This window comes from Salvia splendens, chromosome 7, assembly GCF_004379255.2.
Source record: "Salvia splendens isolate huo1 chromosome 7, SspV2, whole genome shotgun sequence".
Taxonomy (NCBI): domain Eukaryota; kingdom Viridiplantae; phylum Streptophyta; class Magnoliopsida; order Lamiales; family Lamiaceae; genus Salvia; species Salvia splendens.
In genome coordinates, this window is record NC_056038.1 from 9740746 (window position 1) to 9883170 (window position 142425).

The 142425-nt window shown below is 37.9% G+C and overlaps 12 protein-coding genes, 1 non-coding gene and 1 pseudogene across 27 annotated transcripts in view; 13 read left to right on the top strand and 1 right to left on the bottom strand.

Annotated features, from left to right (window-relative positions):
- Window positions 1–2496: 2496 nt before the first annotated feature.
- On the top strand, window positions 2497–4014 carry LOC121811396 (protein NETWORKED 4A-like). Its single transcript, XM_042212248.1, has one exon. The coding sequence runs from the start codon at window positions 2575–2577 to the stop codon at window positions 3709–3711; it is 1137 nt and encodes a 378-aa protein (XP_042068182.1). The 5' UTR covers window positions 2497–2574; the 3' UTR covers window positions 3712–4014.
- On the bottom strand, window positions 3992–12184 carry LOC121811395 (ATP-dependent RNA helicase DBP2-like). 3 transcript variants are annotated; one of them, XM_042212247.1, is made up of 16 exons: window positions 11814–11947; window positions 11095–11231; window positions 10910–11002; window positions 10649–10813; window positions 10446–10541; window positions 9798–9872; window positions 9516–9677; window positions 8558–8638; window positions 8280–8378; window positions 7110–7205; window positions 5801–5932; window positions 5204–5278; window positions 4817–4906; window positions 4653–4727; window positions 4350–4546; window positions 3992–4263 (listed from the first exon to the last, which is right to left on the bottom strand). In XM_042212247.1, the coding sequence occupies exons 2-15, from the start codon at window positions 11125–11127 to the stop codon at window positions 4370–4372; spliced, it is 1449 nt and encodes a 482-aa protein (XP_042068181.1). In that variant the 5' UTR covers window positions 11128–11231; window positions 11814–11947; the 3' UTR covers window positions 3992–4263; window positions 4350–4369. The 3 variants fall into 3 exon arrangements, with proteins under 3 accessions (XP_042068181.1, XP_042068179.1, XP_042068180.1); XM_042212245.1 differs by lacking the exon at window positions 11095–11231 and having other exon boundaries at window positions 11814–12184; XM_042212246.1 differs by lacking the exon at window positions 11095–11231 and having other exon boundaries at window positions 4334–4546; window positions 11814–12184.
- Window positions 12185–14750: 2566 nt separating this feature from the next.
- On the top strand, window positions 14751–14824 carry TRNAI-AAU. Its single transcript has one exon. It is a non-coding gene; the product is annotated as a tRNA-Ile (tRNA).
- Window positions 14825–15691: 867 nt separating this feature from the next.
- LOC121740963 lies at window positions 15692–23341 on the top strand. Of its 9 annotated transcripts, XM_042133631.1 has the most exons (21): window positions 15692–15824; window positions 15899–16005; window positions 16332–16407; window positions 16813–16835; window positions 16946–17121; window positions 17693–17806; window positions 17927–17966; window positions 18277–18362; window positions 18578–18673; window positions 19016–19070; window positions 19936–20035; window positions 20837–21059; window positions 21485–21644; window positions 21723–21760; window positions 21894–21978; window positions 22057–22094; window positions 22509–22581; window positions 22662–22742; window positions 22837–22862; window positions 22947–23002; window positions 23095–23341. In XM_042133631.1, exons 3-20 carry the CDS (start codon window positions 16366–16368, stop codon window positions 22976–22978), a joined length of 1488 nt encoding a protein of 495 aa, XP_041989565.1. In that variant the 5' UTR covers window positions 15692–15824; window positions 15899–16005; window positions 16332–16365; the 3' UTR covers window positions 22979–23002; window positions 23095–23341. The 9 variants fall into 9 exon arrangements, 7 of the variants coding, with proteins under 7 accessions (XP_041989565.1, XP_041989563.1, XP_041989564.1 ...); XM_042133629.1 differs by lacking the exon at window positions 15899–16005 and having other exon boundaries at window positions 15698–15824; XM_042133630.1 differs by lacking the exon at window positions 15899–16005 and having other exon boundaries at window positions 15704–15824; window positions 16293–16407.
- A 5936-nt stretch (window positions 23342–29277) lies between these two features.
- Window positions 29278–38456, top strand: LOC121810911 (annotated as a pseudogene).
- Window positions 38457–41409: 2953 nt separating this feature from the next.
- On the top strand, window positions 41410–54020 carry LOC121811589 (nardilysin-like). The gene is made up of 19 exons (XM_042212453.1): window positions 41410–41888; window positions 42008–42083; window positions 42758–42804; window positions 44143–44255; window positions 44574–44647; window positions 44759–44854; window positions 44950–45069; window positions 45626–45859; window positions 46797–46945; window positions 47691–47847; window positions 48483–48635; window positions 49629–50008; window positions 50115–50264; window positions 50704–50886; window positions 51439–51642; window positions 51742–51848; window positions 52214–52367; window positions 52604–52725; window positions 53501–54020. Exons 1-19 carry the CDS (start codon window positions 41424–41426, stop codon window positions 53739–53741), a joined length of 3225 nt encoding a protein of 1074 aa, XP_042068387.1. The 5' UTR covers window positions 41410–41423; the 3' UTR covers window positions 53742–54020.
- Window positions 54021–57569: 3549 nt separating this feature from the next.
- LOC121811590 (expansin-A4-like) lies at window positions 57570–58999 on the top strand. Its single transcript, XM_042212454.1, has 3 exons — window positions 57570–57749; window positions 57842–58157; window positions 58559–58999. Exons 1-3 carry the CDS (start codon window positions 57617–57619, stop codon window positions 58860–58862), a joined length of 753 nt encoding a protein of 250 aa, XP_042068388.1. The 5' UTR covers window positions 57570–57616; the 3' UTR covers window positions 58863–58999.
- A 2068-nt stretch (window positions 59000–61067) lies between these two features.
- Window positions 61068–65587, top strand: LOC121811506 (UDP-xylose transporter 3-like). 2 transcript variants are annotated; one of them, XM_042212382.1, is made up of 9 exons: window positions 61068–61337; window positions 61550–61619; window positions 61694–61851; window positions 62920–63104; window positions 63680–63747; window positions 64201–64333; window positions 64537–64698; window positions 64794–65066; window positions 65154–65587. In XM_042212382.1, exons 3-9 carry the CDS (start codon window positions 61731–61733, stop codon window positions 65271–65273), a joined length of 1062 nt encoding a protein of 353 aa, XP_042068316.1. In that variant the 5' UTR covers window positions 61068–61337; window positions 61550–61619; window positions 61694–61730; the 3' UTR covers window positions 65274–65587. The 2 variants fall into 2 exon arrangements, with proteins under 2 accessions (XP_042068316.1, XP_042068317.1); XM_042212383.1 differs by having other exon boundaries at window positions 61089–61337; window positions 61691–61851.
- Window positions 65588–66771: 1184 nt separating this feature from the next.
- Window positions 66772–68642, top strand: LOC121742734 (40S ribosomal protein S26-1-like). The gene is made up of 5 exons (XM_042135977.1): window positions 66772–66895; window positions 66977–67069; window positions 67610–67694; window positions 67819–67952; window positions 68408–68642. The coding sequence occupies exons 1-5, from the start codon at window positions 66893–66895 to the stop codon at window positions 68471–68473; spliced, it is 381 nt and encodes a 126-aa protein (XP_041991911.1). The 5' UTR covers window positions 66772–66892; the 3' UTR covers window positions 68474–68642.
- Window positions 68643–90498: 21856 nt separating this feature from the next.
- On the top strand, window positions 90499–98386 carry LOC121811227. Its single transcript, XM_042212041.1, has 9 exons — window positions 90499–91119; window positions 91752–91937; window positions 92430–92522; window positions 92736–92918; window positions 93003–93105; window positions 93253–93438; window positions 96635–97524; window positions 97616–97980; window positions 98060–98386. Exons 1-9 carry the CDS (start codon window positions 90907–90909, stop codon window positions 98115–98117), a joined length of 2277 nt encoding a protein of 758 aa, XP_042067975.1. The 5' UTR covers window positions 90499–90906; the 3' UTR covers window positions 98118–98386.
- Window positions 98387–99980: 1594 nt separating this feature from the next.
- Window positions 99981–100736, top strand: LOC121741032 (transcription repressor OFP17-like). The gene has a single exon (XM_042133714.1). It carries the CDS (start codon window positions 100109–100111, stop codon window positions 100613–100615), a length of 507 nt encoding a protein of 168 aa, XP_041989648.1. The 5' UTR covers window positions 99981–100108; the 3' UTR covers window positions 100616–100736.
- Window positions 100737–121985: 21249 nt separating this feature from the next.
- LOC121740840 (EPIDERMAL PATTERNING FACTOR-like protein 6) lies at window positions 121986–126762 on the top strand. 2 transcript variants are annotated; one of them, XM_042133469.1, is made up of 3 exons: window positions 121986–122359; window positions 122437–122486; window positions 126318–126762. In XM_042133469.1, the coding sequence occupies exons 1-3, from the start codon at window positions 122224–122226 to the stop codon at window positions 126570–126572; spliced, it is 441 nt and encodes a 146-aa protein (XP_041989403.1). In that variant the 5' UTR covers window positions 121986–122223; the 3' UTR covers window positions 126573–126762. The 2 variants fall into 2 exon arrangements, with proteins under 2 accessions (XP_041989403.1, XP_041989404.1); XM_042133470.1 differs by having other exon boundaries at window positions 122000–122359; window positions 126330–126762.
- Window positions 126763–127810: 1048 nt separating this feature from the next.
- On the top strand, window positions 127811–129385 carry LOC121811331 (CBL-interacting serine/threonine-protein kinase 11-like). Its single transcript, XM_042212168.1, has one exon. It carries the CDS (start codon window positions 127919–127921, stop codon window positions 129140–129142), a length of 1224 nt encoding a protein of 407 aa, XP_042068102.1. The 5' UTR covers window positions 127811–127918; the 3' UTR covers window positions 129143–129385.
- Window positions 129386–139237: 9852 nt separating this feature from the next.
- Window positions 139238–142425, top strand: part of LOC121742255 — a 5247-nt gene continuing 2059 nt past the window's right edge. The window contains exons 1-6 of one of the 3 annotated variants that reach the window (XM_042135346.1): window positions 139239–139507; window positions 139781–140702; window positions 141267–141382; window positions 141489–141608; window positions 141975–142062; window positions 142347–142425. The exon at window positions 142347–142425 is cut by the window's right edge and continues 13 nt beyond it. In XM_042135346.1, coding sequence (XP_041991280.1) covers window positions 139796–140702; window positions 141267–141382; window positions 141489–141608; window positions 141975–142062; window positions 142347–142425 — 1310 coding nt within the window. In that variant the 5' untranslated portion in view covers window positions 139239–139507; window positions 139781–139795. Of the gene's footprint in view, window positions 139508–139780; window positions 140703–141266; window positions 141383–141488; window positions 141609–141974; window positions 142063–142346 lie in introns of all 3 variants that reach the window. The other 2 variants (XM_042135344.1, XM_042135347.1) reach the window with 2 other exon arrangements.

The window sequence follows — 142425 nt, forward strand, 5'->3', positions numbered from 1 at the left end:
GTGAGGCGACGAGAAGATGCCGGAGATGAAGGGAAGCGGCGACGCTGCTGCTGTGCTGGATGGGTTACTGCGGCGGCGATGGTGCAGGAGGGTCGACGGCGGTGGAAGCGGAATAATGAGAAGGAGAGCCGACGGCGGTGGCGGCTAGACTCGCACGCCGGCAAGCCCGATACCTGAGAGTTACGAGATAGAGGGGTTGGTGACCGGCGACGGCGGTTGGGTGGCGTGGAGGAGTCCACAAGCCGGTGGCCAAGAGGTGGAACCGCGAGAAGGAGAGAAAGGCGGCGACCATGGCAAGTAAGGCAGCAGCGCCGCGGGGGAGGAATGCGCGACGGACCGGCGGGTAAGGTGGCGCGACAGGCGGGACGAGCGGTGAGGCTGTGTGGAAGGAGAGCCGGCGAGGAAGAAGGAGCGGTGCTCTTTGAAACACTTTTAAATAGATGGACTAGAATCTGCATTTTGTGGACTAATTTTGTGATTGCGGTATAGCAGGTTTGGTTCTGCTTGGAATCCGGCGACAGCCGGCGGGTGAGGCGACGAGAGAGATGCCGGAGATGAAGGCAAGCGGCGACGCTGTTGCTGTGCTGGATGGGTTACGGCGGCGGCGGAAACGGAATAAAGAGAAGGAGAGCCGACGGCGGTAGCGGCTGGACTCGCACGCCGGCAAGCCCGATACCTGAGAGTTACGAGAGAGATGGGTTGGTGACTGGCGACGGCGGTTGGGTGGCGTGGAGGAGTCCACAAGCCGGTGGCCAAGAGGTGGAACCGCGAGAAGGAGAGAAAGGCGGTGACCATGGCAAGTAAGGCAGCAGCGCTGTGAGGGAGGAATGAGCGACGGACCGGCGGGTAAGGTGGCGCGACAGGCGGGACGAGCGGCGAGGCTGTGTGGAAGGAGAGCCGGCGAGGAAGAAGGAGCGGTGCTCTGGCCGGGGAGATGATTTTCGCCGCCGGTTAAGGAGGAGGAAGAAGGAGGGAGGGAGAGAGAAAATTGAGAGAGATGGAGGTGTCGCATGTTGCATTAGGGTTTTAGAATATTATTAATTTATTGTATATTGTTTGAAATTTTTGTTTAATATTTAGTAGGCTTTTAGTACTTCTTATAAAACTATGTAATCAATTTAGTAGGCTTTTAGGGATGCCACTTTTAGGATGCGGGTTTATTAATTTATGTATTCCATAATTTTTGGGCTTTATTTTGGGTATTAATGTACTACTTGGGTATTATATTGAGATTTAAATATATATTTAATATTTAAAAGTTTCAATTTGGGTGTTTTGCTTGATTATGTCGTAAATTAGTAGGTTCTTATTTTGACTTTTGATTTTTGGATTATGTTTACTACGGAGTATGTATTTTAAAAATTAAATTCTTTGTAATGAAATAAATAAATTTAACATTAATTTATTACATATTTTTTATAACCCTTTAGTATATTAAAACTATCCTATGCAATATAAAATAGTAAAATTTATTATTTATTTTTAATATTTATGGATATATATCTACAGTTAAATTTAGTATACATAATTCTAATTGAGTTGATTTTATTTTATCTATTATAAATAATTACTATGTAGATCAAACTCTACAACCATTCAGTAAGAAGCAATACCTTCTCTAATTTGTTTTCATTTTTTTTTATTTCTATTAAGCTCTACAAGTTTATTGGTAGTAAGGCTATTCCATGTAAAAAAGTTGCATTGACCCACCGGATATTTAATTAAGGAAAGAAATAGGGAAAAACAATGAGAGAAATAGAATTAGAGTACTACGTGTTTAAAATTCTACCAGCATACTGCTTTTCATATGATAGTGGTTACGTTTAACCATAGCAACCCCCGCTACGTTATAGTATAACACAACAGAGGATTCTCCCCATCTTATACGTGTTTTTATTGAATGTGTCTTTGTTATATATCTCTCATAAAACAAACGTCTATTAAATTTAGATGTTTGTGTAGTGTTTTTTGTCATTTGTCACTTTGTGTGTATTTGTGCATTTTGTATATGCATTTTGTTTTTGTGCGTACTAATGTAATAGTTGGGTTAAAGATATAGCCATACATGGTTTATGGTTTTATATATTCATTTATTTTGTATTTATAATTTGAAACATTTATGTCCGGTGCATAGCACGGGTGTTAATACTAGTAGTCCTAGTGACCATCATTTGGGTGAAACTTCGTTTGCTTTGACGAAAGCCTAATTATATAGGCATTTCTGTCAACTTTGTAGTAACGCCATGCATCAAACGATTGGGCATGTTAATCATAATTCATAGTAATAGCTTAAACTAGATTATTAATTCATTATTATTCAAAGTTGGCTTATAATTATGTTAATTACGAAAATAGAAACGTGGGAGTGGGACCCCTAAAATAGTGGCTTCTTAAATAGCATAAATCAAGTTGAGCCTCTCTTCTTAAAAAGGAAAACAGAGTTTGGTAATAACACTAATATGAATCTGACATATTCTCCGGAAAGTGTTATGTGAAAGGAGCTCCATTGCAAAAAATATTTGATTTCCATAACACTAATCTCGATCTACACAACCTGGTGATGAAATAATCATAATGTCGTCGAGAACGCCGTGCAGATCGCTGGTCCCGGACATGGATCACCACGTCAAGCGCATGCTCAAGCTCATCGATGAGGACGCCGACACCTTCACCAAAAAGGTCGAACTCTACTACCAGAGACGCCCCGAGCTCATCGCCCTCCTCGAGGATCTCTACCGGATGTACCGCTCCCTTGCCGAGCGCTACGACCATGTCACCGGCGACCTCAGGAAGACCATGCCTTCCGATCTCCAGTCTCAGTGCTCTGGGATCTCGGATCTCGGATCCGACCCGCCCTCCACCATGCCTTCTCCTGGGGCGAGCCGCGCCCCTGGATTCGACTTCTTTTTAGGCCATCACGGAAAGGAAGGGGATGATCAGTCCTCCATTTTGGAGTTTGGATCGGAATCTGACGATTCCCCTGTGAATTACTACTCGAGCATGCATAGCAACGATGACGAGGTGGCGAAAGAGAGGAGCGCCGGCGGCAATGGCGAAGTTTTGGAGTCGGAGTGCAAGATTCTGACGCTTTGGGAGGAGCATCGCCTCACGCGCGAGAAGCTGCTGGAGTCGGAGCAGGAGGTGGCGCGGCTGCGGCAGGAGATCACGAGCAAGGGATTTCCGGCGCAGAATTTGCAGCATCATCTTAAAGTCATGCAGAAGGAGCTTTCCGACCTGAGAGAGAAGCTCGACGAAGAGAAGGATGAGACTGCGAAGCTGCATGAGACCATCGCGAAGTACAAGGCCGACGTTGCAGAGCTTGAGGCCGGGAAGGCGGAGATGGAGGAAAAGTATGGTTTGGAAATCGAGCGGTTGAAGGCGGAGATAGAGGAGCTGCAGGAGAAGGAGGAGACGGAGATGAACGAGAAAGATGATTGGATCGACCAGATGAGCAGCCATCTGCACCAGATGCAGGTGGAGCAAGTCGATCTGATGGTCGGAGCTGAAGGTGCGCGTAAGGTGGCGGAGGAGCTCCGGTTGAAGATTAAGGAGCTGGAGAGAGAGGTGGAGAAGAAGCAGCAGATCATAGCGGCGGGTGCAGAGGAGAAGCGCGAAGCCATAAGGCAGCTCTGCTTCTCTCTTGAGCATTATCGCAACGGCTACCATCGCCTCCGTGACGTCGTCATGGGGCAGAACGCGACTACATCTTAAGCTTACTTGTGTGATTTTTTCTCTGGTCTGTTGCAGTCGTCCTCTTGTTCATAAGTAGGTCTCTGGTCTAGGTGAGTCTTTTTGGCGTAGTTTGTGTCGAAATTCGTGTATCGTCCTCTTTTTCATGGTGTGTTTTTGCAATTCCAGACTATTGGAAAAAATAAAACCCAACTGTGTAGTTTTCAGATTGTGTAGCCTATGTAAGAAATGGCATACCTGCCATGCCTGTAGTGTAGGAAATCAACACAGATATCAGTGTGTGATTGATTGGCATATGGTATATACATAAGCCTGGTTTTATCATCTTCCTCACTTAAAACTGGATGCCCATTTATTGATATGCAGTTCTAGAAGAAAAAACGAGAAAATTCCTGGCTTTATTTACAAAATCGAAGATGGTGGCAGGTTAGTCAATCCAAAACAGGCGAGTTACATAAACACTGGTGAGGTACACCTCAGTGTACGAGACTATCTTCATTTCAGCACATTTTTGTAAGCAACGTTCCACATCACAGCACGAAGATGTCTTGAAGCAAAGAGAAGTTTTCCTTTCTGTCAATCGATGAAACAAGATTATGACTAGAAAACAGAAACAAGGACGAGGAAAGCATTAAAATTTGACCTAAAGCTCTAGTGACCTTTAGGACCGGTCATCTTCTCAGTCATCCCAGGCGTCGTCCGCAGAGCCCTCTTTCCTGCCTACTGCAGGGACCATCATATGCCTGTATTTGTCCTCCACATTTATTGCCGTTGAACCCACCATTGACAGTTTTGATAGTGTAAGCTTTGAATCTTTTGAAGCAGCTATAGCTTCTCTCTCCTTTCTTCTTGCAGTCTGATAAATTCATATACATACTATTATAAGGTTTTCATTCTCATTCTAATTATTTTGGGAGCTGCCTCTTTAAAGGAGATTTTACAAGTAAAATGGAAGTACTTACCTTTCCAGTGGCGAAAGTTAAGGAATTACCAGACTCGACATCTTGGATTGCTTTCTTTATTTGAGCTACAAGAAACTGTAACCAATGCTCACGTAAGAAACACTAAAAAGAAATAATTATAATTCAGCAATTGAGATGCAAAAGACAGAAGACAATCGCCTTACCATGTCACGATCAGTATAAAACGATGTAGCTTGGCCCGTTGATCCTGCACGACCAGTTCTTCCAATCCGGTGTACATAATCTTCCATGGTCTAAGTTTCATATCCCCAAAAATAAATTAGTCAAAATTTGGATCCCAGATTTTTAAGTTTGATCAATCAACCTAGACAGAAACAAGCTGGTTTATAGGTCCAAATTTCAACGTAGACAATTGTAGTTAGACACTTAGATGTCATTTGACAAGCTATGTATACTATAATGAGTATGAATTACTCTATAATGTTAATATACTGCTAAACTGGTAATCAACATATAATGCTTATGATAGCAATCCCCATATAAATTGGCAGGAGATGAGAAAGAGACTTCCATGCAGCATCTAGATTTACCTTTGGAAGATTCAAATTGATGACATGAGCAACCCCAGTAACGTCCAATCCCCGCGATGCAACATCTGTAGCAACCTGCAAATGATAACAAAAAGGTAACCGAAGGTTTTCAAAAGTCCAAGACAATGGAAAGATGATGCCAAATCAAAGTAATGTTATGGTGTTTCCACCACCGAACGCCATGCATAGCGCCATGGTGCCGCCATATCCGCTATTTGACAACATTGATTATCACATCTGAAGTAAAGAAACAACTATTGCTCCAGAACATTTGATCTATATACCAATTAGGATCAAGCCTCAGACACTGCTAGATGCAAAATATGCTAATTCTTTGATGGGTGAAAGCTGCATCTATATTTCATAATATATGACAATACTTCATTGAGATGATCCAGTTCACCTTTTTAAACAAGTTAAGATTAATAAGTGAAAAAAAATTACAACAGAGACAATGGTTTTGATCAAGTTGTTTCCATGTAACCAACCAAAGGTTTGTGAAGCAATTCAGGGAACATAACAAGATGCAAAACTAACCAAGACAAGACCAAATTAATTAAAATAGTCAACAAATAGAGGGCAGTTCCTACAAATTACCAGAATCCTAGTAGGACCATGTCTAAAATCATGGAGAGCAGCCTCCCTCTCACTTTGACTACGACCACCATGAAGAGAAGCTGCTTGCAGACCTTGTTGAATCAATGCGTCAGCGACTTCATCACATCTGCTCTGAAAGAACATATCCATATGCAACATTTTGAGCATACAGCGGAGAGAAAAAATCAGGAGGGGGGCAGGAGTTAATTGAAATGAAAGTTTATCTACAATGCTATGCTAAGATGACTGCATTATACAAATGAATAGCAGTAAGGAGAAATATCCAATTATTGCACTGTTCAGACAACTAGCCAGCAAGAACTGAAATTTTAAATCATTATAAGTCATTAAAATGTTTGGGGACAATCTAACCTCACAGTTGTATGAGACTCAATGCTTACTAATTACAGTATTTTGTGACAGTTACAGAGAGGATACCACTAAATAATAATATTCTCTAGTTTAGTTTAACAAGCATCAGAGCCATCACAAAAAAAGGATCATGGCATTCTAACAGGTTGACCTTTTGCAGAAATTGAAGAAGTGCAGCAGTTGCTCAGTCAGATATTTTTAACTTCAATGTCAACTTCTAGAAGAGCATGCGCCAGAGTTCAATTTTGAATGTAAAAAGGGAGTTTGCCAAGATATCTGTGTGACAAGCCGTGATGTTGTTCAATGCTTTCAGATGTAATCACGTAATAGTTAATCACGCTGATTAACAAGTAGAACTAGTGGCTAGTTAAGGTCAAGATGACTTACTAAAAACTTTCTTATTGCCCATATGAAATTTGTTTTAAAATGTGTTTTTTGTAACTAAACGTTCAGATGTACACACAGACCAGACAAAAAATTGATGCGAATTCCTCTGTTACAAGCTGAAAAAAAGATAAATGCACAATTTATAGCATTTCTCTTTTTCATATACAACTAGAAGCAAATTCATAGTCATGGTCCCAATATATGTTAATCATTTGCAAGTAGAGAATTAATATCTTTGGAAATGAAGTTTTGGTTAAGTTCTTCAATCCATCAATGTCTAAGTTGTCAGCATAGAAGTCCAGAAGTACCAAATATTAGAAGCATAAAAGGATGAATAGATCATTAATATAACCAATGGCCGGTGGCCGCACTTCAAAGGAAATGTAAGTAATATAGCAATGAGCATAGATGTGACTTGGGATCACATCAGAATTTAAACTAGAGTTACAATAACTCTAAATGGAGATTATGAGATTATAAAAGTCACCGCACAAGGAATGGTGGGTCAGGAAGAGTAATGTCAATTGCATGCGGGCATTGATTGTCGTACCTTCCGTTCCACAAAAACGATGGTCAAGGGGAATGAGTGGCTACACTTTTGAGATTGGGCAGCTGCCTCAACAAGCATATCTAGCAGCCTGTCAATCTTCATACCATAAACAGATATTAATGAGTTGAATCACACAAATATTTGCCAATAAATACAAAGTTTCATTTACCCACTATTAAACCTGATATTTCACATCTACAAAAAAAAGGAACTAACACAGAAGTCCAGCCATATGCCATACTTATTAAAATACTTGATTTCATTGTAAGTATGATACATATATATAGTACTCCCCCGGTCCCATAAATAACGTGCCCAAAGAAATTTAGTGTTGTTTGTTTTGTTAAAAGAGAAAGGGTCCTACTTTAGTGCTGTTTGTATTGTGAATGGGGAAAGAATCTCACTTTAAGGGTATTGTTATACAAAGTGATTGTATATAAATTGTGATAGTAAGGGTAATATTGAAACAATTTGTGGTGGGTTAATGTGCAAAAAAGGGAAGTAGAGAAAAAGGCATGTTTTTATGGAACGGGTGAAAAAGGATACTAGGCATGTTTTTATGGGACAGGGGGAGTATATTTTATCATCATAAAAAACATGAGCCCGACCCAGACTTTTGTGGATACCTCTCCCTGCCAAAACAAAATGCTTAAGGTTCTATATCTTATCAAGAGAGCACATTTCAGAGCATAAGGTAGGTCATGTTTTTATTTGGAGACCTAAAAGAGCAGTGGGTGCAGGTGCTCGTATATCTTACATGGGAACAACATTACCAGTGAATCATCACTGGAACAATATATTGAAAAAAATTAATTTGAGGGAACCTATCCATGTCCAATATATGGCCATTCTTAAGGTGATCAATGGTAGTTTTCTGTCAAGATTTAACGGTTTATGCAGTTGACTTTTATTGTTATTTTGATTTGGATAAGTAAATGTTGTTCCACCGGTTTAGACATATTTGTGCTTGATTTTCACATTTTCACTCCACTGATTGCTCACCAAATGAACAAATTCATAAAAACTAGGCTGAAGCAAATAATAAGATATCATTTAGAAAGTAAGGATAGAAGGTTCTGCTAAGATATTTGACTGCGTACAACACTAAAAACGTAAAATTCTGCTTAGCAGCATAATAAGTTCATCAATTGAGTGCAAACAGAGATATACCTTCTCATTTTCTGGTACCTTCTCCAAAACTTGGGATACATTTGCTGTTGGGCTGCTGACTTTTCCAACTTTTATCCGTACTGGATCTGTGAAGTATTCCTAAAATTTGCACACAAGAAAAAGGCCGTGAGTTTACATGTTTTGACCAAAACTTTACAACATTTTTCTTAAATTTATTTTTTCCCCCTGATTCAGTGCTGCAGGATTTATGAAGTTAGAGAATATACACAAGCAAAGTCTCAAATATTATACTTATCATCGTCCAAGTGAAATCTAACCTGTGCTAACTCTTCAATCTCAACTGGCATTGTAGCACTGAAGAGCAAAGTTTGATGCTTCTTGGGAATATTTTGCATCACCTTAAACAACATAATCAAAAAGCAGGAAATGTTTAAGTTTAGAACACAATATGCACTTTTTTACAGGACTATAGAATTGCAACAAAGAATAAACATGTTTCTATTGCATGATTAAAAAAAAGTGTGGTAGCCAGAGTAAAAAGTACCAAAGGGAGCAGAGGGAAATTAACAACTATCAACAGATTGAACAACATGGTTCAGTTCAACGAAACCTATGTACAAGGTGATAAATTCAAATAACTAAAAACCAATGGAAATATTTTCAATTAATATCCTCTTCTTCACTTTCTAAATCTTGTAATAAACTGCTAATGGAGTATTTGATAAACCCAATTATAGCTTCCACATAGAGAGAGAGAGAGATAATGCTACTGGTTGACACAGTGGACACCAAAATTATAGTGCCTTTATTAGGTGAGGGTCCAGCAAAAGAAAATTGGAGCAAAATGTTTGATCCAAGCTTTTGGAAACTAAATGATCAAGTCTTTTCTTTTTTCCAACTGCTCCTGGTAATTGGTAGAGCTCATGAATCATGATGATTATGTGCAAGAGTATGAGCAAAAAACTATGTTTCAGCTGCCAGCTTTAAAGATGTTTGATACTGATTACAGGCTTTATTGAAGCTTCAATATACACCATGAAACCAATTATACATCAGTTAAAATCCAGTAATAACAACTGATGATGACATTACAAATTTACATTTACAATACCAAAATATGGAAGTCCAAAACAATCATTTAATATCAATTTGAAATTGTAAGAGCTATTAGCTATGAACATAATAACATGGACTATGAAAGAGCCAAGCAAACTAAAAAACTCAAGAAACACGGGGAGGTGTGAGGGCGCTAGTAATTATATTTAGACATCATACCTCTCTTATCTGAGGCTCAAATCCCATGTCAAGCATCCTATCAGCTTCGTCCAGAATGACAAATGATATCCTCAATAAAGAAGTATTTCCCTGTTGAAGATGGTCAATAAATCTTCCAGGAGTAGCAACTACTATACTAACCCCAGCCCGCAGCTCAGACCTCTGTGGTTGCATTCATTAGCAGAAGGAAATCAAAATTACCAACAAACCAGATTAGATTCGTCAATAACAAAACAAAGAATAAGTTATCCAACATAACTAACACATTTCAAAATTAAATACCTGCTCAGAAATGTTTGTTCCACCCACAACAATTGCAGTTTTGAATGAGTCCAAAGATCGGCTGAAGGCTTTCACCTTGTAAGACAATATGCAGTGATCAACATAGTATCTAGTGCAAAGCGACATAAAACTTGCACTGAACAATTCATAAATGATGTCCAACTTCACAAAACTTAAGATCAGCTCTGTGCTAGAGCAAGAAAAGTTCCCATCTAGATCTACGCAAAAATAAATACGGTTAATATTGAAAAATAGATAAGAAACAAATTGCAAGGAGAAACAGGAAAAAAACATTTGACACGCATCACATTAAAGGCAAAGGATTTTGCTTCATTTTTAACAACTTTATTTTTCAATCCACCTAACTTCGAGAACAAAGGGGAAACCAAAATTCGTAAGTAAATTCCAGTGTCATTGTACATCAATTTAATAAAATAAGCCTTACTTTTCACATTTTAGTCATCTCCCATAATCTGCAATAAGGATAATATCATGAACCGTGACAAAGAGGAAATTTCAAGCAAAATAAATCATAAATAGCATTACAAATACAAGATTACTTTACAGATGACAGATCTTGTAAGAAACCAGAAAAATTTAATGCATATATCTTATACTACTACTTAAAAACAAAATATTAATCCTCACTTCTTTCTCTATTTGTTGAGCCAGCTCTCTGGTTGGGGCTAATACTAATGCCAAAGGTCCATCTCCACGCCGAATAGGAGGCTGGGCCAGGCAATGCTGAAAGAATAGTAATTAATCTAGATTAGGACATGGTATTGCAAGAAAAAAATTATAAGCTGCAAACAGAATTTAATTAAGAGATGAACATTGTGAAATATTTAAACCTGTATCATAGGTATGGTGAATGCAGCTGTTTTACCACTACCAGTTTCTGCACAACCCAAAAGATCCCTTCCACTTAGAGCAACTGGCATAGCCTGAGCTTGAATTGAAGTTGGGGTGGTATATCCATGAAATGCTATGTCTTTCATGGTGCTAGCATGCAAATTCTGCAGAGAGTGGAAGTGAGTACCTTCCGCAATTTGTACAAATGTGGAAGTGTGGGACAGCAAAGTAAATCATTCACTAAACCCACAAATCATTACCATGTCAGTAAAGGACTCAATAGGAGCTGGTGCAGGTTGTGAATCTGGTGGAACTGTAGCATCAACGTTAAGCCTCATGCAAACCTCCTCGACCTGAACATACAAATACATGGCACCAACTAAAAGATCCTTGACATAAATCTCACAGAATAATTAGCTAACCCTCATGTGACACTATTGCTTACAAAAGAGAAAAACCATTGTTTAATGAGCTCCATATTGTTCCATTTGGACCAAGGTTTAGCATATGAAAGCAACAAGGAAATCCAAAGCCACTGAGCCTAAGCAATACTGTCCTCCCCTTCCATGCAATATAATTTACCTTTTTCCAATTTAAAAATAAAATAAATAAGTTGGAAGCAAGAGAACTCTATATAAGAATAAAAATGCTAAATCGATGAATGCAATGACAGAGCTCACAATGAACATCAAGTGTGACAGCACTTCCTTGAATACTGAGTGAGCAGAAGCAAACTCGTGATTGATAATTTTGTTTTCTGATTTGATGTAAGGCATGCAGGAAATATATTTTTGGAGCAAAGCTGCCACCATCATGTACGTTTTATTTTCAATTAAGATCCTACATTTTTTACAGGCACCTGGTTAAGTACTTTGAGAGTATCAATTTTCATACTTATGAGCTGTATTGTCGACTAATCAGATGATTTAAGGTGTATGTGCATATAATGTCAACAATACTTATGAAGCATTCGCTGTGAGTCCTAGTTTACCAGTATGAGTCATCAAATGATCAAAACATAATAAGATTGAAAAAGGGGGAAACATCGAGTGTGATTCATACATAAACCAGTCAAACTTCTTAGCTCAAATTAACGTAGTACAACAATAAGACAAAATGATTTTATAAAATTAACAAACAGAAAAGTAGAGTCGGTTATCAAACCTGTTCCGCATTCAGCTGCATAACACGGTCGGACGGCTGCCAATGCGGAGCGACCGGCTCTGGAACCGATGAGGCGTAATTTCCGGAGCTCCGAGAACCGGCATTCCACAAATTAATTGAGTTGCCATTGTTATTGTTGCTTTTAGCGGAAGCAAATTGAGAGTAAGAGCCGTTGAGCTGCTTGGAGTGAAAATGATCGGAGTTGCCGTTTACTAGGGTTTTGGCGGCTGAGACGGGGTTGGCGGAAGAGTTTCTCAGGTGAGGAGGAACATACGACATCGCTGCAGGATAGGATGGATGAGTACGTGCACTGAGAGCAATGAGAGAGAGAGCTCAGCTCAAAATGGGTGGGGTTTTTGGAGTTGGGCTTTAGATTTTTGGGGCTGCTCAATGAGAGAGAGAGCTCAGCTCAAAATGGGTGGGGTTTTTGGAGTTGGGCTTTAGATTTTTGGGGCTGCTTTTCATTGGGCTATGAGCATCCCATCCGTGTTCTTGTCAAAGAGCACGCATGTGGGTCTGGACTCACTTTTATTACTTTTTTACTCTCTGCTTTTCCTCAAGAGCACAACACCCACATACATGCTCTTCCTCAAGGATATGCTCAAGAGTCTCACCATTCCATTATTTAATTTAAATACTTCAATTAATAAAAACATTTTCACAATATTAAAATACATTAAAAATACCCGTAATACTATTACAACTTACAAAAAAATTAAAAATTATATAATTAAAATTACATAATTAAATTCATAAAATTAAAAAAATTCACTACTCGTGGCCGAATTTCGCTCAAATAGATGATGAATGTGTATTTATAGATGATTTTGAGATTAAAATTTTTGTTTAAAATTTCAAAAAAACGGTAATGAAACGGCTATATTTTTTGGAATCTGATTTTTTTTTGGTATTATTTTCTATTTAAAAAAAATGAAAATGCCAACAGTCAATAGAAACGCGCCACGTCGCCCTGCTCAGCGGCACGAACGTGCTCGATGTATCGAGCAGAGCCGTGCTGTTGGCAAAAGCACAGCGGCGGACATGGGTGTGCCGTGCCAGCGGCACGGACGCCGTCCTTGCAGAAGAGCACCGCTGCGGATGCTCTTATACTTTATTTCACTATTAAAATGATTTGTATTTAAAGTTTAATTTTGTTTAATTGAAACTACATTTAACTGGTATAGTAGTATTAAAAAAAGGTGTATGATTGTATGAGTGTTTTGGCCTAGCAGTCGAGTGGTTAATGCTCGAGATCAATGGTCGGTCTTGGATTCAAGATCATCGTGGCGCGGTCTTTAAATATTTGTTGATTTAACAATAAAAAAATAGAGTATAATCATATTCATATGAAATGTATCTTAGATATGAAATGGATTAATGGAATCTGAGAAGATATCAAATTGGAATGGAGATCATCTTTTGGCTAAGGCATTTTTAAGTACCACGTCCATTTAAATGATGCAGACTTCTAAGTTATCTCTGGATTTGCATATTTAGACTGAACATAAGATAGATGATTTACGTGGAGAACAAAAGGGATAATCATCGGTTGAACTGAGCTGTATATCAAGGTGGCGTTCGGTTGGAAAGATAAAATTATAATGAGATTCAATATAGGATAAGATAAGATGAACTTTATCTTGGACTAAATTAGTATTACTAAATTTTATATTAATGTTTGGTTGAAGAGACTATGTCCAAGACACAATATTAATTAAAAATTATATTAATCAAACTAATATAAAAATTATCATTAATTAAGCTTATTTATTATAAAATTTACAACACAGTTTAAATCTATTCATTATCTGATACAGTAAATAAATATTAATTAAATATATAATCCAACAAAATATTAATAAAAAAACTTATTTAATTATTATGAAGTAGGGGTACAGGGTACTACATAAATAGTCGACAATACAACCCAGTAAATCTCATTCATGAAGAAGTGATAATATCCATTAAATTAATCATTATAACCTCATTGACCAAAAAAACAATTGTTAAAATAAAAAAAATCATTTAACAAAAAAAATTGCCAAAAAAGCAACCGCCAGAAGAGAGAGAAAGGGGGTGTATTACTGTAGAGACAAATTGGTTGAAGCCATAATTTTCACGAAGAAGAAGCGGCTGATCGAGTTCCTCTCCGCCACCATCGACGAGGAAGAGGGGAAGCCGATCGCGAAATCGTTCTGGCAATTCCGCCGCAGCAGCAGCATCAACTCCGATCCCGTCACCGCCAGTGATAGAAGAGAGAGAAAGGGATGGTAGAGACAAAATTAGACGGAGGGTGAAGGGTGAGATGGATAGTACGGGATTAAAGCCATAATTTTCACTCTTGATATGGGCTTTGTCGGGCCGTGACTCTGAGTTGCTGGCCGATGTTTGATGGATATTGAGCAACCGAACGGCAGATTCTATGCAATCCTTGCATTAGTTCGGTTAACCGAACGGCACCCAAGAGTATAAAAGTTTACTAATTAAATTGAGCATAATTATGACCATTATCGAGATGAAGTCCACCTCAAACTACTAACTTGATACTCTTTAAAGACACGAGATTTCACTAATATTTCGACCACGTGGACATGGTAGTTAAATTTATTAAGTAGTGAACAAAATATTGCGTCTAAATATGTTTAGTTGTCGGAATGTATTTTAATAATAAGATTGAGCATTTCTCACCAAGTATTTAAATTTAAAGCTGAAATTGTCAATAAAATCATCATAAAGCTAAACCTAAGAACATGAGTCATGACTAGCGTGTAAGATTGTTAAAATATATCATTTGATTTGTCATCCATGTATAACTATTGGAAATTTCACGCTTGAGTTATAAGTTTTGCAAAAAATATTGATTACCATCTTCATTTAACCATCAGCCGAATTAAATTCTTAATATAGTTAAATATATTAAATAAATAGTACATAATTGGCCTATTAGCTCAGTTGGTTAGAGCGTCGTGCTAATAACGCGAAGGTCGCAGGTTCGAAACCTGCATGGGCCATTTTTTATTTATACCAAATATTTTGGCTTCTAAAACCATCTTAATCTTTTTGACATAGTCACGAACAAATATCACCATTTATATACTACCTTTTATTTTGGCATAATTAATTCGACAAAAATACACTTATTTTTCACGCTAAATGGAGTTACTAAACATATCTCAAATATAGTGCAATAAGTTGACCCAAATTGAATTATCTCAAATAAGGCTAGATGGACTTACTAAACATATCACATACATCACATAAAAACAAACTCATACACATTAATCAAGAGTGTTTAAAGATAAAACAATATATACCAAATTAATTAAAAGTAAATCAAGCAAATCAAATTAATATTAGCAATAAACAAGTCTATTATCAAAGTCTTTCACTAATATTTCGACCACGAGATAATTAAATTTACCAATGTTGTAAATATTTTACTTTGTGCATAAATTGTAGCGTACAGAGCACAGTGTCGCTCTGTATTTATTTGAACGAATAGATTGAAATACTTGCATTTTTTATTCTTGGTTCGGTCTATATTTCCATGACTGTCATTTCCCTCCTAAAATGTGCAAAGATTTATCAATGAAGACATATACTTCACTATTAATTACAGTACTCCATAAAAATTGAAATAGGCATAAAGATGATTTCATTTCCGTGTCATTTCACTATACCGACCACATATGAATATTTGTATTTCTTAAAATTCATTTGATCAGTTGCACACATAATTATTGCGAAGAAAATAAAGTTTAATGAATTGTATCTCATTTAAAATAAACAAAAAAGTATAAAAAAGGCCACGTTGGCATGAAATGGAACATTCGTTTACTAGATATAGTTGAGCATTAATCTTGTAATTTCATTTCCCGCTGTTTCGAGCCTCGTTCACTTTCGCAGTCATCCCAAGCAATCGTTCTCTATTTCCGATAACTCGACTGCTGATTCCATCATACGTCTTCATCTCCATCGCCGTTGCCGTTTTGCCGCCGATTACTATTAAAGGTAATCGATTCGCGACGTTTCGCTACTCAAAGTGAGAAGAAAAACTGATTTTCTGTTTTTTGATTTTTTCTAAGGGTTGGTGCAGGACTTGCTGCTTAAAAACGTATATTAAAATTGTCTCTGACACTACATACAGTCTGATACAGTTGCAATACGCGCTCTCATCGTTTTTATATGTTAGGTGTAGTTTTGCGCAGGAAATTGCAGTTTGAGATGATTGATTTAATTTTTTATATTCGCATATGTAATTGTCTGCAGTGGTATAAGACTATCCTAATCCATTTTAGGGATTTTCTTATGTTACATTTCTGCAATTTTATGTGTTCTGGCTTTTCCTTGCAAATAACTTACACACACATATACATATATTGAATACATTTCCAGTAAACAAGACGAATCAGGTCAATTGGATATTCAGATTTTCCATTCACTGTTTTTACATAACTAATTTTGTGTCATTATCTCTAGCTGGTACTTCCAGTCACTCTTTCTCTTGACCTTTAATAGTGGCAAGACTGACTGCTACACCTGGCATTAAAATATGTTACAATGGATGGGTGGATCAAGGCGGAAAGTGACAACAGTAAGTTTTTAAGTGCAAGTTGCAATTGAATCTTCATTTTATGTTAATAATATTTGAAATCATGAATAGGAAACACCAATGAGTTTATGGGCAGAGACCATTTGTTTTTAGCTACATTTTCTTGTCTGGTTTCTGATTGAGATTATGCTTCATTCACTTCATAATTTTCTGGCTACTATATAAGCTTGTTGCTTAGTTTTGAATTCTACTTTTTGAGGCAAACCGCGGTTACCTTTTTCTATAAATTCAGTGTATTTGCATGTGTTATGGTTCTTTAAGGAGATTGGATAATGTTGCTTAAATTGTTCCACAAAAATAGTTTATCTTTGGTTTAACATATGTAACATTTGTTTTTTATGTGGTGTGCATTACGTTAATTAAATTTGATGGGGTGGAAAATTGCAGTCAAGAAAGTCAACTCCTAAAAGGTAGTACACTTATCTTGATTTTTACTTTCTTTCTACCTTCTTCCCTATGATCTTGTTGTCAATATTTGTCAAATTTCCCACACGAGATAGATATCTAACTAACTTTGTAGACAGAAGCAATATTTTGAGCAAAGGAGACGGCAGCAGCAGAGTGCTGGTTTAGAGAGCTGCATTGATGGAAAACGCGCATGCACTCTGCATTATGACTATAGTAGATCGCTTGACATTCTTAGTCTTCAAAATTTAGCAACTGTAGCTCAGGAACACAATACGAGTACAACAACTGGTAATTTTTCTGTAACTTTTGAGGTATAGCGAACCAGAATTTTCTTGGATTAAAATAGTAAACGCTCATGCACTATGTGTTGTTGCAAATTTTCGATTCTGATAAAAATATCAACATTTCATAGATCCATGCTTTTGTTATAAGTCTGGCGAGTCTTCTGATATGTTTAATATATTCTTAAAAATAGAGTTGTAATCAAAGAAAGTAGAAAAGAGCATAAGCTTATCGAACCTCCCAGGGATATTGGGCCAAAAGTTAGACTTAGGAAAGTTTTATCTTTCGAGTTTCAATACCAGTTTACATTTTACATTTTCAATTTCTTTCAGTTCATTCATATCAGCTAAATTTGGAGGCTATCTTAGTCAATGTAGAGTGCACAGGCAATAGATTAAGAGCTAATTGTTTTGTTTCTTATAGTTTATAACATACACAAATTATGTAGACTTGCTCTTCTTTTCTTTTTTTTTTGTGGCAACATAGTCGTACAAGGTACTGCTGAGCTTGAAAATTTAGTATCCAATATAATTTTGTCCACTCCATATGACAATCAATTTCCACTCCTTCCTAAAAGCAAGTGATAACTTGGAGAATACTGGTTTCTCTCTGAACGATCAAGATGCACTCCCTTCTCAAGTTATTTTCACCAGGGATGGTGGTTCTGTGGATCAAGCTGAGAATAATGAATGTATGTTTTTGTTCTTTACTAATTCATCCTTTTGATCTGACGAACTATACATTTGCTGCTTAAAATGGTGGATAGGATATGTTTAATAAGAGTCAGTATATTATACTCTCTTTGTTTCAGGGGCTCCATCAAATGGCACACAGGCTGAATATCCAAAGAAGTAAGATCATTTCAGTGTGAAATTTGCCCTTTAAAGTCTGTAATGCTCATTTTATTGTGAGATTTTTCCTTTAAAGTCTCTAATGTGATACCATCCATTATAAATCTCTTAATACGCTAAAGATAGAAAACAATAACTTTAAGCTGGGTTAATTTTAACACATGGAAATGAGGACTCAAAATTGATTAACAATTTCACATATTAGCTGTATCTCTGCACTGCATTTGTTGTCTTTTCACAAGCTGCTATTGTCATTTAAAATCAAGTATTCTAATTTGGGAGGAAAGTTTTAATAGTCATAACTTTACAGGGACTCGGTTCATTTACCGAATGGTAATGAAAATTTAGCTGGAAACTTCAGTGACCTGGATTCTTTCAAGTTGTCCATGTCACACCGTGAGCACCAATCTGGGATTTCTTTCCTTCTATGTTTATATATCTCGTGTGTCATTCCAACATTAAGGATATCCTAGGCTCCTACCTTTCCCAGTGAATCATTCTTAAGAATTGCATTTCTCCCTTTCCTTATAAATCACTGGATTGGAGCAGTGTTTATGATTGTATGTTGAGTTATAAGTTAAGAATTCTTATTTGGTTTTCGATTTCGGCAGAGATACGTGTCATCGATTTACTTGGTGATGACTCAACCAGTAATGCTGAGGAAAATTCATTACGGCAGGAAGGCCATGTCGCATTCTCAGTCGAAGGTTTTTATCGCTGAGTGTTGATTTCTAACTATTCTTATAAATTTCCAAAAGACCATGTGATGATGTTGCCTGAATTATAGATGTACAATAAATCTTATCCGATTGCAGGGAATATGTTTGAGGATAGTTTCGTTATGTAATTAATCCAGTAATAAAAGGTTTAGGGTTGCAACTTAGTTCTGTTGTTAAGCATTTCTGAAGTGTGTAAGAATTATGGGACGTGTACATTTGTTAGGGCCTTCATTACCTTTCATATTTAAAGTAAATTAGCTTTAGAAAATTTAATTGAAGCCTTGAATATGAGCACACCTTTCACATTGAAAGGCTGCTTTTGCATTTCAGGTCTTGGACAAGTGGACACAGAAACTCCAGTTCACTCCCCAAAGATACCTGGAAGGTTAGTTGAATTGGCATATTTACAGGTTTGGTGATGATGCACAATGCATGTTTTATAAATTTGACATGCAAAGACATCAGCCACTTTGAGTGCATTTTCTTGAGATCTATAGTTAAGGATTTACTTTAAGCAAAGAAATAAATAAATCAAGTTGTCAATAGGAACACAGACCTTAAATCAAATTGAGTTTCTTTGTTGTAATAAGGTTGTATTTCTATATCTATTTATTTGTACTGTAAGTCTCATACATGACTGCATCATGTAAATGTTTCTTCTGGTTTGTGCTTTTCAAGAGTCAGATATTTCAGTTCCCTCAACATCTAAACCCAAATTTTGTATCTGACTCCTTTGCTTGCAATTGTAATAATATTTGGAGTCTGGAATAACAGGAGAAGTGGTGTTTTACAATATTGAAAAACTTACAGTTTCATGCTTTAAACATTTTGTCTCCACCAAACATAAATTTACTGATGATTCTCCTTCCAGAATTATTTTTTCCGTGTGCCTAACGATTTTTGCATTGCAACTGCCAACTATTAAGTACCCAGAGTAGTCAATTATGAATATTGCCTCAACAATTTTCTTAAGAGGGATCACCACGCCTTCCTTTTCAGATATGCAGATTCCAAATTGACAACTAATATGGTATTCAATTGATGTAGGATTATGATGTTGAAGTATTATCTTATATAATTCATACTTGCAAGATACGTTGGTTCATATTATGAATACTAAAGACTACAATATTGTCCATCTAGTACTCTGTATTTGTGCCCATTTCTTGGTACCCTCAAGGCCTCAAACCTAGTACATCGTATGCATAATGATAATCTGATCATCTCCATCTGTTTTTTAATGATGACAGATCCTTTCTGGACTGTTACTCTCCACCAAAAAAGGCAGTGAGATTACCTATCACATCCAAACACTTGGATTATGGATTTCATGACCTAGGGTCTAGATTGGTAAGAACATTTTTACTGCATCTCATTTGTGAAGGATATTTTTTATGCTGATGGTTATTAGCAAAGAATAATGCAAACAGTTCGCATGAACTGCAACCAATAGAAAAATCATTGCTCTTGAAACATTCTATGTCAAATGTAGAATCTAAATCAAATTAGTTCATACTACAAAGAATAAAAACTCATAGAAAAGTCACACGTAATAGTATGAAAGAAAATAAGACCAAAGAATAAACAAATAACACTCCATCTCTCATGAATCTGCCGCTTTCCTTCGTTCTCTAGGCCTTGTGGTACTCTAAACCTAAAACTAATCTTCAGATCATGTCCTCACCATCCTGTTTCCGTTGTGGCTGTTTGATATGTATTCATAAAACAAAAATAGAGTTGAGCCAACTATGGCTAAAACTTTCTGTCTTGTTTATGCACAGGTGCCTGACATGGCCATGCCAGCACCTTTGTTGATGACAATGTTGAGTAGTTTGGGTCTTGTGATTTATGCATAGTCATTAGACATATCATATGGAGCAAACAAAAATATGAGTGGAAATATGGACACGTAAGAATTGTTTATAAATGATTCTGATTACCACTTATAAATCACCAAAATCACTACTGTTATGTTATTACATTTGTTTCTACTCCCATCTTTTTCTGTAGGAAGCATAGGAAAATCTTGAAATATGTACTGTCAGTGTCAAGACAGTCACACTTTTACATGCTATGCATCCTGTGCTAACTTTCTCCTATGGACCTATTGGAGTTATACTTGAAATTATACACCAACTGGGATATGTGCAGGATGTTTTGATGCACGATATTGATTTTTCGCCATGTAGCAGTACAATAGATCAGTCTTTCGGCACCAGGGACATGATAAATACAGCTGGCGATCCAAAGCAGAACTTCTTAAATTTCAGAGCACCCTCTTCAAACAATTGGAACTGCTCCAATATACATGGAATTTTAGAAAATGGCGAACTCGTCTATAACAAACGAGACAGCAGCAGAAGAATCTGGGAAGGTTGAGGTCTCTCTGAGCAATATTATAGAATCTTCTTAATTATTAGGCTACTGTGTGATTTATCAGAAATTTAAAACTAAATGGACATCAGCATGCCAAATTATCATATAGGCCTTTGAATGTACTGCCTATATTCTGTTATAACTTATAACCCATTACACCATCGTATGATTTTTACTAAAAACTGATGCAATCGTGAATGAAAATACTAGAGGGTTACACCTGGGTTGGGCATTCAGCGGCTACACTCTGGAAAGTCATAAGTATTGTATATGACACTTTGTTTCTTAGACTAATGATTACTCCTACTATATTTTATCAGTCTGTATTTTATCATAGTAATTCTTGACTTGGAGAACTTTATATGGTTTAGCGTTAAAAAGATTGAGATATCTGACTGACACTTTTATTTTTCCATCGGCTAGGCCCTAGCTTCTTGGATGATGGATTTGATGATCTGGAAGAGCAAGAGTCATTCTGCACAAACTTTGATGGAAGAGATGTTGGTTTTGATGATTATTATCATCCCAAAAGCCCCTGGAAGCAGAACTTGGATTTTAAAGGCTGGGATGTAAATAAGAAAAGGTCTGCTTCTAGAATTAGTTGCTATCATATTGCACTACTAAATTAAGACTGCAGTTAACAAATAGGACTCATATACAGGTCCAGCATAAGAAGTCCTCAAACATACAGTGTGAAAGGTGCTACTCCTTTTGCAGAACATTTACCTTTTATATCGTTCTCCGCCTTCTAAATTAATGAGCAACAGCTTTAATGACTGGCCTGCATTCTTTTCTCCTTCGAGTTTAAAGAAACAATAAACTTCTATGCCAGCTTCTGTTAGTAACAACATAACATGTCCTCAAAGCCTCTGGAAGCAGGACATAGATTTTGAAGCCTGGGACATAAATAAGAACAGGTCTGCTGCTAGAATTAGTTGCTATCAAATTGCACTATTTGATTAATACTACAATTAACAAATAGGATTCATATACAGGTCCAGCATAAAAAGGCCTGAAACATACAATACGAAAGGTGCTACTCCTTTTGCATAACATTTAGTACCTTTTATATCGTTCTCCACCTTCTAAATTCACGAGCAACAGCTTTTATGACTGGACTGCATTTTTTTTCATCATGTTTAAAAAAACAATGGAACTTGTGCCAGCTTCAGTTAGTAACGCCATAAGATATCCTAAAGGAGGGCTAATTTGCTGCAGTTCAGTATGTTCATTGAGTTCACCGCTTTAGCCTTAAGTTTCAGTTCACCGTTTTGGCCTTAAGATTACAGTTCAATTACTTCTTTTAGTCTAGGTTAAGTTTGTGGGTCTGTTATCTCTAATGATTCACATCATGTATAATTCTGCAAATACTTGCCTTTGTAATAATTTCACATTACTCTTGCCTTGAGGAAGAATATGAAAATATAGTCTGTTCTAAAATGATCAGAGTCACCTGGTCCCTATCCGGAGCATCTTACTATGAAGGATCTTCATGGTATCAGAATCTCAGATAAGAGGTGGTAAGTAAATTTGCAGAGCGCTTCTCCATAAATATCTTGTATCTTGTATTTACTCATTGCTTGGCCCTGTAAATTGACAGGCATTCTGATATTGAAATCGGTAATGATGTTAAAGATAACAACTCTGTGACAGAAGACTCGAGATCGAGGAGTTTGGCAAGGTTCAAGATTTGCCCTTTGGCTTGTAGTACTACCATCTTTCATTTTAATCTGAACTGATTTGAATTCTCTTGACTTATTCTGAAATCATGACAGCGAAGAATCTTGCTCTTGCACTGCAGGTTGCCCTTGTTTTATTTTATCATATTGAAGCTATAGCAAATAGTTAAACATCGTTGTTAATGTGATAGATTTTCTTGCTGCAGGAAGAGGTGCTTCGATCAATAAATCATTATAACTGGAGCTTGACAAAAAAACCAAAGTACTAGATTTTGCTTTCCATCTCTTGCTCATCCCTTTTAGATCGGTTGTGTGGTGGTGTTTGTCTGCATTGATGTCTGGCATTCTTTTCAGGTTCAACTGTTCAAGCACATTAATTCGACTTCCATACTAAACTGGATGTCAGCCATCTCCAAACCCGGTATGCCACAGAAAGGGAAGCATCCATCCTTATACAATATCTTTGTATATCTTTACCAATACCAATTATCTTGCAAGACTTCCTAAAATGCACCTTTCTGAAATACTCCACTAGTTATTTAGTTGGTGCTGAAGCCATTATCTCAACATAAGAAAATCATATGGATAAGATTTAGCAAAATGCAATAGTTTCACGTTATCAAAAGCAGTAAAAAAATGGCGTATGGATAAAGACAGTTCCATGGAAAGTAGTAGCAAATTAGTATTTGCTTCTAATCTTATTCATAATAATGGAGAGTTGAGAGTTGAGACTATGTCCAGAGTCACATTTTGTGGCCGAATACCACAAGGACCACCAAAATACACACAACAAAGTTCATAGTCTCGACTCTCAACTCTCCATTATTATGAATAAGATTAGAGCATCCGCATCGGCGTCTCGATGCGGGCTCGGTCTCGTCCCGGCGAGACGAGACCGCATCGAGATGCCGATGCTAGTGCTCTGTCGCGTCTCGTAACTCGGGGGGAGGGGTGGTTGGCGGGTTGTCTCGCCACGCGCGTCGGCCACGTGGCGAGCAGCGATTGGGGCGTGACGCTCACTCTCCGGCTTTGCGAGTGGACGTCGATTTTAGGCTATTTTTAATTATTTTTTAAAATCTGAAAAAAAAATTTGACCGCTTACCTTTTTTTTGCAGATTTTTTTTGTTTTTTTCTTTTTTTCCCACTTTCATCTATAAATAACTCAATTCCCCCACCATTTTTCCACACACAAACACTACACTCTCACAAACACTATCAAATCATCCCTCTTTCCTCTTCAATTATGTGTTTTTTTTTAAATTTTTTTAGGATTTTAAATTGTAATTTTCTTTTATTTAATGAAGTGTGTTTTTATTAATTAAATTTGTTGGAAATAAAAATAAAAATAAAATTGAATGAATAGTGAAGGGATGAGATAGTTAAGAGATGGAGAGATGCATGTGTTGTTTCTTAGTTAATAGATGGGGTAAAAAAACGCAGTGAGACCCATGAATAGTGAATGGATGAGACAGTTAAGAGACGGTATTAAGATAGGGATGCGGATAGCCTTAGTTTTCACAACTTACATTTATTAGTATAGTAATAGGGGGAGTGATCAATTGCTAACTCCCTCCCTAGTTGCTAACTACAACTAATTTAAGACCATGGGATGTTAGAAATCTAGTGGTCTAAAATTTGTTACGTGTAATTTTCGTTTTTATTAATTAAATCGAAAAAGATAAAAAAAATACCAAATTAGGGTTTTTGGATGAAAATGTCTATATAGCGTGTTGAAAATATCAACACAATGCTTTGATAATGTCAACACATTGTATTATATTGACATATATATGCTATGTTGACATTTGTTGCTGCACGAAAAAATTGAATTTTTTTGAAAAAATTGAAAATTTTGACATCGGAACATATGCAAGTGAGATCTCGTTAGAATTCTTATGAAATTATCGTTAATTTGATGTATGTTGTGCGAAAATTATATGCGTTTTAAAGTTATGAGATATTTTTCAAAAGTTAGTTACAACTAATTTGTTGTAAATTGACCTTAATACCCTTATTGAAGTTTTTTGTTGATCGTATTGATATTTCGGGGCTGATGATCTAGACCCTTGATTTGAATATCTTAGGACTATTATTTAATTGTAGTTAGCAATTAAGTATTGAGTTAGCAATATAACACTCTCCTAGTAATATGAGTAACTAATAAGGATAACTATGTTTTAATTAGAATACATTAATATTAATTAAGGTGTGTATTGGCATGTTAATTAATAGACAAAATTCAGTGGTCCATCCATACCACTGTGGCATTATAGGGTGGTGTGTCTAGCCAATTTATTTTTGACAAATGGTAAAATAAAGGAGTCCACCTCCAACTAGACAAACATTTATTAGGAAACATTCATTATACCACTATTATGGAAAATTACACAATCTTAAATATGAAAATTACTACTATACATTATATTGCATATTTATATATGCACATAATCTTTTAAAATATCTTATATGTACCGACAATAAAAAAAAATATGAAAAATTGCATAATCTAAATATGTATTTTCGCCTCTTATATGTATTGCATATTTATACAAGCTAATATAAATATAACTATCAATAAAAAAAGATATAATCATATCACACTTGTCAGAATTGTTTTATGGGTATGATTTCTTTTTCACATAAATTAATTTTTTTATATATAGACGATTACACAATCTTAATTTTACATAAATTAAAAAAATATGACCATAATTTAATTTTTTTTTATATATAGACGATTATATATTTACTCACCAGCTTAATTTGCAAATAAAAATTAAATAATAGTATATATAGTCTCGCTTGATGGCTATAAATGACAAAGAGGACAAAGAAGACTTTCTTATTACTTCATGGGTAAGCTCGCTTGATTACATTTTAAACTAAAATTGTAGGTAGACCAATGCTTTTTTTAGTTTTCCAGTTACATACATGCAAATACTAGTAATTCTTTTTGTATTCTATCTGCATAACTCTATTTGAAACAGCTGACTTTAAACAAAATTAAATTAAACAGTGGAATCTTGATAGTATATAATAATTAATTGCACATCTGCCAAACCTAAATAGTTGAGTCAAACGTGTATACGTACGAAACATTCTTGTTAAGGCCATTTTATTGGATATGCTAGCTGTATTTTTTCATAGTCTGTGAATGCAATATTTAATTTAAAAATTAATCAAATATGGATGTTTCTTTATCACGATGTGTAACAAGTACTTGATAAATTCTTCACTGGAATATTTCTTTTGGTTGGTAGTAATGGAATGCTTCCATACATGTTTAATTTTCGAGTTTTGAATTTTATTATAGTATATTTATTGTATTTTAATTTTCATAATAGTATAATTTTTTTGAATTTAAAGTATATTGAATGCATAGATATATTAATAATAAAATTTATATAAATATTTAATTTATATAAAATGTTTAATAACGTGTTGTGGTTAATATGTAATTTAAATAAGTATGTGGGCATAATTAAAAAATATAAAAAGTATATGAATATAGAATATTCTTTTAGGTTTGAATTTGGAGTAAATGATTGGAGTAAAATTACATTTTGGTGTGACGCATACTCAAAAATGAGTTTGAGTTTGAGTTTAGTGTAAATGGTTGGAGATGACCTAAGTAGTACTGTATTAATTAAATAAGCAAATAGGGGTAAGACGATACTTAGAGTTATTAATTACGTACTGTATAATTTTTGTTTCGGGGTTTTTTTAAAAATTAAGTATGCCTTTTTTGAGCTAATGTGGAATGGAATTAAATGCTTTGAAGCGAGATAATTTCGATTTTACAATTGAGGTCTATATATAAATCAAATATACTGCTTATATAGGAGTATACTATAAACTATACTAGTGATGCAATAAATTACCAAACACGAGTTTCTTCTGTACCAGCACATAAAAAATATTGTGCCTATTAATTATTGTAAGTGGTAGGTGGCATGTAGTAGTTCTATTTGCAATGCTGGAGACAGATAATAATTAATCGAGAACTTTTAAGCATTACACCTAAATACTAAGTCCATCTATCAACGAACCTATATTATGTAAAGTAAACTATGTCCGCTAATTTAATTAGAAAACTGTCGTGATATGTTTGGTTGGTATAAGGTTTGAATTTTTTTTACTTAATTTATTGTTTGATGCTAAGAAATGTTTATCGAAAGTAAATATTTGGAAATTTAAATACTACTACTATGTGATAGACATCTTCCTTACCTTCTCCTACAAACTACAGTACTAGTAGTAACACTCTTCTCGCTTCTCTCACCCAAATTTATGTTTTAGTTTTCTAATTTTTTCTTCTAGTAGTTTTTTTTAATCTTTTAAATTGTATACCACTATTTTTTAAAAAAATTACTATCATTTTCTTGGAATTAATAAGTTGATTGTTTTGCTTCAGAAAAAAAAAGTTACAATATAAATAGGCAGATTTTTTAATGTTTTGTTATTTGAGCGAATCAAAATATATCACCACTTATTCAGTTATAATCAATCGAGTAAGAGATGTTATGACATACTACACACTCTTAGTGATAATTCTAACCATTATAGCCGTGCATTGATTTGCAATTAACCCGTCAAGTAAAATTTTACTTTAGTTCTATTCACCATATGGAAGAGCACGAGATAATGCATCAATCGTATTTGATAAATATGTCATAGACATTATGATAAATATAAAATCATAATTTTTATCTTTTGAGGCAAACATGTACATGTCCCATTTTGTTTGGAAAGTTGTTGGATATTTTAGTGTAATTGGATTAATTTGATTGATCAACGTGATCATAATGAGACATCAAATAAGTTGGAAGTGCGGAGTGTACACTTATTTGAATTCCTTATGATCAGCGCCCCTGAGTAGCGGGGTCCAAGGGGCAGAGGAAATTTTTTATTTCCATTAAAGTTGTTGTACATAAAATTCATCCGGAAACGTAATTTTCGAAAGTTGAAGGACTATTTTGCAATTTCCTATTCCCGCCAAAAACTGTTAAAAACAGTTGTGAAACGAAGAGACGCAACTCTTCGTTTTCTGCCTCTTCTTATGATCAATTTATGGGTTCAAAGTTGGACAGAATCTACATACGAATATCTTCGAAACCTGAATTGTATCCGATCAAATATTGATAGAACCGCCAAATTGATTTGATCTGAAAGTGTTTCACGCCTTTCAGGACATCCGATTTGTTCACGTTTTTGTTTAAACTCCCTAACAAAAGTAAAGATCAATTTTGGTCATAAACATATGACAAAAAAATGAATTTTGTCCAAAACATCCACTTTTTGAAAAACAAGTCCATAATAACAAATGAAATCTTTGTCGTAGTGATCCTTTTTTTAAGAACTAAAGGTCATGCCACTGCGCAATTAGCATTGACCGTTAGTTTTTTGGCGGAACCGTGAAAAAGATGACTACTTCGGCGACATTTTCGTTTGTTATGGACCCGTTTTTCAAAAGTGAACTTTTTGGGCCAAATTCGTATTTTGGTCATATGTTTAGGACCGAAATTGACCTTTACTCATTGTTTGAGATCAACTTCATCATCGAATAAACTTTCAAGTACTTCGACTACTAAGGGCAGACATGGTAGAAGCTAGAGCTATAGATAGATAAATCCTTGAAAAATTATTTATGAGTCAGAGCAGGCATTGAGTTTCAAAAGATAAAAATATCACAAAAATGGTGCTATTCCCGCTGGACTCGCTCAGCGGGCCATCAGGTTCGCATCAGTAGGACGCTCACTTCGCACTACTTCCCGAGTTTTATCATACAAAGCATCGTCTAGTCGCATAGAGTGCAATGCATGCACTCGAACAGTGTGACAATGTGCAAACGTGCGCGTGTGGTGAAGGGGAAGTGAGGTCCACAACGACAGTGCTTCTTAGGCCTCATATGAAAACTCAAAATATAAATAATTTCTACCCATATCAAATCAAATCAAAACATTCGGATCATAAAGTTAGCAAAAGTAAATGAAAATCCCTAGAATTTTATCAATAAACACTAAAAATTACGTTCTATGTTAATAGAATCATTTTTATATTTTGGGAAATTTCAAATTAATTAAGTTAATCTAATTTTTGCAAAAAGTAATTTTCTCTTTAGTTTATTATCTCTTACTTTATTCACCGTCCATTTAACAAACTATTCTTAAACTCCGTGATGAAAAGAAATGCATCTATTAACAAGGAAGGAACGGGGGAATATTAAAGGTTGAATTATGGAAAGAATTTCGTACACAATTGTTTCTTCGGGGTCAAAAAATAATTACTGAAATTTACCTTGATTGACTTAATATTACCCAATTGAAATCTACGGATCCAGCGTATCATTGTTCGAACACACAGAGAGAGAGAGAGTAGATCGTTAGCGAAATCCGAAGAAATTAAGAGGGTGAGTAGTGCTAGTGCATGCATTTTATGCATCTCATTCTCTTCCGGTCTTCCCCCTTTGCATGCACACGCCCCCCCCCCCCCCCTCTCTCTCTAAATATATATGTACATGTATGATGCATCTATACAAGCGCGCAGTGCAAACACATATCGCCGCCTATTTTATTAGATTTTAATTCAATTCTTATCTCTGCCAGATTACCCTCTGTGGCCGGGGACCGCCGCCGCCTCTTGCTTTTACTCTGTTTTTTTTTTGTTTAATCCCCTCTCAAAATCTTGTGTTATAGTCTTACTCTTAAAATCAGAGATTTGGAGTTATTTCTGTGGGAAAATGGTCAGTTTGATTGAAGATGATCGCATGCGGACGTTGGGTTTGATAGATTTGAATAGGGTGAGTTCAAACTTGAAAGATGAACGAACACAATTATTGTTCTGTTTCTGATATATGAAATGTTGTTTTTTCTTAACACGCTAGTGTTTGAGTTGTCGGTTGACTGAATTCCCTTTCCTTCCTGATTTAGGGTTTTGATTTTGAGTTGCTCTGATTGGGGTTTAAGATTTGAATTTCCGAGGAATGGGGTCGAGGAATTGCATGAATGATGTGTGCCATGAGCTGGCGTCGTCTGAGTGGAGGAATGGTTGGACCTTGAAATCGGGTGGATTTGCTACTCTTTGTTACAGATGCGGGTAATTTTCTTGATATTTTTTTGAATTTGAGATTGCTCTTCTCATTTGCCTATTTTCCGATTGATTTGGGGATTGCAATTTGGTTATGGGGATTTACTATATTTAGGATTTTTGGTTGTAAATTTCTGTAATGATCAACTGGTGCCACACAATAGTTAGTGCTTAAATGTAGGAAAATTCATCCATGATCACCGTTGAAAACTCAGAAATTATTATGACTCAAGTCAAAAGGTGTTACAATGCATATTTCATATGTTGGTCGACACTTTATTTTTGCTAAATAAGTTTTCAAGCCTTGATATAACCAACTTCTTATGGTGATCTCTTCTGTTAAAGACGTGCAACACTTATGACATAATTCTTCTACTAATACATTATACATACAGCATTTCTAAGGCACCGAAAAGCCTATTGCTTTTTCTTGCAAATAGTAGGGAGCACATTAAGCACCATACTTCATTTATCTCGAACAACATCAGCTCTGTTTAGCTGATGCATTGATTATTTTAGTTGAATTTTCTTAATTTTCCTGTATATTACTTCTGCTCTTTGTTCAAATATTACATATATTTTGCATGAGAGGATACTGGTAAATATATGTTTCTTCATGTAATTTATTTGGAAATTGAACTTAATTGGAAGTTTCTTCCACTGTTTTTTTTCCTGATATGCGCATGCATCTTCTTTCCAACTGATCTTTTCTCACTTCATGGTTTGCTTGGTGTGAATGTGGATTTCAGATCTGCCTATGAGAATTCGGTTTTCTGTGAAACATTCCACCTGGAGGAATCTGGTTGGAGGGAATGTCGGATATGTGGGAAGGTAAAACAATCTTGCATTGTCATCTTTTATTCGTCATATTTTTCGAGATTGTCTGACCATTATTATATGTTATTGTCAGCAAATCCACTGTGGGTGCATTGCTTCAAGATATGTACATGAATACATGGATTTTGGAGGTGTTGGGTGCATAACCTGTATAAAGCGTTTTGAAATTCAGTCTGAACAATCACTTCAGGTTATTGGCCGCTATGGCTTGCTATTTACAAGAACTGCATCACGAATGCATCAGTCTTGTAATGGAATTGGATGCTAACTGCTTGAAACTTGATTGACTTAGAAGCAATCTTTTAGGAACTATAGTAATGAGTTTCACATTCTGTTTGTGAATGATTATTCTCATTTCCCTCTATCCATTTTATCTCTCACTTTCCTCGTCAGGTGACATAGACCACTCGAAGCTTGTTTTGTTGTGTATGATGCATTTCTGCATGTCAAATATTAGACGATTCTTTATGTTTTCTTGTAATTTTGGATTTGCTATTTCCTTAAAATCCAAGGATTTGCATCTTGATGATTTATATTTTCATCTTGAGATAGACCACTTGAATTTTATATTTTGTACTATGAGTACTGGTGATTTATCATTTATTAGTTGCTTGTTACATCTTGTTTATTTGGTTTTCAGATTCTCATACTTGAATATTTTGCAGATTCCTAGTAATGTTTCGAATGACACAGTTTCTACAAATGGGATTCAGGATGTTCATCCTGTAATTGTTGATAATCGAATTGATGACGACAAGTTTAGCAGTCGGAGGCTACTGCAGTTGACAAAGGTTATAGGCGCAATTGATGGTTGTTCACGTCTTGGGCAACTTACACATGACGATCCCTTGCTTAAAAATAGGCAAAGCAGCAAGTTCATTCCAAATCTCACTAAACAAAATTCGCCCTCTACATTCTTCAAGACAGATAATAGCAAGCCAAGAGAAGGGGTTCAGAATATCTATGAACCTCTAGATCAGCCATCTCTTAATTTCTCATTGACGACACCTTCAAGTATTTCGGCCACTATTTTGCCTTTTCCTGCTGGGATTGCTGAAGGAAGCGAACAACGCAAAGGTTCTTTACGTGAAGCACTCAATATTCTACTAAAACCTCCCAAACCTAGCCCCACTGTTGGGTCCGAGATGAATAAAGGAACGGTTTCACAAGTACGTGTTGCTAGGCCTCCTGCTGAAGGGAGAGGTCGTAATCAGTTGCTTCCTCGGTATTGGCCAAGGATCACCGACCAAGAACTGCAGCAATTGTCTGGAGAGTATCCACATGTGTTCTTATGCCATTTAAATTTTATGAATGTCCACCCGATTTTAGATGTCTTCTTGATATATATCTGCAGTTTTTCCTTGACCAGTCTCTAGTTTAAAATCCAATGTAGTACCTTTGTTTGAGAAAGTTCTGAGTGCCAGTGATGCTGGGCGAATTGGTCGCCTTGTCCTTCCTAAAGCTTGTGCTGAAGTACGCCCTTAATTTGCTTTCGCAAAAATGTTTCTTAGAAACAGGTTGACCTAAAGTTGGGGACCTCAATAACATCAAAGTTATATGATTTTGCAGGCATTTTTCCCCTTGATTAATCAGTCAGAAGGTATACCAATATTGATTCAAGACATGACGGGGAAAGAGTGGACTTTCCAATTCAGATTTTGGCCTAATAATAACAGCAGAATGTATGTATTGGAAGGTGTAACCCCTTGCATCCAAAATATGCAAGTACAAGCTGGTGACACAGGTATATGCTTTGTTAATTCAAAGTCTCATATGGTTGTGGCAGTTGATCTTTTACTATGTGTTTTGTTCTTACTTTCTTGAACTCTTACATTCAAATCCTCTATAAGATTTGGCGTATCAATAAATATTTCTTCCTACTTCAAATGTTGCTATTTCAAATTTCTTAGCATTTTTTCTTCTTTCATCCTTCCTTTTTTCAAATACTTTTGCCTTTTCTTATCCCAATGTCATCATCTTCCTTAGTTATTTAGAATATCATTTGTGAAAAATAATAAATGTAATAAAAGTATAAAACAAACCATTTAGAATGTTGAAAGGTTCTTTTTATGAAATACTAATAAATAGAAACTGTTCTATATATTTAAATAAATATTCTTATTTCATATATTTGAAGTTTGCATCTTAGCTGAGTGTTGAAAACCCACTTGTCCAGCATTATGTACTCCGCAAAAACTAACTTCCCTTCTCTTGCATGCTTCTTCTTTGACTAGTGACATTTAGTCACATAGAACCTGGCGGTAAATTTGTCATAGGCTGCCGAAAAGCAATAAACATTGGTGATACTCAGGTCATAAGCTTTACGCATTACCTTCTTTTCCTCTACATTTCTCAATCATAATAAGCAGCTCATAGATGTTACTTTTGGCAAATAAGTAGGACTCCCAAACTCTCACCTCAACCAGTGGTGATTCACCCGGGGGAACATCATTTTCTGGCACTAATGGCAATCTGCTTTCGGTATTTTCTATTTGCAAATTGAACAAAATGCTTCACTTGATACATTTTAGTGCATATTCTAATCGAGATACCTTGCCTTGCCAAACAATGTCAAGAATGGAGGGAAAACTTCTGGTGATTCATTCCAGCAGTCCATATCGGAGAAGAAGACGGCGGAGAACATTAAAAATAAGAGGCTTCTCATGCATACAGATGATGCCACGGAGCTGAGAATAACTTGGGAAGAAGCACAAGAGTTGCTTCGCCCATTTCCAACTGCTGAACCAACTGTTGTCGTAGTCGAGGACCATGAATTTGAAGAATTTGAAGTAAGTTTCAATTACCATCCTTCTCTTCTTTGAAATGTTGTTCACATTCATCACACACACACACACAGTAAATGCCACTGTTAGTATTCTTTTCTGATTATTGATACTGTTGTGCAATTGTTATTTGTTTGGTTAGGAACCTCCAATTTTTGGAAAGAGGACAATTTACACTTCCGGACCATCTGAGTAAGTATCACAGAATTTTTATCTCGCATAACTTATCAACAAACCTGAAATAACTGAACTTGGATAGATTCTACTTGAGTTTCTTGGGGATTCTATCTGCCTTTTGTTTTCATTATCCGGCCTCTAGAATGTGGCAAAGAATTGTGAGTATCTATTCTAGTTACAGGTTAGAAACTGAATTGTGAAATGTTGAAGAATCTTTCTACAATGTTGGCTCGTCCTCAATGTTCTTGCTAATTTTTTCCCACTTAATGTCTTTTGAAGTTTGTTTCATTTTTGCCTTGTTTTTTTAGTGAAGATGATAATATATTTTGATATTATGTAGAAATATAATTGATATTTTATCTAAGGTAGTACTCCCTCCGTTTCCTAAAAATAGGAACTTTGGAAATGACACGAGTATTAATGCAAAATTTGTAAAGTAAGAGAGAGGAAGGGAAAAATGGGTAAAGTAAGAGAGAGGAAGAGAAAATGTAGTGGAAGTAGTGTAAGTGGATTGTGGGATCCATTTCCTAAAATGGAAAGTTTCTATTTTTAGGAAACGGACCAAAAAGGAAAGAGTTTCTATTTTTAGGAAACGGGGGTAGTAATGTTTAATGAGTTCTATTCTTTATCTTTTTTATTAGTGAAATCAAAGTTGGTGGATAACTTGTTACATAATATGCTGCTTACTACAAATAAGTTAATTGAATAGTTGACGTGTCGGTTTTACATAGTTAAGATACATGATAATTTAGGCCTCAATGGGTTCAAAATTGATGATGCTTATGGTTTGTGAAATGTCAAATGCTCATTTTTTTGAGTTCTCCGGCCATCCTCCAAACAAATATAGAATCAAACACTACTTACACATTTTCAATCTCTCCACTCAAAACAATTTTCTCGTCCAATGTTACAAATGTCAGCTGGAAAGACCTTCCTGAATCAAATTAAACACAGATATTTCCCTATACACATTTCAAGAAGATCATCAATGACTGCTTTAAGTGGTTCGGATGTTATATAGGGCTTTGCATGTATGACTAACTGCGTGTTAGTTTGATTGTGGACCACATCATGCTTAATTTCAAGTAATCTTCTTAGGGAGCAGGGCCAACTGGCTCAGTGTGACAGTTGCTTGAAATGGCGAAGATTGCCTGTGCATGCTCTTCTTTCTGCAAAGTGGACATGCTCGGAGAATATATGGGATTTAAAAAGGTTAGCCACATCAAAATAATTTAGAGCTTGTGTATCTGGAAACTATAGAACACATCTTAGAACTCCCATTTCCTTCATCATTTTGTTTATAAAAGTAAAAAATTCCTCACTTTCACATTTCATTAGACATCTAAGGCAAAAATTCTCTCAGTTTTTAACTAAATTTTTTTTCTCTCCCGGCATGTTTACTGGACATGATTTGGCAGTAAGGTAAAAGTTTTCTCTCCTTTAAACTAAATGAGGATTTTCACTGCTACACAATCTCTCAAGAAATCAGTTCTCCATAAATATGAACACTCTCTCTCTTGGTTTCCTGATACTGGAATTCTACACTAAGTGAAGTATTAGTGGCATAATTGTACTTACTCTCTGCTCTGTTTTACTTAAAATAGAAAAGAATAAGTATGATGGGTAAAAGTAACAAATAACTTTACAACCTTGTTAGTTATGGAATTGCAGAAAATTTATGGTCACAGTAGAAACTGAAACATGGTAAATATTGTAAATATGGTCATTCACACTCAAAAAGTTATTAAATCTGAGTTATTGAGTTATCCATGTAGTGGTAGCCTGCTACTTACGTAAGGAACAACTCTCCTGTTTCCAGATTCTATGATAGTTTTATTGTGCATTAATAGGTGATCTGCTACGGTGTTCGCCTAAAGCATTTTGCTGCCTAGTGTTCAATAATTTGTTCCACTATTAGTTTAGACACCATAAATATAATAACAAAATATGATAAAGAAAACTGTAATCCAACTTGGTCTAACACACCTGTATTGGGTGTCACGCCCAAATGGAAAACAATCTAGAATTTCTTCAACAGAGTATTCTGGTGGATGCTGGACACTCTTCTAACATCGATCTTGTGTATTGTAACATGAGATCTCTTATGCTGAACTCCCCCTTGCTTACACGTTGTGCTCCTCATGTTATTGTTTTTTTCTTTTCTTTACTCCGTTCATTGTAATGTGGGATCTCCTAATGTCTGGACTCCCCTCTTCCACAAATGTTCTCTTCCAAAGTCATGTTACATTATAGATCACATGAAATATAAACCGACTCACCAAAACAATGAAATGCACTCTAGTCTGAGTATCACATCACAAGGACCTGAGTCAATACTAACACTAACAAAGAAAATCTAGATCAGTTCGGTGAGCTATAATCCCAATAATCTAGAGTCACACCTTCAAAGGGAAAGGTGTGTTTTCTAAGTACTCTGTAAATAGCCATGGCCCATGAACTTTTATATTCGTATATATTCTGACCTTGGCTCCAATTTCTTTCAAACGGTGTAAGATAGATTCCAAACTTGTGGTGTTCTTTATGGAATATTTCGGCATAATATTAAAGTACAATCTCCAGAAAGATAGGCAGTCCAAAATTCCTTCTTGAGCGACGGAATAATCTATTGCAGAATCAGGGCAACTACCTGGACATGCAGGATAGAACACTATCCAGAAAATTTGCACAAGCACTATGTTGTAGTAGCTATTGTAGATAGAGGATGTGTTTTCCTTTTCTGTCATGGACTTGTGAACTTCTCTGTAGGGTCTTGTAAGTTCATGGAGACCGCAGTGGCATGGTTTACATGGAAAATAAAGTATATATTTTCGGCGTTATCTGTCCTGTGTTCAGCGAATTCTGCCCTTTATAAGAGTTGCCAAAGAAATGGAATTGTTTGCTTATGGTTTTCTTTTATGGTGATCTGTTCCAGGTCTTCATGTCCTGCTCCAGAGGAGATACGACCCGGAGATCTGGAACCTTTTGTTCCTAGTTGCAAAGGTATGAACACCGCTGAATAACCTTGCAAAATATCTCTCTCATCTGTGCACTTTTACATAGTTACCTACTAAGTGATGCTACCAAGTTCTAATGTGCTTGCTTGGTGCCTTTGTCTATGTGTGTGTACTTTCTTTAGTGTCTGCATGTGTTGGACGGGCAATTTGTAGCTTTTCCCCTCACAGTTCTAATTTATTGCAATCTTGCCAGAATAATCATGGCAGTGGCACATAATTTGTTTTCATGTCAAGTTTTCGGGAGCTCCTTTCTATAATATACAGCTTTACTCTAGGAGACTTACTGAATCCCCTGCTATTCTTGTAAACATTCTTCTAGAGTGCTGAGATCCACCTAACATCATTAGACATCCTTCCTAAGTTCTTAAACCAGTGCTTGTTATGGATATGTGATTGATAAGACTACAGTTGGGCTAGAACAGGAATCCAAATGGCCTCAGTGCTGTTTGACATTTTCATCAATGGCAACTGACGTGTCAATCTCATGCTGTCGAATACACCCATTATTTCATCTGCATAATTCCCCAAGAGTATCATATTTCTTTGTTTTGATTTTGACTGAAGTGGCTTAGCATTTAGTTCTGTTAAAGACATGTTCACATCAATGAAAACCTGATGATTATGTTGGCAGTTTGCCACTTCTGAAAGAATTGAAATGTTTTATCCGATCCCACCAGTTTTTTTGAGAATTTTCTTATTGTGTGACATATCTTCTGACATGCTGAGGAATGAGGATTTGAAAGAAAATATATTTGGAAACTGTAACTATTCTACCAGTCATCGTTATTTGCCAGATTGGTCTATTGATTATACAGCTTCTTGAATTTTAAGTGCTTTAGCTCTTCCGCATCTTCATAAATAGCAAAAAGTTATAGTATCGGTGTCTGTAGAGAGTTTATCCACCGGATAGAAAATCTCAATATGCGTCGGTCAGACTGTTTCTATCTCTTGTCATGGAGTCGTCTCCTCACTTCATTTTTTATCTTTGGCATGTTTTGATGTTATAAAGAGATCATGCTTACAAAACTGCTGTTATTTTTCAGATTCCAAGAGAAGAAAAGTTTCAGAAAAGAAGATGCCAAAAGTAGGGGAGCCTTCTGGCTTAGATGCATTGGCAACTGCTGCAGTTCTAGGAGACAACATAAGCGACACAGCTGAGTGTTCGGTGGGGGCTACCACTAGGCATCCTCGCCATCGTCCGGGCTGCACTTGCATTGTCTGCATCCAACCTCCTAGCGGAAAGGGGAAGCACGATCCTACGTGCAAGTGCAACGTCTGTCTGACAGTAAGACGCCGCTTTGAGACACTGACAATGCGCAAGAAAAAGAGGCAGTTGGAACGTGAAGCTGAAGTTTCCCAAGCCAAGGATAGGGCTTCCGTTAAGATTGAGCCAGCGAGGGAAGACATATCCGTAGACATGAAGGCAAACACAGCAGGGGTGGAAGCGGACATGGAAGAAGCAAGCACAGGGCAGTTGGACCTCAACTGCGATCTTACCGTGAAGACGATATGCTTGCACAGACGGCCGGAATGAGCTTGACAACGCTGATGAATGCGGTTTCTGTACCGTTGGATATGTATGTCGAGCCTACCGGCGCTCAGAAGCAAGAAAATATCACCTTCGTCTCTGCAGATACGGAGGGGAGACAACAACAGTAAAGAGCTAAGTTTGTGTTTTTGTGTTTACATGCATGTTTGAAAACCACAGAGTCAAGTTTTCTAGGTCATATTTGTTCATTTTAATCTATATATAGTGATATTGCAAATTTGAGAGTATTAACCTTCCAAAGTTAAGAGATAGTAATTTTTTGGAGACAAATTTGTCATTTTAATTTATACGCACTTATATAACCATGATGAATTTTTTTTACTACTATTGTTGTGCTAATAGTGAAATGTAGGGTCCAAAGTTTGGAAGCGATTAAAACAAGTTTTACGCGCAGAAATTAAGATATATAGGTATGGTGGAATTGTAGTCTAAAATTTTAATTAATTTCCCGAAAATTATATGGTACGGCAACTATAGTCAAGACAATAAAATAGTTGAGGCCGGCCGGACTTTGTTTTTTGAGATTTAGTTTAGTTTATTTAGTATTTTGCGTGTTGCGATGATAGCGATCTTCTTTCTATCTTATGACTTGTTTGTCTGCCAATCTATTCATTTCCAGCAATATTACGATGGAGTCTAATTAATTCGTCTCTGACCAAATAAACTACCATATCCATATATGTTGGGTTATTTTTATACTTTAAATGATTGATAAATAATGGTTCATTATCTGTCTCAGATAATTCAAACTCCCGAATCATTAGATGGAGAAAAAGTGCCTTACCAATTAAATTGTGCTTCATTGTCTATTATCTATCAATCGTTGAGAGTATGACAATTCCCTAACACGAGGCTTATAACAAAATGGATAACATACTAACATGTCCTCTAGAAACGAGAGTTTTTTTAGGCTAATGTTCGAATCATACTATCTGTCTCTATAGGACTGTTATGAGAAAAAAAATGTAGGATCATTAGGGGGAATTTTGGATGTAAGAGGGTACATTAAATTAAACGTAAAATGATGGGAAAATATAAGAAATAGTATATCTCTCCAAGCAATTGAGCATTCCACTTGATAAGCACAAAGCAGACAAAAACACAACCAATGCAAGCATTGGGCCTGCCCCCATTTGTCTATCTAGTTTCGATTTTAATTACCTTCCAAAAAATCCTGCGTTACTACCAATTAAATAAAGTTTACCGGCCTAGCATCTTCACTCACCCCCCCTTGCATAATACTTAAACCATAAAATCCCATTTGCATCAACCATAGTTTATATCTCTTTAATTGTAACTAAAATCTAGGTAGTTGGAGATGGGAGATAGGGGAATAACACTAGCAAAGGCGAAGAAGGAGCTAGAAGACTTATACCTAGGCGTCCCAGATGAGTCCGTGAACCTCACCTTTCAAGACTTTGCTCAAGTGAGGCACCACCAAAACCAAAACCAATACAATGCTGAAATCAAGAAACTATCTCCCTCTTCGACCATGTCACCCATCGCCGAGAAATCGAAATCTCCTCTCTCATCGCCCTTGTCCAAGCTTCCTAGCCTCGACTTCAGCAAGGGCTTTCCCAGCCCTCACCACCACAATCACCTGGATATTGATCAAAGAAGTATCATGTATGATGACATGAGCGTCACTAATTATGGAGTGGAGAGAGGAGGGAGGCGTCGCCCCGGGATTCCCCACTCCAATATCTGCGCCATTTGCTGTAACTACATATATATCTGCCGCCATCGTTGCCTCGTATGCTATGTTATGTTATGTTATGTTGTCTACCTTTATATACACTCACTACACTCCATATTTTAATTAGCTAAATTTTAATTAGATTTAATTTGGCAGGTTTGTGGAAGAGTTTATTGTAGGCAGTGTGTGAACACTGGGATGGGGGACATGACAGAAGGTAGAAAGTGCACTGACTGTTTGGGGAGGAGATTCAGCCAAAGGTTTCCTATATTTCACGTGTATATTACCGCCGTCCATAAAAAATAGTCTTGAGAGTAAAAAATATTGCAGGTACATACATAGGGCAGGTAACATAGGGTGGTGCATGGTGTATCCATCGGTGGTGAAGCAGCAAGAGCTCAAGTGGGCAGAGAGAGGAGCTAGGAGGAGCGGCGACAACATGAGATACAGCAACAGGCGTAGCCCCATCCCACCCGGAACGCCGTCCAGGCACCATACTACTAACCCTCCTTCCTTCGTCGTGAACTCCCCCATTAATCACCACCCTATGCCCTTTTAGCTCTTGCTTCATTTCTTCATCCTTTTCATTTTGGACTTTGTTTGGTGTTTCTCTTGTTTTATTTGTTGTGTATTTAAGACCAACCAATTATATTCATATATATTATTTTATTATTGTAATATTCATCAGAATTTGATAAACTGATTACATCGAGAATTATACTCCCAACTGTGCCAACGGTCAAAGCTATCTCATTTCAGCAGCCACAGCTGCATTTTAATCCACAATATTTTGCTTCATGCTTGCTAAGTACACAGCCTTTTAATCAGTTGCATCTGCGTTAAAATTGTTAACTTTCAAACTTTATAATTTCTTGCCGATTGAGCTTGTTTTTATAAAAAAAAATATGGACTTTTACGGACTCATGAACGGCCATTTTGTAAATAGGTCCGCGTCCAATGTTACGTGTTTATTCGGAAATTGGACCAACAATTCAATTATAGTTTTGCTATAAAATTCAAATTATGAAACTTAGAGATTTGAAATTGAATGGAATTCAAAATTAGAGATTTTAATTTTATTCACATCTTCAATTTCGTGCTACCAAAAAAGCGGTAGACTATTAGGTCATCTACAACCCTATCTCTTATTCATTTTTTTTCACTATTCATGAACTTGTAAGGAGACGAGTGGAATGCGCCATGTGGATGAGATGACTCGCCATCTTTCTCTCTGGAAGGAGACACTCCACGGGACGAGAAGAGATTTTTCATCTGCAACGTCATCTCGTCGTCGTTTCATCTCTGCGAGACAAGCTCGAAACAATGATGAGCTGTCGTTGTGGATGCCTTTAAATAAAATAGTTATTGTGCAAAATGACAAAAGCAGATACTAGTATAATTGGAGTTTCTCTTAGTAGCAGGAATTATAAAATTTTATTGCTATAAAATTAAAATATATAGTAAGTACTAAAAAAAAGAAAAAGAAAACAAAATAGAAATAAAATGGATTTGTACAACGCACGAAAGAATTGTTTGAGGCGATGCTCTTCTGCTCCGCTGCTCCCATTACCACAAGCCTCTATATAAACTCCCAAAATCGCTGCCGCAGTTACTTATTCAAAAAATTCATCACTGCCAATTCCCCTAGATTCAATTTCTCCCCACTCTCACTCCCTCTCTCATCGCCTCTCCGTGCAATGGCGGTCGGAACCTGCGCTATCTCCTCCGACGATGTCATCGTCAAGTCCCCAACTGACCGACGCCTCTACAGATTCATACAGCTTCCTAACGGTCTCTGCGCGCTGCTCGTCCACGACCCCGAGATTTACTCAGGCGAACCTTCTGGAGACGGAAAAACGGAAGACGAAGATGAAGAGGAGGATGAGGATGAGGATGACGAAGAAGATGAAGAAGCTGATGAGTACTCTGAAGGAGACGACAGCGATGACGATGATGACGAGGATGATGAAACTGAGGAAGTGAAGAAAGGCCCAACGCAGAAGAAGGTCAGTTTTTGTGTTGGATGGTTTTGAATTGGAATCCGAAATGTTGCTGTTTTACTTATCGGCTTGTACCGTTGCTGGTCTAATGAAGGTTTAATTGTCTTTTGATTGTTTGTTTGCAGGCAGCGGCGGCAATGTGTGTAGGCATTGGGAGTTTTTCGGATCCTTATGAAGCACAGGGGCTGGCGCACTTTCTAGGTTATTTTTTGCAATTCTGTGCATTTGAATTAATTATTAGGAAGGAGAGTTAAGCAAAGATTACATTGGTTTTGATATGATAACTAATTGTAAGATTGACAGCTTACCCTTTTGAACCTTCAACTTATTCAGATAGGATACTGTTGGGAAAGTGGTAGTAACTGAAAAGAAAGCAGTAGATGGCAAATTCAGAGCTAGTAAAATGCTTATAATAGCAATAACTACTACCTCCACCCAAAAAACGTATAGGTCAGTTTTTGGTATCCCCAAAAATATAACACTTTCCTTTTTTAGAACATGACCCTTCACTCTACTATATATTTCAAACTCTACTCTAGAAGTCAATAAAGCGATGCCCTTAAACTTATGCTTGTAATATCATGTGATGTGAGTCATGCTCTTGTTTTATACTGGATGAAAATAAAATTACAGTTGTACAGGTTTCCCCATAGATTTTCAAATATTGTATATTTGGAGAGTTCTAAGTTGGATTTAGGGAAAAGCAAAAATGGTATGAGTAAAGTAAGGTCACAATCTGTGCTTCTTAATCTAGTGCATGGGCTGGCGATGGTTGTGTAAAGGGTTCTTTTTTTAGCATAGATTAGAACAATTTCTTAACTGGGCATAACTAGAGAGGCCAATAGGAGAAACTTATTTCTCATATTTTATTGCAGAGCACATGCTTTTCATGGGGAGTACTGATTTTCCAGATGAAAATGAGGTTTGTGAATTGAATTTTACCTTGTAAGTGACTTTACATGTTGGATAAAAGTTTTGCAATTTGTAGTTGTTGAACCTCCCACATACCTCTCAATTAGGCAAAGGAAAGTAAATCCTGAAACCTTAGGCATGCATTTTGAGGACCACTTTCCAGTAATTTGCTATGCTTTTTTGCATACCATTGTGAATTTGTGATCCAGGTCTTCCTCAATTGCTGATCCACTTGGTTGCTATTTTCACTACCATAAAAGAGGATTTCGAATTGTTTAGGTAACTAGTTGTATGAAAGCTGATCATTTGCCAACTGTTGCTGTTTCTGACCCTAGCCACCTCAGATACTGTATCCGAAAACAAAATCTGTTCCGCATGGCCTTCTCTCTTTCGCTTAAATTACCACCATTTTCTTTGTGAAAATGTCCTCTTAAAATGCTATATTTGGTTCAGACCTTCCTTTGCACCTGACCTACGGCTCTCTTCATTCAGCTCCACATATGCCAGCAGGTGGAATAGATCGAGCAGAGGACTATGTGTAGGTTGTTTGCTAAATAGAAACATAGGTAAACTCAGGGGCAGAGCAATGTGGTGTGGAGAGGGTTAAGATAAAATTATAATTTGTAAAAGGGTACTTATTTAATTAGTTAATTTTTTAGTGTCAGTTTAGTAATTTTAAGTTAAGATTATAAATTGTAAAAATATTCTGTATTATTATTCAATTAGTTAAATTTGACAGTTATGAATTTTTCTATGTCGGAACTTTAAACCTATGACTAATTCATTTCTATATCTTTGTTCTAAGGTTAATATCAAGAAAGTATAATACAAATATGATTTTTAGATATTTGTTAAATTTCTATTAGTTGATTTTAATATTTGTATTGATTTCACAAGACATGTTGTTAAGTAGGCTATGAAATGTTATCTTAGGCCCCAGGACCCCATTGTAAAAGGTCTGGCTCCGCCACAGGGTAAACTCGTTGAGGTGGTATGGAACACATGAATACATTATTGGTTTGTCCTTTAGTTTTGTTCACAAAATAATACGACATAAGTGTTTTTAGCAAAAATTATAGTGACAACATTTCATATGAATTCCCAAAAGATGACATGGTACCAACTTTGGGTTCTGGCACTAACTCACTATTCTAAGCCATTTTAAATCATCCTGAACGTACAGATTAACTCACTATTCTAAGCCATTTGTAGCGTGGAACATTTTGTTTTGGGATATTTTCTGGTCTGTATCAGTCAATACCTTTTTATTAACAAATGGGATCTTAGGTCTCTTCTTATGTACTCAAGACAAAAAATTAGCTTCTCCATTGACCGTTTTCTTGTCTAGTATGATAGTTACTTGTCTAAGCATGGAGGCTCATCAAATGCGTATACAGAAACTGAGCATACCTGCTATCATTTTGAGGTTAAGAGGGAGTTTCTTAAGGGTGCTTTGACAAGGTAAACTTCAAGGGCTCTTGCACTATTACATGTTTCTTGGTTTTCCTTGAACAAGACAGACTAGTCTTCTTTTATGTAGTGGATAGGATGGATCATCAATTGTTTCCCATTATCTTTCCACATTTACATTCATTGAATTACAAGATACTTCTAAAATAGGGCATTTTATTTTGCTTAAAAATTCTACATTACACATTTAATAGCCTATAAGAGGGTTACTAATCATCACATCTATGAGACATAATTAAGTTTCTCCTTTGGTACGTTGGTTAATGAAAGATTGACAGTATGATTGTTCTTGTTTTGTTTGATTTTCAGGTTTTCTCAGTTCTTTTCTTCTCCTTTGGTAAAAGCTGAAGCCATGGAAAGAGAAGTATTAGCTGTAGATTCAGGTTGATGCATATCTTGTATCCTGAAAATGATTCTTACGCACAATTCCATTGACTTCTTTATCTTCCTTTGAAGCTCAATTCGTTTTGTTTTAATCAGTTAATTTGTTGCAGAATTTAATCAAGTTTTACAAAATGATTCATGCCGCCTGCAACAACTGCAATGCCATACATCAGCCCCTGGTCATCCTTTCAATCGGTTCTTTTGGGGTACGTTCACATGCTATTAGTTGTCATTTTACTCTGCACTAAGCTTTTTTGTGGTTATATATTGGTTGACAGAATTCCCAGTTCAATCTTTTTAGGGAGTAAGAAGAGCTTGGCTGATGCCGTGGAGAAAGGTGTTGATTTAAGAGAACGTATTCTGAAACTATACCATGATAGTTACCATGGTGGATCAATGAAACTAGTAGTCATTGGTGGAGGTAAGTTTTCTCATTTTGTTTCACATTAACTGCAATTTATGTGGGTGATATGCTGTTTGTCAAGGTGTTGACGATATACTGTTGCAATGTTAAATTTGCAGTTTTGCACTTTCCTGTTACTTGAATGTTTTGTATTTTTCTGTGAGAATAATCTCATATAACAATCTTTGAAATGGTTAAAACTCGTATATCTAAGAACAAATGAGAAATGCTAATAAATAGTATTTTTTTTGGGGGGGGGGGGAATGAGTCCCCTGTGATCAGCATATGATCTTTGCTTTATTCTGATGAGAATGATGTGATTGTGAAATTTTTTAAGATTTGTTGATCAGTAAGGGTTTATTTTGGATTCTTAGTACCATGATGGAATTTAAGGGGGGCTTGAGTCCTTGACTATGTTGCCACTTGGCTGTGGACTACAAATACAATGATTGACAAAGTATTTTCTATATGGGGTTATAATAAAGCATTTTCATTTGCTATTATAGAAGCAGAATCTTGTGTGAGAATTAAGTATCTGTTATCTGCTTTTAACTATTATATCTATTTCCTGCAGAGCCCCTTGAAGAACTTGAAAGTTGGGTCGTTGAGCTATTTAGCAGTGTTAAGAAAGGTCTTCAGGCTAAGCCAGAGATGGGTTTAGATATTACTATTTGGAGAACTGGCAAACTTTACTGGTTGGAGGCAGTTAAAGACGTTCATGTCCTTGATTTATCTTGGATATTGCCTTCATTGAGGAAAGATTACATGAAGAAAGCTGAAGATTACCTTGCCCATCTACTTGGACATGGTAAGATGGTCTTCTGCTGTCTACCTTATTATGGTTGATTTTTGCTCTTTAAGAGTAAGAAATGATGACTTTGTATGACCTTTGTTTTGTATGTTCTAGTTTGAGTCCCTTGAATTCTTGATATGAATAAAATGTTTGTACTCATAGACTCTAAAAATGAAGCAGCTTGATACTATTTTGATGAAGCAAGTTGTTCTTTTCGTCAACAGTTACTTTTTGCCATTGATTCTTTTCTTTCTTTTTTTTTGGTTGAGCATGCCTGTAAAGTTTCCATTAACCAACCAATCTCAAACTCTTTTATTTCTTGAACTTGAAATTTCTTAATTTATAATATTGATGAGATCCGCATGTTAATAGCTTCAAATAGGGCACTGCAGGAGTAGTAATTTACTTAATTGACAACTGAAGTTGCTACCTTGTCTTTGAAAGACAGTAGAGATGTAGATTGTTGGCCAGGGTTTGACTTATTGAAACAGAATAACCTGAAGATGTGAGAACTGAGCAGAGACGGCGAATAAAATTTTGTGCACAACACATGTGGTTTCAAGGAATCTCGCATGGCTTTCTATTAAAGATGTCTTTTCCTGTTCTTTCTTACTACATGGATCGCCTTATACACTTTTGACTGCCTTCTCATGTTTGTCATCTCTCCTCTTTCATTGACTTCACGTATTGCCTCTCAGCCAATGGGATGGTCATACCTTTCAATGGAATTTAGTAAATCAGGTGGTAGACAAGTTGTTAGCGTTTTATTATTGCATATCTATCTCGATATGCAAAGACCAAGAGACTGTGAATTGCTGAGGCTTGTTATTTTGTGTACATAGATTGTTCATTCCCTAGTTTGTGAGTGCACCTATTGCTTATTAATGCATTAATATTCTTATGGTTGGGCATTATGTTCTGACATGTTAGGGTACTAATAACATGATTGCAGAGGGCAGAGGAAGTATACATTTTTTCTTGAAAGCTAGAGGCTGGGTAACTTCTATATCTGCTGGTGTTAGTGATGAAGGGATGCATCGCTCCTCCATAGCATACATCTTTGGCATGTCTATACACCTCACGGACGACGGCCTGGAGAATGTAAATTTATTTTTCCCTGCTTTTTACAATGAAAAATGATTCAGAAAAATACAAGTTAACGAATATATTTTCTTTTAATGGTACAATTTTGAATTATACGATTATATCCTAATATCCATAACTTTATGTGTTTCGTCTTTCAAAAATTGCAATAAGAAAGGACAAAAAGTAAAAAATAACCTCCTTCAGAATATAGTCATTTTTTTTTCATAAGTACCCTTGTTTAACTGCACCACTTCCTCACTCTCCATTTCTACTTAAAAGTAGACAACCACTCTTGCATCTTCGTTTTAAACTTGTACTCAATTCATATTGACATTCTAATGTTAAATGGAGCAATAGGTATTATATGATAATATAGTTGTAATTGTAACTGTTAATTAGATTTGTTTTAAATATTTCAACTGGGGCACCTCCTATAGAGACTATGAACCATGCTTCTTTACTCATACAATAATGGTTCCTTTATGTATTACAATAATGCTTCTTACTACTGTTGGTCACACAAAGATCAATGGTCCAAATTGGTATTAAGTACAAGGAGAAAAGTTTTTATTTGATCATCTCCTATTTATATTTAAAATATCCAAAGAGCTTATTTATTTTTTGGTATAAACTTGTTGCATCTCATGATGTTCTTATGCTCTCTTGTATTTTCTTTACAATGCATTTTGTTTTTCATCATCTGTTCTAGTCCTGGAAACTGCTTGTCCTTTAGTATTTTCTTTTGATGTATATGATGTAGATCTTTGAAATCATTGGGATCATCTATCAATATATCAAACTGTTGCATCAAGATTCTCCTCAAGAATGGATATTTAAAGAACTCCAGGATATTGGACATATGGAGTTCAGATTTGCAGAGGAGCAACCTCAAGATGATTATGCTGCAGAACTTGCTGGTATTTAATGTTTATAATCTATGTAGTTTCTAGAGTTTTATGTTTACATTGTCCCTCTAGCATGGTATTTGATTGGTATACTATGAAATTTCTTCTCAGCAGTTGGCTGCTAATCAAAAAATAAATATCAAAGTCCACCATCTATCAACTAGGAATACTATACTTTATTCATAAAGTTGACCCATCATCCAAGACGTAACCAAGCCTAGACAACGATAAACTGGAATAATAGAATTAACATATGCTGAAACATCGGCTGCACTCTTCTGCGCCTTCCTCTAGGTACACACACAAGAGCTGTTAGGTATCAAGGATGCTTTAACATATAATGCTGAATGCTTAATGCTTTATTTTTATTGGGATAAAGTATCCTGTATATTCTGTCCTGAAGTTGCTAAATACTTTAATTGTCCTTTATTTGTTATGTTCATTTGAGTTGAAATGCATGTAATTTTCCACGTGGAGGGGTTCTATTTTGGAAAATATTCAAATTCCATGCCATGAAAACATGGATGGTATCAATTCTCAATGAAATTTTTTGTTTGTTCTGTTCAGGTTTACCAAGATAGATTATTTTTGGGTTTTTTGATTGTTTAAACTGAGGGATACTAAAGTGATAGCATATATTATTGCAGCGAATTTGCTTGTCTTTCCTCCTGAGCATGTTATCTATGGTGACTATGCATATGAAATCTGGGATGCTGAGATGATAAAATATATTCTGGAATTCTTCAATCCTGGAAACATGAGAGCTGATATTCTGACCAAATCTTTGAAGAAGTCGCATGGTAGTAATCTCGTACACATTATTGTTGCTGTATTAGTTTTGATATTTGATTATGTGCTTTTTGTTTCCCTAAATAGTTGTGTATATGAACACCACATATAGTAGAAAACAAAAAATCATGGTGATTCTAGGAAGTTGATGGATAAGGCATGGGGTGGATCAAGGTGGTTGTTTGACCTGTGTGAAATAGCATCTATCAATCTAAATCTCCAGTGGTTTGACAATTGAACCTTATCAGGCTAAAAAATCTCCCTTAATTGTTGATTTAAGTAGATTTATCGACAAAGTAGATGAATATGGATTGCTGCTTCTGTCATACTAATTTTATATTGATTTGGTTTTAAATTGTCATTAGAGAGAAATCACACTGATGGACTAAGCCAGTCTGCCAGTGTATAGGAGAAAATAAGTTACTTCTGTAAATCAAGCAATACCTGGTCTAGTTCACATTAAATATCTTGTCATAAGCTTTGTGAATGTGGTGTACTTCATATCTTTGTTATTGATGCTCATCAGTTAACTGACCTAGGGCATAGACTTTGGCGTGTGACATTAAATTGAATTACCTATTTTTACATTCTGCTGCTATTTTCAGTTTACACTATACATATAATTGTTTCACATCCATGCCATGTCAGAAATTGCTAAAAGGGTATACCTCTGATAAATTGTACAACCTCTGTCTACAAAAAAATAGTCTTGTTTGTGGACGAGAGTTATAATGCAAAATTGGGTAAGTAAGAGAGATAGAGAGAAAAAAGGGTTGAAATGTTGTTAGTGAAAAATGGGACCCACCTCATCATTAGAGAGAAAAACTTACTTTAAATAGATAGATATTAATTTTGGTGGACGGTCCATAATGTAAAAGGAAGACTTTTTCTTGGATGAAGGTAGTATATGTTTTCTTAACAACTCATATGGATCGAGTATCACTTTGTCGATGTCAACTTTTTACTGGAAAAGTTGCCCTTCTTAACTTTCTACTGGATTTCAGATATCCAAGAAGAGCCATGGTTTGGATCCCGATATCTCGAGGAAGAAATTCCACTTCATTTGATGGAGCTATGGAAGGATCCTCCAAAAATAGATTCCTCCTTGCATCTACCCTCAAAGAATGACTTCATTCCATGTGATTTTTCCCTACGTGTTGAGAAGGAATCTTGCCAATCAACAGATTCCGCATCTCCAAGATGTATACTTGACAAACCTTATATGAAGTTGTGGTATAAGGCTGACCAGACTTTTAAACTTCCTCGTGCTAACACATATTTCCGCATCACCTTAAAAGGAGGATACAGTAATATGAGGAACGCTTTATTGACCGAGTTATTCATATTGCTCCTTAAAGATGAGCTCAATGAGATTATATACCAGGTCCTTTCTTTTGCTCTTTTCAATGATATGTTATACTTGTTTTAATTTCTCTGTTGTAAATTGTTGGTCTAATAAATAATTAGAAGGCTTAATTACTTTATTTCAGGCTAGTGTTGCAAAATTGGAGAGCTCTGTTTCTCTTTATGGCGATAAGCTAGAGCTGAAGCTTTATGGTTTTAATGACAAGCTTTCAGTTTTATTGTCGAAAGTTCTGGCAACAGTTAAGTCATTCTTGCCAAAGGATGACCGCTTCAGGGTACGTACTATATTTACTTTATTGAAGAAAGATGAACCAGTAAGAAAGAAAATAACATCCTACTCTTGTGTTTGCAATACTGAGACAGATCTTAAGACATTTATTTTTTTAATTGAAAAGAAGTTTTATGCTATGCTAAGGATTGATAATTTTGATGAAAATGTACTCTCTCATGTTTCTCATTATATACATATAAACAACACTTCATCCTCTTTTTACTTTAATTTAAAATTGAAGTCTTGGGGAGTGGATGGCAGTGGAGATTGAATGTGAGATCTCTCCCTCTTACAAAGGAAGGTCCAGTACGTTGATCTCCAAAAGGGACAGCATTTCATCCTCTATAGTCTATACATAAGTGATATCCTGAAATTTTAGCTACTGTAAATTTTCTATATCATCTGCGGATTTTATATGCAAGCTTACTTCAGCTTTTTAACAGGTTGTTAAAGAAGATATGGAAAGATCTTTGAGAAACACCAACATGAAGCCTCTAAGTCATGCTTCCTATTTAAGATTGCAAGTTTTATGTCAAAGTTTCTGGGATGCAGATGAAAAGTTGAGCTTGTTAAATGACTTGTCTATAGCAGATTTGAGGGCTTTTGTTCCTGAACTTCTTTCCCAGGTTGGTAACAAGTTATGATAGTTGCATAACTCTATATCTGCAAACATGTTAGTAAGCTGACAGTGTTGGTTAAGTCGAAAGAGTACATCTTTTAGGTGTTTTTCTTAAGCAACTGATATGTAATGAGATTTTCGGAGATAAAATATGAAAGGAAATAAGGCCAGCTGACAGTTGAACATGTTGCTCTGGTGACTCACGTCATGAATACCAGCATCACATGGAACCTAAACTACCGTCATTGGAAAATTAAAACATGTTAGGTGTGGCAATTGGAATTCTCTTTATTGTTAACAATATAGCTTGAGTTCAGTTCTTGCCTCTCGGGTTACATGGAACAAATGCACTGATTTAAAACTATAATCTTCTTTCCCTTCTTCCTCCAAGATATAGATGATTAAATATTAAGATCGTGAATGACACTCCTAAGGACTGAGAGTTTGGATTGAGAACACTTACAGCAATTTTTGTAATTTGTGCATGCAATTGTTTTTCCTCAAAGTGGTGATCCACTAAAGTTGTCTATGCTCAATTCTATTTGCTTTTTTTTTGTAGCTATATATCGAGGGTCTTTGCCATGGAAATTTGCTGGAAGAGGAAGCTCATCGATTATCAGAGATATTCAAAAGCAATTTCTTTGCGCAGCCACTTCCATATGATTTTAGGCATAAGGAGATTGTGATGTGCCTTCCTTCAAGTGCCGACCTTGTTAGATATGTCAAAGTGAAAAATAAGCTAGAAACAAACTCTGTGGTCGAGGTAACATAAAAGCAACATGAGTAAGCTTTGTTATATACTGTTAATGGCTGCTTAATACTTACGGATTCTCTTTTTATTTCCTTCCTTTCCGTTTTGCAGCTTTATTTCCAGATTGAACCCGAAGAAGGAACAACATTGATTAAATTAAAAGCACTCACAGACCTTTTTGACGAAATAGTTGAAGAACCACTTTTTAATCAACTCAGGTATGTAAAGTTGGACTGAACATATAACAAGTGGTCAAGTAGTATGAATATGATAGTTGTAATACTACATACCTCCACTCGCAGACCTTTTTGACGAAATAGTTGAAGAACCACTTTTTAATCAACTCAGGTATGTAAAGTTGGACTGAACATATAACAAGTAGTATGAATATGATAGTTGTAATACTGCATACCTCCACTCATTATTGGCAAAAAAAATTTGAATAACGTGCAACAGTTCTGCCCCATCCCAAACCCCAGCACCCGCGAACAACAACAGTACTTGTCAATCACGCAAAAATGCACTTGCAAAAGGATTCACTAGCTGTTTCAGGCAATAACTTAATTTATTATTGTTTATACAGGACGAAGGAACAACTTGGTTATGTTGTTGACTGTAGCCCTCGAGTAACATACCGCATACTAGGGTTTTGTTTTCGTGTTCAGTCTTCGGAGTATGATCCTGTCCACTTGCAAGGGAGAATCGAGAACTTCATAAACAGCTTAGAAGAGTTGTTGGTAAGTAACCAGCCATAAATTCTTAGTCTATCGTTGATTTAGACAACAATACATGGACTTCAATTAAGTTTCCTTGAGAAGACACAGAACTTATTATTTGGATTTTATGGTGCATTTTTCCTATCTAACTATCATTTCCATACCTCCTTAAAAATTTAAAATCTGCATCTGATATATTTTACTCTTAAAGCTTACTTATCGAGAATATGTTTCTTTTAATGTTGCTTATGTTGCAGAATGGACTTGACCATGATTCCTTCGAGAATTATAGAAATGGTTTAATGGGGAAGCTTCTTGAAAAGGATCCATCTCTTTCATATGAAACAAACCGTTATTGGGGTCAAATAGTTGATAAAAGGTAACCCATTACACCCTGCAGAATTTACTGTGCATCTCAAGGCAGTGAAGTGAAAGGCTTGAGTGGGTGGCCAACTGAATCTTGAACATTAGTATATCACTGTTTTTTGTGCAACACCCAATTGCCAATTTTGAATGTACTATCCAAAAAGCCCATGTAATATCACCACTATATTTTTGGTATTCTCATCGGATGTGGGTTCGGGAAAGTCACATACAAATGTGTGCATCAGTGCGTGACATTTCCCGCCAGTGGGGATATCAAGAAATATGTACAATTAGAAAACCCTCAATGTGGGGACCTTCCAACAATACCTTCGCTTTAACTATTGATTGTTGGACGAAAAAGTTGAAGGTCCGGGCTTTTGCAGGTGTTTGCCCTTGCATGATTTGAAGTTAGGATTTTTGACATTGTGTATGACATGGGGGTTTGAAAGCTCTGGCTATCCAACCATGAGGCCCTTTTAGCCTATTGATGTTCTGCTGCATCCTGAATGTGATAGTAGGGATCCTAGATACATGTTGTAGCCTGTAGACTGATGTTAAAGTCAGTTTGAGATGTAGGTTTGATTGAATAGTCAATTTAGACTCATTTCAATTTTTTATGGTGTTTCCGCACATATTCTTTTCATACTTGAATAGTTTAGTTTATATGCTGAATATCGTTATCTGCATGTCATGTCGATCTAGAACAAGCTTCATTACTAGGAAATCATAGCAACTGAAAGCATGAGGGAAAATCAACTGCATTAACGACCTCTGACATTGGCTCTCAGGTATATGTTTGACTTATCCGAAAAGGAAGCTGAGGAACTGAAGGACATCAAGAAGGAAGATATCATCGAGTGGTATTGCACTTATTTAAGACAGCCCTCGCCCAAGTGTCGGAGGCTTGCGATCCATATGTGGGGCTGCAACACTGATCAGAAGGATGCATATACACAAACTGGAGCTCAGGTAATTAAAAACCTCGAAGAATTTAAGAAGTTGTCTCAATATTATCCGAGCATCTGCTGAAAAAAAATCAGTGTTGAACATTTTCAAATTTTGCCTCAACCAATAAAAACGATCTGCATATGAGTTGATTGTTGATCATCAAACAAGGGTGAGTTACATGTAGTTTACCAAACTGAGTATGAGATTGAAAGTTTGTGTTGTGATGATTGGGTTTGTCATTGTTAGGTTATGATTATACTGCAATATTAAAAATTTTGCCAAAAATTGTTAGGTTATGATTACACTTGATTGTTTAAACTTTAAAATATGTTGCCAAAAGAAGAGACTATTTCTGTTCTATATGAGGAGCTATTTATGTGAACCATAATGATCTTACATGTTGATTAAAAGCTTCGCAAGTAATTCATAAAACAGATGTTAAAATGCGTGTAAGGGTTTAGTTAAAATGAGTAGGTCCTATATTTTTAATGCATCTGCCATATGTCTTGCAACGGAAGTTCATGCATAAAATTACATGGCACGAAATGTGGTGTTGTCGTTAGGTGACTGAAAAACGTGTGGCATGTGAAGTGATAACATGGTAGGTCAAAACTATAAATATAATTTATCACCCTTCACCTTTGATTCTTCCAAACAAAACTATATTTGTCTACTATGGTGGCGTTCGGTTGCCATGACTAATATCATGAGACTATCCATTTAGGATTAAGTTGTGGGATTATTTTAGTTGGAGGGGGGAAGCTATGACTAATTATCATGAGACTATCCATCTAGGATTAAGTTGAAGGGTTCAATCTTATGAACCAAACATGATACATATTTAATCATGAGATTTAATCTTGCCAACCGAACACCCCCTATGTAAACCAAATGAATTCTAGAGAAAAACATTTCTATGATATAGAGCGGCAGCGTACCTACGCCCATTGAAATTTGACAAATATTGGAGGTGAAGAACATGAAAATCGTTGTCTTAGAATGAATGCTTCTTCTACCCTCTTACATTCACGAATTAATAGTGCGTTTGCATAAAAGTATACTATTTCCGTCCGTCATTTATAGTCTTATTTTGACTTCAGCATGATTTTTAAGAAATTATTTGACTTTGTGAAGGAAAATATAAAATTGAGTTGGTAGAAATTGTGCCTTATTTTTATATACTCCCTCCGTCCCAAGTTACTTGAGTCGTATTGCTTTTTGGTTTGTCCCAAGTTACTTGGGTCATTTCTCTTTTTGGCTAAAAACAAAACATCTAATCACACCTACTTTATTCTTTCTTTTACTTTACTCTCTCTTCTTTCTCTTACTTTATTCCCCCTCTACTTTATTTAACTCACTTAACACAACTTTCTTAAATCTCGTGCCGAAAAGAAACGCCTCAAGTAACGTGGGACGGAGGGAGTATTGGTTTTATAATCGAATATGAGTGTAATGGGTTAGATGAATGATAAGTCTCCTTACCATTGCTACTCTAGCATCCCATACCCGACTAGGTAGGGGTCTTTCCTTGAGGTACCCATTTGAGTGGCTTAAGTATGGGCTCCAAGGAGCTTAAGGCAGCTGGGTTGGTTGTCCTCTCCCGATCCATCCAGTTGAGTGGCTTGATATGATCCTCATTCTTGATTTGAGATTCGACGATGGATCTAACTTGAAATGCGGCAGAAGTCTCGATTTGTGTGGATGAATGACGCCACAAACGGGATGGAGGAACCATCTTATAAGTCGTGGATAGAATGATTGACGCCATAAACGAGTGTGAAAGTTCGTTTGGTAAGTCAAGTAAAAGTCGTTTTAAGAGAGAACTCATAAGAGATAAACTCACCAAAAATATTATGGATAAAGGCTGTGTCTTTTGTTATCCACAAATATGTAGACAAAGAAAATCTAAAACATAAGGAAAATAAAACTATAAAGAAATAAACTCGGACGAAACTATAATTGGTAGAAGAAAAGAATATCAACGTCAATTAATACATTTACATCTACTTATTCTTCGCCAAACAGTTCATATATTATTCAAATTTTGGCCCACTTGCATATAATTAAATTATTGCAACTTTGGGCTACTCGAATCATCATTTCTAAATATCATCTTGCGTAATTCTAGAGCTCTACTTCATGAATAAATCACGTTATACATCTTAAATTTTTTTCGCTACATCTCTTGTAGTCAGTCCAACATGCACTTCATTGAATCTTGAATTGTTGACCATTGGTTTGCATCATGGCTCTCTTTGAGTGCGATAGTTTGGACTTGATTTTGAGCAATATCTTCGAGCTATAGTCATCGTCGACTCTTGCGTCTTCATTCTTGAATCTGTCACGAACAGTGTGGCTACACTTTCTTGCATCCTCCGTGTCATAGCTCTTGTGACCGACCGGTCTTCCTATGTTCTTCATTGGGTCTTTGCCTTGACGCAGCGCATCCACGGCAAGTCATATCGACAAAATTTACACCCATTACTTATTAACGTATTAAAAAAAAAACATAAATATATGCAATCACTAATTCACTATTCTCACTGAATTAAATTTCGATCTTTTATTGATCATTTGAGATTTGATTAAAAGCGTGTGTAAAGGTTCGTGAGGGAAGGGCTTGACAATATACGGGTGTCCAAGGAGGTTATATAAACATACATAGTGACAGACTCCTACATTCCTTTCATTATGATATTTTTTAATAAGTTGATATAAGAAAAAATAATGCAATTTTTTTTTAAAAAAAATTCTCGTTGTAATAAAAATAAAATCTCCGTGTTCTGTGAAAACAGCATAAGATTGGTATGGCGCTTTCATAATACTAGTAAAAGTATGTTCCTACTTTATGTTTTATGCCGACATAAGTGATTTTTATAGTTTCATATAATTTGGATATGAATTAATTCCGTGATTTTAGCATAAAATCCAAAAGTTGCACTGCGTAAGTCGCGTGACATAATATATTTTGTGAGTGAAATAAGTGTTTGTTTAACTAACATGAATACATGATATGTATGACCACTACTAATCAACACCGACATATTCGTGAAAATAGAGGCACTCCATTTTCATAATAAACCGATAATAATAATAATAATAATAATAATAATAATAATAATAATAATAATAATAATAATAATAATAATATATGCAATTTAGTATAGTAGTAGTAATAAATTTAGGAGTACCTCATATTTGGGCCGGGTCCATACATATACTTTAACGTTTAATTTTGAGTAGAGTACTATATTATAGTATTTCTAAACATTGAAGAATTAGAATCTTGGAACTTCATATATGTAGAAATTAAGAATAACATCTATTAAAAATCACAAATGGCCTACTTTAAAACAAATACATGTATTAGTATAATAAAAATTTAAAGAAAGATCCTCATCTTATTTAACACTAATGAAAGTAACCCATTTTAGCAGATAAAAGTACAAATGTACAATGACCTAGTATTAGTTTAAAACGGGTCGCGTACAACATAGATTCTGAAGTGGACTTAATTAATTCACTAAAATACTTTGAGAAGACTAATTAAATTATATTATATTTAACCAAACATAGTTAATTATTAAAATACATAACATATGGTTCTAAAATCTCAACTCCGAAATAAAAAAGATGCATGTGATGAGGACCTACTACACAGAGCAGTAGGTGCGTGGCACCTCAACCAAAGCCAATCCATGTGCATATCATACTATTACCATTTATGCCCTATTTTCTCCTTCACAATTTCTCTGCCAAATTAATATTTTGCCCTTTATTATTCAGAACACATCATATGCATAATAAAATCGAATAATACAATGATAATAAATGCATCATTAAATGAGTTAGTACAACAAATTGGCCTGCATCATCGTGTTCGTCTCCTAGTAGTACTATCTATATATGTCCATCCTTTTCTTTGCTCGCTCCAACTTTTAAAAATCGTGACAAACATGTTTGTTATTGCACCAATCATTTCTTTCCTAATTCTTCACATACTTCTTCTTCCTGTTGAGGCTGATTACGGAGGCTGGCAAAATGCTCATGCCACTTTCTACGGCGGCGGCGACGCATCCGGCACCATGGGTTCGAATTTACACCTAACACGATATAATACATAAAGAGAAATGTTATGCTACATATCTTATCTTATGCAGTATTAATATGAATGCATGCAGAAGGGGCGTGTGGGTACGGGAATCTGTACAGCCAGGGTTATGGTACCAACACGGCGGCACTGAGCACGGCGCTCTTCAATGACGGGTTGTCATGTGGTGCGTGCTTTGAAATGCAGTGCAACAAGGACGATCCTAGGTATTGTTTGCCCGGCACCGTCACCGTGACCGCCACCAACTTCTGCCCTCCAAACTTTGCATTGCCCAACGACAATGGCGGGTGGTGCAATCCCCCTCTTCAGCACTTCGACATGGCAGAGCCCGCCTTCCTCCAGATCGCCCAGTACAGAGCTGGCATTGTCCCCGTCACCTTTAGAAGGTCTCCTTTTTCACCATTAGTCAATATTAGTATCATATTGTTTGCTCTGAGTTAAATCCTTATGGTTTTATTTTTAGGATATTTTTCAAAAAACCATCTACTAATAGAGTTAGGATATCACTAATATTACTTGTAACTATACTTATTATTCCTGGATCAGATGTGATATTTGGATTGCACTCCAACAATTGTTAATGATGATATTGTCTGCTTTGAATTTAATTAATCCTCATGGTTTTATTTTTAGGACATTTTTCAAAAAGCCACGTACTAATAGAGTTAGGAATTAGGATATCACTTATGTATTACTTGCAACTTTACTTATTTTCAGACTAGAACCAGATGTGAGATTTGGTTTTGGTTTGCACTCAAATAATTAATAATGATGATTGTAATTGTAGGGTGCCTTGTGTAAAAAAAGGCGGGATTAGATTCACATTAAACGGACACTCTTACTTCAACTTGGTTTTGATCACCAATGTTGCGGGAGCAGGAGACATCCGTGCAGTCTCGATCAAAGGGTCGAGAACAGGGTGGCAGTCAATGTCAAGGAATTGGGGGCAGAATTGGCAGAGTAACTCGGTGCTCAACGGTCAGAGCCTCTCCTTTCAGGTCACCGCCAGTGATGGCAGGACTGTCACTAGCTACGACATCGCGCCTTCTAATTGGGAGTTTGGTAAAACTTATGAAGGCGGCCAGTTCTAAAACTTCAAGCATTCAATTGCGCCAATTTTAATTTTGCTTACCTTTGTATCACTGGTTTTAATTGATGCAACTAAATACAACACTTAATTTGTAACAAATGTTGGTTCTATATCGATATATGTTGAGTTTTCATTGAAGTGACAAAAATCTACTATACTAATTAATGTCTTTTTACCGTACGAATGGAGTGTATGGGTTTCAATCCCATTAGAAGCGAACATTTAAAAAATTAGTAGTACAATTAATTTTACTAGGAGATAATAAATTTATATCCAGTGTAATATTGTATACGCAAAAAATTATAGTGAATCCAACTATTATTTATCTGATTAGAGTTCGTGCTGATGTCAATGTGGATTACTAGATAGCTGGGAAACTAAATTGTAAAGGGTCGTGCTGATGTCAATGTGGATTATCACCAATTGTGCAATTTCTATTGAATCAAGAGATTTGTGTACTGAGTAGAGAGAATAATTTCACTTGTATTGAATTGGATAACAGTTATATTTTGATCACTCGTGTTTAGGGACAATATGACAAATTAATATAAAATGTGTACTCTTATAATGTACTATTATTTATTTATCTCTCTATTCCATCATATGTTACTCAATGAAGGTAATCCTTAACTTGTGTTTTTTGATTGATCTTATTCCCTTTTGCATTGCAATAACCCCTTCAAGTTAAATAATGAGGTTGTCGATTATTTAACTTGTCTAGCACATTTCCAAAATTCTTAGGATCCACATGTTTGCTAGTTGATCATGTGAAGGTAGGAAATGAAATCCGACAATTATGGCTTAAATCTTCTCTTTGTCAACTTCCACATGTTTGGCTCTATTATGTTGAATCGGATATTTCAAGATACTAATTGCAGTTTTATTGTCACAGAAAAATTTGACTGTCTCGCACCAAATGAATCCAATTCTTCCATTAACTTCCTCAACCATAACACTTCAGTCAACTCACTCTTGATTTCTCTAAATTTCCCTTTTGCACTTGAAAGAGCGACAACCTTCTGTTTTTGTTTCTCCAAGTAACAAAGTTTCCACCAACGAAGGTTTAATATCCTGACGTGGATCTTTTGTCTATAGTGTTTGTGTAGCCGTGAATATCTAAATGGACATTTTTTCTTAAACATAATTCAATGACTTAACGTCCGTTTCAAATGTCTCATAATTCTAAAAGCAGCTTCAAGATGGCCTGTCTGCATGAACTGACTAACTACTCCGACTATAATGGCAATATTAGGTCTGGTGTGAGATATAAAAATCAACTTTCATACCAATCGTTGATATCTTTCTGAGTTTGCCAATTCAGCTTTGTCTACAATCTTCAGACCATGGTTCAACATCATAGGAGTCTCTATTGGCTTGCAGTCAATTATTCCAATGCTAGTAGACCTAAATTGTTTTATTGTGATTAATAAAGACCTCTTTTAAACCTAATCACTTCAACTCTAAGGAAATACTTCAGAGCTCGGAAGCCTTTCATCTTGAATCCCAAGGATTTGTTTTTCTTCAATCATTTTATCTCCTTTCGATCACTCCCTTTAATGATTATATAACCGACATAGATTATCATACTAGTAAACTTACCTCACTATTTCAAGAAAAGTGTGTGGTTTGAGTTGCTTTGGTGATAGTCATATGTTTTTCATGTCTTCGCTGAATCTTCCAAATAACGCCCTTAAAAGATTGCTTTAAACTCACTAGAGTGATCCGTTGAAATTTCCATGTAGACTTCTTTACTCAACTCGCCATACAAGAATGTGTTGGTGATCCATAAGAAACCTAAGTCATTTAGGTGAAGTGGAGCCCTATAACTCCAACTACAAACACAAAAATCGGATTTAGAAACAAATGGGAAGTGACTCTTATCTCATCCCCCTATTCTCCACTTCGCCGGTTTATAAAATCGGATTTTTAGACCAGTTTACAAGACCATTAACTTTATTATAGCATTGTTCACTTGTAATCAATTTTCAGTGCTAATGCACACACCTCTATGCTTGCAAGTTGCAACCCCTAATGATGTTCTTATATTAACTAGAAAAAAAAATATATTTGATGGTGCTTGTGAATTTAACTTGGACGGTAAGTAAGAGTGTTGCTTCTATAAGATTTGGATTGCAGTTAATAGAACATTATCAAATTGTAATCAAATTCAAACAAAAAGGGTCTTCTGTTTATTTCGGTGTCGGAGCCCCATTTCTCAAATCTCCTCAACCACTAATCTCACTTTTAAGTTTTAATCACTCACTTAATTTTCAAGTACTGTCAAATTACAGCAACACTAAAATAACATTTTTACTTGGAAATTCAATTATTATAATATTTTCCAGTTCTGATCCTCACACGTTTTATTTAGAGCATCACATTCCGGTTGTTGGGGAATAGACTGATCGGATTTCAGATACTTCTTTTTACCTGCTCTACTTCATCTATTTCAGTCATCTGAAACTCGGCTTCTCAGGTATACCTTTTTAGTATGCCTAAGAATATTTTTTTGTATGTATAGGTGTAGTGTATGTTGTATAAGCATTGTGCGGTTTGATATGACCGATTGGTGGTGAAATGGAGCAGATCTAGGGTTTGGAATAGCTGATTTTTCTTCTACTGATTTTGATGTTGATGTTTTTGTTGAAATTGTGCACGTTTTTATTTGAAATGCTGTTGCTTCTGCAGCGGAGCTGGATTTGGCGATTTGGCGTCAGTGTTCTGTTTCTGCTGAGTTAAGTTGGAGGATTCTAATGAGGTATGTGAATGTTGCTTCTTTTTTTGGCTTTAAGTGATTAGTTTGAAGGAAGTATGATGTGTGTTTGATAGTAGATATTGAGATACTGGGAAAACATAGTGGAGTGTGAAGATGAGTGAAGGCAAGAAGTATCAGCTGGGGACGATTGGAGCGTTGAGTCTTTCAGTGGTTTCATCTGTTTCGATTGTGATATGCAACAAGGCACTCATTAGCACTCTTGGCTTCACTTTTGGTGAGATTTCGATGGTCCTGATTTATCAACTTATTGTTGAAGTGAGCTTTGCTGCACTGCTATGCCTGTCCAAAATACTCTCTTCTTTATGTTCTGTTCTAGCTTATATTCAGAAGTTGCTTCGATTTTCTAGGCAATTGATATGTGGTACACTATCTATGTAGTTAAATTGCAGTTTATTATGAGAGTGTAGTCAAACTCAAATATTTCAGTTTGTGAAAAGAAGATAGATAGTCTTTTACTTATTCAACTTGTCCAGATAACTTTGGTTTCGTATTCCACATTTCTCTTTTCGTGGTTCTGATGAGGTATCCTGTAAATTTCTAAAAACGATCACATGTTTGGATAAGAAAACATGATTTGAACGCCCTGCCGTATTTTAGCCAGATTTAAGGACACTAAATTATGTAGACAGTGTGATGGTACTTTCTCTTTTAACTTATTTCAAACTTAGCAAAGAATGCCCACCTAATGCTTGGGTAACTACAAAAGGATGTACCTAATTTTGTTTTCCATCATTTATGACATGTGACACCTAATGTGGCAGTTCCTAATTAAGTGTAGCAAATCTGTTATTAATAGCGAAAGATCAAATTTCACACGTGTTGCTTCTTCAAGTTATTGGAGGATATTAAACATATAAGGATAGAATTTGCGATTAAAGGTGTGCTCTTTAGCTGTCTTTCTTAAAACATCATGCCACACTAGAGAATGGAGCTCATTCTAATTTATTGGTTATTGCATGAAATTCGTTGACATTGAGATTTGGACGACTGAAACTCTCTTTTGATGAAATGTTTTTGAGCCATTACACTAATACCACGATCTTGCCTATCTATTATTGCATGTGGCATTTCATTTTTGAAGTCACTTATATTTTGTGATTGATTGAAATTTTTCTGATGATTTGTCTTATTAGTTACAGAGAAAACACATTGGTATTTGAAATTTTTTTATCCATCTAGCTGTCTCTTCCTGCAACCTGCTTGCTCTAGCCATCGAAGTCTAGTTTCACTTTTAGGCTCTTGAATCTAACTTTTGTTTTCTCCTGTTATTTTACTTTTGCAGCTACAACTCTTACTAGCTGGCATCTTCTTGTTACTTTTTGCTCTCTTCACATTGCTCTATGGATGAAATGGTTTGAACACAAGCCTTTTGATTCAAGAGCAGTCATGGGATTTGGAATTCTTAATGGAACATCCATTGGACTTCTAAATCTTAGCCTGGGTTTCAACTCCGTTGGATTCTATCAGGTTAGTTTATGTTTAAAAATTCAAGTTCTGTTATGCAATTTAGGATACTAATGAGTTTTATTTGTATGCGGAAATCCCTCAAGATAAGCTAATCATCTTATAAAAATAGTTTTTCATGTGCAGCATAAGTAATCACTATCCCATGTTAGGCGAAGTGCAAAAGAAAAAGTTTGAATTCTTTCTCCTGTACAGATAATAACCATGCCCTTAAGGACAACCTTCAGTTTCTGTGGATCACATTAGGTTGTCCACATAAGAGATTGTACCACAGTCTAGTTCATTCAGTTGCATGAAATAGAATATAACTTGGGGTTGGGGCAAACAGATTTAAGTTTCTTAGTATAGGTGCTTATGAGTATATGTAGATTACAATGAACTGTATTTGATATCTTTGCAGTTAAAGAACATAGTCCCTTCAGTTTCCATGTTGATAGTGGTTGAAAGTTACTTTTGGAAGCTATATCTAACAAACATAAATTTTTTATATTGGTAGCAATATTCTACCTTCCCTCTATTTTCTCTAACCTATTTCAAAATAGGTTAAGTTCTTATAATCTATGGCTTATGCTTTTCAGATGACAAAATTGGCAATTATCCCATGTACTGTCCTTTTAGAGACTCTTTTCTTCAGAAAATTGTTCAGGTTAGATCTTTAAATCTCTCTTCCAGTTGCTTAGTTTGTATTCTTTATGTGTGATATGCTATACTACCATTTCAAACCCTTTCTTTTACTATCAAGTCACTTTTTACCTTTCTTTACAGTGTACACTTCATATCAAATAATAGAAAGAATTATCATAAATTATAGAATTCCCTGTTGGATCATAGATATATTGGTAGTTTACAGGTAAAAAAAAAATACTATTTCCTGGTCATCAACACAAATAAGTATTTTTCAGAAAATTATAATTGCTGGCTGGCATTTGTCTAGTTTGAACCTGTTTTGATTCCCTCCAATATATTTAATATGGATTGACCATATAGTCTCTATTTCCTTGTTGACTATGCACAAGATATACTTCTTTCGTTAACTCTGGTTTAGTTCCTAACTTCCTATGGGGTTTTGCTGCTAATATATTTTTACCTCTGTTTGCAGTAGGAATATCCAAATTTCACTAGTTGTTCTTCTCTTGGGTGTTGGGATTGCAACTGTGACTGATTTGCAGCTTAATGTCCTGGGTTCCGTCTTGTCCCTGCTTGCAATTGTAACAACTTGTGTTGCACAAATTGTATCCTCAGCTATTTTATTGCAGTTTTACTCTCATGAGGTCTCCTCATGGAAATTTGAGATAAAAAGGCAACTATAATTTGGTTATTCTCGAGTCCTCTCTGGCTGTAGTGGCAATCTCAATCATTTATTTCCTTTTTGGCTTATTGATTTGTCAACAGTTTTATTTTGAGTTTTTGGGATCTTAACATGATACGCCATTAGATGACAAATACCATCCAGAAGAAGTTCAAGGTTTCTTCAACCCAACTTCTGTATCAATCTTGTCCCTATCAGGCAATCACTCTTTTTATAACTGGACCGTTTGTGGATGGGCTTCTGACGAAGCAGAATGTATTTGCTTTCAACTATACTCCTCAAGTGCTGGTAAGAACTGAAACTTTTCCCTTACGACAGGCAATCTGTTTTATTTGTTTGATAATATTCAGCACGTAACTCTGTTTTATTTTCCCTTATGACAGGCATTTATCGTCCTATCCTGTTTAATATCAGTTTCTGTGAACTTCAGCACCTTTCTTGTAATCGGAAAGACATCACCAGTTACTTATCAGGTCCTAGGGCATTTGAAAACGTGCCTTGTTTTAGGCTTTGGGTATGTTCTTCTACGAGACCCCTTTAGCTGGCGGAACATTTTAGGAATCTTGATTGCTATAGTGGGGATGGTGCTGTACTCGTATTGTTTCTCTATCGAGAGCCAGCAAAAGGCCAGTGCTGAAGCAGCACAAATTTCCCAGGTAACCATTTTTTCTCTCTTACTTGTCTGTGTGTGTGAAATGTGCTGAAAGCTGATTTTGCTGACTATCCTGTTTGTGTGTGAGAAGGCCAAGGAAGCTGAATCCGATCCCCTAATAAGTGCTGAAAACGGTAGTGGAATTCTCGCTGAGGGGGTTGGTGGTGCAAGGGCTCCGGGATGGAACTCAAACAAGGACCTGCATGCGTGAAACTTAGGTAGCATCGACTCGATTAAATGGTCCGCATGGAAGCAACTGTGGCAGCGATGAAGATGTTGCTGCAAGGCACCACCATACTTTGTATTTTAATAGATTGGAACTTTATATCTACCTGTAGTAGAGAGCTGAATGAGTTTTGTATACTCTTTCCGGTTAAACAGTTTTGTATACTCTTCTAGGTGTGCCAATACAGAATAGATTCTCTTTCATTCATCAGCTTCCAAGCTACTGTTGCCCTAATTCGCACTTTCATTGTATAATGTTAAATATTTTATAGTAGCTTCGTTTCATTTTGATTGGTAAAAGGGAAGTCCCTCGAGTCCAATATTTCAAGTTTATTCACAAAATGGCTATTTTGGGAGATGCAATTGTTGTTGACTACCTTGATATGTGATGGCTTAAATTTGTCCCAAATATCTTTTAAATTGGGTCTATAATATTTAATTGTTTAAATCAGGTTTCTCCAACATTAAACAACAAATTATGTAATACCTACACTGCGCCATCCAAAAAAGTCTTTGTTTCTATTTCTGTCTATTTACGAAAGTAGTCTTCTAAAATAAAAATTTTCTTTCATTTTATTACTCGTCCGTTCCCTATTAATTGACACGATTAGACTTTGCTCGGATTTTAAGAAATATAGTAAAGACTAGGTGGAAAAAGTTACTTCCTCCGTCCCTGAAAATTTGTCACTTATTTCCTTTTTTTGTCCGTCCTTAAAAATTTGTCACCTTTCACTTTTACCATTTTCGGTAGTGGACCCTACATTCCGCTACTCATTTACACTCACAATTTATTATAAAACTAATATATAAAAGTAGGACCCACATACTACCAATTTTTTCAACCCACTTTCTATTACATTTCTTAAAACCCGTGTCAAGTCAAATGGTGACAATTATTAGGGACGGAGGGAGTAGTAGAATATGAGTCCTAATTTTATATGTTGATTTTATAATAAAATGTGAGTGAAATACGTTAGTGGAATAATAAAATGTGAGTGAAATACGTCAGTGGAATGTGGGGTCTATTACCAAACTTAGTAAAAATTAAAAAGTATGGTGTTAATTGATTGGAGATGGGAGAAAAAAAAGAAAATTAGTGTCAATTAATGGGGGACGGATGTGGTATGTTATTAAAATTCACTTTGTATCTTTCTATCTCCTACTCCCTTCGTCCCACTCTAAGTGAACCATTTTTCTTATTTGGAATGTCTCACTCTAAATGACACGTTTATAAAAATAGAAACATCACTCTCTCAATTTTTTCCCTTTCTCTTACTTTATTCTCACCACTTAACTCACAAAACAACGCTACATAAAATCCCGTTTAGGAATATAAATGCACCACTTAACGTGGAACGGGGAGAGTATTTTACTAGTACCCATTTTATATATATTGACATTTTTAGTCGATCATAAATAAAAAAATAAAGCGTAAATTTCAAAATTAAAATAAAAGAAGCATCGTTGGGCTTCTTTCTAAGGGCCCAATCTGGAGGTCCATGATATCAACCATATAAACCCTCAACTTCTACCTCCCACAGAGTACTAACCCTAAATCCTGAGTGAGCGCCTCCGCTTCCACAGAGAAAAACCAATCAGCCAAAGATGGTAGGGATTTCGCTAATTCCTGTTTATCATTCTCATCTTCCGCCCTTCAAGGTGTTAAATTTATGTTTTCCATTGTTGTAGACATTCAAGAGAAGGAACGGTGGGCGCAACAAGCATGGCCGCGGCCACGTCAAATTCATCCGCTGCTCCAACTGTGGAAAGTGCTGCCCCAAGGTTTTATTTTTGTATAGATTTTCGTTCTCCGATTTCGAGATCTTGTTATTTGCTTTGGGTTTCGTTTATTTTTGTATGCTAATAATTTGAATTGGAAGGTTGGTTTTATTGAGTGTGATGTGTATTTCGTTGTTGCGCTACTGATCGTTTCTAATTTGTTTGGAATTTTTTGCGTGTGTATTCATATGATGGTTGAAGTAGTAATATCAGTAGTTCAATAAATAACCACTATTATATAGGGCATGCCACAAAATATTTACTGTTCAGATCTCAATTTTTATGCAAAAACCATATACTATTATTATTATTATGCTGTATTAGATTTATTTATGGTGACTTTTAGTCACGGTCCGTATTCGAATCCTGATATTAATCAGAAGGTCTCATTTTACATTTGGTTACAAAAAGTATTTGCCTGATAGAATGATGTATGCGTATGAAGTTGTAAGTATGAATTGCTTTTGGTTGCTTAAAATTGTAAATCTTGATTAGCAGTATGTATTAGTATCAGAGAAATTGTATTTATGCTGAGTTTTACAGGACAAGGCAATCAAGAGATTCCAAGTCAGAAACATTGTTGAGCAAGCAGCTGTCAGGGATATCCAGGAAGCTTGTGCTTTTGATGGTAAGCTTTTCTCTGTCCTTTTTTAAGTTTCTTGTTGGAGTAATCACATTAAATTCCCATATTTTTCTCCGAGAGTACCCAAAAATTAAAGACAGTTGCTGTTATGCCTTTTTGTTTGATGCAGGATACACCCTTCCTAAGCTGTATGTGAAGGTGAACTACTGTGTTTCATGCGCCATTCACTCGAAGGTGGTGAGGGTCCGCTCTGTTACTGACAGGAGAAACCGTGAGCCACCACAGCGTTTCAGGCGCCCAAGGGTTAGTTCCCATTACATATCTTCAGCCTACTACGTATATTCTGGCTTGTTCACATTTTGTGTACCTAGCTCAAGTACATGTCTCATTTGTATTTTGTGGTTTACATGAGTATCCTTATGTTTGGTCCTGCATACATTCTATTTGCTCCTTTTAGCTTTTACAGGGCTTGGTTCATGTTACAAATAACAATATTTATGTCTTTAATGTAATACAAAGAAATTCCAAAATTAGATTAGAATCATTCAGTTAATCACTGTATGTATGAAGTTTACATGAACCATTCTCAGTGCTATTTTCATTCTGTATCATATATTAATCTCATCCTTATTGGGGATAATGTAATTTCTTTGTCTAATTATGCTTCTAACTTATACTTTATGGTTTTTGACCAAGTGTTTGCGATAGTTTGAACATCTGTTGTTTACTTATATCCTGGCTGTTTTCCATGTTGACAGGATGACCTTCCTAAACCAGGACAGCCTCCTCGTGTTGGTGGTCCACCAGCTGCTGCCCGCACCTAATTATTTTGCTTGCTTATTTGCTGCTAGACTTCCATGCATTTCTGTTTTTTATGTAGTTTGGTGAAGACATCTGATCAATGGTTGATCTGCAACTTAAGTTTTGAATTTTTTAAAGTTTTGTTACAATGAGACTTTTTATATGAGCAGTCCGCACTGTTTTATGACATAATATACTGTGTTACCATGGCTTTGATTACGCATATCTTTCTCTCTAGTTATTTCAAAGAATCTGATAGATAAGAACTGGTGATAGATAAGAACTGCTATAAAGTATAAGATCATCCGCAGTGGTTAAAGGACGGTGTCTGTCTGTCCGTACCAGCAGCACGGCACCCGCTGTCCGCTGCTGCTTGATGCATCGACTAGGTCCGTGCCAGTGAGCAGCTGACATCGACTACGTCCGTGTCAGTGAGCAGCTGACTTGTCCTCTTCTGATTGGCCAATGACAATAACGTTGGAAATTTTTTTTTTTTTTTTAAAAATTGGATTTTAATTAAAAAATAAAAAAATATTTTCTCACCTTTAAAAAAATTATATCTGTTTTCTCATCACTTTTAATTTTTTTCCCCTAAAAATTCACATTTTCATTTATAAATACTTCTACATAAAAAATTTCACACCATGCTATACAATTCTTATCTAAATTATCTTATTTCCATTCTTACAATTCTCAATCTTTCTTTGAGAATGGCGGGTGGGCACCCGAACCACCCGTACTTAGAGAGGGAGGGAGCGGCGGCTCTCAAACTCCTTCTGTTCCTACTCGTGGTGTCCGCACCCCGTACACTCCGGGGGAGATGGATCAATTATTCAAAGCGTTTTTGTCTATCTCCGAAGATCCGGAGATTGAAACGAACCAATCCGAGGACCATTTTTGGTGGTGCATCTGTCGCCGGTACAATCAAAACCAGCCGGCTGGAACAATAGAGCGCAACGAGAGTATGTGCGCAATGCCATATACAGAGTCTACGAAGAAATCCAAAAGTTCCAGGGGTATTACCTCCAGAAAGAGCGGTCGGCGGGGAGCGGCAGAAGCGATGTCGACATCATCAGTGCCCCGTTTGCGACCTACCAATCCCAACACTACAAACCGTTCAAGTACCTCAATGTTTGGTAGGAGGTGCGTGTGCATCCGAAGTATAGGGGAGACGTATCATCCTCCTCTAGCTCCTCCGGAAAACGGTCGAGGTCGGTATCCTTATCTGACGCCGGCTCCGATGAGGTGTCCACCCCAGCTCGCCGGAGCTAACTTGGGTAGCCCCGACGCCGGTCCGAGTAGTTCCCAACCCCGGCTGCAAGGAAAGAAGAAGTCGATGGCCAACCGCCGTCGCGCTGCGACTCTATCCGCCCCCGCTCCCTTTGTGCCACCTCAACCCCCCACCAACTCGTTGTGGGGGGGTTTTGACTCAACTCAATTTGGCCGATAGGTCAACTATGACCCCCCGAGCAACTTCGATCGCATGTGGTAATGATACGGGGTCTCCAAAGAACATTAGGGGTAGAGCCAGATGAATAGTCTTCCACGGGGTATTTTTAGCCTTTAATTATGTAATTTTTAATTTTTAGAATTTTAATTATGTAATTTTTATTTTTTAGGAGTTTAATTATATAATTTTTAATTTTTAGAATTTTAATTATGTAATTTTTATTGTTTTATAATTTGTAATAGTATTCCGGGTAATTTTAATGCATTTTAATATTGTGGAAATGTTTTTATTTAAATTGAATAATAGAATACTGAGACCCTTGAGCTTGTCCTTGCGGAAGAGCACGGATGTGGGTGTTGTGCTTTTGCCTAAGGACATGGAGTAAAAGTGGGTCCGAACCCACATCCGTGCTTGTTGGCAAGAGCACGGATGGGGATGCTCTAATTGTTAAGTAATCTTCATATGGTTCTGGTATCTGAGATTTGTGATGTAAATGCAGTTCAAGTTACGATACATTGTTCTATAACATCTTTCTAGTTCTAAGATACTTATAGTATATAAAATTTCTTAGGTGGTGTTCAGTTTTTTAAATAAAATAGTATCAGATATATTTTAAAATGAAGTTGTGAGATTATTTTTATTGTAAAGGTTATGTTATGGCTACTTATTATTTGATTATCCGTCTAGGATTGAGTCGTAAGATTCAATTTTATGAACCAAATACATTATATATTTAATCTCTCGAACAATTCTTGAGTGGTTAGTTATAGATTTAATTTGTCGCCCGTGTATACTTGATTCCACTTAATGGGAATAAATCAGTTTCGATGAATTCTATTCAAAAGTTATTTCCCCCATCTTTTAGTCATTATTTTGGAATAGCTATGGCTAGGCCATTTGAAGCTTTTTTCCAAGAAACGCCAATGAAGTGTTTTGACATTTTTCTCTAGTGTTCTAGGAAATATAACTTTTTTTCTTGAGTTACTATAAGAAAGAGAATTTATGAATAACACTTTAAATTTTCTGCTGGCCTCTTTTTAAGCAAAAACATATATAGCGACGGATCTAGCATTGGCCAACAATTGCACGTGTGAGTAAGTCTGAGTCTGATTTAGGATAGAAGATAGCCTTACTGAGCTACTATGTTGGGCTTGGGTTATTAGGGTTCAGTGATTATAAGAGCATCTCCAATGCCGGCGTCAAAATCGCGACGCCGATTTTTCACCGACGCCGAACCATTGGAACCGGCGTCGGCGAAATCGGCGTCAAAATCGGCGTGGCCATGCCGATTCGCGCGATGACGCCGGTTCCGACGCCGATCCTCACGGCGCCATTGTGGGTCCCGGATCGGCGTCAAACCGGCGTCAGATTTTATTTTTTATTTTTTTTTTCTTTTGAAAACACTATATATACGCGCTTTGAACTTCATTTTCATTCGCACCACTTGTTTTAACGAGTACTCTCTCTCTACCTACTTTCTGTACAAGATCAATTTAAGAAATGAGTAATGCCGGTGGTAGTGGTGGGGATGCGGATGAGTACGAGCGTATGCTGAACGAAGAGCTAGATGCCTATACGAGCCGTGAGGTTGATCGAAGGATGCAGAGTTATATGCAGCCGGTGGCACCTCGCCCACGACCAGTTGTCCACCGTCGACAAGTGGTTGATCGTGATCATGAAGCTGCACATCAGCGCCTGTTCACAGATTACTTCGCAGAGGAGCCGCGTTTTAATGCCAACCATTTCAGGCGTCGTTTTAGGATGAGACGGGACTTGTTTATGCGTATTGTTAACGCTTTGGAGCAGCGATATCTGTATTTCCGCTTCAGGCACGATGCGGCTGGCAGACCCGGCCACACCCCTATTCAAAAGTGCACTGCGGCAATCAGACAGTTGGCCTACGGCACCGCGGTAGACATGTGGGACGAATACCTCCACATCGGTGAGACGACTGCCATCGAATGTATGAAGTATTTTTGTCAGGGCGTGATCGAAGTATTCCGTGATCAGTATCTCCGAAAGCCTACCCCCGAAGATTGCCGAAATCTGCTGCGGATGCATGGGGATCAGCATGGGTTCCCGGGAATGTTAGGCAGCATAGATTGTATGCATTGGGAGTGGAAGAACTGTCCCGCTGCCTGGAAGGGGTTTTACACGACCGGCTACAAGGGAAAAAATCCCACGATGATCCTCGAGGCCGTAGCTGATTACCGGTTGTGGATTTGGCATGCGTATTTTGGGATAGCCGGTTCGAACAACGACCTAAACGTCCTCAACTCGTCGCCCCTTTTCAACGAGCAGTGCCAGGGTGTCGGTCCGGCCATCAGTTTTGTCGCCAACGGCAACCAGCATGATATGGGCTATTACTTGGCGGATGGGATATACCCTAGGTGGCCCATCTTTGTGAAGACGATCCGTTTGTGGAATGTCGACTGCATTGCTGATATACTGTACGCCTGTATTATCATGCACAACATGATTGTCGAAGATGAAGGTGTACAACTGACTGATTGGGCCAACGACGATAATGAGGCCGGTCCAAGCCACGGCGTCGCCACCGCCAACGTACGAGGTGGGGTACCTCACGATGAAGAAGTCCTCCTCCAAGCACATGCCGACATGCGTCAGACGGAGGCTCATATTCGACTCCAAAAGGATTTAGTTGAAGAGTTGTGGGCGCGGAGGATTGCAAGGCGTTAGTTTTTATGTAAATTTATGTAATTTTTTTAAATGTATTTTTTTTAAATGTATTTTTTTAAAATTATTGTACTTTTTGAAATTTTAATAGTATTATTCAATTTAAATGTATTTGTCTCGTAAATTAAATTTCGTATGTTGATACGATTGTAAATTAAATTATATAATTGTTATTAGTGATGTGGATATGTAGTGTGAAGGCTATGTGAGGGCTATTTGATGTCCAGTTGATGTGGCAAGCTGATGTGGCAGGAGAATTGTAGTGCTGATAATGTGGCAGTGTGAAGGCTATGTGAGGGCTATGTGAAGTTCAGGCTTACTGGAGATGCTCTAATGGATGCCCAAATTTCTAAGTATATTTAATCTAATTTATAGTGCATTCAGATGCAATAAATATTCTATCACATTCTAAGTTTCCGCACACTATTTTTAGTTTAATATTTTTGTGAACATCTTAATATTATCATGTATACTTTGTTTAGGATATTTCTTTAGTCTCTTTTTTTTATATTCATCTATTTTCAATATTATAAATATTTATAGTACTTATTTTTATATAATACATTATTATATGTAGTAAGTTTTGAGACAATTACTTCCTTTTTTTATGCATAGTATATAGAAAATTGTCAACGTCAAGTATTCTATATATCAATGAAATATTTTTTAAAAATTGATAATGAGACTATTCTTTGATAGTTTAAAGTCATGGCGATCCATCTAATAAAATTACTAGTATCATTTAGCATTTCCGAAAAACCACTACTATATAAAACATTATATATAAAATAAAATTAAATATTTTAATTTTTTAAAATTCGACACCGGCTTCCTTAAAATTCTAGTTCCATCCATGTTATATCTAAAATAGGCATCAAAACATAAGCCACTCGTTACAATCATAAACTTGCAGTGATAAAATATCCTACAAAAGATGGATATTTAGTACTCCATTTGTAATAAATCATGGTTGATGTACTATATTTTCTTTTTCTCATAAGAAGAATTGGTATTGATAATAATATAAAGAGATCTTAGCTACTAACTACACCAATGTACAAAATCCTCAACTGTTAGCAGATTGAATTTTTGTGGTCCCACAATTGAATTGACGACCACAATTTTTGTGGTTTGTTTGGCGGACTATGCCTTAAATGGAAAATAATTTGATTCCAGATTTTAAAATTTATAGTATTTGGTTACTTTTATTTATCAAATAAAATAATAAAAATTCTTAATTCGATCAAATTTTTATCCATTTTGTGACTTTATAATCATCATGAAAAACTATGAGATTTTATCATCATTTACAACTGTTTCACAATACTCCTTATTTGATTTGAGTGAAATCGTATTTGACGTGAAAGTTAGAAAATTATATATGGACAAAATGACTGCTGACTTAAACAATGTCGTTTGTTGAGACATAAACAGCGTCATTTCTTGAGACATAAAATAAACATTGTTTTATTAAAATAACTATTTTTTTTCTTTTTTCTTTTCTTTACATTTTCGATCTCTTCTGTCTCTCTCTAAGAGCATCCACAATGGTCTAGGACCTCCCATAGCCCTCACATAGCCTTCACACTGCCACATTATCAGCACTAAAATTCTCCTGCCACATCAGCTTGCCACATCAACTGGACATCAAATAGTTCTCACATAGCTTTCCCACTACCTATCCACATCACTAATAACAATTATACGAAATTTAATTTACAATCGTATCAACATACGAAATTTAATTTACGAGACAAATACGGGAAATTCGAATAATACTATTAAAATTTAAAAAAGTACATTAATTTTTAAAAAAAAGTACAATAATTTAAAAAAAAGTACAAATTAAAAAGTAAAAAAAATCACTCCTCGCCGCCGTCCTCGTCTCCGTCGTCGCCCAGCCCTACTTCATCGTCGTCGCCGCCGCCTCTGTCGCCACCTACGCCGCGGCTATTCCCGCCGGTCTCCCTCCTCATCGCCTCAAATTCTTCACGCTGGCTCTGGAGCAATACACGAAGATAATCCTTCACCGCCGATTGGAAGTCGGCTAAGGTCTTCACCATTTGAGCGCGCGTTTGTTGGCGCGCGAAGAATTTGAGCTCCTCGGTAGACCTGCCGAGGGGGGATGCCGAATGGACCCCCTGGGAACTCGGGGTGCCCGCCCTCGCAACCTGTTGCGCCCGCCTTTGGCCAACCGGGCGAGGTCAGCGACCGAACGAACTAGGGGTCGGGACCTCCTGGGCCGTCTCGGGGAGGTCTGTCGAACCACCGCTGCTGCCGCTATAATCTCCGGTATAGTTCAGTTTCTACTTCTTCGGCCAGCCAGCGTCGACACCTGCCTGGAATTTCTCCGACTCGTTGAGCACAACGTAGCAGTTCCAGTAGGTGAACTCATAGTACTTCTTCTGCGGATCGGGGTAGGCTCTCTCCGCAATCCTCCTGCAGTCTTCCTCTGTTTGGCCACTGGTCTGCATGCGGAGGGCGTTGGTATACAAACCCGAAAATCGAGAGACGCCAGACCTGATTCGGTCCCAGCACTTCCGGCACTCCTCCCCGGTGCGCGGTCTCCCTTCAGGGCAAAATGCCCTGTAGGCTGCGGCTATCTTGGCCCACAAGTTGACGATCCTCTGGTTGTTCGAAACGAGAGGATCGTCGCAGACACTCACCCACGCCTTGGCAAGCGCAACGTTCTCCGCGTCCGTCCACTTCCTCCGGACCCGGCTATCCTCCTCCGGCTGCGACGACTCGCCGACCTTCTTGGCCTTGCCCTTCTTATTACCCCGCCCTACTCCCTGGCTTTGAATGAGAGTTTCCGGAACCTCGTTAATATCAAAACCCAAGTCCGCTAAGGAGAAGGTCTTTGTATACTGTGCATCCATTGGGGTCGATGTGTGCGAAGAGCCGGTGGAAAAATCAAAAGTCGGCCGATAGGCGTTGTCCCCCCGGGCGTCTCCTGCGGCGGTGGAATCATCTGCTGCGCCGGTGGCTGCATCCCGAGTGCCCACCCCGGCATCATCTGCATAGGGGGTTGCATGCCGGGTGCCCACCCCGGCATCATCTGCTGCCACGAGTACATGTTGTAGTACCCGGTCATCGAAGGCCAACCACCTCCCCCAGGAGCCGGGGAGAAGTCTAGGACCCTACCCCGGGAGTCGGGGGAGTCTGAGACCATCCCCCGGGAGTCACTGGAGTTCCTGCGTAGTTGTTCTCCATTGCTCGTTATTGATCTTGTACAGAAAGAAAGATAAAGAGAGTACTCGTTAAAATAAGTGGTGCGAATGAAAATGACGTCCAAAGCGCGTATATATAGTGTTTTCGAAAAAAAATAAATTAAAAATTAAACTCTGACGCCGGTCTGACGCCGATCAGGGGCCTACAATGGCGCCGTGAGGATCGGCGTTAGAACCGGCGTCACCACACGAATCGGCATGGGTACGCCGAAATTGACGCCGATTTCGCCGACGCCGGTCGCAATGGTTCGGCGTCAGAACCGACGTCGGTGAAAAATCGGCGTCGCGGTTTTGATGCCTCCATTGCTGATGCTCTAAATCTTCGTGAGAAAACACTGATTGATGATGTGTGCTCACTATTCAGGGCCCCAAACTATTGATTTATCCCTGATAAGGATGCACTTTAAAAATAATCAATTTTAAGTATACAATATCCCACCAATATAAGCCATTTGATATAAGTAATAGACTCCCCAGATTTTCACACGTCACCACTCAAATTGATATTAAATATTTGGGCAAACTGCCTTAAAAGTCACAAACTTTTTCCATTTTCCGATTTTTTCCATGAACTAAAAAATTGACGTATAATGTCATGAACTTTACATTCGGTTGCCGTTTTCCCATGACGGGTTTTCTGGCCATGAAGCAAGCTGACGTGTCTTTTTAAGTTGACGTGGCTGCTGAGTGTATAAGTTGACGTGGCTGCTGACGTGTTAAACTGCTCTAAAAGTCACAAGCTATTTTCATTTTTCAGTTTTTCCCACGAACTAAAACATTATCCTGCTGACGTGGTGGCTGAGTGCGTGCTGAGTGTGTACTGACATGTTAAAATTATGCTTACCCTAATTATACTGAGTGTGTCATTTTAACCCACAAAATCCCCAAATTTACCCTAATTTACACTCCATTTTTTACCCTAAATTCATCCCCAAATTCCTTTCACTTCACTCTCAAATCGGTGCGGACGACAATGAGCACGACGACAATGAGCAAACTCAAATTTAGGCACTAAACATGCTAAACCCAAACGGTCAAAGAATAGCTAAACACATATCCTTAAAACCAAGTTCCATAGTTCTAAAAATCCTACGGAAGCGCGAGATTCAAAGAACGGGTTCAATTATGCTCAACTTCCAAAATCAATTTGTCATCTAAACGAATTCAATTGATAATCCAACACTACCTTGGTCCATCTTAATTCAATTTGTCACCCGACCGGGTGAATTTTTGGCGCACAACTCACCCAGTCGGGTGGCATGCTCTGGACTCCGCATGCAATAAAAATTGCACCCGGCCGGGTGGAATTAGTAGGCTTAAAAATACACCCGACTGGGTGCCTCCTTTTGAGAGCTTTCTGGGCAGTCTGGGGAATTTTTTGCACAACTTTCTCACCATCCGGGCTTCATTCCTACACCATAAAACATACTTTTGCAAGCATCAAACTATATAAATCATGTAAAGTTAGGGGAATAAAAATGTACAATTTGATTCACATCAATCTCCATTGAGAAGTTTGCATCACAGCCGAATTTGTTGTTGTTTTTGCCGAGGAGAAAGACTTTCTATCCCGTGCTTTGATGCGGCGCTGTTCGTAGTCAATCGGTGTTGCGATGAAGAGAGAATTGGAGTTTTTTTTGGAGAAACATGGTTTGAGGCTGAGAGTTGCTGAGTTGTGGCATCTTTGGAGCCAATTGATTCTTCATTGAAGCTTGCCGAGTTCTGCTATAGCTTCATCAAAGGCTTGTTTTGCAAGGTGGCAGGCCCTCTCAGAGGAATTCAAGATCTCATAGTAGAAAACAGAGAAGGTATGGGCCACACCAAGCCTAATGGGATGTGTAAGAGCAAGGTCAATGGAAGCATCACTAGTGGCAGCTTCGTATGCCTTGAGTGACTGGTCTGCTGCCTCTTTACGATCATCTGTACCCTTGAATTCAGCTGGATAGCGTCAGTTCAACATCCAATCTCGTAACTTGTTTCATTGCTTCCACCATTTCATCGTATCTCTCAGCTTGCTCAGCAAGCCTGGCCAAGTAAACTTGCTGCTCTCTGTGCAGCAAGCAGCAGGAGACAATTGCTTGAGCTAGACTGCAGTCTAATAGATGATTTGGGGATTAGAAGTTGTTGTATGGTTTGAGTGGTGATCTTGGATGTACTCGATGCTAGTGAATGCTTTGCGGCATCAAGGTTTTACCATAATTCCAGCTGCAATGTGATGGTTTGCAAATGCTCAAGATGGTTTTTCTCGAAGATGGAGTTAGAATAGTTAGAATAAGATTGAGATGCTATTTTCTTTTTGTATTGATATTTTTTTGTCAAGATGGTTGCATTTGATATGCTTCTATCTTGAGGGAGGCTGTTAAAATTGAAAAATTAGATAGGTATTTTCTTACTTTTATCAGCCTATATAAATGACTTTTATTGTATTTTTGTAACCACTTTTTAAAAAATGTAGATAATAATGAAAAACTCTCTCCTTTCGTTCTCTCTCTTCTTCAAGCTTTTCATCTGCATTTTTCCTTCATTCTCCTTCGATGAAGATTTATCCATCATCTTCTTCTCCATTTTTCACATGATGTTATAACTAGATAATTATACGTGGAGTGTAGTGCTCGCCCTCATGATATTCATAAGGGGTTCGTCATCAATTTCTCCATGCTTGCGTTCATCACCAATTTCTTCATGACTATATATAATTCTACACTAGAATACGAATGATTAAAGTCATTTATTTATGTCAGAATTTTTTATTTTTTATTTAAATTTAGGAAACTTAAGGAATGATCAAATTTTATTTCTTCTATGAGCTTATAACTTCATGTAAAAATCATGGATTAAAAATGCCCGGTCAATGGTTTTGACCAAAGAATAAATGTGACGAGACATTTAATTTTGTGAAATTAAATGATATAGCGTCGATCTACATTTTACGTAGATAAATGTAGTATATTCACTTTCTCAAATCCGATTTCCGGTGAGTGAGAAATAGTGGATTAAAGTTGGGCATAATTAGCTTTTAATTAAAGCTTGGAGCATGTGCTTAGGGAATAATTAACTAGTGTTAATTATCCCACATTGGAAGATTAATACATCTTTAATGTGTTTAAATTAAGTGACTTTATGTTACTTAATAATTATAGTGGATCAATATGGGTGAAAAAGCCCACACGCGCGCACACGCGCGCGCCGCCGCCGCCTCCCGCCCGAGCCCGTGCTCGTGCTCGTGGGCGTGGGCGTGGGCGCGGGCCGCGGGCCGCGGGCCGTGGGCCCGGGCCCTATCCCGATCCCGATCTTGGGCTTGGACTTGGACTTGGACTTGGACTTGGACTTGGCAATTGGTCTTTGGGCTTGGGGCTTGGCCCAAACTATTCTTTTTGGACCACCGCCGAGTCAGCAATCCAAGTGGCTTGACACGTCGTCAAGCGAGGCACAGTCATGGCTGCCACGTGAGAAATCCACACGCTCCACATGCGATAGGCACACGCCTGCCACACGCTCGTAACCGACGGCGGTTACGAATCTGCCATGATGAGCCTTCATGGCTCGGTTGACCCTGCATGGTGGCTTGGCCTATAAATAGGCTAGCCATACCACTGCATTAGGACACACAATTCCAAGCATTCTCTGCATCATAAGCTCTCTCCCTCCCTGCATTGTCCTTCTGTCGAAGCTCTGCCCTCTCCTCCATCCAGTTCGCCGGAGCTCTACTGATTGCGGTGCTGCATCAATAGAGACGTAGCCGTTTTACCTTTGGGGACGACACGCCAAACCGAAGAGCACTACCGGGGCGTATCTCGTCTTGCGGGAAGAGGCCTCCTCGACTCGGCTAAACTTAGTTCACGGTTCTTTGTTTCGAATTCTTACGTTGTAATTTCATTTAGTTCAGTTTCTCCTTTTCTTTCTTTTGGGTTATATTACGCCCGGTTTTGTTATCTTGTAATCAGTAGAATCAACAATCGCAAGACGAGATAACTTGCTTTTGAAGGGTTTTTGACCTCTAAACTGAACTTAAAATTTCGAAACTTAATACACCTTTGCTGGAGATGTCGACGGAATCCAACACCACCGCTGCCGCCACCACCGCCGCCATTCCTTCAACCATGGCGACCACTGGACCTGTCAACACGTCGTCGATTCCGACGATGATGCCCACTCCCGGGCGCTATCCTTCTTCCTCAACAACCCCTTGGGAGTTCGTTAACCCCCTTGGGCTCACTGGTGGATCCACTTCGAGTGGGTCGGTTGGTTCCACTTTGAGTGGTTCCTTCGGGTCCTTTAATGGATCGAGTGCTGGGGCCTTCGGGTCTCACACGGGTGTTGGGGCCTTCGGGTCTCACACGAATGCTGGGGCCTTCGGGTCTCATGCGGGTGCTAGTCCCTTCGGGGCTGGTACGACCATGGCGGGCTCTATGCCCAACATGAATGGTGGGGGCTCTATGCCCAACCATGTTGTTGGCTCCTTCGGGGGCAACGGAATTGGTTCATTCCAAGGACCAAGTGCGGCACCTATGGCACCAAGAATGATGCCACCTGCCGAGAAGCCACCAAAGTTTGGAGGATCTGACTTCAAGCGGTGGTACCAGAAGATGTTGTTCTACTTGACAACATTGGGCGTCGCCAACTTCCTCACGGAAAACGAGCCGCCCGCGCCAAGCGACCAAGAGACTAGGCTCGAAGTCATGGCGGACTATGAGGCTTGGAGAAAAGGGGATTATCTATGTAAAAACTTTATTTTAAGTGCATTAGATGATAGCCTCTATAATGTATACTCCAATGTAACCACATCTAAACAAATGTGGGAAAGCCTAGAGAAGAAATATAGCATAGACAATGCTGCAGGGACTGAACAGGTTGTAGCATCCAAGTTTATGGACTACAAGATGGTCGACTCTCGACCCATCATGGAGCAAGTCCAAGAGCTCCAAATGATCATCCACTCCTTAGTGGCTGAAGGGATGACCTTGCCCGATAAGTTCCTAAGGTGCACGATCATTGACAAACTCCCTCCAAGTTGGAAGGACTTCAAGAGTTATCTCAAGCACAAGCGAAAGCAGATGACCCTTGAAGACTTGATCGTGAAGTTGCGCATTGAGGCCGACGTGCGCAAAAGTGATCAAAAGGCTAAGGGCTTCACCCCAAATGAAGCCAAAGCCAACCTGTTGGAGCGGGGCGGTCCCTCCAACAAACGCCCTCGCCCAAACCGTCCAAACGACAAAGGGAAGGGAAAGCAGCCTTCAAAGAAGTTTGAAGGCGACTGCTACAAATGTGGCAAACCGGGCCACTTTGCCAAAGACTGCCGCAGCAAGAAGAAGAAGCCGGCAGCCCACGTCGTTGAGAAGGAGTTCAAGGACTGGGATGAGAACGACCTCATTGCAGTAGTCACTGAAGAGGTTAACCTTGTTGATAACAAGGGAGGCTGGTACATCGACACCGGCGCTACTGCTCATGTTTGCTCCGACAGGAGCAAGTTTGCCTCCTACACGGCTGTTGAAGGAAGGAAAATCAACATGGGGAATCAAGCATCGTCTGAAATCCTCGGCGTTGGCAACGTGATTCTCATGATGACGTCTGGCGTCACAATCACTTTGAAGGATGTGCTGCATGTCCCGGACATCCGCAAGAACCTAGTGTCAGGATCAATACTAGTTAATAAGGGGTTTAAACTTGTATTTGAGTCTGATAGGTTTGTCTTGTATAAGTTTGGAAAATCCCTCGGAAAAGGTTATGTAACCGATGGGCTTTTCAAGCTTAGTGTAGCAACTCGCAGTGTTGCAAAGCCATTGGCTAATAATAATAAAGCATCTACTTCCTCTTATTTGACCGAGTCTTCAAATTTGTGGCATTGTAGATTGGGACATGTAAATTCAAAAGCCATTAAAAGATTAGTAAATCTAGACTTACTAAAGGCTAATGAATTGGATATCCAAGATAAATGTGAAATTTGTCTTGAAGCAAAAATGACTAAGTTGCCGTTTCACTCGGTTGAACGAAGCACAAAACCCCTTGAATTAATTCACACGGATGTATGTGATTTAAAGATGGTGCAAACAAGAGGTGGTAAAAAGTACTTTATCACTTTCATAGATGATTGCACAAGGTATTGCTACATTTATCTTTTAAAAAGTAAAGATGAAGCAATAGAAGCGTTCAAAAATTATAAGAACGAGGTTGAGAATCAACTTGGTTGTAAAATCAAAATGATTCGAAGCGATAGAGGAGGCGAATATGTAGCCCCGTTTGAGGAGTTATGCAACGCAAGTGGTATAATTCATCAAACAACTGCTCCATATTCACCACAATCTAATGGTGTTGCAGAACGCAAAAATCGAACTCTAAAAGAGATGATGAATGCACTGCTTCTAACTTCAGGATTACCACATAACATGTGGGGGGAAGCTGTTTTGACAGCCAACTATATCTTGAATAAGATCCCTCTCAAAGGAAAAGATGTCACTCCTTATGAGTTGTGGAAGGGAAGGAAGCCATCCTACAAATACCTCAAAGTGTGGGGGTGTTTGGCAAAGGTGATGGTTCCTCCGCCCAAAGAAGTTACAATCGGACCTAAGACGGTTGATTGCATCTTCATTGGATATGCACTTAACAGTAGTGCATATCGATTTGTTGTTCACAAGTCTGAAATATCGACTATCACAGTAGGAACAACAATTGAGTCGAGGAATGCTGTATTTCTCGAAAATACATTTCCTTGCAAAGACAAGGAAAAAGTCTCAACCAATTCTGAGACAAGAATTGAAGAAGCCACTAGTTCTAAACAAGTGGAAGAAGAAGCCACTAGTTCTAAATCAGCGGATGAGGAACCTAAATCGCGCAAGCGTTCAAGGCCCGATCCGAATGATACAGTACTAAGACGTGGTAATAGGGTCAGAACGCCAAAAACATTTGGTCCTGACTACATTGCTTTTATGCTAGATGAAGAACCGACATCTATAAAAGTAGCTTTCGATGGCCCAGACGGGTTGCATTGGAAAGAAGCTGTTCAAAGCGAAATTGATTCAATTTTGCTAAACCACACGTGGGTGTTGGTTGATCTACCTGAAGGTGCAAAACCTCTAGGTTGCAAATGGGTCCTTAAAAGGAAATTTAAAGCCGATGGAACAGTTGATAAGTATAAAGCCCGACTAGTAGTAAAGGGTTTTAAACAAAAGGAAGGACATGACTTCTTCGATACATACTCACCTGTAACGAGGATTACTTCCATCCGCGTGCTTCTCGCGATTGCTGCATTGCACAATCTTGAGATTCACCAAATGGATGTAAAGACCGCGTTTCTGAATGGTGAACTCGAAGATGAAATCTATATGGAACAACCTGAAGGTTTTGTAGTACCTGGAAAAGAGAAAAAAGTCTGCAAACTGGTTAAATCCCTCTATGGATTGAAACAAGCGCCATTGCAATGGCACTTGAAGTTTGATAATGTGATGTTATCAAATGGGTTTAAAATCAACGAGTGCGGCAAATGTGTCTACATCAAGAGCACTAATAACGGTCATGTTATAGTGTGTCTCTACGTTGATGATATGTTAATCTTGGGTAGCAACACTAAAGTAATTAACGATACAAAGGCCATGTTAAAGAGAAACTTTGACATGAAAGACATGGGTCTAGCCGATGTAATTCTTGGAATGAAGATTCTAAGAACGAATGATGGAATCATCTTAACACAATCACATTATGTTGAGAAGGTATTGAATAAATTCAAAGCCTATGATGGCGCGCCGGTTAAGACTCCAATTGAACTCGACGTTCACTTGAGCAAGAACAAAGGCGAGCCCGTTGCTCAAGAAGAGTATGCACGGGTCATCGGGTGCATTATGTACTTGACTAATTGCACTCGACCTGACATCGCTTGTGCCGTGAACAAGTTGAGTCGTTACACGAGCAATCCAAGCAAAGAGCATTGGAGAGCTCTTGTAAGGGTTTTGAGATATTTAAAACATACTCAAAATTATGGGCTACGCTTCTCGAGATACCCCCGGTACTTGAAGGGTACTGTGATGCCAATTGGATATCTGATAATAGAGACTCACTTTCGACAAGTGGATACGTCTTTACTATTGGGGGTGGTGCTGTATCGTGGAAATCCACAAAACAGACATGTATAGCCCGATCAACAATGGAATCGGAGTTCATTGCCTTGGATAAGGCTGGTGAGGAAGCCGAGTGGCTTAAGAACTTCCTTGAAGATATTCCATTTCTGTCTAAACCAGTGCCACCAGTGCTAATCCACTGCGATAGCCAAGCGGCTATTGGAAGGGCAAATAATGGTTTCTATAACGGTAAGTCTCGACACATACGTCGACGACATAACACCGTGAGACATTTGATCACAACTGGCGTGATTACAATTGACTATGTGAAGTCAATAGATAATCTAGCGGATCCGCTAACCAAAGGGTTAAACCGTGATCAAATGAATAAGTTGCTAGAGGGAATGAGTTTGAAATCCACAAACTAAAGAATTGTCATAGTGGTAACCCAACCATGATGACTGGAGATCCCAAGAACTTGGTTCAAAGGGACAACTAAGCTATGAGAGTTCATGGAAAACACTCAAACCATATCTATTCCCTAAGAGCAATAGAGTGTTGGAGAACTTGCCTAGTGGTAAAGGCTAAGTCTATGACTTTTAATGGTTCTTAAAGATCTCAAAGAGATGGAGTTCTCAAAGAGACCAAGTATGGCAAGGTACTTGACTAAGAATCACCTACGTAAGTGCGAAGTGTGGTCGCTTCATAAAACGTACTTATGAATCCAAAGTGGTGTCCAAGACCGCAATGGACACAAAACGTGAGAACGGATGAGGTTGAGGTGTTTAAGCGTTAACACCATTGTCTCGGTGCACGCCGTGGGAGATTAGTTCAAAGCATCGCGCTACTAAGCCGCCTGTGTATCCGATGGTGTCGACTATGGAGGGTTCAAAGTCAACAACTACCTATCCTTATGCTTATATACCTCTCGAGGGTTGAGCTTATGTCTGCATGCATATGCATTTGGCTATTTCCACTCATGTGGGGGATTGTAAAAATCATGGATTAAATATGCCCGGTCAATGGTTTTGACCAAAGAATAAATGTGACGAGACATTTAATTTTGTGAAATTAAATGATATAGCGTCGATCTACATTTTACGTAGATAAATGTAGTATATTCACTTTCTCAAATCTGATTTCCGGTGAGTGAGTAGTGGATTAAAGTTGGGCATAATTAGCTTTTAATTAAAGCTTGGAGCATGCGCTTAGGGAATAATTAACTAGTGTTAATTATCCCACATTGGAAGATTAATACATCTTTAATGTGTTTAAATTAAGTGACTTTATGTTACTTAATAATTATAGTGGATCAATATGGGTGAAAAAGCCCACACGCGCGCACACGCGCGCGCCGCCGCCGCCGCCCGCCCCGCCCGAGCCTGTGCTAGTGCTCGTGCTCGTGCTCGTGGGCGCGGGCCTTGGGCCTGGGCCCGATCCCGATCTCGATCTTGGGCTTGGACTTGGACTTGGATCTTGGCAATTGGTCTTTGGGTGGTCTTTGGGCTTGGGGCTTGGCCCAAACTATTCTTTTTGGACCACCGCCGAGTCAGCAATCCAAGTGGCTTGACACGTCGTCAAGCGAGGCACAGTCATGGCTGCCACGTGAGAAATCCACACGCTCCACATGCGATAGGCACACGCCTGCCACACGCTCGTAACCGACGGCGGTTACGAATCTGCCATGATGAGCCTTCATGGCTCGGTTGACCCTGCATGGTGGCTTGGCCTATAAATAGGCTAGCCATACCACTGCATTAGGACACACAATTCCAAGCATTCTCTGCATCATAAGCTCTCTCCCTCTCTGCATTGTCCTTCTGTCGAAGCTCTGCCCTCTCCTCCATCCAGTTCGCCGGAGCTCTACTGATTGCGGTGCTGCATCAATAGAGACGTAGCCGTTTTACCTTTGGGGACGACACGCCAAACCGAAGAGCACTACCGGGGCGTATCTCGTCTTGCGGGAAGAGGCCTCCTCGACTCGGCTAAACTTAGTTCACGGTTCTTTGTTTCGAATTCTTACGTTGTAATTTCATTTAGTTCAGTTTCTCCTTTTCTTTCTTTTGGGTTATATTACGTCCGGTTTTGTTATCTTGTAATCAGTAGAATCAACACTTCATAATGTACGAAAAACTCAAAAATTTTGATTATAATTTATGTGTTTAGAGTACATTATCCCTAAGAACAACAATTTCGATGATCAATAAGATAACAAACATTTACCCATATTTAAATATGGAAATGCTCAAGATTAACCACTTTTTTTTATATATTTCGAGTCATCGCGTAGAAAATATATTACGAATCACTTAAATGTAGTGATATGAGAATAATATGGGCCCCAACTAGTCGTTTAATAGACAAGGACTCCTACTCTCCTAGTTTGCTCGTAGTCATAGGAGGATCACCAATCACAATTTTTCTAATCACTAATAATCTTTTAATGTTAACTGAGTCTATCCAAATCGAGATATAAGCACAATGCCTTACTACTTCCTCCATCCCGGCTGTCCCGGCCAAAATGACACATTTCTTAATTGGTACGAAATTTTAGGAGTCATTGGTTAATAAGGTTAATTGGAGAGAGAAAGAGTGAGTGTAAATATTAAAGGAGAGAGAAAGTTACCAAAAATAAAAGTACAATATATTTTGGTTGGACAAACTAAAAAAAGGAAAATATGTCATCTACATTGGGACGGACAAATGAAGTACTATATGCATTTTAACAATAAAAGTGAATTATAATTTTATATCGCCGCCATGCCATATCAACTATTGACCTTTGATAATAGGAGTATAACTTTGTCGTTAATAAATATTGTAATTTATCAGAATATTCAATATTAATTGTTATATTTTAATATAAAATTAATAGTGCATATATAAATAATAAAAATTATCAGAATATTCAGTATTAAATGTTTTAATTTAATAAAGTACTGTATAAAAATACGATCCACGTTCACTTAATTCTAACATATCGTTGAACTTTTGTAGTCTCTAAAAAAAATATTGCAGAAGGCCTCTAAGTTTTGCACTTTGCACGTTTGAGGTACTTTTGCACATTTTCAACAAATTTTTGGACTAAAATGCCGTTGAAATCCACGAGAGACATTTTTGTATATTCCGTTTACCATTTAACTTATTCTATCTTACGACAAATTTCATTTCCGTTCATCCTTTCGATAAATGTTTTGATTGATATACGTTTCTTTCTTATTACCTTTATTTTATCTTTCCTTTTTTTATAGTCTTCAATTGTTTGTTTATTTAGTTCTCATCTTCTTATTCTTTTTTACTTCTTTTCTCATACCTTTAGTCTCATCTTTTTCTTTTCTCTTCTGTTCGGTAACACATGTCTTTAACGTCGACGAATTAGTCAAATTGAGACAATGGTTGCAGGTGGCAAAAATTTTAATACAACAATTGTTGGTGTACGAAATGGTTTGTCTAGAAATAGTAGCAGATTCAAAGTGACAATCCTATGGTATTGTGCTTGAGGAAAAAAAAAAGATTGGTGGTGGGTGTAATTTTTTACAGTGGACTGTGTGAGATAGTGGCCAAGCCAAGCGATGGAAATAGAAGTTGAAAATGAAAGTTGTCGTCAAAATTGATGAAAGATAGTTTGGTCGTTTTAGTTGCTTTTTATTTTTATTTTTTGGCATTTTGACATTATTAATTAGCTTGTGTTATTAAATTGTATTTTCTGTAATGTAGTTGGCTAGCTTGTGCAGCAGTTTGTTATGAAGAGGTTATGAATTTTTGTTGTGGTGTAAAATTTTACTTTATTTTTAAGTCAATTACAAGTTGAAAAATGAATTGGTTGCTGGAATAAATGCCCATAATTAAAAGGCATTAAAATAGATGTTGGAAGTTTGCATTGACCTATGGCAGAGTATCAAATGAAATACAAAAATATCAAATGTCAAATAACGATAATAAAATTATAAAAAAAGGAAAGTTAAAATAAAGATAAGAAGAACGAAAAATACCTCTATTGAAGATAAGAAAAAAGAGAAATACACCGTTAAAATATTTATTGAAAAGGTGAATTGAAATGATATTTGTCAAATGAGTAAAATAATGTACAACATGATCTTAGGGATTTGGAGACAATTTTAGTTTGCAAATTTATTTAAAAAGTGTAAAAGCAAACGTGCAAAATGCAAAAATTCAGTAATTTTCCACGATATATTTTTTTTCCAGGATCCTTTTATGTACTTCACTATTTTCAAAATATTAAGGGAAGAGAGTATTAGTAAAAAAAAAGAATAGCGACTAAATTGAAATCGCAATAGTCCCCATATGTATAATCTCTTGGATGGATCCCTGCTGTGGTCATAAATACTACTCCATGTATCTTTATTTTAATTTATATATTAAAGTAGAATTTAATTACTACAATAATAGTTATGATTATCATTCTTGAAAAATGGATAAACGGGCTATGATTTATACACGGTGAAATCCAATTAATACATGGTGAAATTCAATTACTTAATCTCGGTTGGAATTTCCAATTTAGAAAAATAAGAAAGATTTTGTGGTATAAAAAGGAAAAGTCTGAAAACTATGTGTTTGACCTGGGTATTTTATTTTCAAGAATGATAATTACAATTAATATTATTATAGTTGGACTATAATATTTTTTAATATTTAAAATATCAAATACTCCATAAGGGGGTCCACTATAAGCCAGGCGCGGCTATAGCCCCGACCGGGGCGATCTCGTGGATATCTATAGTGGGGAGCACGTCTGCCCCGAGGCGGACGGTCATTCGGCGTCTTCGAGGCGAGGATGCGCCGGTCCGGGGCGGACGAGGCGAATAGGGGCGCCGGCTATAGTGGGGCGGTGCCCGGCGCTCCGATCCAGATGCGATTTTTTTAATTCAATTTAATTCACCTATAAATACACCCCATTCCATTCATTATTTTCACATCATTCCAACTCTTCATCACTCAAACTTTCTCTCACTAGAATTTGTGGACTGAAATGGACAATTTGTGGAATGACGCGTGGAATTCTCTGATTCAAGAGGTGCAACACCAGGCCGCCCACGAGGATGCGACGCGCTTGGCGGAGGAGGCGGAGGCCGCAATCCCTCGTGCGATTATTCATCGGCGGACCATCCAACGAGACCACCTCGGTGCGCACCAGTGTCTAATGGCTAATTACTTTGTGGATAACCCCAGTTATCCACCCGAGATTTTCCGCCGGCGATTCAGAATGTCGCAACGACTTTTCAACCATATAGCGACGAATTTGGCGGAGCGTTACCGGTGCTTCACCCTCCGGCGTGATTGCGCTGGCCGGATCGGGCTGTCTACGCATCAGAAGTGCACCGATGCAATCCGGAAGCTTGCCTACGCCGGACCAACCGATATGTTCGATGAATACCTACAGATGGGTGAGACGACTAGCCTAACGGTTCTTAGGCAATTTTGTAAGAGACTGCTGGATATGCACAGTTCGATCTACGGGTTCCCAGAAATGTTAGGAAGCATCGATTGCATGCATTGGGAGTGGAGGAACTGCCCTGTGGCCTAGAAAGGCCAGTTCACAACTGGATTCAAAAGCAAACATCCATCGATGATTCTGGAAGCCGTTGCTGACTACCGTTTGCGGATCTGGCATGCGTATTTCGGTGTGGCAGGTTCGAACAACGACATTAATATTCTTCAACGATGAGTGCCAGGGGGAGGGTCCAGAAATCAGCTTCGTAGCCAACGGCACGTAGTACAGTAGGGGATACTATTTGGCAGATGGGGTATATCCGCGGTTGCCCGTATTCGTCAAGATAATTCGCCAACCGGTTGGACCGAAGAAACAATATTTTGCGCGCAAACAAGAGGGTGCTAGGAAGGATGTTGAGTGGGCTTTCGGTGTCCTCCAATCGCGGTGGGCCATTATACTGTGTCCGGCCCGAGTTTGGCACGAAGATGATGTCGCGAATATTATGTTAGCATGTATCATATTGCATAATATGATAATAGAAGATGAAGGATTTGCGGCAGAGCGCTGCGCACCGGAAGAGGGCGCAAGTACAAGTCACGGTGTTGCCTCCGCGCCGATCCAGATGGGTGTACCACGGAGCAATGAATATTTGATCCAACGTTTTACTGATATGCGCAGGACCACAACACATACCACACTCCATGCAGATTTGATTGAAGAAGTTTGGGCACGTAGGGGAGGCGGCGCAGTGTGAACACCTTTGTGATTTGCACTAGATTAAATTTTCGTTGTATAATTTTTCCTGTACTTTAATAAGACGAAAATTTAGTGTTTAATTTTAATTTCTTCATGTATAGCCGTTTTCTTCTAATTATGTATAGTCTGATAAATTTAATTATAATTGAATTGACATGAAAAAAAGATTGAGGCTATTGGAAGTATCCACCATAATGACGGAAACAAATTTTTGGGCTGTGGATAAAAAAACTGGGACTGTGGAAAAAAAAGGGCGGAGCTATTCAGGTGTCCGCCTTATAGGACACTGTAAGTGCTGTGTTTAGTGGACAACATATTTTGGACCCATCCCCATAATATAATCAATGGAGTATTAATCTATTCAAATCGCTCTAATCAATTATTTAGTCTAACCCAATCGCTCTGCCGCGCCACAAAATAGATTTGTTGGGCATTAAAAATAAGAGATTAGTAACATATACATTTACATACACAATAGAGAGATACACAGGTGGTTTTGCATAATAGCAGAATCAGAGTTGGAAGCAGAAGAAAACGAGGATAAACACCTTCCCATTTTTGTCTTCTTCTCCCCTTCCTTGAAAGAGACCCTTATTTGTATATGTATATGTATAAATACAGCGCGGATCGTTCCAATCGCAATAAATCTTTCTCAAAACCCCTAATTAAACCCCCTTTCCCTTCTAGATTCCTCTCTCCCTTCCAATTTACACCTATAGCGCCGCTGCTGATTCAGTGTCTGCTTATGCACAAAAAAAGCGGTGATTCAAACCCATCGTTGCCGTTTCACTTTGTTTTTTGAAAGACTAACTAACTCTCAATGGGCGAGCTAGGCAGCCAAGATTCCGGTTTTGGGTTCAACTCTTATGCGGCGCCTGATCCGGCTTCTTTCAAGGAGGAGTGCTTGTCGGCGGCGGAGGATGCCTCCCGGCATGTGCTGAATTGCATTCATCCTACGCTCGACTCGGAGGAGGAAAGAAGAGACATCATTGATTATATGCAGAGACTCATCAAAAGCCATGTTAATTGTGAGGTGGTCAATTTTTTTATTTTTTAAAATAAATCTTTTACCAGATTGATGATTTCATTTTTGCATTCTTGAGTGCTTTTGTATGCATGGCTGATCGACTCGGGGAGGAGGTGTGATAATCATTTACTTTTTGAGGGATTATTGTTTGATTATTTGTTGTGTGTGAGAAATGGTGGTAAATTTACTTTTGAATAAGTGAACTTTAGATTTTGTTGTCAGGCATTGCATGTTGATAATCTAAGGAGTGTGGAACTATTTGTTTGCTTGTTAAAATCAAGAATGATGTGTTTTGGGTTACTTGTGTTCTTTCACCAAATTCTATGAAAATTGTTGTGGCGTGTTTTCTGAGCACTCTTCTTTTTGGTATCTCATGGATGAATGAGTTTCCTGATAATAACCACTCAGTTGTATTCCGATTATGCATTGTATGTGAGTTTCTATAGCTCTCAAAGGATATATATATTTCTTAGTTCATTTTCATTCCATGAGTGTGTGATTGTAAAAACTGATACAGGTGCTAAATATTGGAGCTCAATTCAGTGATGTCATAGTTCTTACTTTTTCATATCTAATCTTTTATTTTACTGATTGTTTGCAATTTAAAAAGTGTTTTTTCCGGCCTTTACATCTCTCAGGTGTTTCCCTATGGGTCCGTGCCACTCAAAACATATTTGCCTGATGGGGATATTGATTTAACTGTTACTAACGGTACTAGAACTGATGAATCCATGGCCCGTGATGTTCTTGCTCTTCTACAAAGGGAAGAGAAAAATGTTAATGCTGAGTTCAAAGTTAAGAATATACAGTATATTGATGCTGAGGTAATTCTCATTCTAATTTATTTTTTGTAAAACCTTCTTTATGATCAGCTGTTAGTTACGGCTTTTAAAACTTCATCAATATTTTTTATTGTTCTTTTTATAGCGGGAGTTTCAATTCTTCCATATTACATGCGAGTCACGTGACGTTCTCAATGTACATTTTTGTTAGCTTCTGTTCAGAACTCTGTACCCAACTAAGACAGAATATATAAAACTATCTGCATCTTGTGATGTTCTGGGTGAAGCAAGTTTTCTGTTTCTGCCATTTTATAGGGTGGTCCTTATTCTTCTCCCTCTTTCTCTTTGTAAGATTTACTTAATTCGATTATGGTTTGGTGATTAAAAGAATGTGGACATGCTGATATAGTGGTAAGGAACGAAGGTTTTTCTTCTGAAGGAAGTCACTTGCCCAAATTTGCAGTGGTGGACACTATTTATCTATGATTGTCCCATGACATTTTGAAGTAATTATGTTTTTGCTTCTGATGGCAGGTTAAAATTCTGAAATTCCTTGTGGGGGACACAGTTTTAGATATATCCTTCAATCAATTGGGTGGGCTTTCTACTCTTTGTTTCCTGGAGCAGGTAGCAAACAGAGCACCCATTTTTTTATATATTACTCCCAGAATTTGATAACACACTGTAGTTTTAATGCACACATTATGCCGTCAAGTGGTGAACTAACCTCCTACTTAGGAGGTTTATTTCACCACTTGAGCATACTCTCTTGCATTGCTAATACCTAAAGTTACATTACATTCTAATCACAAATTTTCTTCAATTTATTTCTTAATACAGGTTGATCGCCTTATTGGGAGAAATCATCTCTTCAAGCGCAGTATTATCTTGATCAAGGCGTGGTGCTATTATGAGAGTCGTATCCTTGGCGCTCACCATGGGTTAATTTCTACATATGCTCTGGAAACACTTGTCCTGTACATATTCCATTTGTACCATTCATCCTTATGGGGACCATTAGTGGTAACTGCTGTGATTGTGCATTGTAATCTTCAATTGCATTCAAATGCTTGCATTTATCTGTTTCTTATGATTGTTTTCATGTAGGTTCTGTACAGATTTTTGGAGTATTATGGTAAATTTGATTGGGAGAACTATTGCATCAGCTTGAAAGGACCAGTTTGCAAGTCTTCACTCCCTGATATAGTGGGTAAGCAATGTGCTTCAATAATATTAAAATGTTCTAAGGTTCACAGTATTGGAACCTTTGTATCTCTTTGTGTATATTCTGGCTCCTACATGTTTGGTATCGTTTTAGTTCCATCTTTGTGAATAATCTATTTGATTTTATTTGCAGTGGAAGTGCCAGAAAATGGAAGTACTGATCTGATGTTTGGTGAAGAATTTTTGGAGAACTGCCTGGATATGTTTTCAGTCTCATTAAGGGAACTTGAAGGAAAACCTAAAGCATTTCAGCCGAAACATCTTAATATCATAGACACACTGAAGGAAAACAATAATCTTGGGCGCAGTGTGCACATAGGTAAGGATAATTATATTAATTGCTCTCTGTTGGGATACAACTTTTGCAATCCTAATTGACTGTTTAATAGGTTCTTACTATAAGTTGGACCTAATATAGACCAATGTCTTTAGGAAATGGAATGTGCTGCCATTGCCTTAGTTTAATATACTAGAAACTTCATCCATCTCTTAAATTTTTTAATCTCTGCAACTGGAAGCACCAACTCCTCTTCTTAGGGATGTGTTTGACAACCATAGCCATATACTTTGATATGTTGTTTCCATGCAATTGCATATATGCTCGAGTATGTGCTAATTTAGCGTAATATATTCCTCATGCAATACTAATAATGCAATCTTTTCATCTCCATTAACTATTCAATATATCATTCATTTGTCTCTATTATCTACTAATGGGTAATGTTGTATCAAATATTTCATATATGCTAGATTAGTTATCGTGTAAACTTTATTTAATCAATATTAAAAATTGTTATATACATATTGGTAATGTAATTTATAAAAACATCAAACTCTCCCTCAATTCCACTCAAAGGGACACATTTCTAAAAATGAAATCACCACACTTTCCCCCTTATTATCTCTCATACTTTATTCTTCTTCACTTAACACACTAAACAATATTGCATAAAATCTCATGCTGAAACTAAATGTTCCACTTTGATTAATACGAATGAAGTATTAATGAATGCACGATACATTATATAAATGCATCTAAAATTTAAACATTTCAAAAGTGTTCTATATTTGTTGATGAACATGTTATAGCCATGTAACAATTTGTTTTATTGCTTGTTCATTATGTGGCAAGCCCCGGGTGCCCGGGGCTCCATTGGAATCACCCCGGGGTGGCTGCACGAAGTGATGATAATCATGGGGCGAGCCTTTGGGGCGGCTAGGGTTATATAATTTTCAAATCCTAAACCTTAACCCTTGAAATCGGATCAAATCTTTTTTCTAACAGATCTCAAATATAATTAATGTTCAAAGATATTTTTCTTTTAACTCTTATCATAATCCTGTTAAGTCACCAAAAACATCTCCAAAATTAATAACTCTCGCATTCCTCCAAATAATGAATGTTCCAACTCTTCTCTTCTCAAGTAAACTAATTGTTCATTCTTCAGTTCTTCTACTATAATCTACTCCCTCCGCATGTGAAATTTTTTCTAGTTTTGCCATTTTGGTATGTCCGTGAAAAGTTGTTCACTTTCCTTTTTTTTTTTTTTTTTTTTCTATTTTTGGTAAATGGACCCTACTTTCCACTAACTCTTTACACTCACATTCTATTATAAACCTTATATAAAAATGTGGGACCCTCATTCCACTAACTTTTTCAACCCACTTTTCTTTACATTTTTTAAAATTCGCGCCGAGTCAAACTTGGACAATATTTCATGGACAGAGGGAGGATTAAATATTCCTTCTTCAATTCAAATTCCTCGTGAATATCACGGGAATAATAACCCACACATGTTAGTGCGCTCTGATTCGGCACGCACCTCGTCGCCCTGCAACCCAATTTTACCTAATCGCCCCGCACTCCTCTAACTACACGCATGCATCTATATAAATAAATAAATACTCCTATAATTGTATCCCGCATCGGTGTAAAGAAAGTTCTGAAACCACTATAAGTCTAATGAGCCACTCTTTCCATCACCAATTGATTTTAGGACGAAACCCTATATATTTCTATTATAGTGCGCTCCTATTCGTCACGCACCTCGTCGCCCTGCAACCCATTTCTACCTAATCCCCATTTTTACCTAATCACCCTGGTCCTCCCTGCCCTCGTAACTACACTGCATGCGTTGATATAAATAAATAAATATAACAGTATCCCATATAGGTGTAAAGAGAGTATTGAAACCACTATAAGTCTATTGAGCCACTATTTCTATCACTGATTCGTTTTAGGATGGAACCTTGTACATTTCTATTATGGTAGCAGAGCGGTGACTGATAGCCAAATTTAACTAAAGTATAACTAACCCAGGCCAGCTAGATAGAGGTTAGGAATTCGATAGAGGGGAGGGCTGGTCCAATCCGATCTGAAAAAGTCCAACTCCTCCAAGGTTCACCTTGAAGGGTTTGAGGGAGGGCGTTGGAAAATGAAACGAAAATTACAATATCCTACATCGGTGTAAAGAGATAATTGAAACCAATTTATAGGTATCATGAGCTACTCCTCCTATCACTAATTGGTATTAGGATGAAACCCTATGGAATTCTATCAACTTCGATTGAGACGGAGGGAGTATTAATGAATGCACGATATAGAATCTTATTATTATATAAAAAATATCTAAAGTTCAAACACTTCGAAAGTGTTCTGTATTTATTTATGAACATGTTATAACCATGTAACGATTTGTTTTATTGCTTGTTCATGCCTGTGGCGAGCCCTGTGGATCCATTGAAATCGCCCCGGGATGGCTGGGCTGAGCAATATTCATGGGATGGGCCTTAATATTCATTGGGTGAGCCTTGGGGCGGCTGCAGTGATATAAATTTTCAAATCCTAAACCTTAATCTAATCTTTTTTTCTTCTAACATAACTAAAAAATAATTAATGTTCAAATCTGATCAGATCTTCTCCTTTTAACTCTGATCATAATCCCCTTAAGTCGCCAAAATATCTCCAAAAATAATAACTCTCGCATTCCTCCAAAAATAATAATTCTCGCGTGCACCCCACTGCCCCGCAACCCAATTTTTACCTGATCACCTCTGGTGCGTCCCGCGCTCCTAACAACACTGCCTGTGTCTATATACTTTATATGTTACCAACTATGTCAAATATATTTATTAACTGTTCAATTTTGTCCAATGCTACCTGTCATTAACTAAAACTGAGTACTTATTTTATCATAGCGAATCAAATTAAATTTAAATTCCTAAAAAAGTATTATGATCCCAATATATTTCTATTTCCTGCTTTAACTTCTACTTTAATGTTGGACACTTAAAAGATGTTTATAATTATTACTCTATAGTAATAGTAGTGGATACTGGATAGTAATAGCTGTCATAATAATAATTTAAAAAGTAGGTCAAATGGGTTATCTCACTTGTCTACAATCTGTGAGACAGCCGCATTCTTGTATTTACCCGTACGTTACTCTAGTTAATTGTAATATTCTCATACTATTTTTTCCGTTCGATTTTGATTTTCTTTTATTGCCCTCTAGGAAATTTCTACCGTATACGGACTGCTTTCAAGTATGGGGCTCGCAGGCTTAGTCAAGTTCTTTCGCTGCCAGTTGATAAGGTTGTTGATGGGATACATAAATTCTTCTCAAATGCTATTGCTTGGCACGGGAATGACAACAAAAATTTTATTCAAGACTTTGCCTTAGAATTTGGTCATGAAGAGTCCTCAACTGCCTCACTGTCATCACCTGCTAATCTGATGTCTGAGGAAAATATGCTTCTAAGATTATCTATAAATGATATTGATCCTGTTGAGACTGAATTTCCTTTGAAGATGGCATCTGAAAGCTGGTACCCACCAGAATTCAATTTTCGCGAACCTATATCCTTTCGTTCCAAAGCTGGAAATTCCACTTCTCAGGAGTATGGTTCCAAGTCATGGTTGGAAGACCAAAGGGAACACGGAGAAGTGAATTATAGGTATAAATGGTCCATGGATAGCTCATGCGTCAATTTAAGCTCACATGCCTCCAACGATTACAATGTGGATGATATGTCCCTAGATTACAAGGATGTGGACACAACTAGCGTGGGAGAGTCGGAAGCAGTCAATGCATTGGCTGATCTTACCGGAGACTACGACAGCCATATTAGGAGTCTTTTATATGGCCAGTTATGCCTCGGGTTTTCTTTGTCCGCACTTGCGTATCATCCTTCGGCTATACCTTCTTGGGCTAACAACAGGAAGCCATGGGAGATTGTTTATCAATCAATGCCGTTGTGGTGGAGTCAAGTCTCCCAAATGACGTTACAGCCTGTCCTAACTGAGCAGAGTAACTGCTGGGCTGCTTATTCTGCACCTCCTGCTTATGGATCTTTCTCTGAAGCACAAATTGCACGAGGAAGTGGCCCTTACTTTCCCGTTATGGTACTCCTCATTTATGACCTTGTCTCATGCTTTTGATTTCTTAGTTTCAGCTGAATGTTTTGGTCGTAGTCATACCCTTTATGTCTTGCAGAATGGTTTTCATGGGATGAGATATCCACAGCCACAGGGGGAGAGCAGAAATAGAGTTTCAGACTTTCCTGATCAGTTTCACAGACATGGACAAAGTGTTGGCGTGTCTAATGCTTCAGCTGTGAACAAAACTGAACATAGTCGGAGCGGACAAATTGATGGCGTGCACATTGCTTCTGCTGTGCAAAATGATGAACATAGCAGTCGAGAAGCCCTGCCTGAAAAGGGCGAGACTGAAGATCAAAATGGCCTGACAGATCAAATGGAAGGTGATTCGAGTGGGCCATTGAGGATTGAATTTGGATCTGTTGGAGATCTGGCAGAACGGGTCATTTCTGGCTCTGCAAATCATGAAACAGAGCAAAGGTAGCAAAGATGCTTCTTTCAATCTCAATGCTTCTTGTTATATTGATTTTTTAAGCTCGATATGATTTTGGTTTTACAGGCTTGAAGAGCAGTCATTCCAGCTTAAAAGTGAAGCTGAGTTCCCTCCTTTGTGCTAGAGCACAAAGTTGTTTTGTACACAGTAGAGGTGATACTGATGCTAACAGACTTGAGACTTAAGCTGTAGTTTTCACAACCTACATAACCCCCCCTTTTGGGCTGTTTGTGATTATAGATGCATATAGCTCCAGAATTAGAGTTATTCTTCTTACATTTTGGCTTCAGCTGCTGTCTGTAACAATTCCCTAGCTGTTGATGGATTCACACTTTTCTAAACTCATTTACATAGTTGTGCTTAAATATTCATCCGTATAAAAGTTATGTTCAATCAAGTTTTCATTGAAACATTACAACTTATGGATTTATTTGTGTAAATCAGTCTGTTTAAATGAGCTTTGAAGAAATTGATATGAAGTGTGTGCACTGTGTGCGCAGGTGTGTGCAATGTGTCTGCAGGTGTGTGCAATGTGTGTGCAGTGTTTGTGGAGATGTCAATTTTATAATTATTTGGAATTTCAATTTTCTATTTTTGAAATTCAAATTGTGGAATTGGGAGAATTTGGAATTGTAATCCAATTTCAACTCCAAATATGTTGTGGTATTAAATATTAAATTTGTAATAGAAGGCTCTAATTTCAATTTTACAGGTTCAATTTTATAGTACCGAATAGAGACTTAAATTAGCCTTTGTTGAATTGAGTTTTGATTAGACAAATAGATGTGTTATTGTTACCCCATGTAAAAAATATTTGCCCTGATATATTGAATTTGAATATCTAAAAGAAGAGTTTTGCGTGAGACTGGTCTTGTGATTGTGAGGCATGATGTGAACTGGATCTAAATTCATTTTCAATGATCTATTTATATTATTATACAAGTTGCATCAAGATAATTATGAGGTTGAATTCGAATTTTAATTCTTTGCAACGTATGGAACACATTTTTTATGTCAAAATACATTAAATTAAAGTAGCAAACTGACCCCGGCATATAGTAATTAATAAAGGGCTGTGATTAATTGAGATTTTTTAGCCTAATTGAGAATTGAAATGCATTATCAGTCGCTCATTTTTATTAAATGAGTAGTCGAGAATTTGCCACATGGAAAATATTTTTAGATTACTTAATTATGAAATGGCAGAATGGTAATTTCATGGTACATTTTATTCAATAAATATTTTTTATTATTTTTTTATTTTTTTAATTTAAAAAAAAAATTAAATTCTTTTAAATTTTTTTTGTCAACTACACACATATAATATCAAATACATATACTTGCAGTTGATATTTCGAAAATGTTGTGGATGAGTGGCTGAAAATGCATCTTAATTCTCAATTAAGCTAAAAAATTTCAACCTAATAAGACCCAATTAATAAGTATGTACATAGATGATAGATATATAACAACACTATTTAGAAGAATGAAAATTGTATTGTATGGGGCGAGAGATGCGAAATACCAGGTTGACCAAAATATTTTAAATTCAAAAATTCGATCTGAATCAAACAAAATAAAACTGGTTTGGATCAATTTTTTTGAAAAAATTGGATGTTCTAAACTGCTAGGACATTTTAAAATCCAAAGTAATCTGAAATCTAAAATATTTTTATATAATACTAAATCTAACGAATACTACTATAACATCTTTGTGTTGAACAATTTTAATGGTACTATTTGGTAGTATTAGATTTTTAGATTTTTGGTGTTTGGATTTTGATTTTGGATTTTTCGAATCGAATTTCATTTATGGATTTTAGGATAATTCGGATTGGATTGTAATCATTTTTCATAAAATTCAAAAATTTCATATCGAATCGGATTAGACAAAAATTCGATCCAAAATCCAAACACACCCAGATAGACCAATAAACATTACTAGTTGAAAAGGTCCCAGTTTATGGTATAGCACTTTCTCTTTAAAGATGAAGACGTGAAATCCACATTTGATCCCATTCCCTTTAAATACCATATCAAAATGCATAAACATTCAATCAACTATAATTTTCTCCTCATAATTCCTCTTCTCATCATCAAAATCACTTGTCAAAAATGAAATCAAAATATCCAAATCTAGCCTCACTGATCAAACGCAAGCTTGTCAAACCATGCAAAAAAATAGTGAAATTCCTGGTAAAGCTCCGCCCTAGGAAGCCGCTCTCCATAAAATCGATCCGCCGCCGCCGCCGCCGCATATCCAAGATGATGACGGTTTTCCGATCGCCGCCCGACGAGAGGGAGATGGACCGGGTGACGGAGCTCACGAGCTTCTCCGACGCCGCGCCGCATCAGAGAGCGCCGTTTCCGTCGCCGCTCACTCCGGCGTACGTAAAATTGAGCGCCGCGAGAATCGAGGAAGACGATCGCGTGGAAGAAGCGTGCAGAAGCTTCGAGAAGTATCTGGTGGAGATGGTCGTGGAAGAGGGGAAAGTGAGGGATTTGGGTGACGTGGAGGAGCTGCTCTACTGCTGGAAGGAGCTAAGGTCGCCGGATTTCATCGATTTGGTGTGCCGCTTTTATAGGGAGCTTTGTACAGATCTGTTTTCCGAGCAAAGCTAGAATTCGTTTCATTTTCATTCTCTAATTTGAATGGTGATAGTTAGTAGTTGTATTTCACTTGCAAATTTTGAACTTTTCATGTATGATTTGTAATATAGATCAATACATGATCCTAACTAAATTCAGGGGCAGGTGCATGAAATTGTTTTGATAGGTACTATTAATTCTAAATTCTCGAGTTTGAAATTTCAAAATAATATTAATAGATAATTTTTTATGTCCATGGGAGCTTTTGCATAATAATTCTTACTAATATCGAAAATCCAATAATATTATCACTACAATATCGCTAGTATAAGGTAATTTGGATAATTAGCTTAGACATTTGTGATATACAGATGATTTACCGGCCATCAATTGGCTGGCTCAATTCATGATCATTAATTCTTTATAGGGGAGAGATGATCAAAGACAATTTAATTCAAAGTTCCCTCTCAAAAAAAAGTTGAACTTATTAAAACCGTGTCGTATCACCTCAAGTTTTATATATATCTGGCCCATGTAAAATAAGACTAGACTGCTTCTATCCAAGTCATAATATTCACATTATTTGAGAAATGGTATGCCAAAAATTCGGCTTGGTGCTAGAGTATAGAGTATAGACTACAGTAAAATCAGGTTAAAATTGACACATTCAATTTATAATTAGGCTCGAGAATATATGGGACTCCTAATATAGGATGGAGGGAGGGAGTAAGATTTATTGAATTTAAATTATCACAAAATTATTGTACTAAACCAGTGTATTTTTCTACCTCAAAATTCAGTACTCAACCCATATCAAATCATAGAGTATTGCTCATCCATCTCTTTCAAATTTTTGGCAAGTGACCACGTGTCTCAATCAAGTGTCAACTACATGTATATGCTATTTTTATTTTTAAAGGCACAACATAAATCAAGAGTGCGGTTTGGGAAAAACCTATAATCAGAAATAGATGTTGATCTAAGAGTATTAGTTTAGGTAAAGAGCTTGTTCATCTCTCTCTTTCAAATGATCAAATCGAATTTCCCATGTGCATTTACCACAACTCTTGCTTGCCGTAATATGCTAAGTTTTGTCTTCATAGGAAAAATTGCCCTGATTTATCTTTTTTAATCGTTTATGTATACATATATAGAGTTGTTGTGAAGTAGTAGTAGGTAATTCTTCCTATAATGCATAACAAAGATCGAATCTGATCCATGGAATCATAAATCAACAGTCATGATTAGATCTGACTAGTGTCAATTTATACTCCCTCCGTTCGCTTATAGATGTCCCATTTTTTATCGGTCGAGTATTAAAAAATTGTTTGACTTTATAAAAAAATGATAGAAAAAGTTAGTAGAATGTGAATCATACTCCTTCTATCCCATGCTACAGGCACTTTTCTTTTGGCATCGTTAATTAAAGATTGAGTAATTTGTGTAATTAAATTAGTATTTTAAGTGTAATAAGGAAACACTTAATTAACTCTAATATTTTAATTAAATACTCTAATTATTACCTAAAGTAGAAGTAGTGCAAGTAGTTTGGAATGTGCCGAAAAAGAAAAGTGGGAATAGCATGTGATGTGGTAGTTAAGTGTGAGCATTCGGGTTTCGGTTCGGTTTTTTTCCCAAATCGAACCAAAACCGAAAAACCGAATTTAGTTCAAAACCTAAACCGAACCGAACCCGAAAAAACCGGAAAAAAAACATATATATGTATATGTAATTTATTTATTTTATACTCCTTTCGTCCCAACTTAATTGTCACTCTTGGAGTGGGCACGAGTTTTAAGAAATGTAAAGAAAAGTTGGTCGGAATAGTTAGTGGAATGTGGAACCCACTTTTTTATATTGATTTTATAATAAAATGTGAGTGAAATGAGTTAATGGAATGTAACACCTTCTGCTTAAAGCTAGATTGCTACACGAAGATTCCATCGTGTTCTTGTGAATCTAAACGCCTTGGGTGGATGGTGAGACATTTCAATAGCTCAAACATACTATGTCTTGCAATTTCTTCAACGTCACGCTCACAATCAGCCTTACTGCCTATTTTTTCAGGCTTCGCGCGATTGGGAAGTTTTACGCCCAATTCCAGGGGCTATTTTCGTCCGCCCACACTTAACAACAAAATAAATACTACTCCCTCCGTTCCATAGTAGTGGAGTCATTTTGTCATTTTGGTACGTTCCATAGTAGTGGAGTCATTTCCCTTTTTAGTAAAAGTTAACACATTTCTTCTCACTTACTTTACTCTCTCTTACTTTATTCTCTCTTCATCTCTCTACTTTCTTAACCTCCGTGCCGAAAAGAAATGCCCCCACTACTATGGAACGGAGGGAGTACTCTCTTGATGCTTTTGTCCCATAAATTTTATCACAATTTGATTGGATACGGATTTTAATAAATTTAATGAAAAGTGAGTCGAAAAAATTATTGGAATGTGAGTCCTATTTTTATATAATTAGTTTTATAAAAAAATGTGAGTTATAATGAGTTAAGTGAAATATGAGATGTATTACTAGAAATAGTAAAAATTGAAATGTGACAAATTTTATAAGAGGAACAAAAATGGAAAAATATGATAAACTTTTTGGGCAAGAAGGAATATATGAAAACAAAAATTCTCACTTGTTAAATGGGGCCTAATAATTCTTGGTCGATGGAAGGTTTAATTATGTGGGCCACTTAGCCACAGATCTTACCAAATTTCATTTCTACTCAACCCATCTCAAACAAAGTGAACAGACCCTTTGTATAATTAAAAGGGTTATTTGCCTATAAATACAAGAACTTTCAATATTTTTTGTTTTTTTTTCAGAACTTTTATTTTTGAATCTAAATACATGAATTTTAAGTTTTTCTGATTTTCCCCAAAATATAAATTTTCTATAAATTGAAGCTGATGTGTACGTCGGATGTGCCAATGTGGCAAAAATCAATGAGTATTGAAGCTCAAAAATACACAAACTTTCATTTTTTTTCTAAAATTTCCCCCAAACTTTGAGATTTTTTAGAATTTTCCCTCAACTTTGAAAATTTATACGAACTAATATTTTACCCAACAATATTTTTTTCTAAATTATTTAATGCCCAACACTTTAAATTTAGGCGTGAATATTAATTTATAATATATATCAAAATTTATGGAGAGTGGATTTTTTAAACATAATACTCCATTTCAATAAAAAATTTAAAATCACATCATTTAAACAAAAAAATTATATAATCAAAATAAAATAGAATAGATGTAAATTTTTACGTAATCAATTAAATTATAAAAATAAAGCATTAGTATATAAAAATGAAAACAATCATCATTCTAATCAAATGCAATTTGAAATACAATTTTCAAGACATTAGACAGTTAAATATAATTAAATTAATTCATCGCATAAAACAACTAAAGTTACAATTTAGAAAAAGGGTAAAATTATTAGTAAGTATTGTTTATTGAAAAAAAAATTAGAATTCTCATTATTCATACATTTAAGTTAGAAAAGGAAATTTTTTGGGGATAAATCAGAAAATATCGAAAGTTGGTGTATTTACGTGCTAATAACATGTTATATTGATTTGCCAACTTTTGCCTCGAAGATAGTAATATCCTAAGTGTACTCCATATCAGCTTTAATTTTGCTAAAATTTTTTGACGGGGAAAAATCAAAAAAATTCATAGTTCATGTATTTACATTCAAAAATAAAAGTTCAGGGGAAAAAGCAGAAAATGTTGAAAGTTCGTGTATTTACGGGCAATAACTTTAATTAAAATGAAATCATGTTTAAATATACTTCTTCCGTCCCACAAGAATATGCACTCTTTTCTTTTTAGTTCGTTTTACAAGAATATGAACTTTCTAATTTTGGAAAGTCTTTTCTCCCTAATGAGATGTGACTCATTCTCCACTAACAATATTTTAATTACTTTTTCTCTCTACCCCTCACTTACTTTACCAATTTTATATTAAAACTCGTGTTGAACCCAAAGTGCATATTCTTTGGGAATGGATGGAATATGATTTATGAATGAGATACTTTACCATATACTACTACATATATTAATAAATATAAAAAGATAATATTATATTTATTCACGAAAAATAATATTGATAGTAGATTATACGTATTTTAATGTAAAATTTATAAATAATAAAAAAAATAGAGTAACAATAGTTAAAATATTTGTTAGTAGAAAATGAGATAAAAAATAGTAGTAAATATAAAATTTATAAAGTAAAAAATATAGAAAAAATTATTTAAAATATGGTTAGTGAAATGAGATCAAAAATGAAAAAGCATGCATGTCCATATTTAATAGTAGTAGATGAATATAATAACAATTACAAAGAAATCCTGCTTGTATATATATGTATTGATGAATGAGATGCCTCATTCGACACTGTTTCCATGTCCAAACTATATGTTCCCAACATGGATCCCATATGTCTATTCAATTCTTGATGCGTCAGTTCTACCTGCCTAACATTATGTTTTTCATATATTATCTCAATCTCCCATTTTATCCTATCTTTTGATTTTGATTTTGCATGCTTCTAAATGCCATCATAAAATATAAATGTATATTTATTTATTTCTACTAGTTATGAAAACTATAGTATGCATGAACAAAAGAGTTTTCGATTGAAGTACCTCAATATAAATCTCAATTATATACTATCTCAGCTAGGGATTAAACGTATTATTTTGACTTAGACATGTATTATAAGATATGTAAAGAAAAATGTTTCGAAAAAAATTAGTGAAATGCGAATATTTTTTTAATTTTGTAATAAAATATTACTCCGTAGAATAAGTTGGTGAACTGTGAACCTATTTATATAAAAATAAACTAAGACTTTTTAATAATGGACATACAAAAATGATACTCCATCTGTCTGTGATTAGAAGTCCCATTTTTCATTTTGGTCCGTCCTTGAATAGGAGTTCCGGTTCATTTTTACTATAAATGTTGATAGGTCTCACATACAATCCACTAACTCATTTCACTCACATTTAATTTAAAACTAATACTCCCTTTGTCTCGGCTAAGATGACACATTTTCTTAATTGGCACGAGATTTTACGAATTGTTGATTAATGTGGTTAAATGAGGAGAGAAAAGTAGGTGTAAATATTAAATGAAGAGAGAAAGAATGTTGAAGTATTTAATTAGAGAAAAAAGTAGTCGAGTGTATTAATTGGAGAGAGAAAGCTACCAAAAATGGGAACGTGTCATCTTGGTTTGAACAAACTAAAAAGAAAAGTATGTCATTTTAGTTGGGACGGATGGGGTACTATATAATTTCATTATCTTTTTTCCACCAATTTTTCTTTATATTTCTTAAAATTCGTGCTAGAAAGAAATGAAACTCCAAATATCTCCGTCTCAATAGGAATTAGAATAAGAAATGAAGTCATAGTTGAGTCAAAATCTATTTATGCTTCGAATTCAAATAAAAATAGGAACTAAAAATAGCACTGCATCATCATTATTCTAGTCCAAGGACATGCCAATCGAGTCTTTTGGGTACAAGATTTTGGGTATCGAATACCCAAGTCGAGTATCCAGTATCCGAACATAATTTCAAGTTTGAGTATTCGATTTTTTTCAGATCAGATATCCACGAGCATCTTATTGGATAGGCGTATAAATTATACTCGTTCCATCATACGGGTATGCATTTTCTAAAAAAAATTTCTCTATTAAAGTGAGATTCATTCTCCACTAATAATACTTTAATTATTATTTTTTTCTTACTTTACCAATTATGCATTAAAATTGATGTTTAGTCAAAAGTGTATATTATTATTGGGGGACATCAATGTTATATGATTATATCATTATTCCAAACTCATATTCTTTGTTTAATTCTTTTAATTCATTGACTAGGGCATTCAATATTTTTCTCTAAAGTACAATTAAGTAAGTAGGAAGTTGTATATTATATTAATATGATGACAATTAAATAAGTAGGAAGTTGTATATTATATTAATATGATGAATTAATGATATGGGGGCAGTGAAATAGTTAGCACTTGTGGGCATATATTATGCAAGTGAAATTAAGCTCAGTCAACAATGGTGGATAAGTAGATAACACTATGTCTAGAGTGGCCCCTTTTGTCATTTATATATCATTTTCTCACACTTGGCTTATGCAATCCTGTTCCAATTTCCTTCTAGTGTTTTGAATTCTTTTTTGTTTTTTTCGTAATGCTATTGTTCATGACCTCAGGCCTAACAATAAAATGCTGGTTAATAATTTAATATATGTTTTATTCTGTTGAGATTTCTTGTCAACTACTAATAATTTGATATTTTTTAGACTAATAATTTAAATATAAAGAATTATATAAAATTCAAAGTTTTGAGATATTTTCTTAGAAGAAAGAATGAGGTATGATACTATATTTTCCCATTTACCCTCAAACTAATGTATTTGTAATTAACAATTAACAAGTACTTGAATTTGAAGCAATAGATCAACACTATATATTTTTTAATCTAATGATCTAATTCATATAGATTTTAATTATAGTATTTCGTATCCGTATATATGATAAATAATGTTTTCCTAGTTGATACTTGGTTATTATACTTTTACTTATAGTAGTAGTTTATTAGAATAAATGTACATGTAAGAGGATTAATTAAGGTGTGACAAAGGCTATAGAATTTACATTACGTCATGTGTTTAAATAGACTTTCCTGGGTATGCATCGTTCTATTAATTTAGTAATAAAGCAAATATGACTAAAAAATAAAAGAAATAAAACATGCATATTTATGTTATTATTATGTGTATAGATTTTTCTTGCAAGTACAGTACCGTAGACATTAAAGTAGTAGTACCTTAGAACCCCACAAATTGCTTTATCTTTCAATATATGTTTGTTTTCTATGTTTCGTTTGCACTTGATAAATATGGAATCTAAATGAGATATAGTTTGCCGGAAAATAAGTATTGCTTTTTAAATTGTTATAGAAAATGATCGGAGTATACCTCCATCCCTTAAAGAAAACAACATTTTGTTAACAAATGAAACCAATAATTTTTGCCATGACAGTGCATGTAAAATGATAACTAAAATTGTCTAATAAGTTATACTAACTCCTACTATTTATCATTAATTAATTTTAAATCCATAATCTTTTAGTACTCCTTATGGTATTTAGGGGTGGCAAAATGGGTAGCGGGTAACGGGTATTTCGACCCGATACCCGCCGGGTATTGGATACCCGCTACCCGGCGATAACGGGAAACGGGGCGGGATCGGATACTATGTTTTAGAGTTTTGCGGATAGCGGAATACCCGTTAGTCCTGATAATATTCGATATTATTAGTATTAGCTATAAACAATCTTTTAATACTTTATAGAATCTAAGTGTTTTAAGAGATCTTTTGAAATATTTTTATATTCTAACGAATATTTAGTTGAAAACTCACCGGAACTAGCTTTAAAATTTCTCCTCACTTTTATTCCTAATCTATTCAAACTTACCATCAAAATTAATAAAGTAAATTAATTAGGAAACATTGTCGGCTATTAGGGTTTCTAAATTTTCTATTTTAGTTAATTAGTAGGAACAAATATTTTATGTCCTATAAATTTATTTTCGGGTCGGGTACGGGATACCCGACACAGGTATCGGGTAATCCCGATATGTTACTGGGCGGGCATTGGGACAATAAATTTGGCTGAAATCGGGGTACGAGTACCTGCAGGTAACCCGTTTCGCCACCCCTAGGTATTAGACATTGTTGCTGACTATAGACATAAACTTAAACTGACCTAGTAATATGGGAGTAGGACCGAAACAAAATAATTATTGACTCATTAATATATTTGTAGTTTAGATATGGATCAATATGATGGAGGGAATGTCTAATTCCGATAAATAAAATTCCAACCCCTTCAAAGTTAATCTTCAAGAATTTGATAGAGGGCATTGTAAATGAAACAAACAAATATTCTCACCATGAGCAATCGTGAAGTGAAAATTCAAGCAGACCCTCTAATCCAATTAGAGCACATAGCAGACAAAATTAGAAATAGAGAAAAGGCAGGTTTGTTAAAAGGCAATATCACTCATACAACTTCCTTTCAACATGACGTGATTCACGGCTAGACATAGGTCCCAACTAAATCCATCTCCCATGCAAAAAGATTCATCTTCATCTCCAATTTTCGTTATCCCTAACTCCAATATTCCACATTGGTCTGGTTATCCATAAATCTTCACCATTAACAAAGAAGCATTCGTAATATAAATGTCTCAACATTTTTCTAATTTTGTTATTGATGGGGTACGAACTAAACCCTAATGGCAAGCCCAATAACAGTGACGGCCCATCAGCCCAGAGCCCAAGAAAGAGTATCTGTTCGGCACCAAAGAGTTCGGCACGACCAAAGAGTTCGGACTCAGCCTACAGCTCGGTAAAAGCCGACCAGTCAAGCTCTCTTCTCAGATCGGCAAGAGCTGATCGGTAAAGTCCAGCAGTTCGGTCTCAGCATTCGACCGAACTAGGAGTTAGTGGACTCATGAAAGGCCTCCACGACCTCCGCTATACCCATGATCTATTTAGTGGTACGAAGCAGTTATTGAGCAGTTATTGCTCACCCACGATCTTGTTAGTGGGGCTGCAAACCACGACCTTAGTTCATTGTATAAATAGAACTTAGATCAGATAGAAAAGGGTTAAGCTCTCTAGAGATAAAATCATATAGCAAGTCTGTGTTGTAAGCTGTAATCCCAGATCAAGCAATACAATCTTGCCCTCCCTTCTTCCCGTGGACGTAGATTTACTTCAGTAAATCGAACCACGTAAATTCTTTGTGTCGCAGTTTTCATTCTCTACCAGCATTTACTAACATCAGAAATTCGCGGATCCATCACTGGCGCCGTCTGTGGGAAACAGAGAACAAAATTTGTGATAAAGCGAATTTTTGATCCATTTTTTCCACCCAAAAAATGCATACCAGATCGCAGAGTACCCGTATTCCTGCCCGTGAGAACCAGGAGGAAGCCAATCCATCCCACAGGTCTGGAAAACAGCCTAGGGATAAATCCACCACCAGTTCTCATGGCGAAGGAACAAGCCGCTCCAAAAATCGTCCCACTGAGTCTTCCCAGCAGCCCGATTTGAATGAGGCTGTCAAGCAGTTTTTGGCGGCGAAGCAGGAGGAATTCTTAACCTTCCTGCGAAAAAGCCAAAAGCAGCCGGAGACGAAAACGGCGGATTCTCCTTCTCCCTCCGCACAAGAAAGTCACTACCGCAGTAGTGCCGTGTCTTCCAGGAAGAAGAATCCTCAACCCCGACATATTCCTGTTCCTCCTCGGTACCGGAGTCACAGGAGAACTCAATCTCCTCCATACCGACGAGATATCGGATTCGCCGTGTACGGAGCACTGAAGACTCCGTTCTCGGACGACATCACCCGAACTCCCCTACCACAGAACTACCGAACTCCGTCGATGACTTACGATGGGCTCGTGGATCCTCACGATTTCTTGGGGCGCTATCAATATAACATGGCGAACCAGGGTCTCAACGAGGTCCACACGTGCAAGCTGTTTCCCGAGCTGCTCATCGGGAACGTGAGAAGGTGGTTCGATAGCCTCCCCCAGGGCAGCATCAGATCTTACCGAGATCTAATGGATGCCTTCCACAGGAGGTTCTTTCAGAAAGCGGAAGCCCGAATCACTTCGGCTCAGCTGCTTTCCATTCGTCAAGGTCGCGACGAAAAAATCAGCGACTTTATGACAAGATTCCACAAGGAATGCCTGCAAGTAGACGATCTCAACGATCTGCTTGTCATTTCGGCATTCCAAAATGGAATCCTGCCCGGAGCTCTCTACAGGAAGCTCGTTGAGTGCGGTCCGCAGACAGCTCAGGAAATGTGGGACATTGCGGACCAGTACTCCCGGGCCGATGAGGCAGACCGTCGCAAACGGTCGTTAGACAGCTCATCGACCCGAGGAGACAGAAGGAAGCCCGATCATAGCGATCAGGGGCATCCTCGCCGGACTCCATTTGAAAGAATTCAAAGGGCTCCGGTGCAAGACAGATTGGGACCTCGTCTCAATCCCGAGAAGCCGCCCGCTCAGTTCGTACCGCTGAACAAGCCGAGAGCGGAAATTTTCGAACTGCACTCTGACCTATTCGAAAAGCCAAAGCGGATGACGAAATCAGCCGCGCGCCGACCACAGGATAGCTACTGCTCCTACCATCAAGACCACGGTCACGATACTGAGGAGTGCAGAAACTTGGCTGCAGGTATCGATGTTCTTGTGAAGGCAGGGGCATTGAAAAAATACCGAAGCAAGCAGCCAAAGAAGAATAAAAAGCAGAGTGGTGCGAACTGCGCTCCTCAGGATCCGAAAAGGCAGCCGGATCCCGAAGACGATGACGAGCCGCAATATGATGGAGTAATCCAGACTATTGACGCGCTCCCTGCCGGGAAGACCAAGTCGTCCCTAAAGTCAGAACGCAGAGGCTCCAATCGAGAGGAGCCAACGCATAAAAGGCTGAAGCAGGACGAAGTGATTACGTTCTCGGCTGCTGATCCCGTCCCAGCCATCTCTCCTCACCAAGACGCCATTGTCATCCAAGCCGGAGTGGCAAACAAACTGATCCACAGGGTGTTTGTGGATACAGGAGCGTCGGTTAGCATTCTTTTTAAAGAGTGCTTCGACAAACTAGAAGTGGACCCAGCTCGGCTCAGTCCGGCTCCGCTTCCCCTGAAGAGCTTCACCCAGGAGGACACCCGCCCTGAAGGTATTATCAGCCTTCCGATCACGGTGGGGAAAGCGCCTACTAGCTCCAGTACGATGATTGAGTTTTTCGTGGTGAAAGCTCGGTCCCCGTACAACGTCATCCTGGGAAGAGACTGGCTCAACACAGTTCGGGCCGTTTGCTCCACCTATCACCTCACCATCAAGATCCCTACTAAAGGAGGGATAGCGGTCTTCCGAGGTGACCAAAAGAGAGCAAAGGAATGTCTGCAAATTGCGCTTAGAAGTGCCGAGCAGTCAGATCGGCACCACCAAGCATAGCAATCACAGCAGCCGGAGTCTGAGGCGATGACCGAAGTCATACCGGAGCCGAACTCGATGACAGTTCAGCTGTACGAAGACGATCCATCCAGAACGGTTAAGATCGGCTTCGCGGGAACGCCCCTACTTCGGGAAAAAACCATCCAGCTCCTCAAGGAGTATAAAGACGTCTTTGCATGGTCTCCGTTGGACATGACCGGAGTACCCCCCGAGGTAATCACTCATCGGTTAAATATTGATCCTTCAGTCCGGCCGATAAAACAGAAGCAAAGACTCTTTGCGGCAGAACGAAGTCAAGTCATCCATGACGAAGTCCGTCAATTATTGAAGGCGGATGTGTTATTCGAAGTGAAGTATCCTTCGTGGGTGGCCAATCCTGTCATGATCAAGAAAAAGGAAGGAGGATGGCGGATGTGCATAGATTTCACCGATCTAAATAAGCACTGTCCCAAAGATTGCTATCCCCTTCCGAACATAGATAAAAAAGTAGAAGCTTTGATAGGCTTTGAAATTTTTTGTTTTCTTGATCTGTACAAAGGATACCATCAAGTTTTAATGGATGAGATTGACGCTTCAAAAACGGCCTTCATTACTGATTTCGGCATTTTCGCTTATAAAAAGATGCCATTCGGTTTAAAGAATGCCGGAGCCACTTATCAAAGGATGGTAGACAAGCTTTTTCGGCACCTGATTGGAAAGGAGGTCGAAGTGTATGTTGACGATATAGTCGTCAAAAGCAAAAGCACTTCGGAGTACGAGCACAACCTCAAGTCCACTCTCAACGTGCTCAAGAAAGCCAACCTCAAACTTAATCCCCAAAAGTGTACCTTTTTGGTAGATTCGGGAAAGTTTCTGGGTTGTTGGGTTTCAAAGGACGGACTCAAGGCAAACCCCTCAAAAGTTCAAGTCGTTCAGAACATGGCAATGCCGAAGTCCATACATGACGTGCAAAGGCTAACCGGATGTCTAGCCGCACTGAATCGATTCCTTTCCCAAGCAGCCGAAAAGCAACTGCCGTTCTTCAAGGTGTTGAAAAAGGCACCAAAGTTCGAGTGGGGAGCCGAGCAGAAAAAGGCCTTTGACGAGCTCAAAAGTTATCTAGCCGAGCTTCCTATTCTCTCTGCTCCAACCGAAGCCGAAGTAATATTCTTATACTTAGCGGCATCGGATCAAACCATCAGCGCGGTGCTTGTACGAGAAGAAGGCCTAAAGCAGCTTCCCATCTATTTTACAAGCCGAGCATTAAGAGGTCCAGAAACCAGGTATCAACCTCTGGAAAAGATTGCTCTGGCATTAGTAAATGCAGCAAGGAGACTGCGGCCATACTTCTATGCTCACAAGGTATGCGTCTTGACTGATCTGCCACTTCGGCAAGTGTTGACCAAACCAGAAGCATCAGGCAGAATCGCCAAGTGGGCTATAGAGTTGGGAGAGCACACAATTGAATATCTACCTCGGAAAGCCATCAAGGGACAAGCCTTGGCAGATTTTCTTGCAGAAGCAAAGTTCGATCAAGCAATTCCTGTTATTGCCGAACAGAAGAATTCTGCCAATGCCGAACTAGCACAGCCCTTGGAATCCGAAGTAGAGCCGCCGGACTGCTGGAGCGGATTCGTAGATGGAGCTTCAAACAAGATGGGAAGTGGAGCTGGTATTTTACTTGTCGCTCCCGACGGACACGAGGTAACCTATTCACTTCGGTTCCTATTCCCCACTACTAATAATGAAGCCGAGTACGAAGCCCTCCTGGCCGGACTCCAGTTAGCGCAAAGTCTGCTCGTCAAATCTCTCAAAGTCCATTGTGATTCACAAGTCATAGTAAATCACATGTTGGGTACAAGTGAAGCTCGTGACGAGAGAATGAAGAAGTATTTGGACAAAGCGCGAAGCATCAGCCGAAGTTTCTCCTATTTTCGGATAATCCGCATTCCTAGAGCGGAAAATAGCCGAGCAGATACCTTAAGTAAGTTGGCCTCAGATCCGAGCTCAAAGGCGGAAGAATTAATGCATCGAAGCATTGATGAAGCCGAGGTACATTCAGTATCCAGCTCGCCGAACTGGATGACGCCGATCTTGCAGTATCTGGATCAAGGACAATTGCCCGAGGATAAGAGAGAAGCTCGGAAGATCACGTGCCGAGCACTTCGGTACGAACTTCATGAAGGAGTCCTCTTTAGAAAGTCTTACCTCCAGCCGTTATTGCGGTGCGTAGGACCAGAAGAGACGGACTACATCCTCAGAGAAGTTCATGAAGGATCGTGCGGTAGCCACATCGGAGCCAGAGCTTTAGCTAAAAAAGTTCTGAGATGGGGATATTATTGGCCAACCATGGTACAAGAGGCAGTGCAGCTCGTCAAGAAGTGTACGAAGTGCCAAATTCATGCAAATGTCCCAAGGATGCCGCAGACCGATCTATACACTATGCAAAGCCCTTGGCCTTTCATGCAATGGGGCATAGACATAGTGGGACCACTTCCTCAAGCTCCTCGGCAAATGAAATTCCTTATCGTTGCCGTGGACTACTTCACGAAGTGGGTGGAGGCGGAACCATTAGCTACGATAACGAGCTCAAAGGCATTGGACTTCGTCTGGAAGAACATAGTGTGCCGATTTGGCATACCCCACATCCTCATCTCGGATAATGGGACTCAGTTCACCGACAAGACGTTCAAGAATTGGTGCCAAGAGCTGAACATTCAACAGCGGTTCACTTCGGTCTCCCATCCCCAAGCAAACGGACAAACGGAAGTAACGAACCGGATTCTGGTGAAAGGGTTAAAAGCTCGGTTAGAACAAGCCAAAGGACAATGGGTAGAAAATCTCCCTCAAGTCCTATGGTCCTACCGAACTACACCCAAAACCTCCAACGGTGAAACTCCGTATAGTCTGGTGTATGGCACTGAAGCCGTAATTCCGGTGGAGATCGGCGTACCCAGTCCCCGAACTCTAAATTTCTCCTCAGAAATGAATGACGACGGACTCAGAGCAGAACTAGATCTCGCCGAAGAAAGAAGATAATTGGCGTGCATAAAAGCAGCCAAGTATAAGGAGCAAGTAGCCCGGTATTATAACCAAAGGGTGAAAAAGCTTCAATTTCAAGTGGGAGATCTCGTCTTGAGAAACAACGAAGTAAGCCGAGCAGAAAAGCTGGGCAAACTCGAGCCCACATGGGAGGGTCCATATCGGGTGTCAGAAGTCCTCGGCAAAGGGTCTTATAAATTGACTCACATGTCAGGAGAACAAGTACCCCGAACATGGCACATCTCCAACCTCAAGAAGTTCCACTTGTAAGAGACAGTCCGGTCAGTCCGTCTCGTGTCTAGTTCGGTCATAGGGGTATATGTTTTTATTTGTTTGTTTTTTACTTGTACCTTGTCGTTTTATAAAAAGTTTAAAGTTTTTTTCTTTCGTCTTTTTCATTTTTTCTCTATGTGTTTTGTCTCTATGTGCTTGTCGTCTCTTACAAATGGTACCAAGGTATATCGTTCTTTAAAGACTGATCCCCTTTTTAGATCGATTATTAAAGACTATTGTGAGTCCAAGCTTCTAAGGAGGATATAAGACCACAATTCAGCTTAACAAGCAGTCCGTCTGAAACGAACTGCAATAAGCCAACGATTGTGAGTCCAAGCTTCTAAGGAGGATATAAGACCACAATTCAGCTTAACAAGCAGTCCGTCTGAAACGAACTGCAATAAGCCAACGATTGTGAGTCCAAGCTTCCAAGGAGGATACAAGACCGCAATTCAGCTTAACAAGCACCTCGTCTGAAACGAACTGCAATAAGCCAACGATTGTGAGTCCAAGCTTCTCAGGAAGATACAAGACCACAATTCGGCTTAAGAAATAAGCACTTCGTCTGAAACGAACTGCAATAAGGGAAAGTCCGATCCACGCGATAAACCTCGCCGAATTAGGACGACCAAGTTCGGTCAAAGAAGTTTACCTCATAAGACCGGGGACGACCATGTCTAGTCAAAGAGGTTTACTGCATAAGACCACTTCGGTTAACTGGGAAAGTCCGATCCACGCGATAAAACTCGCCGAATTAGGACAAGGGAAAGTTCGATCCCGGCGACAAAAATCGCCAAATTAGAACACAAACCAAGTCCGGTCAAAGATGTTTATTTCATCAGACCAAAGACGAGTCCGGTCAAAGATGTTTATTTCATCAGACCAAAGACGAGTCCGGTCAAAGATGTTTATTTCATCAGACCAAAGACGAGTCCGGTCAAAGATGTTTATTTCATCAGACCAAAGACGAGTCCGGTCAAAGATGTTTATTTCATCAGACCAAAGACGAGTCCGGTCAAAGAAGTCTACTTCATAAGACCAAGGACCAAGTCCGGTCAAAGAAGTTTACTTCATAAGACCGAGGACAAGTACGATGAAATTTTTTCGCTAAGCTGTAAATACAGTGTTAGAAGCGAAAACAAAATTTCATTTTTCAAATCTTGTTCGGCATACAACTCCGCTACCCTACAAAATGGCGTTACGCTATTACAAAGGACTATTCTACTGTCCAGGGTTGCTGAAGTTAAGCCACCTATCTGCAAAATCCTCTGGAAGCCGAGTTCGGTTGTTCCGAGCAGATGAAGAATAAGCAGGTCGACGAGATGCTATCCTCGACCCAACGCCTCTTCCCCGAGCCCGAGAAGTCCTAACACCTCGGCGATGAAGAGTCTCTGCAATAAGCATCTGCTGATCTTGCTCGCTCATAGTCACAACTCCTCGGCGAATTTCAGTCCGTCCCTGTCTTGACGATTCCGGTTGCTCCTGAGCCCGTTCTCGTCTTGACGTTTCCGGCTGTTCCGGAGTTCGTTGTTGACTGGGAGTAGGATTTTGAACAAGGGAACCAGAGGTTTGATCTGGAGTGCGAGCATCTGTTGGCACAATATGCCGAAGGAATCTTTCTATGGAGGGGCGCCGAGAAAGAACAATGTTGTACCGAGAAGCCCAACGCCGCAGTGATTTCACAACTTGTTGGCAAGCCGAGCTCTCCAGCGCATTGTTCCTCCGGAGTACATGATATTCCTCCCACAGTTCGTCAACTCGACTCTGAACATCTGATATGGTCACTCCCCCGCGCACACGGATGTAATCCTCGTACGCAGTCCTCTCAGCAATGGTCGTATTCAGCTCGGCCTCCAGATCCTTCTTATCGGACTCTAAGTCCTTATTATCGGCCTCCAGCTTCACTAAACGAGCCAGAAGCTCGTCATTCCTCGTCTGATCGGCTATAGCTCTTTTCTCAGCTTCGTCTAAAGCCGAAGAGTACAGCCGTTTCCAGTGAAGTATCTCCATCTCCTTGAGTACAAAGCAGCTATATTAGTTCGGCAGCTGTACCGAGCAGATAGTAAAATACAACAGGAATAAAGGCGAGTACGAAAAGCTATACGAAGACAAGTGTAGAGAATTTTTCATTCACAAGGAAAATTTTTTACACTAGGAGGGCTTCAAGGCCATTTTACAAGGAAGAAACTAGACTAAGAGAAGGGAGACGAAATCATACTCCACCAGCTTCGTCTCCGGCTCCTTGGTCTGGTTCAGCTTCTTTCTCCTGAGCTACCTCAGCCTCGGCCTCGCATCCTGCCGGCCTCGCCTCCGCCTCCTGATCGGCTTCCTTCTCCGGATGCCCGGCCCGCTCGACTTCGGCCTCCAGCTCCAGCGGCTCGGCCTCACCCTCTCCGTTGTAAGTCGAAGCGGGTGAAACGGGTCCCACGGAGGCAAAGATAGCCTCCAGGTTCTCGTCCCGATCAGCTCGACAACTCCGGATTCGGTCTGCAGAAAGCAGGACCGAGGATGAAGCGAGCTCCTCAAGGAGCGGCAGATTCTGAAGCCGAGCTGCTATCTCTCGGCTGTACAGAGGCAGCACGACGTCGGCCCCCTGCTCGCCCTTATCGGCAATTAGCCTTACCAGACTACCGACAAAGGCCGAGAACTGGCTGCTCAAAAAGAGTTTCTCCATGTAAACACGGAGAGCCTCCCCTTGGGCAACCACGGCAGCAGCATCTCTCCGTTTCGTCTGCTCCCGCTGGATGACGAGCTGGTTTTTGGCAAACTGAGCTTCATCCTGGGCCGAAATCCTAGCAGCTCTGGCCTTCTCAAAGTTAGCCTCAGCCTGTTCGGCCCGATGACAAGCAGCCGCCAACTTCCTCTGCATCTCAGCATAGTCATTGGACGCTTTGGAGAGTTCGACGGCGACGAGCTTGGAGAGCATATCGTTCCTCTGAAAATGAATAAAGAAAAAAGTCAACAAAGGGGCCACAAAAAATACAGAAAAAAAGCAAGGCCAGAAAATCAAGAAGAGAATTCACCTCGGCGAAGTCCGTGGGCCATAAAAACGGCTCACAGATATGTTCCGAAGGAGGCGCCAAGACCACGTCTTTCTCTGGCGCTCTCGGGGGCTTCTGGGCCTTCCCCTTCCCCTTTGCCGAAGTCGACTCCGGCTTCTTCGGATCCGAAGAGGTTTTTTGCCTTTTCGGAGTCCTCTCGGCATCAGACGCCGAGCTGGTGGTTTTAGGCCTCTCCGGCTCCTTGGACTCCGAAGATTTGCGGCTAGCCTTATTCAGCATGTACACTGCCAAAAAGCAAGGAAACAAGGTTAGTTTTCGCTGCTAAAGCAGTAAAACATAAAAAAGAAATCCTCACCCTCAGTTTCTTCGTCCGAAGACGAGATATTGAACACGAGGTCGCCCTTGACGAGCTCAGTTTCCGAGTATTGTTTCCTAATCATAGGAATCTTATTGAGCTCGCCCTCGAGCTCGGCCAACGGTTCTAACCGAGGATGAGGAATCACGGACTTCGGCCCTCTCCAGGGAAAGCCCGGAGCCGCGGTCCTATTATAAAAAAAGAAGCGGTTTTGCCATTTCGGCCACTTGGTTTTGCAGAATGCCCTAAAAGGCTGTAAGGGGATCAAGTAAAACCAAGATCCTTTCCTTTTAAATTGGAAAAAATTAAGGATTGCCCGCAGAGACAGATCCTTATCTAGCCTACGGAGTTCGGCAGCAAAAGCCGACAAGTGCCTCCAAGAATTCGGAGTCACCTGACCTAAAGGGAGTTGAAAAAAATCAAGAAGCTCTGCAAAAGGTGGGGGAAGAGGGAAACGAAGCCCGCATTCTAAGCAGGCTTCGTAAACGGTGGCATAACCCTCCGGCGGGTCGTTAGCCCTATGATCATCGTCGGGAACCACCGCCTTCCCCCCGGGAAGAAGATATTTTTCGTGTAGAGATATCACGGTGTCCTTACTCAAGACGCTGTGAAAGTATTCTACAGTCTTCTCTCCGGACTCTTTCCGGCTAGAAGACCCCTTGCCCCCTTTCCTACCGCTACCTAACTCCGAAGAAGAAGAAGAAGACATTTTTCTTACTTTTTGAAGGTGAAGAAAGTCTGAAGAAGCTCTTGAAAGCGGAAGAAAATTTCTCGAGAAAGAGAGAGTATAGAAGACGCAACAACAAAGGTGTTCAAATGAGGAAGAAAGAGCATATTTATCAGATTCGGGAAAGATTTCGAGATCGTTGCGCCGTTTCGAATCCCACCTTTTCAGGATTCAACGGCCGGATTTTACTGTCGCATTTAATGCAGGCACGCGCAAGGCACGTCCCCTGACGTCAGCCTCCCCCTTACCATTATCCAGAATGCCGAAGTGACTCACCTCGCCGAAGTGATTCACTTCGCTTTTCGGGGGGGGTAGTGATGGGGTACGAACTAAACCCTAATGGCAAGCCCAATAACAGTGACGGCCCATCAGCCCAGAGCCCAAGAAAGAGTATCTGTTCGGCACCAAAGAGTTCGGCACGACCAAAGAGTTCGGACTCAGCCTACAGCTCGGTAAAAGCCGACCAGTCAAGCTCTCTTCTCAGATCGGCAAGAGCTGATCGGTAAAGTCCAGCAGTTCGGTCTCAGCATTCGACCGAACTAGGAGTTAGTGGACTCATGAAAGGCCTCCACGACCTCCGCTATACCCATGATCTATTTAGTGGTACGAAGCAGTTATTGAGCAGTTATTGCTCACCCACGATCTTGTTAGTGGGGCTGCAAACCACGACCTTAGTTCATTGTATAAATAGAACTTAGATCAGATAGAAAAGGGTTAAGCTCTCTAGAGATAAAATCATATAGCAAGTCTGTGTTGTAAGCTGTAATCCCAGATCAAGCAATACAATCTTGCCCTCCCTTCTTCCCGTGGACGTAGATTTACTTCAGTAAATCGAACCACGTAAATTCTTTGTGTCGCAGTTTTCATTCTCTACCAGCATTTACTAACATCAGAAATTCGCGGATCCATCAGTTATATTGTGGACTATATAATAGCTGTAAAATACACCAACTACAGGCCAATTCAAGTCTGTAATATCAATTTCGAATGTAGTGAATAAATGCATGTACTTTAAACCTTTAGCCCATTTCTCACGATCAAGTATACTGGCAAAATTAAATTTTATATAGACTGTCCAGTTACAATTTTAAATAACGTGAAGATGACATGAAAAATATAGTGTTGGAATGAAAACTATGTTATTTTTATGATAAGTAGGTTCAGTTTTTATATTCCATTTGTCCGCTATCTTATATTTTTATATGCTCTGACTTTAAGAAATTATTTGACTTTGTGAAAGAAAGTGATAGGAAAAAATTAGTTGAATGTGGATTCTTCTTTTATATTGGTTTTATAATAAAATGTGAGTGGAGTGTGTTACTTGAATATGAGGTTTTACTTACCAAAGAATTGCAAAAATGAAATCGGTCATTTATTGGCGGACGAAATAAAAAAGAAAACTTAGACATTTAATGTTAGATGGAATAAAAAAGAAATTTAATAGCTGACAAAAGGATTATTTAATTTGAATTTTTTTATTTATTTTGTGATGAAACGACGTTGTTTTGTTTTAGTTAAACATATTCGCATGTTTCCTCAAACCAAGATAACATTGTTTTGATTATTCTGGCATGCCACGCTTTGGATTAGATTTGGACGAAATTCAGTTTTGTGGAAAATTGGCTAGTATGCGTTTTGATGTATTATTCGATTATTAGGCCTTAGAGCATCCACAATAATGGACTAGCTGGCGCCCTAGCCACCGGCGTGCGGCTAGGCGCTCGGCTAGCCGAGAGGACGAAAAAGAAGCCCTAGAGCTAGGGTGTGGTCTAGTGGGCTAGGCGGTGGCTAGGGTGCCTATTGCGGAGTAATAAGCAAGCTGAGCCAATTTTTCATTTTTAATTTTTTTTACTCTATATATAATTTATTGCACTTCATTTTTTAATATTTACTACTCCCTTCGTCTCATAATAGATGTCACACTTTCTTTTATAGTTTGTCCCACAAAAGATGTCACATTTCCATTTTTGGAAAAAATTCTCTCCCACATTAATATAAAAATTATATTTTCTCTCTCCATCTAACACATAAAATAAAACCTCCTAAAATCTCGTGCTGTCCCACAAGTGTGACATCTTTTGTGGGATAGATGGAGTAATAAATATCAAAATTAGTTTCGTAGTATTTGTTGTATTAATTTGATAAAATGAATGAAATGGTGAGCTATTGCTAGGCTGTTGGAAGAGGATGATGATGTGGCAGTAGGAATTTTAGGCTGTGCTATTGCTATTCCACGTCTTTTGTGGATGCTATATTATTCAAAAACATGCATTAGCTATATTTTGATGTTACAAACTTGGATGTTATTTTAACTGGACTGAGCTTCAACTAATTTTTTTGAATGCGTTGGACCTATAATATTTTAGTACTACGATTTCCATGGATGTTTTGAACAATCGAAAAATGAAATGAATTACGCTGTAGTAATTACTTGCAGAGAATCCAGGTGCTTCCGATATTTTTCAATAATGCACACCCACTATAGTAATTACTTGCAGAGAATCAGACACGGATTTCATCACTCTCTCCTTAAAAAAGTTGCTGTGAATTTTCACTTCGTAAATTTATACTCCATTCATAATTGCTTGTTACTACTCTACTAGTTTCTTTTTTTTTCCATTTATCCATACTTATCACACTTACATTTTACTACTACTTTTGATAATGGACCTCATTATCTATTAACTCATTTTCCCTCACATTTTATCACTATAAAATTAATAAATTAAGACTCACGTTCCACTAACTTTTTCAGTTCATTTTCCATAACATTTCTAAAACTAATGCTTGGTCCAAGTGTAAGAATTAATGGCGGACATATGAGTATATACAGAATTGAATTATTGTTGAGAATTCCTGAAAAGGGATGTGGTGAAGGAAGGATTGTCATTTCAAAAACTAAAATTGGTGATTCAAGAAATAAAAAATAAAAAGGAAGTAGGAAGCATGTGTATATAATAAGTTGAGTGTAGAGGAAGAGAGAGGGAGGTGGGAGTTGGTGGTGGGGTGATGGCTGAGTTTGGGAAATGTAGAAACATAAAAGCCTGCCTGCCACATCAAATCTCACCCCAAACATGGCAAAGCTTAGGAATTGACCATACTTTTCCCATTCCCATCTGCCCTTATATTTCTCTCTCAAATACTCTTTCTTATACACACAGGCTGAACAAGCAGCTTTGTCGCATGGGGCGCCAGAAATGAGTCTCATCAGACTTGTGCTTTCCACTACTATGACCAGATATCTCCCTCTCTACGCTCTATTCTCCTTCTTCTTATGCTTCTTATGCTTCCATGGATTCTTCTCTGCAAATCACCACTCTTCTTCGCTTTCAGGTCAGATTCAACACCTGTTCCATCTCTATATGTGAGATCGCCGCCAACCTAATCCTTTTCCCTGCCTTTTTTTGCAGACATCAAATTTCTATTCAATCTTAAAGCTGATGCCAATCACTTCCTCAAGGTAAGCAAATCCCTTCTTCACTCGTCTTCTCCATTTCAATAATTATATGATTTTGATGCTTAATTAAACCATTTTAATTTCATCTCTATCCTGAATTGCCAAAATGCTCCTTAATCATTAATCTATCTACTTCTATTTCTTGCTAATTTGCTCAAATATACATATGTGATGTGTAATAAGTAATCTATAGATTTTTCCTAGAATGTTAATGTTCCTCAATTATTTGAACTTTCGCCTCCATGTTTAATCAAGCATTAAAATGAGGAAAGCATATGGTGGAGGTGGAGGTGGAGGTCCATCAAGGCCAACTAGCTCTAGGAATCAAGTGTTTTAAACGGCTGAATTACATACTCCCTCCGTCTCTGAAAATTTGTCACCTATTTCTTTTTTCGTCCGTCCCTAAAAATTTGTCACATTTCACTTTTACCATTTTTGGTAGTGGACCCTACATTCCACTAACTCATTCACACTCACATTTTATTATAAAACTAATATATAAAAGTAGGATCAACATGCCACCAACTTTTTCAACCCACTTTCTATTACATTTATTAAAACCCGTGCCGGGTCAAATGGTGATGAATTTTGAGGGACGGAGGGAGTACTTTTATTGGATTTTGATTTGATAGATACATGTATCGTCTTGTCAATTTCTCATACACATAACTATTTCACCTGGAAGAATACGTTTGAAATTAAACTTTTTCCAAGAAAAGTAACTGATGGATCCGCGAATTTCTGATGTTAGTAAATGCTGGTAGAGAATAAAGACTATGACACAAAGAATTTACGTGGTTCGATTTACTGAAGTAAATCTACGTCCACGGGAAAAAGGGGGGGGGCAAGATTGTATTGCTTGATCTGGGATTACAGCTTACAACACAGACTTGCTATATGAGTTTTTATCTCTAGAGAGCTTAACCCTTTTCTATCTGATCTAAGTTCTATTTATACATCGAACTAGGATCGTGGTTTGCAGCCCCACTAACAAGATCGTGGGTGAGCAATAACTGCTCAATAACTGCTTCATACCACTAAATAGATCGTGGGTATAGTGGAGGTCGTGGAGGTCTTTCATGAGTCCACTAACTCCTAGTTCGGTCGAATGTTGAGACCGAACTGCTGGACTTTACCGATCAGCTCTTGCCGATCTGAGAGGAGAGCTTGACTGGTCGGCTTTTACCGAGCTGTAGGCTGAGTCCGAACTCTTTGGTCGTGCCGAACTTTACCGAGCTATAGGCCGAGTCCCACATCTTTCTCTGGCGCTCTCGGGGGCTTCTGGGCCCTCCCCTTCCCCTTTGCCGAAGTCGACTCCGGCTTCTTCGGATCCGAAGAGGTTTTTTGCCTTTTCGGAGTCCTCTCGGCATCAGACGCCGAGCTGGTGGTTTTCGGCCTCTCCGGCTCCTTGGACTCCGAAGATTTGCGGCTAGCCTTACTCAGCATGTACACTGCCAAAAAGCAAGAAAGCAAAGTCAGATTTTCTTCGTTAAAGCAGTAGAGCATAAAGATAAAGAGAAATCCTCACCCTCGGCCTCTTCGTCCGAAGACGAGATGTCGAACACGACGTCGCCCTTGACGAGCTCAGACTCCGTGTATTGTTTCCTAACTATGGGAATCTTGTTGAGCTCGCCATCGAGCTCGTCCAACGGTTCAGGCCGAGGATGACGGATAACGGACTCAGGCCCTCTCCAGGGAAAACTAGGAGCCGCGGTCCTATCATAGTAGAAGAAGCGATTTTGCCACTTCGGCCACTTCGTTTTACAAAAGGCCCTAAAGGGCTGTAAAGGGATCAAGTAAAACCAAGACCCCTTCCTCTTAAATTGAAAGAATTTAAGGATCGCCTTCAAAGACAAATCCCTTCCTAACCTACGGAGTTCGGCAGCGAAGGCCGACAAGTGCCTCCAAGAGTTCGGAGTCACTTGGCCTAAAGGAAGCTGAAAAAAATCTAGTAAATCTATAAAGGCAGAAGGGAGGGGGAAACGAAGCCCGCATTCTAAGCAGGCCTCGTACACGGTGGCGTACCCCTCCGGCGGGGAGTCAGCCCTATGATCACCGTCAGGGACCACCGCCTTCCCCCCAGGAAAAAAGTATTTTTCGGGTAGGGATATCACAGTATCCTTACTCAAAATACTATGGAAATACTCTACGGTCTTATCCCCGGACTCTTTCCGGCCAGAAGACCCCTTATCCCCTTTCCTACCGCTACCCGACTCCGAAGAAGAAGAAGACATTTTTCTTACTTTTTGAAGGTGAAGAAAGTCTGAAGAAGCTCTGGAAAGCGGAAGAAAATTTCTCGAGAAAGAGAGAGTATAGAAGACGCAACAGCAAAGGTATTCAAATGAGGAAGAAAGAGCATATTTATCAGATTCGGGAAAGATTTCGAGATCGTTGCGCCGTTTCGAATCCCACCTTTTCAGGATTCAACGGCCGGATTTTACTGTCGCATTTAATGTAGGCACGCGCAAGGCACGTCCCCTGACGTCAGCCTCCCCCTTACCATTATCCAGAATGCCGAAGTGACTCACCTCGCCGAAGTGATTCACTTCGCTTTTCGGGGGGGGTAGTGATGGGGTACGAACCAAACCCTAATGGCAAGCCCAATAACAGTGACGGCCCATCAGCCTAGAGCCCAAGAAAGAGTATCTGTTCGGCACCAAAGAGTTCGGCACGACCAAAGAGTTCGGACTCAGCCTATAGCTCGGTAAAGTTCGGCACGACCAAAGAGTTCGGACTCAGCCTACAGCTCGGTAAAAGCCGACCAGTCAAGCTCTCCTCTCAGATCGGCAAGAGCTGATCGGTAAAGTCCAGCAGTTCGGTCTCAACATTCGACCGAACTAGGAGTTAGTGGACTCATGAAAGACCTCCACGACCTCCACTATACCCACGATCTATTTAGTGGTATGAAGCAGTTATTGAGCAGTTATTGCTCACCCACGATCTTGTTAGTGGGGCTGCAAACCACGATCCTAGTTCGATGTATAAATAGAACTTAGATCAGATAGAAAAGGGTTAAGCTCTCTAGAGATAAAAACTCATATAGCAAGTCTGTGTTGTAAGCTGTAATCCCAGATCAAGCAATACAATCTTGCCCCCCCCTTTTTCCCGTGGACGTAGATTTACTTCAGTAAATCGAACCACGTAAATTCTTTGTGTCATAGTCTTTATTCTCTACCAGCATTTACTAACATCAGAAATTCGCGGATCCATCAGTAACATCCAAAGATTTCAACCTTAATTTAAGCGATTTATAATAAATTAAAAAGAGACGAGGTGAGAGTGTTTGTGATTACTTTGATTTTTGCGCTAACGCAACAATCTTCTGATTTGGGACCCATGCCCATGCGCCACCTAGCCGAACATGACTTTCTTTTGCTACCGGGAGCAGGGGGGGTGCACGTTTGTCGTCATTGTAAATTTTTAGATACCGCAGCGCAGCGCGCGCATGATTTTGCTCCATCCCCGTGAAACCCTGGCCCCGCTGCGCACGTTAGCTCCTGCCAATCTCTAAAATATCTGTTTGTTACAGCTTCAGCTTTTCAATTTCCCCTTCTTTTTCGGACCTACTCTCGTACAATTTTTAGTTTTTTTTTTCTTGTTTTGAACTTTTTTATTGAAATTTTCCTATTTCAATTGAACTACTATTTGGTTCGCTCCGTGTAAAATGCACCATGATATTTGAGTATGTGTTGGGTGAAATATTAATCAAAATTAATGGTCTTGAACGTGCGCACCAAACGATTTAAAATCTTTATCTACCAAATTAAGTATGCATACAATTTAGTTTATATAAATAAAACTGATTATATGAAAAATAAACTTATTTGGAAAAAGAATTTGGCGCAGAATATAGAGAAAAGCAATATGTTGGAGATAGGTGGAGGCCGAGTGAGAGGAAGCAGCATAGGGCCGAGAAGGCTACTACTGGGGGGTCCTGGGTCATCTCCGCCGCGTTGCGCGTGGAAATGCGGTGGATGCATGCCGTGCAAGCCGGTACATGCGCCGGTGCCACCAGGGGCCCGAGTGACGACGGAGTACTACCCGGAGGCTTGGAGGTGTAAATGTGGCAATAAATTGTACATGCCCTGACTAGCTACTGCCCTTCGGTTAATTTGCCATTAATTGAACGTCGATCTACTTTGATTAGTTTCTACTAATATATTTATTTTCTTAGAAGCAAGAGGAGGATATAGTATTACTATTAATTATTCAAATCACTGTAAAAATTTGTCGTCGCCATATATTATGTACTTAATTATTTTACGTTGCTAGCTACCTATATATTCTTTGTAAAATATATATAACGAGTCAGAGCAACTGTGACATATGATAGTATTAGCCTATTTAAGGCCAATGTTGGAATATCTTTTTTTTTGGAATGAGTTTTCGTAGACCACAAGTTTAATACTCATTCGTTCCTTAAAAGTATGAATAATTTCTTTTATAATCCGTTCCTGAAAAGTGTGAAGTTTCTACTTTTGGAAACTAGTTCTCTATAATGGGGTGAGACACATTTTCCATCAACAATAATTTTAATTACTTTTTCTTTCTATCTCTCTTATTTTACCAATAATGTGTTAAAATTCATATCAAATTAAATGTTCATACTTTTCAGGGATGATGGAGTATAAAACAAAATAAATGCTCTACAATGTTAAATGGGGATTAAATGAAAATGGTACTTACAAGTTGTATCTGAGTAACATACATGTAATATAGTACTCCCTCCGTCCCAACTAAGTTGGTACAAAACTTTTGGGCACGAAGATTAAGAAATTATGTTGAAAAGTAGGAGAGAATGAATAAAATAGGAGAGATAAGAGAGAGTAAAGTAAGTAATAGAATAAAGTAAAATTAAGTTTTGTTTTTTTTGTTATAAAAGAAAATGACTCAACTTAGTTCGGATATCTCAAAAAGGAATACGACTCAGTAGGGATTTAAGGTTATGTTATAGTCAAACAAAGCGTCAAGTGTTATAACTAAGACAAATTGGATCTAGAAAATCAAGGTCCAAGATTAAATCAAGTGTTATATACAATAAAGGTTATTGACAAAATATTCAGGCCAAAATAATAAGGCTGTTATATGCTAATTGATCACACAAATGGTACTCCTATTTACCACAGATAAATAAAATTGCACTCCTTGTATTGAGGAAAAAAAATCAAGGTCCAGCTGCAGGTGATAAAATTGTTAATTCTAAACGGTTGAACACAAGAAAGCCCGCTAACAACTCAAAACCTCCAATCTCATCCCATTGCTTCTCTATATAACATAAACATATCTTCAACCATCCTCCTTTTCAACCTATATAGATTAATATATATTCCATTCTTTCCCATAAAATTTCTCAAACGGACATTTCAAATATTATTTGAATCGATTTCGGGGTCTCTAGGATCAGATACTAATCCAAGAGGCCTCCCGGCTTTCCCATGGCTCTGTCGTCGGAAACCGCACTGTTCCAAAAATATGAGCTCGGCCGCCTCCTCGGCTGCGGCGCCTTCGCCAAAGTCTACCTGGCGAGAGACGTCGCGACCGGGCAAGAAGTGGCCATCAAGGTCATCCACAAGAGCAGGCTCAGAAACGACGCCAATCTCATCGCCAACATCAAGCGCGAGATCTCCATCATGAGCAAGCTCCGCCACCCCCACACCGTCCGCCTCTACGAGGTCCTCGCCACCCGCAACATCATCTACATCGTCCTCGAGTACGTCAAGGGCGGCGAGCTCTTCGCCAAGGTCGCCAAGTGCCGCCTCACCGAGGCTCTATGCAGGAAATACTTCCAGCAACTTGTTGGCGTTGTTAGCCACTGCCACTCCCGCGGGATCTACCACCGCGATCTCAAGCCCGAGAATCTTCTCCTCGATGAGGATGAGAATTTAAAAGTCTCCGATTTCGGCCTTAGCGCGATCTGCGATCAGGTCCACTCCGACGGACTCCTCCACACGCTCTGCGGTACTCCGGCCTACGTCGCGCCGGAGATTCTCGCCAAGCGAGGCTACGATGGCGCCAAAATCGACATCTGGTCGTGCGGCGTGATTCTCTTCGTGCTCGCCGCCGGTTATCTGCCGTTTAACGATCCGAATTTGATGAATATGTATCGGAAGATCTACAAGGGGGAATTCCGGTGCCCTAAGTGGATGTCGCCGGGGCTCAAGCGGCTGCTCTCGCGCCTCCTCGACACGAATCCGAACACGAGGATCACGATGGAAGAGATCAAGCGCGATCCGTGGTTCGCCAAGGGTTACAAAAACTCGGAAGTTCGTGAAATCGACTGCTTCGCGTTTGCTGCGGCGGAGCAGGAGAAGCGGCCGGTGGATATGAACGCTTTCGACATAATCTCGATGTCCTCGGGGTTGGATCTCTCCGGATTGTTCCAGGAGAAGCATGTGTCGTTCGAGGAGGTGGAGAGGGTGACGGTGGAGGAGTCGCCGAAGAAGGTGATGGAGAAGGTGGTGGAGGCGGCGAAGGCGGAGGGGAGGGTGAATCTGAGGCAGAAGAAAGAGTGGGGGGTGGAGATAGAGGGGCAGAATGGTAATGTGTTGGTGGGGATGGAGGTGTATCGGTTGAGCGAGAGGTATGTGGTTGTGGAGGTGAAGACGAAGAGCGGTGAATCGAGGTTGTGGAATGACAAAATTAGGCCGATGCTCATGTAGGAGACGGCCGTCGCTTGTTAGGGAAAATTTGTTTATGTAAAGGTAGGAAAGGTTGAAATAATTTCCCCTGATCGACTGTGTCTACGACTACTACTGTTACTATTTAACTGCAGCTGCTTAATCGCGTCCGCCGCTGATCGCCACCGGACTGTCAACGTAGTCCTAACTATCGGCTGTCGAGATGCGTTTGCTTAGAAAAAGGTTGATTTCTTATTTAGTTGAACGATGAAAATATTGTGTAAATTGCTGTCCGATAATATTCTACATTGTCAATATACTAGTACTAATATGTATGTGTATTATATACTACATACATTATAATTTTGTTATATACCGGAGTATATATTATAAGGTGCTAGTAGCTACTGGTACATCTATCTATTGCCGTCAAATAAAGCAACAAAGTCGACAATGAAAGGAAATGTGCTATAGAATTAGATTAACATGGATTAAGTAATTATAGTTGAGCTACAATTATATTAGTCCATAAGCCCAACAATCATAGAATCCTAGGGACCCTTCATTTATATAATTGTTATTTATTCTCCATTGTGGACATGAAAAATAGCGTAACAGTAGAGAGAAAATATGTAAAGCTTTGTAGAGAGAATTCCTAGCATTCTTCTACGAAGCAATTGTACCGGGATAGTTCCTGCATCGGATTGGATTGTAATCGATGCATCGGATTGGATTGGCATCGAATTGGATTGCACGTGGACCTCGATAGTAGTGGATTCAACTTGCATGATTCAATCGTAGAAGAAAACAACACAACAAGTAAGATAGATTTAGTTCTGTTGTGTTTTACATGCTCAACTTGCAAATGATTATTAATCTACATCTGTTATTCTTGTAAATGATTATTAATCTACATCTGTTATTGTTGTATGCAATTTCCGTTGGGCTCATTAGATGAATACAAGAATTCCTAACAGTGGTATCAGAGCTCGGGGCTTGATTCATAATTATTTTGTTCTATTTGCTGATTACATGTAGATTAATTATGTTATTGTAGTTGGGATGAATTTCTGGAAACAAACGGTTTTACGAAACTGGTTTAGATTAAAAATTTCGAATCTTGAATCAAAACAAAAACAAAAACAAAATTTTCGAAAATCTTTCACAAAACCAAAAGTAAGAATGGATGTTTTCAAAATCAAAATCAATTAAAACTCGTCTTCAACACGTTTCGAACTTGCTGCCTTGGTTTAAATTTTGAGAAAGTTAAACTTGATTTTTGAAGTCAAAATCCATTTTATGAAAAGGTTAAAGTTTCAAGTTTTCCTTATAAAAGGATTATGAAAATCCAAAACCCACCAACCGGTTGCCACCGTGGTGGCTGGAGAAGGCAGAGAATGAAGGGAGTACGGAGCTAGGCTTTCCGTTCCGCACCAAGTCATGTTTCTCATTCCCTGACGGAAACCCGATTGTGATTCACCTCCTCTTTGCCTCTCCTTCACCGGAGACAACAACCGGTTATTAAAGAAAATTTAAAGAGCTGTTCATGGTGAACAGCAGATGAATCATGAGATTGATTGAAGAAGATGAAATGTGTTTTTCCTTTGGGTTGCGTTTGTTTTTCTTAGAAAGTCAAATGGACCGACGCTGCTTGTTTCAAATTAAAATGGGCTCGCCCCACTGTTTCTTTAACTTTTAAACCTTTAAGCACGCAGATAATTTGATTGTATACATTGATTCAGAATCAATTTAAGTATAAAGTGTCCCTAATTAGTTTATTAATTGGATTAATAAATTTTGTTATATTAATTTCGAATTAATGTAATTTTAAATCCACATTTAATTGGAGAATAAAATTTGATTTTATTTGTCGAGCATTATTTGATTTTATATGTGATAAGCATGCTATTTGATTTTTATGCTTATTTATTTAACTATAGTAGTTAGAGACCGTTTTATTATCTGGGTAGGCGGCGCCCAGTATATGTAGTCCGTGTTATACTATATCTGGGTAGGCGGCGCCCAGTATTTGTAGTCCGTGTTATACTATGTCTGGGTAGGCAGCGCCCAATAATTGTTCGAAATTTAATATTGGATATTATATTCACATAACTAGTATCACATTTTCCCCATAAAATATAAGTCTTGTTTTAGAAACAAACGCATCGTCCATCATAATTGTTTGATGTTCCTAGCCTTTTCGACCAAGAGTTTTACGCCAAAGTGTTTACTCTAAATCTAAAAGGCCTAGGCTCATTCATAGATACATGGTTGGCATCGCGTGATGTGGTTGACTTGCTTAAATTGTTTAGTGACGCCAAAGCGACCTAAATAGTTTATGGATGCATATTAATTGGATTAATAAACGAAGAATTACAAAATAGTTGTTGCAATTGGCTTGGAGGCCTACCTTGTGATATTATTGTAGTGATTAGCCAAAGCAGGGGCTGCAATAATATAGACTTGGATCTTGGACCACTAAAATTTATATTTTATATAAATTCGTATTTCATGTTTGGGAGACATAATATATGTTAAAATTAGTGGGAGCTAATCAATACAATAAACATTTGTTTGATTAGTGATACAAATGTGATCTTTATATGCTTTTCTGATTTGCTTTCATTTTATTTTCTGTTCAGATAAAATGCCAAACTTGGCTTACAAATGTTTGATAGAAACAAACAAGTTGACTGGGTCAAATTTCACAGATTGGCTCTGTTGTTTACGCTTAGTGCTAAGGCATGACAAGGTTGAGTATGTCCTGGACAAACCTATCGGTGTCATCCCCAATAAGGAATCTCTTGAGTTTGCTACGTTTGACGTTGAAGCTCATCAGAAACACATTGATAATGCATCTGATGCTCAGTGTGTCATGTTGTCATCTATGAGTTTGGAACTACAAAGACAACATGAACACATGTTTCCATATGAAATGCTTAAGCACTTGGAGAGTTTGTATGCTTCACAAGCTCAAACTATGGAGTATGAGATACTTCGCGATCTCTTCAAGTGGAAGCTTCATGATGGAGGCAAGGTTTCTGAGCATGTGCTGAAAATGATTGGTTTGATTGAGTGGTTAGCATCGATTGGAACGGTGCTCCCCGCAAATGTCTCAACAAATCTAATTCTGCAGTCTCTTTCTAGTAGTTTTGAGAATTTCATTGTGAATTTCAACATGAACAACAAGAAGGTTGGGCTGCCAGAGCTGCACAATATGCTTAAGACTTATGAGTCTTCCACTGCTAAGGTAAAATCTGTGCTCATGGTGAGCTCTTCTGCGAAGTCTTCGAAATGGAAGAATAAGCAGCAACAGAAGAAGAAAACATCTAAGGATGTTGTTCTAAAGCCTAAGAGTGGATGGGCTAAGAAGAAGTCGAAATTATCAAAGGATGAGTGTCTTTTCTGTCATGAGAAGGGACACTGGAAGAGAGACTGCCCAAAATTCAAGGCACAAGGTGCAGAATGTGGGAGCTCAGGTATGTTTGTCACTGAGATAAATATGTCTATAAATAATTCACAATCTTGGGTATTAGATACAGCTTGTGGCTCACACATTTGTAATAATGTGCAGGGTCTAAGTAACTGCAGGAAAGTGAGACCTGGGGAAGTTGATTTGCATGTTGGAAATGGAGCAAGAGTTGCTGCCGAACGTGTGAGAACTTATAGATTAGATCTTCCCTCAGGACATAGACTAGATTTACATAATTGTTATTTTGTTCCAGTTATTTCAAAGAATATTATTTTTATTCCGATGTTAAACATTGAAGGTTTTTCCTTCCATTTTGCAAACAACAGATGATCGTTTTCTTTTAATTGATTGTTTTATGGAAATGTCACTCTTGAAAATGGATTATATATGCTTGAATACAAACAAAATATTCTCAATGTGCAAAACAAAAGACCTAAGTTATGTAATACGAGTAATGCAACTTATCTTTGGCATTGTAGACTTGGTCATATTAATAAGAAAAGAATAGCAAGATTGAGAAAGTTAAACTATCTCACTTCATTTGATTTAGAATCATATGGAGCTTGTGAATTCTGTCTCAAAGGAAAAATTACAACTAAACCATTTTCTGGAAAAGGGGCGCGTGCCAAGGATTTGTTAGAGTTGATTCACACAGATGTGTGTTGACCGTTTCCAACTCAAGCAAGAGGTGGTTATTCGTACTTCATAACTTTTACTGATGATTTATCAAGGTATGGATATGTGTATCTTATGAAACATAAATCCGATGCCTTCGAGAAATTTAAAGAGTTTAAGTGTGAAGTTGAGAAACAACTTGGGAAAAGTATCAAGACTCTTCGATCAGATCGAGGAGGGGAATACTTGAGCCGAGAATTTCTTGATTACTTGAAGTCACATGGGATCCAGTCAGACTGGACACCTCCTGGTACACCTCAAATGAACGGAGTATCTGAAAGGAGAAATCGTACATTATTAGATATGGTTCGATCCATGATGAGCTTCGCCAGTCTCCCTTTATTCTTATAGGGTCATGCCTTACTAACGGCTACTTACATTCTAAATAGGGTTCCTTCTAAATCAGTCGAGAAAACACCATATGAGTTATGGTGTGGCAAGAAAGCAAGTCTTAACCATATCCGGACCTGGGGTTGTCCAGCTTTTGTTAAGAAAATGATGACTGATAAATTGAAAACTAAAAGTGAGAAATGTTATTTTGTGGGATATCCTAAAGAAACTAAAGTATATGATTTCTACTGCCCTGAAAAGCACAAGGTGATAACATCAAGGAATGTGACGTTCCTTGAAGATAGTTATGTCTGCAAGGAACAATGTCAAAATACAGTAGATCTTGAAGAAATTCAAGAACCGCAAGTTAACAATGAGGATGAGATATTATCCACTAGATTGGACAATAACTCAGTGAGAGTTTTTGATGATCTATTGGGATGGGAAATTACTCTTAGAGAGGACCTTAGAGAGACTCTCGAAGGACCACCTCAAGACAATGAGATGCATCAAAAACAAGATGATGCAATAGTTGCATCACCTCCACCTCAAGAAAATCATAGAGATATTCTTGAATCTTCTCACATACGGAATGAACAACCTGAACCAAAGCAAAACCAACTCGATAGGCCTAGAAGGATTCGTCGTGCACCTGAGAGACTGAATCTAATGGTTGAGAACCAAGTTAATGAAGTTGATTTAGATGATGATGAACCTAAGACCTATACCCAGGCGGTGTCAGACACCGATCGAGAGAAGTGGCTTGAAGCCTTGATATCTGAAATGGACTTGATGTACTTCAACTTAGTTTGGGAACTAGTTGACACTGATGCTAGTTTCCAAACAGACCATGACGACTATAAGTCTCAGTCTGGATATATTTTTGTCCTCAATGGTGGAACAGTGAGTTGGAATAGTTCCAAACAAGGTACAACTGCCGATTCCACCACCGAAGCCGAGTATATTGCTGCATCTGAAACTGCCAAAGAAGTTGTTGCTTTGTTAGAGTTCGTTAAAGAACTGGGTGTCATTCTGAGTACCAATAGTGCAATACATTTGTACTGTGACAACACCGGTGTTGTTGTGCAAGCAAAAGAACCCAGAGCTACGAATAGGAACAAGCATGTTCCTAGAAGATATCATCTGATTAGAGAAATAATTGAAAGATGCGACATAAAATTAGAAAGAGTACCTACTGATGATAATTTGACTGATCCTTTCACCAAACCGTTATGTATAGCAAAACACAACAAGCACTTTGAGAGCTTAGATGTTAAGCATGTTGGTAGATGGCTTTGAATCAGTGGGAGTTACAGTTTTATATGTTTTAGAAACATTTTATGTTGAGACAATATTACTTGATCATATTATATGAAAATTTTATTTTCTATGGGGTTTGTGCACTTATTGGAATAATTGTTTTAAATGTTTGATTTTAATTTAAATATTTGTTCCCTTGAATTATGACTGTCGTTAATGGTGTGAGACATTAATGATATAGTATAATTCTAAAATAGCCCTAACCAATGATCATCAAGAATGGGATATTGATGATATGTTATATGTTAGCATGGGGTTTGCATCACATTCTTCGAGAATGTAGTTGTTCTTACAACTATGAGATATCAGATACTCGTGATGGACACCTGACATGCTTTGGAGAGTATTGGTATACCCTACTATTAAACTGTTTTGTTAAGTGTCTATAGTTTATTAGTACATGAAGTATGTAATAGTCCTTGGATCTGAGGTCATTACACATTTTGTTTGTTGAGTGGTGTGCTTTGATCTTGTCCAACGCTTTGCCTCCCAAAGGAGGATTGAGACACGAACTTGTGTTGGGTATATCATAAGATACATGGAAATGGTAGTTGAGCCAAGAATGAGATTCATTTCTCGATTAGAATTTTGAGAGATTACTCAAATTCTCTATATTACTTGACCATTAATTCATTGGCCAATGCAAAGATATATTCAATTAAAGTAATTGAATATGATCGAATGGGTCATTTAATAAAGATGAGATAAATTGATTGAGCTATTTGGATTACACATGAAAAATCTTAGGCTCAATCGGGTGGTTCGGGAATGAAAGGATATTACTATAAACTTTGTGTAAAGGCTTGTTTACTGAATTCACGTAAACGCCTTTCATATATTGAGCTACGCTGCCAACGCAGTCTAGGAGTTTTGTGCATACTTCGATTAGATTGTCGTCGATAACGAGGGCCTAAAGCGTCACACTATTTGTGTATTTTGATCCGCTCAAGGGTACAAAGTTGGAACTGCGTATTATATCTAATGCTAGTCCAAGTGGGAGCTTGAAAGGAAATGAGCTAGAATTAGATTAATATGGATTAAGTAATTATAGTTGGGCTACAATTATATTAGTCCATAAGCCCAACAATCATGGAACCCTAGTGACTCTTCATCTATATAATGGTTATTTATTCTCCATTGTGGGGCATGAGAAATAGCTTAACAGTCGAGAGAAAATACGTAAAGCTTTGTAGAGAGAATTCCTAACATTCTTCTACGGAGCAATTGTACCGGGATAGTTCCTGCATCGGATTGGATTGCACGTGGACCTTGATAGTAGTGGATTCAACTTGCAGGATTCAATCGTAAAAGAAAACAACACAACAAGTAAGATTTAGTTCCGTTGTGTTTTACATGCTCAACTTGCAATATGATTATGAATCTAGATATGTTATTCTTGTATGTAATTTCCGCTGCACTCATTAGATGAATACAAGAATTCCTAATAGACCATTGATTATTCATGTACTCTATTGCCATCAAATAAAGCAACACAGTCGACAATTGATACGTACTAGTCACGAACGGAGCTACTCCATATAATTTTTATAAAATGGACAAAATTATTGCATTTAGAAAAAAAATTGGACGGAAAATTAATTTACCATTTTATATACAATAACGAAAAAAATAAATACAATTTGAATATACTAATAACTTCTGGAACCCTAGCTACGTCGACCATAATACCCACGATTTTGTCAAAGTTTATTTGTTGATCTCATTATTGTATCCCAAATTGAGAAATGTTTAGGAGATGAAACTCTCTGTAGCAACCTTTTGTGTGCGTGGGCCAAAGAAATGTATGTGGGATATGGTGTGTGAATGAAATAGTGTTGAAGTTAGTGGCCCAATACACCTTAAGCCCAAGTGTCCCTAATTTTAACCAGTCTCACGTTGATGAACGACCCATTTAATTTTTAATTTAACATTATTAATTAATCAACTAAAATTATTAATTTAATAACAATTTATTAGATCACGAAAATATAAATTTTTATAAGTTTGTAATTTAAACAGCAGAAACACATATATTGATTAGGAAGTGTAATATTCAAAATGTCAAAGTTAGTAGTACTACTACAGAACAATAAAATGATAAACTGCACAATAAGTAAATAAATAGAAATAAAATATTAATAGAACTTAACATGATAACTAACATTAACTCATAGGTTTTGAATAACTTATCTCTATACAATATTAATAGTAGAATCCTCGATATTAACCTCTATCATTACAAATTAAAATATTCAAACATTCACAATTCGTGATTTTTGATACAACAACGTATTATTGTTTGTGGCTAAATGCACATTTTTACATGAGCAAATGATTAGCCTTGACTATTGTTAATTTTCTTTGCATACAACGCTTCCAACGGAAACTGGCGCATGTCGACATTTGATTGGAAACTTTGAATAGAAAATATTGAGGACCATGGGCGGACCCAAAGTGGAAGGGAGGAGGGGGCTAATGGCTCATTGATTTTTTTTTAATTTATTCAAGTTTGGTGTAATTATATTGTAAAAACCCTATAAATATCTAAATTAATCAAAATATACTTTAAAATAAAATTTAGAATTCCCAGCCTCTATCGATAAATATTTCTGCGTCCGCCCATGTTGAGGATTGATGAATCAACACTGGGACAATATTATGAGTTATGACCATTCGAAGTTTCTCAGCTCATTGCACACATACAATATGTTTATATATGATGCATCTAGCAATATTATGAATTATAGAATCTTTACCCCATATAATAAGCTCCGCTTTCATAATCAACTCATCAAATATATACTTTCTTATTTTTTTATTGATGGAATAATCTTTACTAACATTGATATAAAGCAAAGATGAATTATTCTACCACCACACTATAACATTATTTGCTACTTGAATACTCATTCTGTCCCAAGATAAATGAAGCACTTTTTTTGGACACGCGATTTAAAAAATTAATATTTAAAAGTTAAAGTATAGAGAGTAAAGTAACTTCTCATTCTACTCTTTCATTTTCTTCTTCTAAATCATCACGTTCCATGAATTCTACGGTAGTTACTGCAATTTATGGTATGTCAATTTAGGGAATGGATCTCTTGTTGTGGCAAAATCACAGCAAGGGATGCTGTGGAATAAAACGCAGCTGCTTGAATGTTAAGCGCAAGTAATCAGCTTCTTTCTCTTATTTTATTAAGCAATTTCATTATCATGTTTTGTTTATTTTCTTTGCATTTTTTTTTACATTTTAAATATTAGAAACCCATTTCAATTATTTCACTTTTGATTAGTCCCTGTCTATATTGTTAACATTTTGATTTTATCTTTTTTCTAGATTTTTCTTTTTGAATAATTAGAAAACATAAAAAATACTGTAATAAATAATTGATAGAAAATAAGATAAAGAAGCTGATTACCTGCGTTTAACATTCAAGCAACTGCGTTTTGTTCCACAGCATCCCTTGTTGTGATTTTGCCACAGCAGGGGATCCATTCCCGTCAATTTATCACACACCCTGACACCCACATACTCCTATTAATTTTTTTTGCTAATTGCTAATAAACAATTTACTAATATTTACTTAAATTAAAAATTATTTATTACTGTACTATAATTTCATATTTCGTAGAGAGAGATATTAAAATTATTTTTTCCTAAAAAACATTAATATTAAATTATAAACAAGTGGAGTAAATACTAAAAGAAACATTAAAATTTACTAAGAAATCGACTATGCGCTAGGGGTGGCAAATCGTGCGTGTCGGGTCGTTATCGTGTCGACACGATAACGACACGAACACGATAACAACAAACACGAACACGACCCGTTAAGAAAACCTCAAACACGAACACGAACACGACACGAAACCCTCAGACACGAACACGACACGAACACGACACGAACCCATTAACGACACGAACCAATTCGGGTCAACATGACACGATAACAACACGTACACGAGATGACACGATAACGACTCGATAACAACACGACCTGATAACGGTTAAACCTATTAAAAATGAAAATAATAAGAATTAATAATATTAAAATATTATTTGTTAACGGATAACACGAACACGACACGAACACGTATTGTTAACGGATAACACGAACCCGACACGAACACGACACGAAATTTTCGTGTCCTTAACGGGTCGACCCGATAAGGACACGAACCCAATAAGCTCTGACCCAAACCCATTATTTTCGTGCCGGTTCGTGTCGTGTTATCGTGTCGTGTCAAAAATTGCCAGCCCTACTATGCGCATAGGAGGCAATATAGTAATGTTTGACAAATGAGAGGGCAATTTTACAATAAGTTTTTATTCCCTTATTTTTTCTGCTACTACTATTATTTCCAGAAATGTAGATATCGAGAGATACACATACCCCCTTCTCTGTATTCTACTTCTGCCCCGCTCGGTCATGATTCCACCGCCTCCACCACTTCTCCTCACCCGCCTAAATCTGTAGTACGCGGCAACATTACCCGAGAGGATTTAAGCGCTCCCAGCAATTCATCAAACAGTTAGTGTGCATTCTCATTTCTTCTAATAATTGCCAGTTGAATTGAATCCAACACTCTGTTGAATCATTTGGCTTAAGGTGTTCAAGCAAGACTCTCTCTTTCTGGTTATCGTGCTACATTTCTCATGAAATTAAGTTTTTTTTTCCTCGTCACCACTAACCATTTCGTATCAACGTGTGTAAATGTATACAAAATGGCTCGCTTGACGTACTGTTAGGTTTATATATACATATCTCAGATTATTGTTCATGTTTTATGGTCATACGAATTTTGTTTGCTGTTCTAAAATGACATATGTAGTTTTCTGCTTGTCAACTGGCATATGATATATTTTGTTTATTTGTGTGTAGTACTCCCCCGAACAAATGCCTGTGAGAAGGAGTTCAAATGAAGGTTCTTTTAAAGTTAGTAGAAAACCGAGGGTTAGGACAGGGAGCTCAAAAGGCTCGGTGGATGGAGTCAGAACCGCACGGTCAAGGGATAGTGGTGTTGGCAGAGGCCTCAGAAAAGCCAGAGTTGCAACTGAGGGGTCGAACGGGTCAAATGGGGGTGTTAGAACTGGAGAGGGCAAGAAGATAGGGAGTAGAAGGTTGCAAAGCAGAGGAAATGGTAGTGATGCTGTTCCGTATCACAGTGAGATTGGAAGATTGAGTGATGTGCGTGGCAGAGGAAAACGAGATTGGAAAACAAGGAGTGGGAACGAGGGGCTTGAACCGTTCGTTTGTGGGAAGTTAGGTCTGAAGATGAAGAGAATCAGTGCTGATCCTAGATTAGTTGAGGAAGGAACATTCAATGGTAATGATAGAAAGTTGAAGTCCCAAACTAAAACAAATGTGCTCAACTCAAGTATGGATAATGGAAAGAAGTTGTCAAGACGGAAGGATTATGAATCTACAGACTCTAGCAGGAACAAGTCAGTGACTGAGATTAGTAAATTCAGGGGAAGTGAATCACTTGATAAGAGAGGGCAGAATGGTAAGATGGGGCGTGCTGATAAGCTGAAGCATGTTAGAGACAATGGCATAGGGAATGTAAAATCCAAGATAAGTGATGACAGGAAAGCGCCTTTGGATAGACAAAAGGAGTTGAATCATAGAATAAATGCAGTTGGTTCTTTTGACAAGCGTTACAATAGAAAGGATCAAAAAATGAAGGCCTTGATTAATGGTTCATCTATAACAGAGGCACCACCTAAGAAGAAAAAGCGAGGTATCCGGATAGACCCTTATGATACATCCAACAAGAGATTGGATGATAGCGCATCTGATAAAGGTCAGTGTGGTTTTTCTTCTGAAGGGTAGCATTATCTATGTATCAGTCTAGTGTATATTACTATCATTTCTATATTGCATGTCATTTTGATACTTGTTCCTTTGTTTTCCTTGGTAAAGGGTTTTGACTTTCCAGAATTTAGCAACATGGAGGTTACATCATATTTTCTTACCATTGGAATTTTGACTTGCATTATCATGAGATTTTAATCATTTATAAATTCACGAGGCAAAGAAAATTATCCCTGGATTCTATAAAACTTAGAGATGACTACTCGGCTCCTACTGTCTTAGAAAGAAGCTTGTGATTTAGGATTTTAAAGGCCCAGACAAATCAAAATTTTAATGGTATGGTAGCAGATTAAGGATAACATCAATGAAGAAATAACTAGCTTCCCAATTGTAAATATATAATATATTCATCACCAGAACTGGGGCTGGCACTTTCAGTTTAGTGAACTGTGCGGCTGTGCCAAACTGTATTCTGGTACAAAACCATTAATGAACTCGCGGGATGGACATTTGGCTCTTTTGCTTAAGGTTGATTTCTGTGCATGATATCCAGGTACTAAACAGGTGAAAATAGACGAGACAGAAAGCATTGGGTTTGAAATGTCAAAGAATGCGCAATTTCGTGCCATCACTCCTAGCTCCTCCATCCTTTCCTTCGTACAGGACAATGTAATAACCCATTTAACCTATATTTGTCCTTGGCAACTCTCACAGTTTCATTCTCAACTGTTAACTGCGTGATTATTTTTTTCTTTTCTGGAAAATCGTTATCCAGTTATTAGGACGTAGACGTGAAATTGATTTTAAGAGGGCTGGCTACAACATTGAGCTTCCTGCTCCTTTAGACAACATACCCTTCTCAACAACTCCAGAAAGAGAACGCATTGAAGTACCAGTATGGAGTTACTCCCATCCTATTTTCAATTGTTTTTACCATTTTTATATTTGATATTGAAGTTAACAAAGGCTGAATGGACATGAATGATGGATTGTTGGAATATAAGGCTGGAATATCATCACTCTTAACTCTTCAGTCCTTCCTATTATTCTTGATACCTACCATCATCTGCTTAACATAGAATTGGGACTTCTCTTGCTAGACAAATTAAGATATACTATTCAATATTATGCTTTTATAGCAATGCGTGTTCTCCTTTTTTCATTTTAAATACCTGAAGCAAGACTACCTGACGTGGTTGTATAAAACTGTTATTGGATCTTACATTGAGTCCTTAATCTTGTTAATTTGATTACCTTGCAGGCATTTAGAAACAAATTAGAATTCTTTGCTGCTGCAAAGATTTCCTCATCATTTCCCCCTCCTGATCTTCCTGAGATTGCATTTGCAGGTACAATAGTTAATATTAGTCACCTTCCTTCAATAGAGTGAATAGTTGATTTCTTCGAATTGAATTTCCATGATCAAAGTTCTCCATTTTGTTGCTCTTATACTTCTTAATTAGTACTGGCACGGGAAAAATGAAATCCAAAGTATAGATAAAAGATAATCATCTTAGGGCTCTAGTATCGTTGTCTTTCCTACAAGATAATTCGGATTTGAAATTTTAGACGTTCATCTTCATTTCAGAATAAGTTGCTAGTACTTACTTTGGACTTTGGATTACTCTGTTAGGCCGGTCAAATGTGGGAAAGTCATCATTGCTCAATGCATTAACAAGGCAATGGGGTGTTGTACGGACGTCAGACAAGCC

Excerpts from the sequence above, each read along its gene's own strand:
- LOC121811396 (XM_042212248.1), top strand. The coding sequence starts at position 2,575 with ATGTCGTCGAGAACGCCGTGCAGATCGCTGGTCCCGGACATGGATCAC.
- LOC121811395 (XM_042212245.1), bottom strand. The coding sequence starts at position 12,092 with ATGTCGTATGTTCCTCCTCACCTGAGAAACTCTTCCGCCAACCCCGTC. Across the intron at positions 8,379-8,557 it reads AGATTGAAGAGTTAGCACAG|GAATACTTCACAGATCCAGT; the intron begins GTTAGATTTCAC and ends TGCAAATTTTAG. Across the intron at positions 4,907-5,203 it reads TCAATTTGAATCTTCCAAAG|ACCATGGAAGATTATGTACA; the intron begins GTAAATCTAGAT and ends TATGAAACTTAG.
- LOC121740963 (XM_042133631.1), top strand. The coding sequence starts at position 16,366 with ATGTTACAATGGATGGGTGGATCAAGGCGGAAAGTGACAACA. Across the intron at positions 17,967-18,276 it reads CAGGCTGAATATCCAAAGAA|GGACTCGGTTCATTTACCGA; the intron begins GTAAGATCATTT and ends ATAACTTTACAG. Across the intron at positions 22,582-22,661 it reads AGAATCTCAGATAAGAGGTG|GCATTCTGATATTGAAATCG; the intron begins GTAAGTAAATTT and ends GTAAATTGACAG.
- LOC121811589 (XM_042212453.1), top strand. The coding sequence starts at position 41,424 with ATGCTCTTCTGCTCCGCTGCTCCCATTACCACAAGCCTCTATATAAAC. Across the intron at positions 46,946-47,690 it reads CGGACGACGGCCTGGAGAAT|ATCTTTGAAATCATTGGGAT; the intron begins GTAAATTTATTT and ends TATATGATGTAG. Across the intron at positions 52,368-52,603 it reads ACAGCTTAGAAGAGTTGTTG|AATGGACTTGACCATGATTC; the intron begins GTAAGTAACCAG and ends CTTATGTTGCAG.
- LOC121811590 (XM_042212454.1), top strand. The coding sequence starts at position 57,617 with ATGTTTGTTATTGCACCAATCATTTCTTTCCTAATTCTTCACATACTT. Across the intron at positions 57,750-57,841 it reads CGACGCATCCGGCACCATGG|AAGGGGCGTGTGGGTACGGG; the intron begins GTTCGAATTTAC and ends GAATGCATGCAG. Across the intron at positions 58,158-58,558 it reads GTCCCCGTCACCTTTAGAAG|GGTGCCTTGTGTAAAAAAAG; the intron begins GTCTCCTTTTTC and ends TTGTAATTGTAG.
- LOC121811506 (XM_042212382.1), top strand. The coding sequence starts at position 61,731 with ATGAGTGAAGGCAAGAAGTATCAGCTGGGGACGATTGGAGCGTTGAGT. Across the intron at positions 61,852-62,919 it reads CACTCTTGGCTTCACTTTTG|CTACAACTCTTACTAGCTGG; the intron begins GTGAGATTTCGA and ends TTACTTTTGCAG. Across the intron at positions 63,748-64,200 it reads TTCTTCAGAAAATTGTTCAG|TAGGAATATCCAAATTTCAC; the intron begins GTTAGATCTTTA and ends CTCTGTTTGCAG.
- LOC121742734 (XM_042135977.1), top strand. Across the intron at positions 67,695-67,818 it reads GGAAGCTTGTGCTTTTGATG|GATACACCCTTCCTAAGCTG; the intron begins GTAAGCTTTTCT and ends TGTTTGATGCAG. Across the intron at positions 67,953-68,407 it reads AGCGTTTCAGGCGCCCAAGG|GATGACCTTCCTAAACCAGG; the intron begins GTTAGTTCCCAT and ends CCATGTTGACAG.
- LOC121811227 (XM_042212041.1), top strand. The coding sequence starts at position 90,907 with ATGGGCGAGCTAGGCAGCCAAGATTCCGGTTTTGGGTTCAACTCTTAT. Across the intron at positions 91,120-91,751 it reads AAAGCCATGTTAATTGTGAG|GTGTTTCCCTATGGGTCCGT; the intron begins GTGGTCAATTTT and ends TACATCTCTCAG. Across the intron at positions 93,439-96,634 it reads TGGGCGCAGTGTGCACATAG|GAAATTTCTACCGTATACGG; the intron begins GTAAGGATAATT and ends ATTGCCCTCTAG.
- LOC121741032 (XM_042133714.1), top strand. The coding sequence starts at position 100,109 with ATGAAATCAAAATATCCAAATCTAGCCTCACTGATCAAACGCAAGCTT.
- LOC121740840 (XM_042133469.1), top strand. The coding sequence starts at position 122,224 with ATGAGTCTCATCAGACTTGTGCTTTCCACTACTATGACCAGATATCTC. Across the intron at positions 122,360-122,436 it reads CCACTCTTCTTCGCTTTCAG|ACATCAAATTTCTATTCAAT; the intron begins GTCAGATTCAAC and ends CTTTTTTTGCAG. Across the intron at positions 122,487-126,317 it reads ATGCCAATCACTTCCTCAAG|AATTTGGCGCAGAATATAGA; the intron begins GTAAGCAAATCC and ends ATTTGGAAAAAG.
- LOC121811331 (XM_042212168.1), top strand. The coding sequence starts at position 127,919 with ATGGCTCTGTCGTCGGAAACCGCACTGTTCCAAAAATATGAGCTCGGC.